We start from the raw sequence: 144179 nt of genomic DNA on the forward strand, positions 1-144179 counted from the left end.
TTTGACTTGTGGCTATCAGACTGGTGACTCTGTTGCAGTAGGAGTGACCCCAGTGTCAAATGCTCAGGTAGCATCGCTTCTCAGTTAGATTTCCTTGGTTATATATTCAGAGATTAAGTTAGTCCTTTGACCATGCTAGTTCATTTTCATGCTGATTAACTACCGTAATTCTTTCACAGTTACCGCTTCCCAGGAAGGTGTTCCCCATCCTGTGAAATGTTATTTGTTGCTACACATAGCATACATATGCATATTTGTTGGCCTTGTTGTAATGGATGCTGTTTTTTTCTGGATAATTTGAAAAATGTAGTGTAGGTACACTCTACTGTCAACTCTACTGTTCATTTTTTGCCATTCCTTTATTCTTTGTTTCTTTGCTGCTGCCAGCCCCGTCCAATTTCCTGACAAATTTGTCTTCTATGTTAAAATAATTTTCCCTGTTCTACCAATATTTGTTATTCCAAACGGGCGACTAGGCACAAAGCAGGCATATATTCCACGTGTATAATTTCTTTTAATCTCTCTAATTTTGAAGGTGTCTGAGGACACATGCAGAACTGAGTGTAGCAATGGTAGGATTTTATAAAACTGTAACTTTGGTTTGGGGAATAAAATTTTTCATTTATGCCTCAACAGCTGCTTGGCCTGTCAGAATAGTTGGTGGACAAAAAAAAAAGTTTTTTTCTATCAAGCCTCTGATGGTCTTAGGCCAATGGAAGAAAAGGAGTTTTGGATTCAGAATTCCACCAGCAATGCTACAACTTGCCAAAACCTGCCAGTATTTAAATCTGGCAACTGTTTAGTCTTCTCTCCATCAGCCTTCCATGCCAAGGAAGTGATATGGTCTGAAAGTTTCATGAAGACGTCATTATGAGCTGGGATTTTGGACTAGTGGCTTGCTTTCCCAGCACTGCTGATTGTCATATGAATGACATTGGGAAGGTTCTCTCTTCCTTGAGTCTTCATTCTCAAATAAACTGATGGTTCTGGAGGTAAGGTAACTGATAGTGTAACGTCCTTATACTTTTACTAATTTCCATCTCTTTGCCATGTTATATCCATCATAACTCACGGATGTTGATACGGACTTCAGGAGCAGCAGTATCATGACATCACTGTCTTGTCTATGTGTCATCTTCTCCAGGTAGAGATCTTCTACCCTCTCTCTCCTCAGCTTAAATCCTGTCCTCTGCTTAACTTCTCTCTCATGATTTACAAAAAAGGATTCTGGTGCATGCCCTGACGAGCAGGTGAGAAGCAGAACTGTGGGCTGGTACTAGAAATCTGAGATGGGGCGACCAGTAGAAGAGATGGGAGTGAGAAGAAGCAGGATAAGTGATTCGTGGAGTGTATTTTCTCTCAAAGCTCTTTCTGAAACCAGTCCTGGCTGGGCTCAGCTCCCAGAGAAGTAGAAAGCACTGTGCTGTGCAGTAGAAGGAGGGAAGGACCCAAACCGTTGGCCAGTCCCAAGATCACTGATCTCTGGCTACGGTTCTTATGGGAAGGATCTCTCGAGGATTATGGGGCTGTGGTGGAAGGAAATTAAAGAGAACCAAAATTAGGCTAGATTGACAGACATGTTAAGTGGCACATTTAAAAGCACAGACAACTCAAAAGAGGAGAAAATATAGACAGAAAGGGAAGCAGTGTTCTCTGAAATGGAACAAGTATAAAGAGAAGCTTGCTTGTTTAATGCTGTAGCTTTTCTTTCTATAGTTAATTGGATGGATAAAAGAATAGAACAAAAACCTCTCTACCTTTCCCTGTTATTTTAGGTGCAACTCAGTTCCTGCCCACATTTGACACAAACTTAAGTAAAACCAATTCTTTATTTTAGAAAATGATTTTCATGTTTATTTTTCAAAAAAAGTATTAGTGAAGATTTTTATAGCAGTAATTCTCCTTTCTCTCTTTTCTGGTAGTTACTGCTTATTAATTTTGAAAACTGGAGGTCTATGGAACAAAAGGAGAAATTGAAAGCTCTTCTCCTGTCTGTTTTCTCTTCTTTCTTTTCTTTGTAGGCCTGTACTCCTAGTAGGTAGTCTTAAAGTGCTCTGTAGGAAGCTCTGGAAGGAAAACTGTATTAGCTGGACATACCATTACAGGATTTAGAAGTATACTCTTTAGAGAACTGAGACCCATATTAATGCTAATGTTTACTCTGGTTTCTTCATCAGCAGAGTCAACTGAAGCCCCTCTCCACTGGGAAGTCTGCAGGGTTACCTGTTACAATGCTGAGCCCTTTCAGCAGTGTCCTGCTTTCAGCTGGGATAGAGTTAATTTTCTTCCTAGTAGCTGGTATAGTGCTGTGTTTTGGATTTAGGATGAGAATGATGTTGATAACACACTGATGCTTTAGTTGTTGCTGAGCACTGCGTACACTAAGTCAAGGACTTTTCAGCTTCTCATACTGCCCTGCTAGCAAGGAGGCTGGAGATGCACAAGAAGCTGGGAGGGGGCACAGCCAGGACAGGTGGCCCAAACCGACGAAAGGGATATTCCATATCATATGATGTAATGCTGAAGAGAAAACTGGGGGAAGTTGTCCAGGGGTGCGCGGCCGCTGCTTGGGAACTGGCTGGGCATCGGTCAGTGGGTGGTGAGCAATTGCATGGTGTATCACTTGTTTTGTATATTCTTTTATCATTATTATTATTATTATTTCACCTTCCTTTTCTGTCCTATTAAGTTGTCTTTATCTCAGCCCATGAGTTTTACCTTTTTTCTGATTCTCTGCCCCATCCCACTGCAGGGAGTGAGCGAATGGCTGTGTGGTGTTTGGCTGCCTGCCGGGTTAAACTATGATAAGCAGAAATGCCCATCTCATATTTCCTCTGCTGGCTGCTAAAATGCGATTTCCAAACTGTTGTCCCACTTACAGGCCACAGTTTGCAGATATCCATTTGACAAAGCTGTCTAGCATTACTATTACAAAACTTTTGGTGTGTTAAAAGTTGTATAGTAGAGAGATGCACAAAATGACATGAATACTAAATATAGATCTAAGAGCTCATTGTATTGCTTCTTGTCGATTAATGACTGCCTTGTACACTTTGTCTAATTCAAGTGAAGCAGTTGTAGCACTCCTGGGCAGCTTTAATGGAGTGCTTCAGACCTTGTTTACCAGATCCTGGTTAAAAAGCATATCATTTGAACATAAATGATGGCATGTTATTGTTTTCCACTGGAAGATTTAGCGAACTGCTCAGGATAGCTGACAGAAGTGGCAGGTGGCAAAGGAGACATGCTTAGTTGCCTAATGTGATGGTGGTGTTGTACTATGATATATCGGTCTAAAAATTCTGTAGTGTCCTACACATATGATAGGAAGTAACCTTTAGCATGTCAAATTAAGAAAAAAAATTAGTCTATAATAACAGTGTTGCAGAAGATTTGTAGGGAGTTTTTTTAATCATGGATATTTCATATCCTCCTTCACACCTAATTCGTCTTGCTTTCTAAGAATGCTTAATTAATATTGTACTTATGCTAATTTGAAACAACGATGATCGCAGTTCACTGAAATTATGTGTTCTACTTAATTGGACTTGACCAACATTAGTTAGAGATGACTCAATACTGCATATGGTATATTCTATCCATAAAACTTTTTATTTTAAACAGTTTGAGACATAATCTGATTATTTTATATTTCTGTTTCTGTATATCTATGGCACTGAATTTTAAAAGAATGTTGTTACTTCATCCATAGTTCAAAGTGCATAAGGTAAACTTCCTTTACAAATCTCTCCTGTTTTGGTAGATGCTGGTTTCTGATACATAACACTCCTACAAAAACACATGTGGACTGCTTGTTTCCAAAGCTTTTAATGACTTTCAGCACGTAAACTGTTTATCGCCAGTATCCACAAATATCATCTGTCTTTGTGTATTACTAGACTTAAGATGATTGTGTAAAAAACGGTTCCTACTTCGATACCGGTGGCAGCCACTCCAGCAGGTACACCCAAGTGCTGGGAAGCCTATCCCAGGGTCAGGGCAGGGCTGGGAGGACAGCCTGCAGCGAAGGTGACCTGTCCGGCCGGCGGCCACGGCACCACAGCAGGAAAAGACACTTGAGAGTTGGCGAAGTCAATGGGTTTGGGAGGAGTCGGCAGCACTGACTGCGTGGGACTGATCGCAGTGACCTCTCCTGAAGGGGTTTCCGCTTCCTTCCTGCATTTCTGTCCTCTCTGCTTGTGCAGGCAGAGGCAGAGCTCGGGGCATCTAGAGAAGAGCAAGGGAAGGGGAGTTGCACTTTCCTGGGGGGGAAGCGGTGTGTAGCCGTTCCTCAGTGACTCCTGTACCTCTTTGGCCTGAAGGAGAACTGAAACAAAGACAAAAGAGCTCTAGGCTCAAGGCAGAACCATTTTTTGTATAGGCTGCAATTTTAAACAATGTTTTAAAGGTTAGGTTTATTATTTGGGAAAAAAAATTTGTATTTAGGAGCTGTTGGAATACCATCTTGTATTTAGGAATGCAAAATAATTATTTTGGCCCTCCATTATAACCCCCCTTTGGAGCCTGTGTGTTAAAAAATGTCACATTTTCTTGCCATGTAGTTTGGATAAAACTTTGTTGAAGTAGCTCTACCAAAGTTATGAAGTTACATGATGAGGATAATTATTTTAAAGCATTTAAAAATGTTTAGAATTTCAATATGCTGTATATACATTTTGGTTATGAAATGCAAAAGAACTTGATAGTATTGAAAATGTGCTTACTAGCAAACATGGAACTTCTATGCTGACTTTTAAAACATATTGAGTTATTAACCAAAAAATGTTAATTCTGTAAGTAATTCCACTTATTTTCATTTGGAAAAATTTTGGTTTTTCAAACTTTAGTAATTTAGAGAAGCATGTTTAAGAGAAGGTTTTACAAGATGAACAAGCAGTCTTGCGGATTAAAAACATAGATGTGTTTTCCTCTTACTGTTTTGTGTGATCTGTTTCGAGGGCATGGAGAAGGGAACCCTGAATTCCTTAATTCTTCATACCAAGACAATAACATACTGCCCAAGAGAGTTCCAAAAATCATGAGGATCTTCAAATAACAATCTCTGCTATCCATGAGAGTAACCTGCAATTTAAAAGTAATACAGAAATAATGCAAAATCAGACCTCTTGTAATGAATTATTTATGTGCTCTAATTTAGCTATATCTTTACTACTATGGTTGAGTTGAGAGACTATTAAATTTAACTAGCATTATTTCCTAACATGATAGCATCAACAGTAATGAGCCAGCATTACTCTTTTTTGAATTGAATGCAGATTGACATTGCTAAGAGTATTCTGCTCTGCAGGTTTGAATTTTGATTTTTTTTAATAACGTAGTATCCTAAAACTTTGATGGTTTTATTTCTCTGAGAGGAAATTTTGCAATTTTCTTTTTCTCTGGCTTTTAATTCAGTAATTTGCTTCAAAGTTTTCTACTGGTTTCATTTTGAACAAGAAAGATTTTATGGTTTCATGTGAGAGCTTCCTCTTAGGCCTTGACATCAAACACCAGTTATGTAATTGAATTTTAAAAAGGAAAGCAATGCGAGAGAAATGTTTATGTGAAAAAAGGAAATGCGGGGACAAATAAAGTAATGTAATAAACTGTGAAGTTAAAGCCATATGCTTCTGTGATTTGATGGTCCGTTAATGTCTGAAATGAAAATTTTGAATAAAAGATTTTGCTACTGTGAAGTGACTAGATATATTCCCTGCTGTGGCATTTCATAATGTCCTTTACCTGCATCCATGTGGTAAGCATATTTACATATTATCAAATATTTGAGAAATCTGTTTCAAATTTGTATATATCTCCTTTATAAAGGCTTTTGCTTGAGTTATCACTGTTTCAGTTTGTATTGACCTGGTCGATACAGAAATCTATTCAGAAGCAGTTTGCATTATTGAGGCAAAAAGCCTGCTAATGATGCAACAGTTATCTGCATTCTTCTTGCCCCATGGTAAGAAAAGGTCTTCCTATTTGCCTTCTCAAGATCAATTTTTTTTTACCTATGAGTGTGTGTAAGATATTCACACCTTGACAGTGTTGTCTCATGGTTGATCATATCTGGATCACTTGTCTCACTCCTGCACCGAGAGGGTATGGGGGAGCATGGTGACTAGTTCTCCTTCAAGAACCCATTTAAGTGGTCACAGACTATATTAGGGTTCTCCTTAATAAAGAGGTAGAAGCATGATAAAGCCTGATGCATGAACATTTTGCATGAGAGTGCCTCTGTTGAGTGAGGTAATTTTAGAGATGGACATTCTGCTCCAGCTTGCTCTCCTGCCAGCAGGAGTGCTTGGCAAGAAACAGCAGGCTTCAGGGAGTGTGGACTTTCTCTGCCTCCCTCTTCACTCCTCGTCTCTGGAAGCAGTTGCTGTATTCAGGAAGGATGAATCTTTGCAAGTCAGTGACCAGGGTCTTTAGACCTTCACAGGAGTGAGGAAGTAAGTCTGTTCATTTGCATCATTGCAGTTTCATCTTGTAAATCAGACTGTTGGAGAAGATTTTGCCTGTTTCATATTTCCTCCCTTTACACGTTGGAAGACTGCACTCCAATGTCTGCTGAGGCACAGGTGGTTGACAGAATATTCTTGCTAGTTTCTGTAACTATGATAGAATCTTCCAGTCAATATGTGGTGTCCATTTTTCTGACAAGGACTTCATCTTGGCTCCAGACATCTGCCAGGGACCTCCTATTAGATGTTTCCTCTTTCTTTAGTTCTTGGACAAGTAAAGTTCCATACCTCCTGCAAAGCTGTGAGGGACACCAAATTCCTAGGTCCCGTCTCCATGTATCCTAAGAAAGAAGTCTGTGTTTTGTCAGGAACAAGGCTCCAAATGATCCCCATGCCCTCTTCAGGCAGTCTGTTCCAGATGGCAGTTTGAACAGCCTAAACTATGGTTGAGATCGTAGACAACTCTAGATACTAACTCTGTTAGATCATGGCATGAGGCAGGCAGCAGGACTGATGCTGTCCTAGGATCTTACGCTTTTCTTTGCCGTCTGCTGCCTTAACGTGTATTTCTACTCTTTTTTTTTTTGTTGTTGCCAGATGGACAGGGTTTCTGCCATCTTGGTATAACAAAATGTCAGATGTTTGGGGACCAGGCATAATGAATAATGACTGTGTGATCCAGCTCACCATGTATCTCCACTTCTGTCTCCTTTTTCAGACACCCTTTTCATGAAAGCGTGTCTTATCTTTGGGTGGATTTTGCTTTACATCACAGGTGTCTTACTGCAGTGGCAGCATACCCAAGTAGAGTGGATTTTACAGAGGTTGTTTCTTGCCAAGAGAAAGGGTGTTTTGACACTGTATTCCTATGTCTGAAATTCGGTATGGAATTAGGTGGCATTTGTCTGGCTGGTCAGTAGGCAGTCTGTAACTTTTTAGTATCACTGGTGCATATTTTCATATAGTTATAAACCTGACCCATTGTCAATAATTTATTATTTTCTCAGATGATAACTGTGTTCATTTCAGGGTCTTTCCATACGTCCTGTCTGTAACCCTTGAAGTTTTCATAATGGTGGTGGCAGTTATTGCTGTTAACTTCTTGTGTCTCTGTGTGCCTTTTTTCATTTACTTTTACAATTGTTTGCTTGATCAAGGGTGCCACAAAGGTGCAAAACCTGAATCTCTGCAAATGACTCAGTCTCTTTCCAATCATCTGGGTCCCAAGGTGAACACTTGAATCAAAAATTATATTACTGCAAATCCTTGGGATCACTGGAGAAACTATTAACTCTCAATTTGTGAGAGGTCTTTTGTCTGTGAACAGATCCTAGTCTGTGCTTTCCCTTTCTGACAATACACTTCCCAGCTAACCTCTGTGATGCCTTGTGCCACACATCATCGAACACTAAGTATGTCTCCTCTCTGTGTGCTCTCCTACTTTGTATCCTTTCAGCAGGCCAGCTACTGTTTCTCAGAATACCGGAAGCTTTTGCTGTGCTGACAGTATGAGGCCACAGGACAATACTCCTCCAGTTCCTTCCCCAGTCAGATAGCGATGGCTGGCACAGCCTATTTGGCCTGGGGATCCCATAGGATAAACCTCATCATCAAAGGGTTGAGGTCTGTACAGGAGCATGAGCCGCATGTTACTTATTTTGGAACTCAGAATGCCTCTGAAATGCATCTACCTGAGATTTCCAGGCTCTGGAGATCATCGAAGGATGGTGTGCCCAAGCAGAAATGTGCAACATCTTCTCTATTCCATGAAGGCCCTATACAGTTGGTCCATAGAGAAGAGGATCAGCTGTTCTCCCTGATCTTCCAGCTGTCTGTCAGATCCATCAGAGAGAGTCACATTTCTTGAGGGTGTGCAGGAGATCTGTTCTGGTTGCCTCATCTGCATCTTTCCAAGGGGCAGTCAGCCTAGCATAAATCCATTTTACTTCCCGCACTGGCAGGAGGTGCTCATGCTTCTGGGTGCAGTCTCTCTCTCAGCGTATTCTTGGTACCATGCTCAGGTGGGCTGTTGGAAGGATTTCATCCAGTCGCTGCATTGCTACGAATTCTGGCCATAAGAAGTCTGAGCCAGGCCCTGGTCATTACAGTTTTCCAATATATTTGAGACTGTTATAATGCCTGGATTTTCTTCATTTTGTGGTGAAGACCTGCAAGATCTCCGCTGTTTCCTGTAACTGTTGCCCACAGATTAGTCTCTGACTTTTGCCACTTTCCCAAAATACTCCGCTGTCTCTGTGTGGGTGCTGAAGACTTCTGAGAGCTTTTTGACTGTATATGCGAGTATTACCCTCTACTTCAGTTAGACCAGACCCTATAAATACTAGAGAGGGGTGTTTGACATTTAGTATGTTTGTTTGTTACCAGTTCCAGTGTCCTCTCCCTTAGCTCTATAAAAGCCCATCTGTCAGCCATTTCTGCTCATGCTCACTGAAAGAGTGAGCCCTTTTCTTTTCTACGTTTATCAAAGGCTTTATTAGGCTTGTTAAGATGTTTGTCCAGTGGCTGGTTTGATTTAAACCTAGTCATGCACAGCCACGCGGGACTGCTTTGTAACCTCTTAAGTGCCCACTCATGTCTTCACCTTTCCATGAAGGTGCAAGAAGAGTGGGGTAAGTGCAGATCTGAATTTTCCATACGCAGTTTTTTGAAGGCTGGGTATGTGTAGAGGCAAACTTTTACATTTCTGAATTTGTGGCTGCATTTTATCTTAATCTCCCAGTTCCTCCTCCTAAACCTCAGACCTGCAAGTTTCCTCGTTCAGACACTTCATGTCAGGGCAGCACAAGTGAGTATGATGTTTTTGTATTCACAGATTCAGCACCTGAGTGTATGTCTTAGCCGTTTTGGTTTATTAGCATGGGCAGAGCCTCTGTGCCTGTCGCTGAAAGCGTCAAAGGTTTCTGTATGGTTGCTGCCCTCTAACTGAATAGAGATTGGTGTCGAGATCTGCAGTGAATGGTGAAAGCAGGATCTTTTAACTTGATTGGAACTTTCTTGTTGAAGCCCAAATAATTGTTGAGTTACCACGTGGAAATGCGTCCATGTCTTCATCAGGCATTATGTGGTGTCTGAAGCACTGACGACTGATGGTGTTGCTGTTTGCCTGGAGGCCTCTGAGGTCCTCTGCTAGGTAATTTATGATGGAGGCTTAATGGCTTGGCGCCATTCACAGTGTGAGCGTACATGTGGACTGTCATTCAATGGAAAAATGCAAAGTTTACATACTCTATTTTTATTTTGAATAATTATTCTCATCTGCATTTGTTTTTGCCTGGCTTTCCCATCTCCTTCTGGGTTCTTTGAAGTTCTGTATTTGTCTGTGGTTGAGAGGGAACTAAAATGCCACCTGGAATGCCCTTCTTGTTATTCTTACTCACTCATCATGAAAGTAGACCCTCCACCAGTCCTGCAAAGGAGAAAATTTCTCTACTGTCAAGCAATAAGGTGTTTCTCAGACTATGAAAATACCTGTGGATTACACACCATGAAAAATTCCAGTGGCTAGTAAGTAACCTTTAGCAGTCTCAAAATTATTTTGAAAAACTCTAAAGGCTAGAAGCCACATAAGCTTTGATTGTAGAGCACAGCACTGCAGTTCAGGAAGGTGTGGGGTGCGGTACGTACCAGCGCAATTTCAGCCCAGGGTGTCCTTTGATAATTAACAGTGCTGCCATTTCTAGTGGAATCTCTCTGTGTGTCAGCATCAGCACCAAAGAGAAGAGAGAAGAAAGAAAACGTACGTAGCCCCTGATGAATACTGCTCTCCCCTGTGAAAACAAGATGGCAGGAATAAAGAGAGCGTGTGGCAGAATCTCAGTCCTCCCCTTCCCATCCCTCTCCCCTTTTCTGTATAGGGTTGTGCATTTACATGAAGCCCGAAGAAAGAAAGTGGGTACTATTCTTTACTAAAAATAGCAATGACAGGCTATTTCAGCCAGTTAACAGAATGCTAATATCAAACGTGTATGGAGAAAGTGCACTTCTTGCATCCTCCAACAGGAAATAAATATTTGGTCTCTTAAGAGACATCATTCAGTAACAGCTATCTCTGGACCTCATGACTTCATATTCTCAAATCAATTCGTCTTCTTCTACCTTCTGTTCAGCTGCTGAGTTTGATCTGCTATTGAGAGATGGTATTTGCTAGTTCTTGTGGTTTTTTTCGTTGCCAGTGTTTTTAGCTGATTTGTTTCTTATGTCAGCGTAGGGCCACTGTGAGTATTGCTCTGAATGTCCTCAAGGAACAAAACACCCTTGGTTTTCTTAGATGTCATTTATTCTTCTTGAGGGCTTGGTCCTTAAGGTTAGGTATAACCTTGGTACTGATGTTATAATGGCAAATTGGTCATCTGCCAATCATCTTCTGTTTGAAATGTAATGCTGATTTTTATTTGGATATTACACATTCTGTTGGCTCAGTTGTAAACTGTATGCCATTTCATATGAGAGACTGACTTAAGAAGATAAATAAATTGATGAATAGTTATTGTTGAGCATTGAAATATGAGAGCTTTAAATAGGCGAGCATAGATGTGATGGTTCCACTTGGTAGCCTGATCACATAGCATATAGTTAAAATATTATATGCTTACTGGACTATATAGTTGCACTCTTTTGTTAAACATTATGTATGTTCTGCTAACCAGGGGAGAAGATCTAAGCCCAGATTTTTAAAATGCCTGTTAAATTATCTTAAAGAAGCAAAACTAATTAACAAATCACAGTAACCACAGAAAGTTACAGACTGACATTTAAGCAAGCCTAAGTATATCTTGCTGTATACTGGAAAATCATTGGATGACTACAAGAATTATTTCTAGGTAATGTAAAACCTGCATTTACAAAGGCAAGGAATGGTGATCAGTTGTAGGATCAAAGAATAAACTTTTGCTGTCTGAAGTTGTCTGTCTTCCAATCAAATAACTGCTCTTTTGACTTCCTTTTGGTTCCTGTGTATGATATTTTGAGGTGTAGCTGTCTCTGCCTCAGTCATTTGTTCCCTGTAAGAGGTGGACTGGGCTGTGCCTGTCCCGTTGTCCCTGAGCATGCCTGGTGCTGCCTCCACACACTGTTTTGTTTGAGTAGTTGTGATAAGTGCGTCCGTTCCACTCTTGTTCAGCTTGCCCTCAATACTAAATATGCTTAATATTAAAATAAAAATAGACTTATTCAGAGGGACTTAACATCACACTTTAGGTAGAAACACAACGTTGTAAATAAAAGAAAACAGAATTCTAGTTTAAACTGAGCGTCTGAGTGTTTCTCCACTGGTTTCATCCCTCCTACTTAAATTTCTGAAGTTGCGTCTTAGGTGGGGATTCCGTGTTCATAGCGAGTTGTTTTGCAAGTGTCACCATCCCATGCGGGGAGCTGGGGCTTCACGAAGGTAAGCAGCTCTGGGAAATGCCATCAAAATTCTTGCTTTCTTTTATCCTGTGCCTCCCTTGGTAGTGGCATTCAAATGGACACCTATGGAGAAGGGAGGAGGTGAGACAGAACTCTTCCTCTGGCAAGAAGTCCTTACCTTTTGCACCTCTCCTGTGCTTTTATGTTAGCACCTTCCTTCTGTGCAAAGATCTTTCTTTAACATCCATTCATAAAGAATTCCTAGTTGTTATGATACTCTTGAGACTGACAAAATGATGTAACATTGTTAAAACTTAGTATAGAATACAAGTCAAACCCTGTTAAAATTCTTAACTGTGCCGCCATGGTCTTTGATTTGATGCCAGCTTTCTGTAGACATCCTACATGGTAAACTTGGATGCATTAGTTAGCACTGAGGACGACCTTTATAGCTTGGTGTGGACATGCACAATCTTCATCTTTTTTCCAGCTTTTGCTTGGATTTTTGCATCACTCCTTATGTCTTGTAACAAAATGAAGTTCTCTTTTATATAAAAAAGCACCACATTTTTTTATCTCTGTCTTGGTCCCTGTTATTCAAAGAATGCTACATGTTTCACCTTTCAGGATCAGAATGGGACAGTAAAATGAATTCAGTTGTTTCAAGCAGTGTTATCACATGCTTGTAGGAACTTGTGAAATTCAGAGGCATCAGAATGTATGACGTTTTCATTAATTTTAATATTTTTAAAAACCTTGTCCATAGGTTAAAGACTTCAGATACGGATTTTTGGACTCTACTCCATCTCTGATATGAAGTACAGTTTTTTTGTTTTTTTTTTTTTTTTGAGGCATAAAGTTCTTCTAACATTACATGGGATGTGTGAAAGCTCGTATAAAAATATTTGTAATAACATTTTGAAAACTGGCAACACCACAATGAATCTCAGTTGTACAAATGTTATTGGTCTAAACTAAAAAGTTATAAGCTAGTAAAGAAATCATTCTTACAAGAGAAATGGCATATTTTTAGATCTTTTGGGTTATGATAAAAATCCCTTGTATCTGGGTAGAGCTTCTTGACATACGTGGGAAATATTTTACATCAGAAGGTCTGTGACTGCTGGGTAGTGTGGACAGCAAAAAGGAGAAATTTTAAGGATTTGTAAGAGAGTACTCCCTTGGCATTAAATATCATGCCTTACTTTTTCCCGGGTGTGCTTGTGCTCTTGTCTCCTGCAGCTACCTATAAACTCCAGTGCCTTAATGCCATCTCAGTTTTCTATTTTTGTTGTAAATCTCTTTGTTCAGTAGGAACCTGTAGTGTTCCTTCATTCTGTTAAACGTAATGATAAAGAATATAAACGGAAGGAATGAAAGCAGGAGAACTGTAGCTTGTACTGTGTGAAAGCTGCCCTTCTTTCTGAAGGAGATAGAAAAGGCGGAGCAACATTTGAAGGGACTGGAACTAGGAAAGAAATATGAAGAATTGTCAGAGGGAGGATCTCAAAGATACTTCTGTAAATTTAAAATAATGGAATGAAAAATTAGGTAAGAGAAACCAGAGATTGAGAGAAAGTGGAGAAGTTGAGATTACTGATACAAAATAATTTGATCTGAATTTTTCAGTAAACTCTGTGATACTGTCTCATTTCAGTGTAGTCTGATTTCCATGCATCAACTCCAGTATTTATTGGACTTCACTAAATCATTTCAGCATGCTAAGTTGATAAATATGCTTTATTTTTTGTAGTTTTATTTGTGGTGTTAGTTTTCTGCTGACTCCTACTGTTCTGAAACAGTCCAGCCAGCAGTCCAGTAAACATGGAAGGGAGCAGGCTGGGAAGGAAGGAGGTTGTGAAGGACTGTGCTCAACAAGGAGGTAAACTTCAGCTGCGGTGGGACTGCACCTGGAGTCCCCCGCAGAGCTGTTGTGCTAAGATCTGCTGTTGGAGCTGTCTTGCAGGTAGTTCTTGCAGTTGCAGGATTTCAGAGGGTACACAAGTAAGACTGTGATGCAGTAGGAGAGGTCCTTTGGGTTTGTGGTAAGATGAAATAAGAAACTTGGACTCTTTCCCCAGACAAAATTTCTCAAATCTTAGATTGTCATGTAAGGCATTGCAGTTTACAGGAATCACTAATATCACCATATTGAAGTTTTAATTTGCCATAATGCCTAAATTTGCATAAAAACGTACTTGTGCTCAAAACAGTATCTTACGCTTTTCTAGGTATTGCATGTCATAGAGAATCCACATCTTCCCAGTACCACAGGTAGTACTTTTAATAGTGAACTAACTTGGCTGTCAAGGGGAGAAGATAGATGCTTCTCTGGAAGAACTGTGGATATTTGCTGTGTGTTAAAATTGGCCTGTGCTTTGCTGTGAGTAGGGAGAATCAAAATGGACTGAATAAACAGTTGGGTTTGCAACCAGGAAACTTATGCATCAGCAGTTTGGTGTGTGTCTAGATTTGGACCTGCAGCTTCCTGCAGATTCTGGCAATATACAGTAGATAGTGTCCGTTGTAGGATTTTGGGTTGCACTTGGCAGCATATGCTTCTAGCTTGATAATAAATTATTCTCGAAAGCCACATTTCCATAAAGGAGGGTTGATATATTCAAGGTTTGAGTTGGGAAGTCTGTGTAAAAAGTCCTGTGTTCTGAAAACTTTTTAAAGCTTAGTTTCAAGCTTTGAAAGTTTGAAAAACAGCTTTTCAAGTTGTTGATGATTAGTCATTGTTAATTTGGAGGTAGGTAGCAGCCTGGAAACCTGTCAATGTCACCATTGAAACCTGTCACTACTACTTTCATAATTTTGTTTTGCCCATGTGTCATCCCCTGAGATCTTTGACCATTACGACTTAGAAGATAACCTTCAGATAATATCTACCTGGGAGTTTTGCTTGCAGTTTATTAGCAGGACCAAATGGTGCTTTGTTCTCCAAATGTGTGCCCAGATACCATCTCTCTGCTCAAGTTCCTGCTCTATTACTTTCAGGAAGTGTGAGACTTTTCTTTCAAAACCTCATTAAAATGATTTAAGAGTTCTCAGTGTTGAGCTGGTGTTTGGTTTGCAGTAACCTTTGCACACGCTAGAGACAAAGTAGTCTTGTTTCTCCCCCCTTTTTTGGGATTTGCTTTAACACAGGCTGAAAGTGAGCCTAACACCAGATTACGTATAACTGTATGTGAATCTATTTGGTAAATCCAAGAGCAGTCATTATAATGGGACACACGATGGCTCAGTAACACGCTCTTTTTTTCCTTTTATTGTTCTCTGTTTCCTCCCCACCTCTCCTAAGTACATAAACAAACAAATAACTCACAAACCCAGTGTTTATTTCCATTGTGTAAACTGGAAGGAAGTGCTACACAAATTTAGATACTATTTACTGTGAGACAGATCAAGTAGCATTTCTACTGTAACCCTCAGATTGTCCCCAGATCTGCACAGCGCCTGTTAGGTAGTGTTGTGAGTTACTGGTGATTTATATGTAGGCTTTTGGTAAATAAAGACTTTTGATAGACATATGACAGCTATTTTAATTAGAGGATGCTGTGAAGGCACCTGGCTCACCAGGGACCATCATGTCTTAGCTACAGACCATCATGAGCATGGGAAGAAGTGTGAATCTCAGTTTGGCCAGGATTGCAGGAGGTGTTGGAGCTATTGGATAGCCAATGCTCTGCTGACATATACAGGACAGTAGACCCAGCATTTTCTGAGAAGCAAGTCCGAGCTAGATCTTGGGAAGAAAAAAGCTCCTGTGCTTGAGAAAGTGAAGAAGGAACCTATGAACGAACTAGAAATAGGTTCATTGCAAGTAATGAACCAGAGATGATTAATGAGGTTTGGAGTGGAGTGGAGTTCTAGTTTCACAAACAGCTGATCTCTTCTTATGATATGCTGTTGCTAGTTTGGAGAGGGGCTTTCCCCTGGACCCTTGCACTCAGCCCACCGTTCCCTTCCCTCTTCTCACATATGTGGGCTTGTGACCTCTCTTGGGCTGGGTCTGGAGTTCAGCAGACCCTTCTGTGGGTCGAATTAACTCAGCAAAACAGCAGAAAACCAACCTGGCAAAAAGCCTGAGTATGACTTCTGCTGTTCCAGTGAATTGAATTGGCTCACAGAGGGATCTGAGATCGTTGTAGACAGCATAAGGTAAGCAATGGGAGCCAGTGCCTGGCCTGGGAAGGCAGAGGAGAAGAGGCGAGAGTATTCCCTTTGTGGTAGTAGTAAGCTGTTAAATCTGCTTTCCCCATCTCAAGAAACAATCCTGTGAACATTGATTGGCCTTAAAAAAATCACCTACATCATTGTGAGTGGTCATTGTATCTCTGAGGATGGTGTTCTTGTAAAATAGTGGGCAGAGTGATGGCTGCCCGGCTGTGAAATCTTTTACTTGAAAAACCTACTAATAACTAACAGAGTTTGAGGCAGAAGAAACCAGAGGCTGTGTGTGGCAGCTTGCTCAAAGCCGACATGGCACTCGTGCAGGTGCAGGCTGGGATGCATCTGAAGAAAGGAGCTTCTGTGTAATTTTACTTGGGTAGCTGAATTTCATGTTTATTATAAGTCTTGATGCTTAAAGTATTTAGTGCACATATTTTTTTTTTCTGAGGTACAACCACTTTATTAGTTCCTTCCAAACCGTATTTTTGCTGGCATGCACATCATGATAGCAAGTCATCAGTGTTTCCGACTCAGCACTTCTCCCATTTCTTGGTGATAGTCCATAGGATACTGCAACACCTACCTTGTTACATGCTGTATAATTGCACCGTCCCTTTTCTGTAAGCTAAAATCACATGCTCATGTTTGAGTTGGTCCTTCTTTTTCAGAAGTCTTTATATGATGCACATCAGCATGGTGTCTGAGCAGCTATACTGATGAGGTTGCTAAATTGTCAAAAGATTTGCTAAGTGTTTTAAGCATTTCCGTAAATATTATTCATAAACTACCAAAAGAAAACTGTGTGCTTTCTACATTTAGGAGGGGTTTATTTCTGTCTGTTGGAAACAAGTCACACATGTGCACTTACTTTGTCTTTAAATGTCAAGGTATTTTTCTAAAAAAGAACAGCAGGAGTTTTGTTTTTAAAAAAGAATTAGGTTGATCAAAATGTTTACTTCTGGCACTTTGCTTTTTATAGTCTCTTTACTTTTTTGTTGCAAAATAGCAAATTAAGTAGATTCTGAAATCAGTACAAGACTGCAGTTTTGATACGAGGAGATCAAATGGCTTCAAAGCTCACTGTTTTTCTCTTCATAGCAGTGATAGCATTGAATTGTTAAATTGCTATTTGAGAGTGAAGTTTCACTGAATAGTGTTGTGTTACAATAAAAATAAGGTAAAATAGTAAATGGTCTGCAATTTGAGAAGATCTTGTTTATAATTGGTTTATGACTTTAAAATCAGATCCCCAAATTGTAGAACCTTGATAACACCCTCAATGTTTTTAAATAAGGCTGTTTATAGCAAAAGGAATGGATCTTTAAAGAGTTATTAACTTATTTCATTATAGATATTTAATAATGGTAACACTACAGTAATTATTGATATATGGATTGATTCTACCTTTGTCATCCCTTCTTAGAAAAGGACTCAAGGATTCTCCTCAGTGTGCAGGGCTTGCCCTGACAAGGCGGGCAAAACCACCTTCGTGATGTCTGATTCTGATTTAGGACACTTACTGGGGGGAAAAGAGCAATTGGTGGAGTTAGGTATGTATTTTCTTTAGTGTTTCCACGTTCAGCAAAGTGTTGTGCAGCACTTCTCTTTTTCTTGCATTGTGGAAACCACTCAACTGCCCTGCGGAGTTTAGTGTCACTGAACGATGCAGAGGGAGATGCCAAGGCTGGTTCTTCCCCCAAGGAGGCACTAGGATGTGATTTGTGTTTCTGAAGATGGCTTGCGGCTAAATGATGTTTGGTGCACCTCAGTGAAAAAACAGTGTTTTTCTAGATAACTGCATCATTGCTCCTGTAAAGTCAAAATTTTGTTTGGGAGTCACCTATGATGGTTAGTCCATTTATTCAGAGGGAGTAGAATAAAGGTACATGTAAGTAGACACCAGCCATTTATTTAAAATGATCTTTTGGTTTGTAGAGTTTGAATATAATTGAAAATTTCTGTATTATTTAGGCTGTTACTTCCTTGACTTTATCTTCTCTGTTTTCATCTTGCTATCCAGTCCTTAACAGTATATATGCAGGATATAATTGCGTCCCTCTGTGAGTTCAGAGGATAGCAGAGAAATACATGCAAAAATAATTTTGTTGGTGCTCATAAGAGCACTTCCATGTACTGATATGCAATGGAATATAAAGGAATATTCCTTGGGTGCTCAGAAATGTGGAGATTTTTCCTTCACAGGTGTTCACTGTCCCAGTCACAGAAGAGTGGATGTTAAGATCTGCTAGCCTGCAGATACATGCTTATCATGCAAAGGAGGGAAAATTCTTGAACTACAAAGAAAACCTGTATTGTGAGGTATTATAGAGTGTATTGGGATACTGTGTAATGTTGCAGTGAGCTAAAAATCTGCTTGGGAAACTGTTGTTTAATATCAAGGATGGGGTATTGCTTTTTAAACTTCCAATAGATAGCAGAATTTCTGGGGGGCTATTGGAAAGGAGCGTATCCTCACTTTGAAGCTTCTTCCTGGTAGGTGCCACGCTGTTGTAAATTTAACTGACCCTAGGAGTATTCGTCTTTGAGAGCATATAAGAATAGGATTTATGGTTCTGAGTTAATAAAATATGCTGATGCCACTGTAAGCCCTATTTAGATAGACAGCAGTAATCTCTGTTGAGCAGTATGAAACCGTCTGTCTCTAAGTAGTGGAAACCTAATAGTTCACAGCAAGGTTGTACCACATCCAGAGATGAGAAAAATGTGTCTGAAGTCAGAGGAGTTTTAGCTGCATTGTTTTATTTTCTTGTGTAATTGCGTTCTTTCTCCTGTGCTAATATTATACAGTATGTCAAGTAAACAAGATATTCAAAGTGCACAAAAGGAAAGGTGCTTTTTAAAGTTCATAGCATACCCTATTTTTGCTAGCTTAGCAGAAGCAATAAGATTCTTCTGAACCTACAAAGTGAATCTGAAGTATGTGGAATTGGTGTTAAAGGTGGAGTATGCCGTGTGTTCCCCATTCAGTTAAATAATGAGACATATTAAGGAGACTAAATTAATGTATTGCCACATTGTGTGTTTTGTACAGTATAAAAATGCTGTTTCCAAGTTTTTGTCTTCCATGGAAGGAGCTGACAGAATTATATGTTTGGAAAGATAACTTTGAATTTGTAATTTTTCTATTGTGTTTGAAATATTTGACATTTAAATACGTGGTTGTATTTACATATGTTGCATTTTCATTACAGCTAATCCTCTTGAAACTTGGTTGGCAGATGCCTTAAGCAGTTCTCTAAAATTGGGACAGATAGACTATTTTGCAACCTTGGAATCTAATTGCAAATAAAGAACATTTTGTAATTGTATTTTTCCACTTTTTAAGATTCCCACTTTTAAAATTTAAAAGAGATTTGCTGTATGTAAACAATAAGGAAATAGACTTTAGTAGGGAGATCAGTATCTGAAAATTCACTAATTGTCACCTTATTTTAATATAAAATATTAATAATCTAGATTTTATATGCTGCAAACATAAAGATTACCTCTGTATGCTACTGAATATATTATGTAAGCAAGTCTCTGTGAAGAAATCATTCTTTGTACATTATGAGGCACGCATCTTTTTACAAAAGGCAACAGTTTTCAATATTAAGTCTAAATGATTGCTTTATAATTTGAAAGGAGAGTCGAATAAGAAATTGTTTCTTTGACAAGCTTTTTTGTAGTCCACAAATACGTGGTGTCCATATGTGCTGGGATTTTGTTTTTTGTTTTGGGGCTTTTTAAAACAAATATCCTCAGCACTTTTTTACCACCTTTTCCTAGCTTTTGATTTATTCAAATGGTGGAAATCATAGCTAAATATAACCAAACATGTTTTGTTCTGTAAGTGAAATAGCTAACTTAACAAATACCTTTATGTTCACAGAATTCAACATTAATAGTCACTGAATTTAAACAGTCCAAAATACTAGAAAAAAATCTATGTAACTGTAATCTATGCTTTATGACATACTCATTGCAAAACTTGACCTACAATATGGAGTTAAAGATTTTTTCTATTAAAGTTGAATTTTAATTTTTTTTGAACTCAGATTGCATTACATTTAGAAGAGTATCCAACAATTCCTCCTCTCTTCCAAAAACAATTGTTCTAGCAGTCTGCTCCCACTTGTGATTCATCCTAACAGTGGCTGGATTCATCCATTCAGTACCACTGATGCTCCCTAACCGGGACAGCACTCTCCCTGGCTTTCCGTACAGGGGAGAGCCACAGGCTCTGCTGGGAGCTCCGCATTAGGTAGTGACTACATCTTATTTAGATGTTTAAAGTTAGGCAGGATGAATCTGATTTTAGTATTGCATAATAGTGAGTAAAGATGGTCCAAACCTAATTTCCAATTTACTGTTTGGTTTTGGGTCCGCTCCTTGTTAATTCCTTCTGTCTTTACTTTTGCATCTTCTTTTAATGTAGATAGTTCCCCTGAGGTACCTGTTCTCCCTGGCAAGAGTGTAAATGGTCCTCCAGGTAGCTCACATGATAGCTTTTCAATACATGTATTCTTACAAACCTTTCACACCTTTTTTGTGTTACGTTGCTAAATTTGGAGGAAGCCTCTATACTTACTTAAATGCTGAGACTGATGGTTCAGGAACAGTAGACACTAACCAGTATGATTTTTTTCGGTCTTCTCTGTACACTCCCTACTTGTGCCGCCTCCTCTTCTGGCCGTGCTGCGGGTCCTCACCTCCCAGGTGTGCCCAGGGCCACCAGCTGCTCGGCGGCAGCAGTTCAGGTTGAAGTGTCTGATGGCCATGTTGAGCTGGCTCTATTGCTTCCTTACGAGGCTCCTCTCCCTTTTGAAAAGTAGAGAATACAGTGGGAGTTTATGTGTGTAAGTTTATTTACCAGATTTTTCTGTACATGTGTTTCTCATGCGTTGGCGGTTTGTTTCAGCTGCGTTGAGGTTGTGAGGCTGCAGCTCTCAGTGGTGTCCTGTTGGAGGGAGGATTCTCCCTACACTCATGGCGGTGTTTTAAAATTGAGCTTGATGAATGTGCCTCTTACTGCTTTCGTTAGCCAAACCCTGAGACACAATATCTGATCCCCAAATACATAATTTTTTTAAATACTGCCAAGATAAAGAGCAGTAGATCACAGAGGGATAAAGAAGCCCTTAGCTCTGGCAGCGGCCGTGTTGGGGAAAGCCGTGCTGGGCTTCAGGGAGATGGTAGGAGTCCACCCTCGCCCCTAAGTGTCAACAAGGTGTGTAAGGCTTATTTCCACCTCTTTCCCATCTCTGTCACTCTCGGACATTGCGTCGGCAGTGTTGTGCAGGGAGCCGGCTTTCAGCTTTGTGCCGGGCAGGAGAGGAGTGATTTCCTACCCCAGCCCCTAGACCTTCTCCTGGGCGGCTGGGTGGGACGGGCATCCCCACCACGTCGAGGCGGCCCTGCCCGCCCGGGACGCGACACCTGCGGGAGCGGAGGGGACCAGATAACGAGCAGGCAATTAAACAGCTTAGTAAAAGAAGACACAGAGTTAATACCGTATGCTGCTCATCTTCGATTTTCATAAACTCATACATAGGATCCAGTGAATTGGGAAGTAGGATGAAGGTTATCGCAATTTTGACGCAAACACTTAAATGGCTAATCTGTTTCTAAATGGTTATGTTTTTAATCTCAAGCCTCTTTACATGGCTGAGCTGCTTTTTTTTTTCTAACTTGACTTTGTTTTATAGGGGAAATATTTCTGATCAGATTGCTTAAGCTCTGAGCTGTCATGTAAATACGTTCTGTCAAGTATATAATACACATTTTAAAATTTGTCTAAATATTTATACTCCTGAGGGGATCACTGTAGCTCTCAACAGACAGTTACAACCTAGCAAGTAAATAAATTGTATTTCTTTTTTTCAAGTCTGCATTGTTTTTGCACAAAATTGTAACTGTTTGAAGGATCATTTGAATCTCACAAATTCTGCAAAATAGTTTTATTATTCACTTGAGAAAAAAGTACCGCCTGTCTTGTAGCAGTGCCTGCAAATATATACATGCGTATATATATATTTAAAATAAAATGCTTCTCTTTCTTCTAGAAACTAAAGAACAGAACATGAAGTGAATGAATTTACATATGCCGCCACATTTAAAATTACCATTAGAAATTTTGTGAAGCACATTTTCTGTTATTTTAAGTTTGCTTCCAGTATAAGATCCATGCATTATTTTCTTCTTATTTTAGTAATTTTCCTGCCTGGATTACAGTGATAAAATCTGTGCTGTTCTGAATGTTTTTTTTTTTTTTTTTTAATTTTAAAAAGTTCAGTGAAATTCCAGACTTGCATGAGAAGGAAAATTATTAACGCTAAAGTTTAGAATGTAGTTACTTTGTAATCAATAACAGTTATAATAGCTGTGATTGATATCAGGCATAAGATTGCTGTAATGTTAAACACCTCAGAAACTGTTCACCAATAAAAAAAGATCTCCCAGTTTAAACTGGTGGAAGTATGGTTTGGGTGCTAGTCTATATAAGTCATAAAAAATTGTATTATTATCCTTTCTTTTTACTTTGTACAGTAATACAGTTTATCCAGAGAAAGTAAATCCATGATTTTAACATCTTTTGACAAGCACATTAGACTGTAGAAAGAGCATCCAAGTTGGGGCTCGGGGCATATGGTGCTACCTTCTGCTAGCATAGCTCCAGAACAAGTCACTGTGTTCACCAAGGGGTCGTGTTCAGACTCTCAGGTTCCTTCCCCTGGTCCGGGGGAAAAACCACAGTTCCTCTTCGTATGGAAAAATCAGAACATAAACCGCAAACCTCAGTTCCCTGCGATACCTTCATTGCACAGACAACACAGAGATGCTCTGAAATGTTTTGCTATCAATCAGGTTTTTTGTCAAGGCATTCAAGAAAGGCTTCAGAGAAGTTAAGCTGAACAAAAATTGTGTTGGTTAATAATCCACAAGCTAAACAATGCTGTAGCACTGTAAATCCTCACATTAGTCTACGTAAATATTTATAGCTATGTTTTTATTCTGAAAAGAGATAATAATGCTAGTTTAAAAGAACAGAGGTTTGTATCATGATGTGAAATAGTTGGGGCATTTCAAACTTAAGTACGTTCAGAATATTATTTAAATGCTTGTTTCTTGAATAAGTAGCAACTCCCACAGACTTCCTTTACACATCTTCCTAGATTGTCTTATTTTATTTAGGTTTAAAGACTGGTATTTATAATAGTTAATCCAAGTGTTGTGTATTTTGGGAATTCAGCATATGGATGGGTATATGGAAGGCATTAGTTATACGAGATTTGTTGACCAGCTTTTAATTCAGATTGTCATTTTTAACACACGGCGGTGCAGATGGTGAAGTTTTGACTGTCGGTCAGAGCCCCTATACCTTAGGGACAGCTGTTGCTGATAAATCTTTTTTACATGCTTTAGGTCAAGAGTAGTCAAACCTGTTACAGCACCTGCTTCTACATATGCAAATCTGTTGTTTTGTCATTTCATTAAACAGGGAAAGGTAATGGTCTCTCGTGGCCGTAAGTAAGCCTGGAACATAGCCCGTACGAAATGAAATCTAGCAAAAAGACAACTGTGGTTTCTGCAGTATAGCCATGGGACGCTGCTTCTGTTTGGGGGCTTTGTTTCTGGAAGACTGCCTGTAATTTGGAAGGAGGGTAGAAAGACAAGTATATGTTTGGAGGCGAGAAGAAAAGGGAAGGTGTTTGCTGTCATTGACTGTAGGGTAGTTGTGAAGTTTGACATGCCCAGAAGCTAGCGGGTGCCATGTGGGGCTCCCCTACACTGCATACCTCCGTTTTCATCATCTGGTAAGCCTGCAGCATGATTTCCAGGCGCTGGAGCATACAACATGTCTACTTCGGTTTGGAGCTGATTGATCCACGGTACGGAACATGCTTGTGGGATCTTCCCTTGCTATAGAAGAACATAAATGATTGAAATGCTTTCTTAAGAAAGAAAAGGATCATTTGTTTATGTACTTTGGTGCCTAGCGAAAAAATTCCTGTCAGACGGCAGCACGCTGCAAGAGCTGATGGTTTACTGCACAAGGTTACACAGGGGTTGTGGAAACTTCTAACCTGTTTGTATTTGTTTAATCTATCATATAGAGAGAGGGTTTAAATCATGAGGAGGAAACTTCTTCATTTATTGCACTTTGCAAGTAGGGTTGTGGCACGTAGTAGAAATGGCACTTAAGGATTGTTTTTTTGAGCAAACTGACAGAAGATTTTATACTGCACTGCCATAGATTGCTGTGGGGGAAAAAGGGAAATAGTAAAATTGATGAACAAATGTTGCATGCTGTCATTTTAGATTATGTTATTTCACCATGAAGTTATTGCTAATTTTTTTAAAGATACTGTAAAATGCCGCTGTTGCGGAAAGTACCATAGTAGTGCTGTCGACTGTGTTAATTATTTCATTCCAAGGCTAGTTTGTCAACAGTATCTTAATCAAGCCACCAACAAAAATGCTTTTTGAACATTTTGTGGAGAAAAAAGAAGACCACTCTGACCTTTCGACCTTGTCAGCTGAGTTTTCCCATTCTGACACTAGGCATTATTTTTGCAAAGGTTGGAAATTTAACTCTTCAAGGAACCAGATATCATTTTTATTGGGATATTAATTCTGGTAGGTGCTAATCTCATCAAGATTTGCAGACATTTTCCTTCATAGGCCATTCTGATTTGTAGCTTTTTCTTTTCACAGCAGTATTAAATACCAAACCTTCTCTGATATGGAAGTTCATTAGAGATATGTCTTTGATGGCAGCCCTTTCAGGGCTTCAGTTTCAAATACCTTGATGTAAAGCTTAAGAAGCCATTGTGTTGTAAGCCCTCCTTGATGTGTCTTATTTAGATCTGCATAGTAAATCAAGGAAAGTAAATAACAAGGCAGCAGATGGAAGCATGGAGATAAGGCCAGTGAACAATTGTATTTGTATTTTGTTATGATGTTGACAGGAGCTAAAATTCACTAATCTAGTTCAACTGATCTGCATTTCAAAGAAATCTCATTTAGCAGCAACTTGAAGGTTTGGAGGATAAAGTTCTTTTATTGCAGCTTTTATTGCATTCTTTGCTAATTTATCTGGTCAAGATTTAGCCTTGCTTACTTAAAGCAGCAAGCATGTTACAAGGAGTCTTAAATACTACGAAAGCATTAATGTCTAGACTATGAACTGAAGGTAATTACATATCCAGCAGTGAATAGGCTCCGTTTAGGAAATACTGTTGTCCAAATGGAATTGCAAGAGAAATGCAGATAAGGTATTTTTCCCCTGTTTTCTCTAAGTGTTTGGGTTTTTTTTTAATTAATTTTTTTATTGTGGGGAAAATGAATACATAAGCAAATCTAAAATTATTAAATATAAAAAACCAGAATTTTTTGTACTGTGAATTCAGTCATACCATATTTGCAGCTCTGTTTACAAACTGATAGCTAATATTAAGGTTTCATTTAATGATTACCCTCCTGTATCTATAAACAAAGCTATTAAAAGGTGGACAATAGTTTAGTAGAATGATGGACCACAATTATTTTTATGTGCACTCTAAATGATGTAGACAATGTATATGTAAGTTTTGTACTTTGTATTAGCTAAAGTACAGCCATGTAATCTGGAAAAAATGTGATAAATATATTTTACAAATCAAATGTGATTAAAATGAAGAGTGATATAAAGTAGAATTTAGGGTCCCCTTTTGGAATTTTAAAAAAGTTATTTAATCTTAAGGCCAAAAAGCAGCCTTTTACTTTGATTTAGTTTTCACTTTATAATGTAAATTCTAACAATGGGCTATTTAGAGAATGAATCACAGGCATGTGCCTACGTATTATGTACAGATATAACAATAATATGGCAAGGCGTGCTAGGTCAGTGTAGTTCCACTCTAATAATGGGGCCCAGTTCTCTAAGAAAGACACGTAAATCAAAACCAGCAGCTGCTGCATTTTAATGCTACAGTCCTTGCTGCCCTTCTGCAGCCCATCCGTGTCCCTGGGTTGCTGTCACAGAGCCCACACCTGTGCCCAGAGGACTGCACTTCCATCTCATTTGTAGCGTGGGTCTTCGTACTTCTTTGTAGGCTGGAGAGGACTGGAGGGGGAGGCAGCTGGGGATGACGGCACTTGCTAGGCTGCAGCTGTATCTGGTAGCTTTTGGCTTCTGGAGTCCATGGGCTAATTAGATCATGGGGTGGTAAATACTTCTTTAGTGGTAGTGCTGGCTTAAGCATCTTTTGGTTCCTTCTCCTCATTGCTATGCCTCTGAAGATGGTCATATAGTTGTTTGTGAGTCTGCAAGGTGGACTCTATAAGGTTGAAAACAGCTTTTATTTTGCCAGGTTACTTTTAATCTAGACTAGTTCCTCAGCACAGCTGACCACGTAGCTCCGTGCAGTTGCCTTGGCACAGCTCAGCGGGCAGTGCTGGGAAGGGGGAGGTGATGCTGTCGCTGCCTCCACCACTGGAAGAAATGTTCATCAGACTATGCCCCAAGATGCACAGGGTGAGCTTCCTCATTGGTGCAAGCCAAACCACATCATGACTGTGTGATCCTACCTTTATCCAGGCCACATCTCCCCACTCCGCTCTTGCCTTGGCAGGGATGTCGCCGTTTTGGTCAAAAGTTGATCACTTGTTTTGGAGGACTGTTTTCAAATAATTGAACTCTCTGATCTGTCTCACCTTGCAATTGCACAAATGTCCAAGTCAGCACAAGGAAGGAGTGGGAGTCTGTAGCTGGAGCTGAAGAGGAAGGTGAGGGAAGTTAGGCTTGCTTCAGCCCCAGCTTAGAGTGGCTTAAGTCACTGTATGGCTGCATCCTCTCTGGAAATCTTGCCCTTATGCCCCAGAACACTGTATGCACTCCAAGTGTAAAATGAAGTAGACAATACAAATAGCAATTATTCAAAAATGTGACTTGCACTGCTTTGTGACATAAATAGATACCAACCAATATAATGATGACAATAAAATAAATCAAACTCTCCTAGAAAACTCCACAGTGTATCTGAACATTTAATTACATCCTAATCTGCCAAAATTCAGAAGGGAAATTTTGGATTAGAAGATGTCCCAAGGATGTCATCCTGCTTACAGCGCCCAGGAGCAAACAGGTAGGTCCACAAGAGCAAGTCTCTTCAGGCACAGTGGTGTTCACACTTTTAGATTAGGTCTCCCCTCTTTTGTATAACAATTTAAATCATCCGTTCAAATAAACAATATGCTCCTACTGTCTCTCCTGCCCCTGTCTCCAGAGTTTATCAGTCCTAGTCTGTTGTTCAAACTCAATGCCCTTGTATCTTTGGCTTCAGCATCGCTCACCCTTGCTCCATGCAGTCTAAGCCCTTCCCGTGTCCCAGCATTGCCTAAGGTGACAAGGAGGCATCCTGGCTGTCACTGAATGCTTGCCTCTTCTGCTCCTGTCCCTGCTGGCTCCATGCAAGTATTGTGTTCCTCAGAACGCTGCGGGAGGGGAGAGCGTTTTCAGCAAAAGGGAGAGTGGGAGGCAAAAGGAAGAGGAAAAAGAAAAGGGGGGAAAAATCCAATTAAGTTTTATGGAGTTCCTCACATCTCTCCCTCTACAGAAGCCTTTTGCAACCCCCAGTCTAGGAGTGCTGCATCACTGTAACAGTAGTGTATGTTAGTGAGTGATCTTCTCTCAGGTGATCAGGACCAAAACCATTTAGAAATGAGGTGCATTAAAAAATAAAACTTGAATTCCACCTATCGTCTTGTCAGTGCTAGTGCCAATTGCAGAGCCCTGACTGACTGAAGTGTGTGTGGTGCTGCATGGCTGGAATCACACCGAACCACTCAGTGTTCGTCTCTTCAGATCCCGCTGTGTGTCCCTGTGTCGAATGGCAGCCTAATGTTGAAAAGAGAAGGGCGGATGGAACTGGAAGGAATATCACAGAAAGTAGGTGGCACTCTTCCCAATGGGGATTGCTAGAGAAAAATATTTCCAGCCATAGTTGCCACAAGAACTACTACGCAAGATCACCAGTATCTATTTAACCTCCTTAAGCTTCGGGGTTAGTTTAACAACAGTTTATAAACTATTCCATCTGATTTTCTCAAATCCAGCATTATATCTTTGTTGGCAGATTGCTTGATACAGCTAGTTAGCCCGTGTCTTCTATCATCTATCTTGTCTAATAGCGTTTACTTCGGGGTGGTGGGCAGCTAGCCATGCAAGGAATTATTTAGTCTCAGGTCTTACCTTTTTTCATGCCAGTCCACTTACAATTCAGTTTAAGGTTGTACTTCTGGTCAATATATTCTTAAATAAAACTTGAATAAATCTGCAAGAGAAACATGGGGATTATTTCTCTAGCTGTTAATATTGATCCAAATCCAGAAGATGAAAAATTCAGTATATAATTGATGAGAGGACTAGATTCTAAAATATTTCAAATTTTAGTGGGTGTTTTCAGGTCCTGCAGGAGCTTTATATAAACATCTAGGGATGATTATCGGTTGTCTTAATGGCACTGATGCATGGGCTCGAGTAGTAGAAATACCATTTTAACTGTGGATGGATCATTTGTCCCGCCTTTTTCTTTTTATTATGTGAAAGAAGGGAAGTAGTGCCAACTCTGATGTTTTCTGAAATATTGTGTTTTGATCACTGCATAATAATCTTCCGTAAATTGCAGACGAACCAAACAGGTTTATTCAGTTTAATATTTAGGGAATATTTAGGGAAGTTTCCAGTGTACCACCTTCACTTCTTTTATTATATACGTCGTGACTGATCTCATGTTTACTCATTATGTTGTTTCCAGATTAGGACCATGATACCAGAGATCAGCTGGAAGCAACCTTTGCACAGATATATTTGTGTCTTTTGTTGCTGTCTTTTAATACGTCTTTCTTAACGGAGGTTCCAGTGTTTACTAGCAAAGTAGTGATTGTTTTTGTGAGTTTATGTTTCTGTGAGATAAGATTTCTTGGTAAAGGCTTTTAGATAAACACCGTACTAAAGACACATGACTGTAATACTACATTATGCTGACTATACAGTTACATACTAGAGTAAATATTATTCAATCTTAAGCTAAAACTCCAATCCAGTCCTTGGTTGTTTATATGCTATGATTCAGCCCAAACCTTGCACTAGTCCTTTACTTAGTTTCACCCAATAGACTATAGATATTGAAAGTAAAATTAATAGAACGCTTATGAACAAAAATGGAATTTTATAGCATATTTAGTCAGGGACTTGAGCCATTGTATTTTTTGTAAATAAGGTTTATAATCCGAGAAACTTGCTTGTATAGTCCTCAGATACTTTTCCTCTAATGCATTTTTCTGTAACATAATCTAAAAATACGTGGCAGTCATGGGATAAAGTATTTTATCAATGCTTATTTGGGATCACTTTGTAATGCAGCTGTGGCTTTATGAATTGCCAAAAAAGTCCCATAACTAATGCTAATAAGATCACATTACCATGTATAGCTTTTACTTTGTGTCTTAGGTAACTTACGGAAATGGTGTGATCTTGCACACAAGCATAACTTTTAATATCCCAAATTAATATATGTCTACTCTGGAATATGGTTGTGCCTTTGATCCTACAGATTACTTGTATCTCTGTGCTGTTTCAAAAATCAAAAACATAAGCTAAGAAATTCTTCATGTAAAAATTTCTTCATATATCTTTGATATAAGTGGATTTCCACCAGGGGTATAATTGAATTAGGGAATATACGGAATACATTTTTAAAGCAAGCATAAATGCTCGCTTAACCTTCAGATGGGATTATATAACAAGTGGTTGAAAAGAAAGCGTTCTTAGTTTACACACTTTTTTAGGTAACTGTTTATTCCCAGTACTTGCAACTGAGGTGATTGCATATCAGCTTTTCCCCCTTCATGGGCACTTGTGTGAGAGAGCCAAGATCATATTCACGGGAAGATTTTGTAAACTTTTTAATTGTAACCCGAAGCCATGTACGGAAAAAGTGAGAATCACAGCTTTTATTTGGAAACCAGTAGGTAGCCGTCTTCTAATACCTGTTCTCATGGTTTTTCTTTCCCAACGTTGAAGTAGTGGCAATGATAATTCTGAATTGTTGTTATTACCACTGTCAAATTGTTTTCAAAGGGCTTATCCTGCAATAGTATTTTACCAGCTGTAGTATACCTGGAGTCCACTTCTCTGAATTTTGCAATTTTGAGAGAAGCTTGTCTTTGCTCATGTATCAATTCTAAGACATTCGGTTCTTGTTTGCTACAGCTTGCTCTTATTTATAGTTAGTATCACAGTGACGTGCAGGATATCAAACAGAACTTGGATTCCTTTTGAGTTGGATGGGTTATATTCCTACCCTTAAGATTTTACATTCTAAACAGAGAAGTTGGACAAATGGTTGAAGGGAGAGGTGGCCTAAGATGTTGCTATAGGCCAGTAGTACATGGGTCTTTGATCATTAGCATGCTGTACAGTGAATTTTCTTTCATCCTCAGTGTAGCCATTTGAGCTGCAGAAGCAAACAGAACAGCAAACATTGTAGCAGCCTCTTCTTTTGCAGAGTGTAGAAGTGAGGAGGGGGAATAGATAGAACAGTAAACATACTTTGATCCGATATATCAAATGACCAAAAAAAGTATCAGTAATTCAAATTCCTCACTGTAGGGTCTAAAAAGAATGTTAATAAATAGGTCTGTGCATAGATGTAGTGGAAACTTTCTGATTTTTGGGTGAAATGTTAGGTTATTAATTCGTGCATTTTGCAAAAGGGACTTTGGTTGCATACTGATGTCTGAACAAAGTTATTTTTGTTCTGTTATGTTTTTTTGTGCTAGTACAGGCTGCTTCCTCATATAATGTGCCAATGCATAAGTCTCCATATAGGGATACTCAGTTCACAGACACAAAAATCTGTATCTAGCAAGACAGCAGAAAGGACTGGTTATATTCCTTTGGTACACCTGATAGGTATGGATAGAATTAATTAACATAGTTTTTGCTCAAAAGTGACATGCCAGTCCATGACTGCAAAAAGTGTTTGTTCCTGATGACAGTCATTCACTTTCTGCTGGTTCAGAAAGCTTCCCTGAAGGAATTTTAATTGATCTGCACTTACCCAAAATAAATCAGAAACACTGCTGTATCCTAGAGATTAAAGCAAAAGAAGGAGATATTGAAATACAGAGTATATGATTTTAAGGTTTGCTTTGTGATGAAACTTGGGACATGGAGATGCTGACTTGCATTTATATAAGTGTTGAACTGAGTGGGAACACATGGATGAAGTTACAGACTCAAACACATGAGACCAGCGAACAACTTGAGAAGCAGAACCTTGCTTTGTAGCCTTCTACCCTGGCTGCTTTGGGACTGTGGATGGGGGAGAGGAAGGCTACTGCTGCTTTACAGTAAGACTTTGCCCTTTTTTTTTTTTTTTTGTCCGTGGTGATGCTATTTTGGAAAAGTCAATCAAATTTATTAAGCATGTAGTAAAGTACAGAGAACCATGGGAATTCACTTTGCAGTTCAAAAGGAGCTAGCCTGTACTTCAAATGCAAGTAAGACTAGACTCCCTGTGTACCTAATGCAATAATTCTGGTTCTTGTTTCGTGAATATATCAGTGTAAAATGGCTATAAGAATTTCTTGAGTTAACACTAGCATAAATGAATATATAAAGAGGTAGGACTGGTCATCCTGGTTCAGACCAGTGGTTGACCTACGCCATCCTCTGTCTGCAGTGATGGCCTCCACTCTGTCTTTTGACTCATGAAAACTCCTTGCATCAACAGCATCCTTGGGAAAGAAGTCCACAGTTCTGTTTTTGTGGAGAAGAAACTCCTGCTTTTTCTTTTGAACTTGAGTTTTTACTAGGCAGTTCCTGAGTTCAAGGGATAGGGAACAGATGATGTCTGTGCAACCTTTCCGTCTTCAGGCTTTTGTAGTCATCTATCATGCCCTCCCTTAAGTTGTCTCTTTTCCAGTCTGGATAGTTGTGGTGTACTGAATTGTTCCTCATACAGAACCCATTCTAAGCTTTTGATCATGTTTCTTCTCTGAACCTTTGCTAATTAGTTGTGTTGTGTTGTGTTGTGTTGTGTTCTGTGCTGGACACCAAAGCAGAGCATGCTTTTCAAGATGGGCGTTAATACAGTGGCAAATGATGTGTTATGCTTTGTTCTTTATTTTTAACATTCAGTTTATGGTTTTGACTCTGATGGAGTGGTGAGTTTCAAGTTTTCATGGAGCTATCCATCGTAAACCCCAGGTCTCACTTTCTGAGCAATAAGATGTGGTGCAATAGAGAGCTGTTTTATTTAACAGAAGATTCAGATTAAAAAAATTATTAATAATAGGTAGCCAAGATGGTTTCCAGTGAACCTGGTGGTGCAAAATAAATAATAGGAAGTTATCTTTTAATTTGTACACTTACTCTTTTTAAATTAATATAAACTTGTTATTATGAATCTCAGGATTGGAGTAGGTGACTACTTTCGGAATAGTGACTACTTTACATGTTTCATACAAAGAAAGAAAAATGTAAAACGTGTGGGATTTCTTCCAAGGCATGCAGTACATCTGTGTAAGAATGGCCCTGTAAATGAACTGAAGTGTGTTTTAAAGAGGTGATTGTAATACCTTGCCATAAAAACAATATGGATGCTTGCACTTACTGTGCGCCTCTCCCTTCTTACCCTTAGATAATTTCAAGTGAAAGTTAAGGACCTTTTGTCCTTGTCTGCCGTAGAAGTGACAGACACTTCTGGAAGGAGGACCAGTTTGAACAAAAAGGAAAAGACCGTCCCTTCTGACAGCACAGCAAGGTGACTAAGTGACTCCGAAGAAATGTAAGTGATTTATAATGGAACTGTGGCTGTGGCTGTTTCTACTGTGGATTTATATGCTCTGTGGGAGGAATATAGTACCATGTCACTGAAACGTATTTCTTACAGATGTAAAATATGGTTTAGGCAGAAATTTGTGGACCGTACAGAAAATACATACTCCTATGTTTGTGCCATGGTAAGCTATGCTACAATGTTTTTTTTCCAAATGGCAATTGTTAATGGAAATGAAGTGCTGTAAGAGTCACAAACCTGTTGTTCTACCATTTTCTACTCATCTAGATCTGAGTTAATTTAGATAGGTAGAAACTAAGCAGCTAAATCTCAGTTAGTCATCCCAGATTCTGCTTACCCTCAGGAGAGAAGCAGGCATCTCCAGAGGCTGATCCAGCTCATCCTAAAAGTAATGCCTAGGGAATTCAGTATTACTCCTTGAGTAGCTTGTGTCTCCGTCGATGGCTTAACTTTAGCCTAAGTGTTCAATGAACACTTTACCCTGGCACGTCTGCATAAAAAGCAGTGCCAGCTTCTTTTCCCCTCCCCATATTGTTCTCCCTCAGCATGTGTAGCTGTTCATAAATTTGGAGAATGGATCTGGCTGAAAATAACCAATTATTTGTACAGTTTTGTTTTCAGCTGGGTTTATCCCAGCCTTCTCCCATATGTCTGTCCAAGGGCTGTGACTGGTACAAAGGGTGATGGGGGTGGGAATTAGCAGCCAAAAGTGTGGGGGAGTGCATGATAGCTTCTTGTGGCAGCTGTGCTAGTTTCTGCAGCTTAAATTGCTTGGTGAGCTATAGTCTCAGACCTTGTAGATATTTTTAGTGCTCTGCCATTTATAAGAGTGGAAAAACTTGAGTGATGCACCCTTACTTACTATCTAATGGGGAACTACTGTTTTGTTGTGCATTTCACGCTGTGGTAGTTCAGGGTCTTTTATATCCTTTGTAAATTAAAATTCAGATCTCCAAAACCAGGAAATGGTCTCAAATGGCTAGCAAGTAAACTGGTGTCTTACAGTAATCTATAGTGTAGGTGTAATAACATATAATTCGTATATACATAGATAATTTCTGAATCTTAAAAATGCTACCCTGATTTTGTATAGCACTAAGCATGATATGTGGGTTGGGTGGTATTGGTCGTATTGTATGATTAGCGGTTGGACTAATTTAGGCACAGGATCCTTGCCTCTCCTGAACAGTAAAATACTGAATAACATTTCAATCTCACATTAAATACCTGATGGGAGGGTGTAAAGAAGACAGAGCCAGACTTTTCTCATTGGCGCCCAGTGACAGGATGAGAGGCAACCGGTACAAATTGAATACAGAAAATTCCATTTAAACATAATATAAAAAACTTCCTTACCCTGAGGATGGTCAAACACTGGAGCAGATTGCCCAAAGAGGCTGTAGAGCCTCCATCCATGGAGATACTCAAAACCCAGTGGGTCATGGTGACAAGCAGTCTGCTGCATCTGACCCTGCTTGAGCAGGGGTTTAGACTAGATGATCTCCTGAGGTCCCTTCCAACCTCAGCAATTAGAATAGCTATATTCTAATATCCTAATATGGGAATATTTATAGGTTAGCAAAAGCAGACAAGATTCTGCTCTTTTATTTTGTGATATTTTTTTTTTTTTTTCCTATTCTGATGTATTTAGCTATTCAGTTTAGGCTTTTACTTACGTTTTGGCTAAAGATGAGGGATGGCAGAAGTTGCGAGCTTTCTAAAATGTGTTAAATTATATTTAAAGACTTGTGAATATAACTACAAAAATCACATTGAAGTCCGTGAAAATAGTTTTTAGCTGTGAATTAGCACCATAATTCACGTGATGTGGACAGTCACGTGATGGGGATTTTGGATGTTTAAAATAAGTATCTTTTTCACTTGATCCATGGAAAGGAAGATACATTTTTAGTACCGTTTTGTGTTTTAAAAAAAAGAGATGAAAGTAAGGATAAAGCCTTGGAGGAGAGATCCATTAATCTACAATAGAAATAGCTGTCTTCCTGAAGTCTTGTCAGAGGTCAATGAGATCTATAATGCGGCCTAACAATTTCATTATAAGCTCTGTTTTCAGGTACTTGCAAATGGCCATTCTGGGACAGTCTGTAATTCAAGTAGAAGCCAATGGAAACGTGTAAAAACTAGGCAAATGTACAGTGATACTTCACAATATAGCCTTCCATCTTCTAGGAATGTGTGATTCAGGGGCTTCCTTGTGCTTTGAAATACTTAGGGGAAAGGAACTCTGTCTTTAATTGTCAGTTTTCTTGATTTTCCACTTCGATTAGTTTGGCAGAGATTTTCTGTCCACAGTTTTGCTATAAGCTGAATGTCTTTGGAAACACTTCTGTGAGATGGGTGTACCATTTCTGAAAAAGAAAAAAAAAAAGAAAAAAAATTCTAAAAAAAGGTCTAGGAACTCTCTGCTTTGCTTTTGAGCAAGGACTTGAAATTTGAGAGTGAAGTTTTAATGGGTTAAGATGTGTCTTTTGCCATGCCTCTGAATGTCTATCCTTATTGCACTGAATTATAAGCTTTTGAAAATTGCTGCTTACTCATAATCAGAAGAGGCATATTACTTTGTCAGCATATTCTCAAAATATTTTCTGTATATTCTTAAGCTCCTAGAAATGATTGAGTGTGTCCTGGCTTGGAGATCAAACACTGTATGACATTTCAAATGTACAGATCCCCTGTTATTTTCACAAAAGGGTATTGTTTTTTGAATTTTTCTGGGACAGTGTATTTTGAATTTTATGCTTGTTGAGAATCCTGTGTTTCTGCATCTTACGCTTACTTTTCCTATGCACTCTTTGAGAAGGATGTCAAGAGTGGGATTAATTTCCCCTGACGTTAGCCATCTAAAAATGTAGGTGTTGTAAATCTGAGCTGGTCACTGTAGGGTTCTTTAGTCAGTGAAGAGAGATGGAGGCTTCCAGGGGAGGATTCCTGTAGCCTCTTTTTATGTCTGTCTTAGGATGAGATGATTCATCCTTTGGAGATACCTGTTTCTTGTCACTGACAATAAAAGAAGCCTAAGGTGACCGGCACAAATTTAGACATCTAACTTTTCTATTAAATGTTAAGACAGATAAATTCCATCTCATGTGACATAATGTGAGACTTAAGAGGCAGGAATGTTACCGCTGACATTGACAAAAACATCCTGCTTTCACATGAGTAAACAAATTCTTTTTGAAATTATTTCCTTGTGGTTATGGTGATACATACGACCTTATTAAAAGGACATTTTCCATATTGCTTAGACATTGTATGCAACCGTTAAAAAAATGCTCTTCAAATGCCATTTTAATATTAACTATGAAATATCAATAGATTTTTAATTTTTTCTTCTTATTTTTTGTCTCTAGGTTGAGAAATGCAAATGTTTTAACTACATGTCGCTACTTAATTTCTAGTAAGATAGTAAAAGTGATGTATCATGTGATTGTAGTATTGTTGCTTTGGTATTGCTTGCAATAAAAGACTGAATGCAAAAATCTGGTGCTAATATAACAGATGAAAATGTGCTTTTAGCTAATTTTTAAAAGCAAGTAATTAGGTGACTTTCCAATTTGAAAAAGATCGTTCTACTATCAACTAATATTGATAATGAGGTTGTGATGAAATGCTATTTCCCGTTTGTATTGAAATATTGTAGATTTCTTCGGTAACTTAAATGGCTGTCTATATTTGAGTAGTAGCAGCTACATCGCCTAACCCAGGACGATAACGTACCACCTTCCTCAGTTCCAGTGTTCACGGATAAGGGCTGTACGTGGGGAGCACTTTCTTGCCGTGGAATAGTTGAAAGGGTCTGAAAGGCATCAGAAGGAATGTACAACGTTCCTATTTGTGTTTTAGTTAAGATACAGGCATATGACAAAGAAATTTTAGTGTAGCTTATTATTAGATGTCTTTTTGTGGCTAATTCCCATGTATTTGAATGATTACCTTGGACAGCTAGACTTACCTGAATTATTTCATATGTGTTTTTAACATCATTGTTTTGAAACTATGGACAACAGTAGAATTTGCTTCAAAGATGGTCTCAGTATTATACTTGTCCTGTTGTAGGAGAAATGCACGATTGCTTATTGTAAGCAGTATTTCTATACTTCCACTTACGGCTGATTGACTAACCTCATTGAGGTGTATCAAATTTTTCTTTCCGTTTTAATTTTGCTTTGAATACTACTTTTTGTATCTGGGATGTTTCTTTCATTTTGTTTCCATCTTTTCATTGGTATTTAAAATGTGCTACACTTAGTTAAGTATTGAATAGTAGCGGAGTGCATGTATAATAGTGTAAAACTACAGAGAATACCTGACTCCTGGTATTCACATTCAACCTGAGGAAGGGATTTTTTTTTTTTTTTAAAGACTACTTGCAAATTGGCCTAAAGAAAGTGCTTAGAGAAGGGAAGCAATCTCATGTTAATAATTTTTAGGTATTTTCTCTTTCTCTCTAAATACATATAATATTTGCACAAAATAACGTTCACCAGTGTTTGTATCTCAGTACCAGTAAGCCATATGCTGTAAACATGAACAAAATATTTCCCTTAGAAACACTATCATATCAGTACTTAGTGGCCAAGATTCTCACCGGTAAATATGGCAGAACTTCACTGAAGCCGACAAGCTGGCTCTTTTTGTAATTGATACAAGTGTTATAGGCTTGATTTTTTTCACGATTGTCTGGCTTTATTTGAGTTGGATTTGTAGTATTCCTGTCCTTCTGCTGATTTAAGAATGTTTAGTTTTGAATGGCATTTTATGCATTATCACAAAAATCCACCAAGCAGACCCTAGTTCTGAGAAAATGAAAAGGGCAGTTCAGGCAAGGTGCCACTAAACAGAGGATGTTTGAGCAGTGAAGAACTGTGCGTATTTATATTGAACTATGAATTTTATTTCATGATTAATATTTTGTCCTGACCCTGTTAGAGGGTTCAAACTGAGTAGATCCAACAGGCTGAGACTATCTGAGTCCAATGAATGAATCTGGTTGTAGAAACCTGAGGAGTATCTGTTAAAGAAACTCATTAATGAATGCAACAAAATTAACAGAGCAAATGTTATCCACAGTACAGGCATCTAAATCAGCAGGTTTTTTTTTTATAATAGAAAATTCCACGTGGGGTCAATCCCATTCCATGTAGGTAGTGAGTAAAATTCCCATCACGTTGTTGGTCTGACTCAAAATTTAAAGGCAACCTGAAGTTTCAAACAGGAAAAAAGGGAAATATGTTTTGATTGTTGCAAGCATTTTTAGAAAGTATAAATATGTATTGATAGTTTTTCTAAAACTACCTATGGGCTGTGCATCTTGTCGCTTGTCACAAAGCAGGCAAGAGAGGAAGGAAAACTTTTTACCAGCGTGTCTTCATTTCTTCAGCCTATATAAACTCTCTCGTCTCCAGTGGATTTTGGATGGTTAGATTCCCGAATTACTTGATTGAGAGCACCAGTGAATTGGACCTTCTGCCCATTCTGACTCTCAATTTTCTTCATTTTCTACTTTGTGAGAGATGGCATCATATTAGTTTAATTTGAGGTATCTTTCCTGTGGTACAAGGGAGTGAAAGATGGGTGATAGACTAAATAAGGATGCCAGCTAAGCAGGCGCCTTTCACTGAAATGACCATTTTACAGACTCTGGTGTCCTCCTGCATGCAGTTGCAGTTCCCTGGCATTGAGCCGTTCAGGAATTGGAAATGGTATGAAACATGCATTTGTAATGGAACACAATATTCTTCATATAAGGTTGGTAAATATTTTTATAGGATTACTGTCTGTTGGTAAACAGCTGCAGTGTTATGCTTCAGAGGTAGAAGCATTTGAATGGTAATGAAAAGATTCTTGTATACAGTTAACAAAGCATGGTAAGATTCTTTGGGGCATAAGTCATGACATATATAATAATAACAACAACAACAACAACAACAACAACAATATTAATATTAATAATAATAATAATAATAATAATAATAATAATAATAAACAACTGCATTTCATCTGAGGGTTTCAAAGAACTTTATGGAAAGCATTCATGAATTAAGTATAACCCTAACCCCCTGTGGATTAGTGCTAAGACTACTTATATCGTTAGGTGAGCTGAATGCAGAAATAACATATCATTTTTGATGGATGTTGGTTACCATGCCTATGCTGCACACAGATATCATTCAGGAAGCTTCAGTCCTATGTATCATGATCAATATTTTCAACACGGAGATGTTAAGGCATAGAGAAATGGATTGACTTGGTACAGGCAGACAGTAACTTCAGCATAAGCATCCCAACCCCAAAATGATCCAAAATTGTCTGGCAGCTTGCAGAGATGGTTGGCTTGGGCTGCTGGGTCTCTTTGGGGTCCATCATTGGGATACATGCATCCCCTGAGCCATGCGAGGATCATGCCGAGACCTTGACTGTGCTCCGTGATGAAGCTGATGTTTTTGACTGCTTTGCATGAAAAGAGTTAACTTCAGATACCTGGGATGAATACAGTCATCACTTGCTGTTGTTCAGTTTGAAGCGCTGTGTAATATTACGGAAAATAACACTGTGCAAACACAGTGCAGTTGGAACCTGGCCATTTAGAGTAGCAATTTCATGAGTTCTGATATGCTGATGTATGTATATGTCAGAAAACCAGCATATTTATATGTGTGAAAACCATCGGTATAAGATACATTAAACACAAACATCTTTTCAAGGGCAAGACAGTAGTTGCACAAACACTGTAGTTGCAAAGTATAAGAGCAGAAACCATCTGTTGTGTAGTGTATTTTGACAAAAACATCCATGAAGGAAAATGAAGCTAATTAAACAGTTATTCCACAATGCAATTTAGGGCTTTTTAAATAATCTTATTTAGAAAATTGGTTTGGAGAGACAACTGTAAAAGACGCTTTGGTTTTTGCCCCATCAGCACTTCTGTCTGTCTAAGGCCTTCTTTTCTACATCATTGCTAAGGACCATTCACTCGCCTCTTGTCCGTTTTGTTGGAGGAGATATCAATAGTATCTTAAAAATATTCTTTAATGTTTTTGCTATTCTAGACCTCATATTTTGCAGTAGTGAAATATAAAATTGCTTCTCCCCTTTATCTGTAGCAACAAATGAAAACATGTAGGTTCTCAGCTGACACAATTTTGGCTAAAATCATATTTTTAAATAGAAACCAACTAAGGGTTATGCTAATAGAATCTCATTTGTAATTTAAACTGCAGCTGTTAACATTCAAGAATGGAGCCATACATCAAGGAGTTTTCTGCAAAAACAGAAAAATACTAATTCTTCATCCTCAGATCTGCAAATCCAGACTGATGGGATTTCAGCCCTTCATCTTTTAGTGACAGGCAGCAGCATCAGTGGAATAAAACTAAAATGTGATCCCCTTTCTCTCCACCTCCTTCCCCTAATTTTACTCTGACAGAGAAAGAAACACAGTTTTAGCTGGTATCTTTGCTCAGGGGAAAAATGGTCTGTCATCAGGTCTTTTAGGGAGAAAGAGCTCTTGAGTGGAGCAGTTAAATGGTATTTTGATTCTCAGGGTGCATCTTATACCTGTATTTTTGCAAGATATGATAAATGATTTCTGAGACAGTTATTGAGAGCAGAATCGAGGTCATCAACCTTCCCCCAAGAGGTCATTATCTCTCAGTTCTTGTTTCTGATGAAAATGTTGAACATGGGGGAGATGGGCTCCAGATGAACTATCTGAAACTGTGCAGTCTCACATGAGCAATCCCCAGCCATATGTTAGTAAAAGATGTACTTCTGTTTTTTCAACTGCAAAAATCAGTGACTCTGATAAAATTTTTCTAGATGAGTTTTAATTGATTTTGCAATAATTTAGTGCATGCATGTTGAAGTTTATAATTCTAAATCCCCTAACATGCATATATTACTGTAAAGTCCTCTAAAATTTATGATGAAATAGAAGCCTTTGGGTATTTTGAAGTTGAGACCTCCTGTGTCTTTGGAGAAATTTGGTTTGAAGCCCTACAGCTAAATTCCAAAGCTCTTCATTGTCTTCAGATGAGTTGCTCCTGTACTGGAGTTGGCTTATGAAGCTGAGCCCCTGCCTATGGCTGGAAATACTCAGTTGTCTGAAGAGATAAAAGATATAAATCTGCCACAGCAAAACAAATCTTTACAAACTGTCGTACAAACCAAAAATAATATCATCTGCACATAGAACAGAAAGTGGTTATCATCTTAGTATTACTAGGCTTCGGTAACATCTCTGTTAGTATTCTAGTTCAAGCCAGGACTGCATTTCAGAAGTATCAGGATAAACTAGCTTCCCTTTGAACCTTCCTGATGATGAAGCTAAAGAAGGGCAAGTAGGGCAAGAAGGGCTCCACAAATGGACCAAAAGTATGCAGTAGTACAAAATAAAGTGTCCTGAAGCATATGTTGCATGGGTGTAAAGTGCTTGGCTCTAGCTGTTCTTCTGTACAAGACCATTCTTGTTGGGCTCCACTGTTTCCTAATGTTCCTAACATTTTCTTAGGTAAACAAGACCACAGGGTCCTTGTCATAAAAAAGTCTGTAAAAAAACTCCACCTTTTTTATCTGTGAGTAATGTAATATTTCCAGTTTTTGCTCAGATAGTGGATTAGAGTCTGTAACTGTAGAGGTCTCTTCCAGGATTGAAATGTTTTCAGATATTCACATATACTTATATGACCAGTGGGCTATTTTTATTTTGTGTGTTTAAAACTGTACTGAAGCACGAGTTGTTTTTATCTAGTCTATTATTTCCATTAAAACTGTCATTTAAATGGTGATATTTTGAATTTTTGATCTCACCTTATCTATTCACATTTCTAAGGGAAACTTTAAACAGATACCTTAAAGAAGAGAGCTAGATGGCCTGTGGAGGGCTGTCCTGGGGTTGTTTAGTCTGGAGAAGAGGAGGCTGAGGGGAGACCTTATTGCTCTCTACAACTACCTGAAAGGAGGTTGTAGCGAGGTGGGGGTCGGTTTCTTCTCCCCAGTAACGAGTGACAGGACGAGAGGAAATGGCCTCAAGCTGCGCCAAGGGAAGTTGAATTTGGATATTAGGAAAAACTTCTTCACCGAAAGGGCAGTCAGGCACTGGAACAGGCTGCCCAGGGAAGTGGTTGAGTCTCCATCCCTGGAGGTATTTAAAAGAAGGGTAGACGTGGTGCTCAAGGACATGGTTTAGTGGTGGACTTGGCAGTGCTAGGTTAACGGTTGGACTCGATGATCTTAAGGGTCTTTTCCAACCTTAATGGTTCTATGATTCTATGATTTCTATGGTTATATGATAAATGAAGGAAAAGCAAACTCATTGCTTGTTTATCAATAGTTAGGAAAAAAATGGAAGCTAATACCGAAAGCCAAAAATTGCGTATCTTTTCGTTGTAATCTTCTATCATCTTCTGTATTGTAGTAAATTTGGTGTATGTATGTGTGTATACACACACACACAGACACACATATGGATACTATGCTGAATTTAGTATGGCATATAGTAAAGAGTATTGCTGATAGCAGCAGTATTGGTGAGGTAGTTCACTGGACAGGGCATTGGTATGTACCACTCTCCTCCTTGTTTGTAAGATGAAGCATTTAGTCTGCTTTTCTAAATAGAGTCTCCCTGCTTTGTGCCCACGTTTCTAATCTTGTGCACATTTCTAGTGTTTTTCTATCCTAACCAGTGTTTGTAAATTAAATTGCTATATGCTGGTATCTGTAGTTCTTCATTGGACACTTAACTACGATTTATAAGCTCTTATTTATCAAAGTCTTTGCTTTTGGTCCATCAGCCGATATTTTGTTTCTATGACACTACGTATAGCACTGAGTTGGTGACTTACCGGGTCCCATGCTCTTGAAATTGAGTCAGTAGATAGTTACTTCAGTAGCATGCTGTGAAACAGTAAGATGATACTTCTGAAGTGCCAAAAGTAAAAACCCAAATACTGTGTTTAGGAAGTACTCAAAAGCCAACATTTGTATCCACTGTAGCTTGCTGTTTCATAATTTAAAATTCTACACATTTTTGCATAATTTTTTAAATAGTGATACTGACTCAAGTAGCTGAAAAGTTTGTACCTGTTTTGTGCTCATCGGTGAAACTGAGTATCATGGGATGTAACAAGCAATTTGTAAATATATATAAAAGAGGTCCAGGAAAAGGAGAAAAAGAAGAGTTGGTAGCAATTTAGGGAAAACAGAGACTAGGTGAATGATAGGAGGCATCAGTTATGAATTGCCCATTAACTCTCAGTGGTATTAGACCAGCCACTATAGGGTGAGGTAGTCAAATATTTGAACATCATCTGATTTCATTGGTCAGAGGGTAAAGGTACAAAGAAAATGGAAAAGCTGGTAAAATGGACTTTATAATGTTTTGAACAATGTCGTAATTGCTCACCAGGCTCACCAGGCTCACCATAAACACAGACTCTTCAAAACTGTTAAGCCATTGCCATATAGCTGTAGGAGCACTCCCAAACACTCAGATTTTCAACATGTTGAAACATCAACATATGATAAATTTTTTGATGTTGAGCTGTATATTTTAAGTATTTCATTCATTGATGGATACAGCACTTTTATTGGCATGGCTTATGATTAATGTAAAAATAATTTTTAAAAAATTGCAGGTTCATATATTCAGTGACTTTGCTTGTTATGCAGAAGTCTGGCAAATGCGAGTTTTTAAGTGTGCTCTGGAGATGCTTTACCTTTATTTACATCCTAAGAAGGAACAACATGACTCTGACCTACTGTTTTACTACCTGTCATGTGAATTTCAAAATTTAAAACACCCAAATGTTTGTAACTTTGCTCAAGAGCAACTATGGCACTAATGTTTCAATTAATGCTCCCCTCACTCTTGAAAGAAAAAATGAGCTATTCTTTAAAGTGAAACATGGACAATTCCCTTCCTAGGAAGCACTGAAAGCCTGAACCAGGAAATTCTGGAAGGAGAAGTACCTTTGCCTCTCAAGTTTGTGTGTGTAAGATTGCTTTACTCTGAAAGGTTTTTCTGCTCAGTCCAGACCTATCTGAAAGGCTTACGGAGGAAGGAATCAGAGTGACTTACGTTCACCACATGGTTGTTAAAAAGAGAAATCAGGCTAGAAAATGAATGGGGGGTGACACTGTCCTGATGAATTGAAGTCCTGAAGCAGTGTGGTTATGTACATGCTAACTGAATGCTTCTTAAATGTCCCTTGTATACTGGCTCTATTTTTAATAATTACTGTTGGGTTCCCACCCAGAGATCACGTTTGCTGCTGTTGTTGCAGATGTCAAATTTTGTGATTTCTTTATGCTACCATAAATTGATGGTGAAATATTATGAACTTGGCTTGATTCATCATCAAACATAGCTTAAAGGAATGAACAAGGTGCTGTGAAGGCTTTGGTGACTATCTTGTGTTACTTCTCTTTCTGTGAAGCTGGGTGCTGGCCAGGTTTAGCACCAAGGGAATCCTTTCCATTACTTGCGCTGACTTTCCTGGTGTGGCAGGGTGCTTTAGGTCTTTTCCATGTGTATGTCTTCCATCAAATGAAAGTATTGTGTCAAGGGAAGCATGTGAATAGTACTTAAATAGCTACCTTATTTGTGGACAAAACCAGGCAGAATTGTGCCTGAAGAAACAAAAATATTTCTAAAAATTAGACCCTGAATGTTGGTTTAAAGGTTGTGTCCTTTGGAAGGATTTGAAGCAGTTTAGGTGCTTATGTTGCTCTAGGGACTTTGAGTACTGCGAGGTTTTAAGGAAGGCTAAGTATTCCAGGAAGTTTAAGAGCTTATGGCATCGTAAATATTTAAGATGATTTAAAAGGTTATGTCCTCTTTAGTATTTGAGTTGGATTAAGTGCTTATATTGCCTTAAGGACTTTTTCCGTTTTTTGCCCTACAAAGAACCTAGGAAATTAAATGCAAAAAACCCTATAGATGCAATGTTTGGGTTGCATTTGAGAAATGCAAAATTCTAGGTTTCAATAGCAGCATTAACTTGACCACACTACATATGCATCAAAGATGGACAAAACAATGGAGGGTGTCTAGGAAATAGCTGGATATGAAATCCAGAAGCAGTGTTTTTTAATACCTTGACAGCCAATGCATTGGGAAATGGTTTTTTTCTTCTTCTGCATGTTCTGTATGATCTGATCAAGAAGATCAAATAGATGATCAGGTTGGAATCAGATCGTGGAAATGCAGGGAAACAATTTCATCTTAGAAGGTCAAGACATCTTTAATTCATTATGCAAGAAAATAGGAAGCTGTTTAGTTTCATATGTTACCTCAAATAATAAGGAAGAATGAATATTACATATCTAGGTCTCAATAGCTTATACTTTCTAAGTTAAATCAGTTTATGTATTTATTCTTGACTTCTGAGATGCCTTGCCTAAATTCTTCACTAAAGTATATTTACATAACATATTTTTCTGAAGTTTCTATACTTCTGTAATTGTAAGTATATTCCTAAAAAGTGTATTTTCTATTTGTTATTTTATTAAGCAAACCCATACACTTCTCAGTGCATAAAAAGCAAATTGCCACCATTCATTCAACGTATTCTATGCTGCCTCAAATAAATAGGCATCAGTCCAAACTCACATTTTCTACTACAGCATTGATGTTGCTCAGTTAATATAGCACAAATATGGTAGATGTATCTGCTGGTGGAGGCTGCTCTTCCGCACCACTCCCGACAGCCATCTGTGCAGTGTCCGGTGGTCCCATGGGGAAGACATTAAATTAGCTCTGGGGTGGTCCTGTGGCATGGAAACTGCGTTCTGGCAGGGAGAATGTCAGCAGGGTGGCCCTGCTCTTCCGTGGTGGCTTACCTGCCGAAATGTTGTCTGCACAACATGAGGTGCATGAGTTGACGTGCGCCTTGATATCAGTTCCTCACTGATCGCGCTGCCTGGACAAAAAATCAGCTTGCCAGTTGAGGTAGAAGACTGGCATCTACAGGAACAGGAGTTGAGGATGAGGGTAACCTGAAGCCTTCATGACTGGGCAGGCAAAGTACAGGCTGCATTCAGCTACGTAGGTGGGATGAGTGAGGTGTCTTCCACATGGCCGCATGCCCCCAGAACTTCACTGATAATGTCCCAGCAAGCTGAAATATGCTGTCAGTTATGCCATTAGTATTCTAATACTGGTGGTAGTGCTGGCTCACTCTGTCCCAGCAGTTATGACCAAGAATCGCCCACAGTTGGTAGTGCAATGTGTTCACAGAGTGGGATGGTCAGAATTGAGTATCTGACATCTTGTAGGCTATGTTGTGGCCCTCTGTGATGTATCACTTAATGCAGAGTTGAGAAAAATCTGATGGAGGAAGACAGTTAAGAAGAAAATGGGATATACTTGAGAACATAGGTTTTCATAAGTGCAGTGCACTGATTGAGCTATTGTTGCTATGTGTTGATGCCATACAATCAAATGATTATGTGTTTTCAACTGGGTTTGGTGTAATCCTGAGTTCAGCTGCTTCAGAACTGACTCATGGTTCTTAATAACTCTTCAAAATTATTAAAATGTATTTTATGTGTGTACATCTTTAATTAAATGTAATTTCCTATTATTTTTGGTAAACCCCATGAAGGAAGGACCCCCAATGTTTTCCTGACTTCCTTCCTCTTAAACGTAACATCATCTGAGAATTTTAAAAGTACAGTTTCTATATGAATGATCATTTCACTGTCCAAGTGATCAAAGAAAACACCCAGTGCACCAGACCAGGATGGACCCCTGTTGAGCCCCATTCATAATACCCTTCTTTTATTACTAGTCTCTACATCAAACTTTTGAAAACATTTTGTATTTGCCTTAAAAATAGGTTAATTTAGTCATTGTTTCCTTAGCTTCTTTTTATGAGTCATCCACTTCTTTTTATATGTCATCTACTGCTTCTTTTGCATTCACAAACTATTTTTCTATTAAAGGAGAAATTTAATTGGCTTGCCAGATTTTGCTCATGACAAAACTATATTGGCAGGTATTTATTTTCTTGTTGTAAAAAAGAAAAAAAATCTTGTTGGTCTTGTTTTTCTCAAGAATATTCCAGGAACTGAAACTAATTGGACAAGTCTGTCATTCCTTACCTCCTCTTTTTTCATCTTTTTAAGACAGGCACTGGATTTTTCCCTTCTCATTGTTCTGGAACCTCATCCATTCTCTAAAAGTTCTGAAAAATCGTTAATGGCTGCGAGAGAATTTCAATTAATTCTCTTAGAGTCCCTTGCACTGCAGTTAACTGTCCTGCCTATTGAAGCAATGCAGCTGTTTGTGGGAATAAAGGGTAGAAACCTTAGTCACTGCATTGATTTGAGTTAAAAATAAATTTCAAAAATAAAGAATTTTTTAAAACTCTTATAATTTCACTGATTTGGTTTTAGGTAGCTATAAATGACAGGTTAGCAAAATTTCAGTGCAGTCAGGCATTGGAGGCATTGGAGTCTGGCATTCTTCAACTGGCTTCACGGCGCAAGCCAACATCATGTTCTTACCTGTCCTAAGTATGAGCCTGATTAGGCTCAGCTGATCTGACAGCATCTAACTTATTGAAGTGTCTCTTCATCTGTTTTCCCTGTTCTACGCTTATTTTTTTCATCCCTTTTTTCACTGGTTTTAGCTATCCGATTGTACTTGTCTTTTATATCAAAGACTAATCAAAATATATTTGTCTTTATATCTTCTGCAAATAGCTTGATCAACTCTTTCTTGAATTTTCCTGTTACTATTAAGGAATGTAAAAAATGCTTTCTTGCTACTAATTCAATTTTTTGGAAGTTAGATTTTGCTTTCTGTTTTTGCCCTTCTGACTTTGTCCCTGTATTGTCATGTTTTTCTCTCATGCATACTTGTGTTCATGGATCCGTACTCTCCTTAAGTTGCAGGTCCTTGAGTTTGTGGTTTAGCCTTTTTCAACACCGACTTAGCTTGCTCTTATGCCTAAAGTGTTATTCCTTTATGGCACTGCGAGCTCTCTTGAACTCTTGCTTCTTCCCTTCGAGTTACCTTTCACAGGATCTGGGCCACCAATTTGTTTATCCAAGTCCTCTTCTGTCATCTCCATTGACTTTATTCTCCTATTCTCCCTTTCCTCTCCCTTCCTTAGAAATGGGAATTCTCGCATGTTATGGTTACTTTCAACCAAGCTGCCCTCAATTTTCATGTTTCCAGTGAGTTCTCGAAGGTTGAAGTAAAATCTAAAACGTTTTTTGCTTTGTGTGTTTTCCTCAGTTTCTGTACTGAAAAATGGTTGCCAGCATATTTCTGGATAGCCTATGTCCTGCTTTCTCCTTTCCTAAAAGACGACCGAGTAGTCAAAGTTCCTTGTTATTGCCAAGTTGTGCTGACATTTGCTTGTACACTGCTTGGTCACAAAAGAAATCTCATTCGTATCATCTTTTTTTCCTGAGGAGAGGAAACACAGTATGCTATGTGGCAAAGCAAGAAGTGTGCTGGATGTACAGGCAGCCAAATGTCAGCGAAGATGTGAATTTGTCTTTTTATACTGCATTGGTAAACAGACTGAATTTCAGCTTATGGTTCTTGTGGCCACATCTGAAAAAACCCAGCCTTTTGGAAAATTAGCAATGGTGCCAGAAACAATTATGAATGTGATTTAAGAGCTTGAAAATTGCCTTGCAGTGAAATATTTAAGGAGATCAGTCTGTTTACCTTATCAGAAAGATGTTTGAGAAGTGACTTAATTACAGCATACCTTCACAGAGAGAAAATACCTGGTGCTCTAAAGAGCACTTTAATCTAGTACAGAAAAAGCATGACATGAAACAATTGTGTTAGCTAAACCAGAATTTATTCTTTAATCAACTCTAAGTTTTTGGGCTCAATAATAAGGTAACTGCCTGAAATTTTATATTCTGTGATAGTATAGGAAGTCAGACCTGATGATCTAATTGTCCTTTCTGACCCTAAATTCTCTTTAATCCATGAATCTTCTCAACTTGGGCTGTTCTTCTGCAAAACACATGGTCCTCTTCTTGACAACCTTGACAGCCTGCAGAAGAGAAATACACTTGGACTGGGAGGGACTTGTAGGATAAGACAAAAAACGAGGAGTGGAAGGGAGATTTCCTTTTGAACTAACTATGGCTCATTATGGGGGATCTGATTTCTAAAGGCATTTTCTAAATTTGTGACTGGTTTCCATTTTCTTACTCTAGGTGGAGGGCCCCTTCCAGAAACCGTTAGTCTTGGTTGTTCATTTATTCTTTGATTTTGTAGTTAACTGCCCTCTGGTTGAGATATGTTGCTCATTTGGCCAGCTTCTAGTGGGCTCTGTTGACTTTTTTCTTTAAGAAAAATTCAGCAAGATGATACAAGACAATGTCTGGAATGCAGAGACCATTAGTGAATTCCTTTATCGTAGCTCATAGTAAAAGTTGGGAGTCTCTTTCTGGTTATTGTCTTTTACAGTATTAAAATGTTAACTCAACTTCGGTCAGAACTATGTCCACTAGCCTTTACCCAGTGCAATACCAAAGCTATGGGCTAGCCATTGGGTTATTTTTATTTACTTACAGGAATCCCGGCATTAGAGGAAAGAGAATATTCTTGTTAGCAGATTACAGACACTTGCAGCACAAATGTTCTAAGCGAGAAACCATCAGAAACCCCCTTTACCCCTTCAAGGATTAACATTTGGGCTTTGAAATGTGCCTTAGGCTAAAGTTTGGCATTAAAACCCTCTACCCGAGAGCAGATTTTTTTGTCAGATTTCTTTTAATCAGTCATGTTTTAGGAAGTGCAAAAGATAGACAGCATTACACTAATGCTTCCATGTGGATTCACAGGTTTGAAATTTTTGTGTCAAGAGAGGAATGACTGGTATTAGGCAAATTTCTAGTAAGTTTGGGGAAACCTTTGTGACGAACAGATTATTCCATGTTTGCTTTCCACATGCCTTTCTTACACTTCCCACATAAACAATATATGGAAGCATATTTAGGTGCACTTTCTGCCTTTGTGGCATCTGGGTATGTAGAGTGGCCTCAGCAATTATATGTTTAAGAAATCTAGAAACAAGCTTGTTACATCTTGAAAATGAGGCCTCACTACTCTTATGCAAATCACTAGTAAAGTGCTTTTCTTCACAACAATTGAATTTATCATGCCTATTTTAATATTATTTTCAACAAACCTTTCTACTGATTCTGCTCTTGTGAATCCTGACATTTACTCACCTTATTGGTAAAAGAGTAGTAAGACTAAGAGATGTTGCACTTCATTTACTTGAAAAAAAGCTTAACAATATCAAAGGTAAATTAATGACTTTGTAATTATTTTTTACAGATGTTAGAAACAGATCGAAAAATAGAGTATGCTTTTGTTTATTTTGTAGTGTTTGTAAGTGTCTGCTTTGATGCCAGATTTGTCAGTTTTTCAGCTTATGTTGTAACTTTTTAAAATGGACAACCGTGTCTCTTTTGCAACAGCAACTGCCTAGCTCTTGTGCCTCCCAGAGTGCAATCTTCTCTCTCATGATGTTATGAGCATACATTACATTTTGTTGCTTTTTACATGGAATGCTTTTAAAAACCCATGAACATACTTATTATTTTGCCTTTTGCTGTCCTGCTGAAAAGATCAACAAAGAGAAACAGTGCCACTGCACACTTTAATTCAAAATTCATTGCAGTTTCTCCATTACAAGTTTTGCTTGCATTGGCTTGATTTACCATGAACTTGGAGACCACATCCTTCTTAATGTCATTATGTTCATCACTGGCAGTTCTGTGGTCTGCTCTTTGTGTTTGTATAAGCCATGTTAACACTGAAGCTTGACCAAGATTCACTTACCACAAAGACAGTTAAAAAAAAAAAATGTCTATTTTTAAAATAGCAGACATGTCCATGTTTGATGCAAACAAGGAAACAGCATCCAGGGGATGGCAAGGTGTTCAGTGGGGTGATGCATGTCCTGAAGCAGTACTCTTTGTCTCTCTTAGAGTTCAAAAATGAAAGTAAAGTGTCACAGTTTAGGGCACCCCTTTTACAGCATCTATAGAAACTCAGAGATAGCATGTGACACAGCGCACCACTGACCAACTTCCTCGGTGAATCAGTGGCTTACAGCATGTTCATCTCGCACTGCTGCAAGTTGGTGCTGAGGAGCTGTATCTTGCTGCAGCTGAAAAGTGGATGTGCCCTGTCACCTGCAGGAGCTCAGTGAGAGGGGGACTGCTGCCTGGCAGTGACCCGTGCCTGTGTGCAAGACAGTCCTGTTGTCATTCTGAGTGCAGATGTTTGCCTAAAATATGACAATATGGTTCTATTAAAAAAAAGTAGCAGTACAACATGATGCTGTGTGCTGCTTCACTTTGAGCAGTGGCACAAAACATATTTGAATAGGATAAGAATTTGATCTTCCCTGGTGCCATTGCCGCGTATCCTTTTTATGTTTTTCTTAATGCATGAATTAAATGGCTTTGTTCCCCAGCTCTCTTGTGGGAACGTCTCTTTGGGGCACTGACTTTTAATTTCCTTTGCTTCACATAGCCCTTTAGCAGCTTGGAGGTGCTGTGTCTAACTTAACTCTGGTCCAGATTCTGTTGTCTTTGTGGCAGAGGACATGATTTAGAATGCCTTTTTGCCAGTGCGGCTTAAGTATGGCTAAAGTGAAGACATGGTACAAGCAAGATGATTCGGGTATCTAGCCTCCTTATGTACTTGAAAACTATTTCTTTTCTTCTACTGACTGAGGATTCCCTATAGGTGTAGCAATCGACTGGAAATGCTAGACAGGGTTTTATGCTAATTCTTGGCCCCCACTGAATCTGAAGGAGCTGTAAGCATTTTAATGCCTTCATCTGGTCCATCCTGTCCACATGATCAAGCTGAAGAGTCAGGCTCCTTTTCCTTTGATCTCCTTCTGAATCCTGTATTTCATTTTTTGTGTGTGTTTTTTTTTTTTTTTCCCCCATGCAGTGGCTCACCTTCATTTGGTATCAGTTAAGGACTGCATTTGGAGGGTACATGCATCTGGACTATTTCACAGCTCGGATCTTCAGAGGCTTTCAGGAGCTATGACTGAATCTGCTCAGGCTGAGGAGGAGAGTCCAGAAGGCAGAGCTTGGTCTCTTTGGATAGGGCTGTTTGCAGGTCCCTTCTCCTCCTGCTTTGGAACATGGTATTGTGGCTAACTTAACGTGTGGGTGTGGGCGAGGGATCCTGGACAAGACCTAGGAGGTTAGGTCTGCTTTGGGAATTAGTTGGCGTGTAGACAGTGCTCCACCTCATGTCTGAATTGCAATGAAGTTTACACTGGAACTAAACAGCTTGCTCTCTAAAGCAAGGCACTTCTGCAATCCAAACAAAAATTACTGTTTTGAATATGGGCGTCTTCATGGTTGGGTAACATTTATTTCAGATGTGGAAACTTTTATTTAAGGGCAGTTGGTTTCACCTCAATGTCGTCTTTAGCTTAAAAATCTCAGATATAGCTGAAGTCAGTAATAAAAGTCATATTACTGAGTATGTATTCAATGAGTAAAGTTCAAATGCTTTCAGTTCAGCATGTTGAATACATCTGTGTTCAAAAACAAGGCAGTTCTTATTAGAACTACAGATGCATACAAGATCATCTAGACTGCTGTGCTTGTATTTTGTAATATATCTACCAAGTTACCTCTTAGCATGTGGATGTTTGTAGGAACGCTAGATAGAGCAGCGCAGGTTAAGAAAAAAAGTGGGAAGTGAACTATGCATTTTCAGGCTTCTGTTGTTCTCTCAGCGCTGTTTGGTGCTTCTGATATAAGTTGTGGGTTTTTTTTTTCTTTTGAAAAGGCTAAAGGATGAAAAACCATTCTTGGGAAGACTCTTTCCACTTACTCCTTTGATTTTTTCCATAGAAATATAATTGTAAGAGCACCAAAGAAAGAATGGCACTCTTTGAGGTTTGACTGGTGTTCATTTGTATCAGTTGTTTACAAAAGGTGATAAATGCAGTGTATAACTTCTGTGGGGAAGTACTCCCGTAAATTTTATTTTTCTACAGCTGTTCTCAGAGCTGTGAAAAAAAATGATGCAACACTTCCATAACATTAAATTTGAGAAATAATTACACTTGGCAGTTTTTGTTTGCAGCAATGCACGAAAGGCTGAAGGCTTTTGTACAGTTCAAAGAGCACATTCCACAGATCTAGCAGTTGTCGGTTGCCTGCAGGGATCATTTGAATTTTCAAGGAAAAAAAGCATCAGAGTAATGACCAGACCATTTGGTTGTATACTCTCAGCTCTCTCTTTTTAAATTTCACCTGTATGAAAAGTTATTCGGAAATAAGCCATATACAAATGTAGCACACTTTAATGTCAGTTAAAAGATTTTATGTCAAATTTCATTGCTTCTGGCTCTTTCTTATTGACGCTTAATAGTGGAGAGATTCACGTGAAAAGTAAGATAACAAAAAATGAGGAATGACATTGTTCAAACACGTGGGAATGGTAAAAGTAGATAACAGCAAAGGGAAATCCCTTTACACGTTGGGATCCTGTAGTTATTTGTCAGCTTATTGCATTAGCCAAATTGTACAAGATACTCTGTGTTGCTTCGCTGTAGGAGAGCCCTGGTCAAAAAGGTAAACCCTCTCATCCGGTGTGCCAAGCCTGGAAGACTTGCCAGCTCCTATATCACACTTGCAGCTCCGTCACTCTTCATAAATGTGTTGACTGTTACTGTGTGTCTGTCTAAAGCTTCTGCTTATCTAACAGGAGATGATGTGAATATTTTTACGCTATGTACCCTAATAGGATTTTTGGTGAAATATTCCATGGTATTTCTCGGAGAGAAAATCTTTTTTTCTATTGCTAGGTGATTATCTTTATTTGTTCTGGCTGTGGGTTGTTGCACAGCTCCTGAACTCCAGAGTCTCTCTGTTTTCAGTCGTGTACAGACACAAAAAGTTTGCAGCTAAGAAGCCTTGCTCTGGTGCATAGATAGTTTTTCTCCCATCGTTTGTGCTAGCTGCTTGGTTTGTATTGCTGCAGTCTCTCCCACCTCCCTCCCTACAAGGTGCAGTGCCTTGAGCTGAACCCATGCCATGACCTGATGGGAGTGGTGGTGGGGTGGACCTCCTCAGGCTCGGTGCCTTCCCACCAGTGTGCCTCACCTGAAACTGCATAACTCTTCAAGGTCACATAATCAGTGTCACTTTAATCAGTTTTTTAAAGGTTAAAAAATCTTAAAATACTCATTTTAGCTTTGAGAAAAGGCTAAATTCTTTAGGCATAATTATTTTAATTTTAAGGCATATCTTGTATTTACTGCTGTCACTTGCACAGTATCGTGTCATGATAGCCATCATAGGCAATTCTTGCAAGAATGGTTTCATGTCATCTGTTATTAAGAAGTGGTATAAAATACATGTAGAAAAGAAAGAAGAAAATTAAGAAATAAAAACAGTTGAGACTATAAATCAGTTAAATAACTGTAAATTAGATCATTGAGTAAAATTAAAATACTTGTTATGACATTTCTGTATATAGTGTCCCCTGTCTTTGGATGGAAGTATTACAGCTGTTGATTTAGTTATTTTCTTATACGATTAATTACATAATGTTTTCTTACGTAATAATAGATCTTACTGAAAATCAGTGAGGCAAGTTTGGGGTAAAATTACTATGCTGAAACGTTTTGATTCTTTCTTACAATATGACAGTAAAATTTTTTTTGATTATGTGAGATGCGTGTATTTTCTTGATAAAGGTGATTTTGTTTTAATGCCAGGCATAGCTCTTACTCAGTTTAAAGAATGAAGAATAATCTTGTAATGAATTTGAAAGAACCGAAAGGCAGAAGGAACTTGATCATCTTAACATCACTGTAATCTGTAGATTGTTGGATTGATAAACAGAGGTGACTACTGCAATTTTGAGGTAGATGCTCGAACTGCTACACCGTGGGACGTAGCCTCCATCTGCCTCGTGAAGTGTGGTTGGATGCAAAAGATCCAGCTCCTAGAATAACAACTGCCCGGAGTAGAAACCCTGACTCTAGCCAGCTGAGATCTTAAGAGCACTGTAGGGCACTGTCACCACATGGAAATAACTATATGAATCCCAGTAGTCTGTCGTCAGCTCTGCAGAAGCAAAAATACCTGGTTTTGTGAAATCAAGAAGTGGGCTGAAATCACTAGACTAAGAATGACTTTATAATGTTCTTCTAAATGAGAGGTACTTTACACAGTCAAAAGTAGTTGTATTCACAGAAGAAAAGTGAAGCAGTTGGTCATCTCTAAATAGGGAAGTGGGTTGTATTTCATTACTAAGAAACCCCTTAGTCTTTGCTAATACAGCTGTTTTAATTAATACTTTCTTCAAAAGTATGCTTCTATGAGTATCTCTCAGTATCAAGTAATCAAAACCAATAAAATAAGAATTATTTCAAAAAGAAAGGAGTTTATCAATATTCCATATTCCGAACTCAACTCATCAGTTTCTTTTTGGGACAAGACAAGTGGGAGATCTCTAATGAGGTGCATTTTCAAGTGAGGAAGCGTAGCTGCCACAGGCGTATACGACCAAATTCTGCTCAGTCAGGTAGGATGTTTCATGAAACCGGCATCTGAGTGGGGCTTCTTGCGTGAATGTTACAAGTAGGATTTTGCCTTGCGTAGCTGTTTGAGGTCATGTAATGTAAATATTACAGGAACTTGGGATAAGAAGGTAGAACAATAAGGGAGCCCTTGTGCAAGCACTAATTGCTTTTTCTTATACAAATATCAGTTCCTTTTACTGGCCTGTCTAATGCTTTGCTTTTCTCCTGGGGCAAACAAATAGATAAATAATAATAATGTGTATTATATGTCATCTCTTCAAATAATTTTGTTAACTGCCCTTTGTTTTCTGTAGCCATTTCTACATTGTTGTCTTCAGCTCCTCACTGCTTGCTTTTTCTTCTTGCCTCCTCCTCACTTCTTGTTTGCTATACCTGAGAAACATGCTGTTCTAAGTTCTTTTCTCTTTCATCCTTCTACTTGTATCTGGCTCCCAACTGGAAACATGAGCATTACTCTGCTCTCTCTTTCCCTGAGCTGGAGCTTCTCATTTGCCCAACTTGCTTCTGGCAATTTGCATTAGCTTCTGTAGGATGCAAGCTTTCCATTTAGAAAATAAATTTGTTGTGCTTTCTGTACCTTAGGTACAGAAAACCTTAGAAATATGGAATGTGAAAAAAAAGTATTGCTTTCTGCCTGGGCTTGCTAAAGATAGTCCCATTGCCACTGACAGGGATTTTGTGCGGTACCTCTGAACCCTGCAGCTGTCCCACTATGCATATTTGCTTGCTTTCTAGTCTCATGTTTCTACTTTCTCACATCTTCCCTCAATGTCTCATTCCTCCCCAGTCCTTTTTGTGCACAGCCTACATTCACAGAAACTGTCCCGGGCTGTACCTGCTGCTGTGGTTCCTTTCTCATTTCTCTTCCTCCCTTTACCTCTGAACTTGTCATTACTTAGGGTACAACTATTCTGAGTTTTCTTCCTACAAAAGCTATCACAGATTTTTTGCTGCATTCCTTTCTCTCAGCTGCAGTTAGGGTGCTTTAAAAATAAGACTCTGGACCACATGTTTCTATTCATACTCCTCTTAGGCACCTTCTCTAAATTTTGCCCTGTTTTGTTTTGTGAAATTTTACACTGTTCCAGAGCATTTTCCAGCATTTTAGTGTGTTTTGCATCTCTGTGATGTGTCTTCCATGACTTTTAATTAATGCAAAAAGTTTTAATTTAAGGGTTTCTGTTAACATCCTTCAGTAAATTATGTCTATTTAAATTGTTCATTGTTAGGAGAAGAACTGCAAAAATGTGAGAAACAAACTTCTCTGTGACCTATTTGTTCCTGAAAGTGACAGTCTGGTGGCATTTGTGTTGTTGCAACATTTTGCACACTAGTAAAAGATAATTTTGGATTCATATACATAGAAAATATATACATCGAGAAAACTTCAGAAATTTTAAACCAGAATGATACATAGCCATAATTGGAAAGATACTTGGTAAGATACAACATGCTAATACCAGTACCGTAGCCAAATGTATACGAAAAATCAATTTCCAGTCCTGTATCTAAGTGTGCACAGTCCTAGTATGTGTAATCCAGTGAATGTTTTAGTATGTGTATCAAGGCTTTATTTCATTTATTTGCTGTATTAGTTGACAAAAGCATGCTGAAATAAGTTCCTAGAAAACTTTTTGCTTATTGCACTGACCCTGAGTGCTGGCTTCTGGATCCAAGGCAATCCACCCTAAGTATATTCTATAAAGTTACACTGATCTTAAAATTAGAGTCACTTCTTCAGAAAGAATCCTATCGGGAATACACATTACATATTGTTTTACTGTAAGTACATCTCTTCCTGGGCTTTGTATTATTTTGGGAACCAAGTAAAGGAACGTGTGAGATTAGCCATATAAAGAATGAAGAATTAATTTCTGTATAGCTGATGAAGTAATTCATGTGCCATAGTTGAATTAATCTCCCCAATCACCTGAAATGAAAAACACTTGTTCATTAGGCTTGCAAAAAGATCTCCCAGCACATTGCAACACAGAGTTACTGTATCATCATCTGTATGTATACAGTGTTCTACGCGGGACTATTGATGGCACTACATGGGACATCTCTGTTTTCTGCTGGGTTCATGTGATTAAATTTCACATTTTAAAGCACTTTCTTCTATCAGGGATAAAGTTTTAAGCTCAAAGTTATTCTTTATGGAAAAGTTATCAATCAAATGGAAAGATGTGCTGTCATCTGTCTAGAATGTCCTGCTTTGCAAGTCTTCTGTCTAAGAGGAAGGTAGATGGGGATGTAAGTTCTAGGACAAAAAACATGCAGAGGAATCTCTGGTGGCACAGATGTTAATAGGTGTAGTTTTCAGCTTAAAGTTTTTTTGTTGTGGTTGGTGGTGGTTTTGGTTTGGTTTGGTTTGGTTTGATTTGGTTTTGTTTTGGTTTGGTTTGGTTTGGTTTGGTTTTAATCGATAATGTAGATTAGTTTCTTCATCTTCATTTTCATAACAGTGGACAAAACTGACCAGGGCAATGTGTACAACTTCAAAATAAATATTTAAGTAATATGATAGAGAAATGAGCAAAACAGTAGAAATTACTGCATTGAGTAAACAAATCCAAGTAAATTTGTTGAAAGCGTGGTTAATTGTTACGAATTAAAAAGCTTGAAAAAACATGATTGAGGAAATCTGGTGTGTTTTCTGTAAATGATTACTGTGCTCCTTCAGTCTTTCAGACTACATGACATTTCAGTAAAACAAGGACAACTGGCTGATCTTACATCCTTCAGATTTGAAAAGGAAATTTATAATTAGGGGAAGAGGTTATGTTACCTGCCTGGTTTACGGAGTGCTATGGAATGCATAAACAAAAAGTTGCATTAATGATCAGTTTTCAGCACAGTAGGCAATTAACAATGGGTGGTACAAAATGGCAACGCATGCTGAGAGGGAACTCGGACTACTTCTTATTACACATTCGAAATTTGTCTACCAAGTAATGACACATAGGTGTTATTTTGTTCTGTTCACATAAAATGTTCGTTCAATATATATTGTCATGTCCAAAAAGAAACAAAAAAGTGGTATTGTGAGAGGTCTGGAGAATGTTCCCACAAGCATTAGAAAGCATTTAAATAAAGCGATGTTATGCCTTCAGTCTGAGTAGTCTGTATAGTTTGGTTACTTCATCTCGGAAAAATATTGCAGGAACAGAAAAGGTCCAAAAAAGGCCACTGAAAATGATTGGAGGCATGAAAATTATTTCATGTGAATAAAGATTAAAAAGATTAGTATTGAGAGCAGGTTAAAAAGAGGTGACATGGTAAATGGTATGTAAAATAATGAATAGTATAAAGAGGTAAAATTTGAAAATCTGTTTACTTTTTCTAGTAGAAGCAGGGAGATAGTCAATGGAATGAAGAAAAAAGAGAGATGGAAAAAAATCAGTACCTTTAAATGCAGGCTGTGTATGTGACAAAATTTACTGGCTTTGGGATGTTACTGGCTTGGAGAGAAAGTGGGGGTACGTGAAGTAAATATTGAAATGAATAGCTAACAATCCCCTAAGTTACATAACAGAAATAAAAAAATCACAATATATATAATGTATAATGTTCAAAAGAGAATGCCACCCTTGAACTGTCTTTGTGCTTCCGATCTTCTGAGTTACATTTCTTTCAGCTTTTCTCTGTCCTCTCTGTCTTTGCCGAGGTAGAAAGTATTTCCACTATAGCAAGAGCACATTTATTAGAAGTTTTTAAAGGGATGATAACATTAGTAGAAAATTAATTGTAAGTTTTACAAAGTCCAGCTGATCTGTTGGTTGCTATAGTTTTGTCTTTAACTGCTTGCCATACAGTACTTCTGACTGTAAAATAAGCAGCTGTAAGCTTTATTAACCCTTTAGAAACTCTTCATGGTAATGATCTTTATAACGAAGTTGAAACCCTATATAAAGTAGACAGACAAATTCCTTGAATTTTTATACTATTATTAATAAAAGTAAAGGGATTTGATATTTTAGATAGGGATGCATTTTATTGTCTGCTTTGTACATACTGCATATAAATAGCTGCACAGGAAATAATTGGCATTGCATTGCTTTGTATTTTATTTTCATATCATTAAAATGACTAAAACAGGAAGATTATTGAATGACGTTGTATATCATAGAAACAGGCTTCTAAAATTTCCCTGGTTCTTGTGTATATTTCCTGTATTTCATGGAGAAAAAGAAAGTTTTCTAACTTTCTGTCTGATTTTTAATTAATTTCTAACATTTTCGTTCCATTTTTTGATTCATTATATTCAAGTATTTTTCCTCTTGTAGTTGCTATTCCTTTCTCATAACTGAATGTCTTTTCTTTATACTGGCTTCTTAAATCCTTTTGCATTGCCTTTTGCCATTCTTTCTTTAATCTTTTTCCTTCTGTTTAATTTTTAAATCCTTTGCCCTTTATCTTTTTTTCAGTCTTTTTAGCTGCTCTCGTCTCCTTTGATTCTCTCTTAAACATTACTGCTTCTTAACACTGTGTTCTTTCATTGATTTTTTTTCTTTTTGTTTTTGTCCTTTTAAATTTTTTTAAAGTTTTTCTTTAGTATGCCATCACACAAGGAAAAATTGATACAAATGTTACCAGTGGAATTAGAAACAAATAAACACAGAAAGGATTCAGGTATGTTCAAGGGAAAGATGAAACATTTCTCTGTTTACTGAAAAGAAAAACCTTATTTACTTTTTAGTGGGCATTGAAGCATTTTACCTGAGTCTTTTTTCCCAAATACCACGTCCTGTGTTTCAAACTGAAAGCAATTATCGTTCCAGTATTTCATGGTACTATGCTGCTAGATTTGTTTTTTAATTTCTCCATCCTGACAGATGCCTTTCATGCGTAGAAGTCTCCACAAGCTCCGTCTCGTGCTTTATAATTCTTCTTTGAATCTGAAATTTTTTTGAATGCATTATTTAGAAAACAGCAGACCTGTAGTCTTTTATGGATGCTTTTTTTATTGATTACTTTGGAGAAAAAAGAATAAATAACTGAATACAAGCATTCACTTAAATTCATTTAAAAGACTAATGTAGACATAGTTCAGAGTAGCCAGTAAATATGTAATTAAGTTATTTACTCTGTAGTTAGTTAGTAGTTACTAATAATTTCTGCATTTTTAAAAAGGACACTTTTCATTTGATGTAAATAATATTGGTCTTCCCCAGGTATGATATAAACTTTTTTTTTTTTTTTTAATTAAATGTTTAATTTTTAATTTAGTCTGAATTACCTGTAATATCAATGGAGAATGAGGCCCGTAGGTAGGAACTTTATGAGAATCTGGGAAAATTAGGTACTGCAGAATATATTATTTTGCGATTTATATATTTTTGCAACATGCTTCTACGCAGGTTTTTGTGTAGATTAGTACATCGAGGTGATAGTAGTCTCAGGATTATGTAAGTTTCTAAATAAAATTTTTGGGTTGCCATAAGGCTTGAACAGGAGAATTCTGCCAAAGAGAAGGTTTAACTACTGTCTCCATATTTCCCCAGTCTACTAAGTTTGTACACCCAAGAGCAGGACTCACTAAGCCACTCTGCTAATCTGTGAGGAGTTGGGCAATGGGAAAGAATTTAAATATTGGTGTAAAAGAAATTCGGATTTCACCAGAAGCTTGTAAAAGCCACCGAGAACAAGAAACCAGATCTGCAACACAGAAACTTCTATGCAAGTGCATTTGGAGGTTTTCTCTCTCTTTAATAAAATATTGCCAATCGGAAAAGAAAGTATTCAAAAAAGAAAATTGGGAGTTTCAAATAAAGTGAGTATGGTGCTCTGCTTCCAGCCTTTACAGGAGAGAAACACGCTGAGTGTCCCTCTGGCAGTGGTGCACGTGTCCTCGGACACGGGGTTTTCGTCCAGCCTAAACAACATTTGACTCAAATCCACTGGCAGGAGCAGTGATCCAAGGATGACTGGTTTTGATGTGAAAATATTTCTTTACCTGATACTGTGTCATCCTAGCTGATTTTAAAACATTACATGAAATAATGAAGAAGGAAGCAGAGCTGCTAAAGGTCTGCCTGTGAAAGTTCCTGAAACTCTTCAGCTACTTCTGGATATCTTTCCTGTCCAGGTTGTGACGGCTACAATCATTTTTCCAGTTGGTGAGAACGCTACAGAATCTACAAAGGTGTTGTGGCAGACGCTGCAGTTGTTGCTGCTTCTTCAATGGAAAATAATGAAAATTTATTTTACTTGGTGTAGAGGAATGTGCTGTTTGTTGCCGACTTGTTAGCCAGAATTTTTTCTCTGGAGAATGGTCAACCAATCTAAAATAACTTGAGAGGGAGTTTAAAGCTTTACATAACAGGTTACTAAGCTACAAAGCATGCTTTTGTTTTGCTTTAAACCTGTTTTTGCTAGTATTTTTAAGAAAACAGAGAGCAATCATGGTGGCTGTAAGCAAAGGCTTTTTATGAGCAAAATTTCAAATGCAAATGACTTAAAAAGCAGTCAGTACTGCCTGGTGATACGTGCTAACTGGCAGATTGAGACATTCTGTGTTGCCAGCATTCAGACACTTGAAAAAGAGTATGTATAGGCAGGAGAGAAGAATTTACCGTTCCACAGCAGTAGGTGTTTCAGCAAGCAGAGGTGTGCCGTCTCCCCTGTGCTACGTTATTGTGGGCTGTGCCTCGTTTGTTTGGAGTGTTGGTTCCACCAGTCCAACCGAGTCAATAGTCAGTGCTGCTTATTTTATGTTCTTAGTCTGATTAACAGAAACAAATCACCATAAAAACCTCATGGCACAAAAGAGAAAACCATTGAAGCAACCAGCATTTACTATTTTAATGCTGTCTGAGCTGTGCATCGGATATTTTCCCGGAGATGGTTTTCCTTTGCAGTATTCCTATCCCATATGAAGAAAACCTATCCTAGGTATTAAGAGAATGGGTTTCAATACCAGATGAGAATGGGGACTGAATTGTCACATATAAACCAACACTGGCCTTTTTGTGCCAACAGAGAGAAGAAGAAATGTTCCCTTTTCTGCCCTGGGGTTGGATATGGAGGGAGAGGAGCAGGGAGGATGGAAAGAGCATCCGTGCTAAGCAAAGATAAAGGAGTCTGCTCTGCTCTGTGTTGGGAAAAGTCCCTGCGTGTATACGTTCCTTTAATATTATCTTCATTTGAGTACGAAGTAGACTGCTTGCTGAGTCAAAATATGTTAGAAAGCCTGTAGTCGACGTATGAAACTGGACACTACATTTGATATTGTAAAATGTTTAGGAAGGGTGGTCTTTTATATAAATTTGCACTTTAAATATGTCAGGCATTTATGATGGAAGATCTTAGGTTTTGGGAATTTTTTTGTTCTAGCTTGTATGTATGTGTTCCATAGAGACATGGAACTTTGTTTCACATCCCGCATATAAATGATGCTGCATAAAGCACTGGTTGGTTTGCTACTGCAAATCCTTTTGTGCATTTTAATGTTCTTACTTTATTCAAATGTATTTGTTATTGCTGATTATTTGGTGAGAAAAAGAAAATATTCCCTGTCTCTAACCAGTCGAACAGATTTTTCTGAAGTGAGTTGTTTCTCAGCTGAGCAGGAGTCTATTTGGGTTTAATGAGTTTATTCTTATTTCCAGACCTGGAGGTTGATGGGAAATCTTTTCGCAGGTTTCAAGTACAACAGGTTTTTTTTTTTCTTCCAAGCAGCACTGTAGCACTGACTCTTAGAGAATTTAATTTCCCGTTCTGAAACTATTATAAACTGAAAGAAAACCAAGGGATGACTGAAAACTTTTAGGTGTATTGACGATTTGAGTTCTTCCAATGGAGTCTCATATATGTAAATGCAGGCATACATGTTTGTGTGTGTGTAGCATGCAGTTGTTGATCCCTGAACTGTTTTCAGGCTGTGCTTATGGGATTCTGAGAACAGTGAAGAACCAAGAATGATATTATGTGAGAAAGAAGAAAAAAAATTCAGATAATTTTGGTACGTGTTTGTCTTTGGGGCCAAGGCCTGACTTTTCTTGGGTCCCTTGCAGTTTTATTTTGTTATATAGAAAAAAGATCACTCCATAGAATTCTGCATGGAAACTAGTTTTTAAAATGTGTTTCTCTGATCAGATGTTAAAATCTAAATTGGTTCAAATGATCATACACTACTTTTAAAGATGGAAATAGAGATCTGTTTTCGCTGGATATTGATGGCATAAGTTCAGGACTCGCAGACCACCATGACAGAACCAAGTGACAGGGTGGATATTTTACTTTGGTAATACTCTCTAGTGATAATTTATTAATATCCTTCTACTCCATCTGATTTTTTCTTGCCCTGTTTAATATGGTAAACATATGTAATTCACTTCTCCACATGAATAGAATTTTATCTTGTAGCATAAAATCCTGTCATTGCTTTTTCAAAAGCACTTAGAAAATATTAAGTAATCATGAGGGTTATTGCTAATTGCATTGGCTTTAATTTGTCACTTTAAATGTTCTAATTATTTCTTCATGAGGTTATCAGCAAACTCTCAAATAGGACCTCACTGCAAATTAGGCCCTTGGGCCAGGTTATTTATTTTGACCCAAACTTCAATTGAAGATTATGATTAAAAATAACTGAAGAATAAATACATTTTAATAATGATCTTTAAAACTGGAAAAGTTAAAATCTAAGCAAAATTTAAGAGCAACAATTGCATCTTGTTATATTAATGAAAGTCCCATCACGTTTTCTTGAAGCTGTGGATGCTACAGCTACACACATACAGTAATTTGAATATTGAAAATAGCCCTTCCCAAGCACTTTTTGAAAAGTTTATGCTAAGTACGTCGTATGAAACTAAGTGACCTTACTTGAAGTTAGTACCGAAAGACTGAGCAGAGTTTGTTTGAAGTTCAGTTTGTTCAGTAAAAATATTGTGGAGGGGGAGGAGAATTGGAAACGGTTACAAAATATTTCTGTTCTTGGTGTGGCTTGGCAGGTCTTTCTCTCTTCAGCATACCAGGGAAAGCTTGGGTTACCCAGCATCCCACTTGTTATTTATAGCAAAAATGATCTTTTAAAATACATCAGTCTGCATCAGATACTGCTCAGATTAGAAAAACTTCCAATTTTTAATACTTCCAGCATGCTGTAAATATGACAAAAACATGTTTTAGAACCAATAGAAAATGGATTTAGTCATGACCAGTGGCTTCTCTGAACATACCAACAAGACAGAAATAAGATAGCATTCAACCAGTGCTACATCACTGCAGCCTTCAAGTGAAGGAGTAAAACAGAGATGCATACATAAAAATGGGAAAAAAATGGAATATTCCTGACTGAATGTACTGGGTCTGAGTCGTAGTCCAGGAAAATTTTCCAAATTCTACTTTCATAAGTCGTTGTGGTCACAGAAGTGCTCACTCAGAAATGAGGAGCCCTTATAAATTATAAAATTGTTTTACAGACTGGATGAGCATTTTGTGTGGCTTTTGACAGGAATAGCTTCTACTTGTCCATTTATTTCACATTCCAACTTCGTACTGGGAAAGAATAACCCTTTCACAGTAATGCTTTGTGTGTACATCGACAACAAACATTTTTTGTTCGAGATTGATCTATCCTATCTTCCGCTGACCACAAGCAGTGGTGGATGGTCTGTTTCCCATTTATATGAACAAGGGACAGCATCCCTTATTTCCTTTATGCTCTTAGGGGAGGGAGGGGCATAATAAGTTAGTTTGCTGAAGACTGAAAAAAGGGACCTTAACCGAGACCTCATTTACATATTGTCAAATTTCTGAGGTGAAAGGATAGTTTCTTGATGTCTGTGATTTGATTTTGCCAAGTGGACCCATATTCAGGTTCAAAGTAAGCTCTCTGTTAAAAATTTTGACATCCAGAAAGTTGTGGTTGGTGCCTTCTGAATTCCTTTCAGAAGTGGCACCACTTCAACAGGCTTTTTTCCTCCCATAGCAGTTACAGTGCCAGGCTGCTGATGTGCACTTCCCACAGTCCTGCCTCTCCTTGGTCTGCCAGCACAAGGGCCGTATTGATGGAGGTGGCTTGTAGACCTCATACACCATTACAAATACTGTGCTCTGCTCAGATTCCCACATGAGGCATGAATCCTGCTCGTGGAAGTGGAGTCCTTGACTCTGGGGCATTTACCCACCTTTCCTGAAATGTGGAAGTTCTTGTAAAGGGGAGACAGTTTGACATGGAGGTGTTGCTAAGAAATACTTTCTCAACTGTTTCAATGTGCCATTTATAAGCTGTATAAATGTACATGGACATGTTTCTCTAATTTGTAGACACAGATAAAAGCCTGTGGTTCTTATGACTTTTTTTTTCTTAATTTGGGTTCTAAATTGAGCAAGTACCTTCTGTGTAATTTCTCAAGCATGCTGGCTAAGAAGGCGTACTATAAATCCCATCTGATGCTGGAGTGTTAAGGAAAAAAACATCCCCCTGTCCCACAGGCCAGGTTTGAAGGATTGCTGTGGAAGGATTGACTTCAAGTAAGAATTACGCTATGTCTGTTGCCACAGCTTTGCCTTATTTGATTGCTTGCTTCCTTGAGTAAATGGACTGTTAACCTGGAATCCTCTCTTTTTGTCACACCCACTTGTGTTGTAGCATATGCACGTTCTTCATTTGTAGAAATCTGACCTTTAAAATAGCTTCTGGCTCCCTTAAGATTAGTTTTATTAGAACAAATCGAGTTTACTAAGTAATTGGCTCAGTGACTCCTATCTGATTTCACATCTCAGCACAACCATCTGAAAATTTTTTATGCCAGTGTTGGGTTTCTGAGGGACAGACGGCTCACACTTGCTCTTCGCACCATCTCTCTGGCAATGCATGTGGCAGGGACTGAGAAGTGTTGCCCTGTCTGACTGTCTTGCCAACATCTGTATTTGTCATTCTGCGTTGCTTGTCTGTCCCACACATTTTTCATCTGTAGCTTCGTACTTGCTTTCAAGTCATTAATAAAAATACTTGTTTGAAGATGGATTCAGTTATGAGAGATTTACCTGAGTATCGCATCTACCATGTACAGCACCAAGTAATGCTAGCGGCTAGATGCGAATCTCCTTTATCTTCTCTCTTCCAGGTATCCATCTTACCCAAATTGTTCCCTGTGCAGTTACATGGCTGCAAGATAAAGATTTAGAGGTTCATGATTTTTGTATGATTTCTGTATTCTTTAGATTTTGTTTTAGTAAAGAATGAGAGACACAACCTAAAGATCATGAGAAGTAGAAGAAGGTATTTACATGTAGTAAGAACCTCTTCAGTGAATTCCTTTACTCAGTTGTGCATTGATAGTTGTCTGGGAGGGTTATTTCTTGCTATTGGTTATGGAACCACAAAAATATTTCTGGTATTTTGGATTTGCTTTTTATGAAGTCAAGTAGTAGTGGATGGCAGACTGGCTTCTCCCTTACTTCTTCTTTCTATATGTGCGTATGCAGATGTGTGTATATGTAAATGATAGCAAGCTTGGTAGGGGACAGTAACAATAGAGGACAGCATTATAACTCAAAATTATGATAGAAATTGGAAATAAATTCTGAAAAGAAAGAATGCTATGCTTAGCATTAGTCAAGAGTAACGCACTGAAGAAATAGAGAGTGGGGATTAATTATCTAGATAGCAATTCTTTAGAAAAAGATTTTAGGATTGCAAGTGATCCCAACCAAAGATGAGACACTGATGTAATACTGTTGTAAAAAGTGCAAACACTGGATGATGAAGTATGTTATAGAAGATTTATGAAACTATCTTTCAGCAGTGTCCAGGTTTCATGTGGATTAGTATATTCAGTTCTGGGCACTTCAGAAAAGATGTGGATGAACTAAAGAGTCTGTAGAAGAGCAATGGCAGTTATAGAAAGTTTAGAAAATTTGATAGCTTAAAGAAGAGAAGAATGAGAGAGGCTAGATAAATATTCAAATGCATTAGAAAGCTGCTGCAAGGTTGTTCACCTTACTCCAGGTGGCTAGAACAAGAAATAATGGATTTAAATTACAGCAAAATGGGTTAAGGCTAGACATTAGGATTACTTTGGAGTGGGAGGATAGCAAAACATTGAAACATGTTCTGGTTAGACTGTGGGCTCTTCATAAGCCTAAGCCTTTGTGAGCTTCCTGGCATGGGTGGCTGATCCTCTTCTGGAATAGCACAAATGAACTAGGTGACTTCCTGCGGTCCCTTTCAGCCCTACGGTTCTCTGCCAGTAATCATGCACTGTTCTTACCCACCTGAGTGGAGGTCCACTGGTCAGCCTCTTCTGTGCATGGTATGTCTTAAGCCTTTTAATCCTGTCAGCCTTGTGATGGGCCAATTCCTCCATAAAAAGTAACAAAATGGTACGAAAATCAGTGACACAGTTGAAAAATCTACTGTGAATCCTTATGTACTGAGCACTTTAATAAACCAAGTGCTATCTAAGGTAATAACTGCAGGAGTAAGTTCCATATTTCAGTATATGATCAATCAGTCGCTTTGTGCGAGGACTTGATTCATGAGATCAGGCTAAAACTAATTTCCCTGAATTGGTCTAGAGAGGTCTTAAACATTGAGGAGCCCAGCTCCACTCTGTGAATAGCAGAAAATCTGGCTTTTCCCATCACTTGTTCCAGAAGGCAGATGAGGTAAGAAAGCAGGTTGGGAAAATGTCATGTCTTAAGGAGTCATCGCCAGCAATTTTACCTGTGCTATCCTCTGGTTATTCTGTTGAATAGCAAATGGGACAACTCCAAACTACAACATGCAGAATTATGCTTTATGCAAATTTAATTGTAAACCAGCAGAAATAGTCTTTGATTCCTACAGTTTGATACTGGTGCTCAGTGCAGCATTTCAGCCTAGAGGAGAATCACTACCACCATCAGTGTTAAGGCTACTGATCTGCTGGTCATGGCTCAGCTCCTTGTGCACAATGGAATTGTATTTGGATGATGTATAAGATTTCTTTATCTACATTTGCGTGTACTGCTTTACTGTGTCATGGGAAAACTGCTAGTATAGAATAGAATAGAATAGAATAGAATAGAATAGAATAGAATAGGGTAGGGTAGGGTAGGGTAGGGTAGGGTAGGGTAGGGTAGGGTAGGGTAGGATAGGATAGGATAGGATAGGATAGGATAGGATAGAATCGTTTATGTTGGAAAAGACCTTCAAGATCATCGAGTCCAACTGTTAACCTAGCGCTGCCAAGCCCACCACTAAACCATGTCCCTAAGCACCACATCTGCCCGTCTTTTAAATACCTCCAGGGATGGAGACTCAACCACTTCCCTGGGCAGCCTGTTCCAGTGCCTGACTACCCTTTCGGTGAAGAAGTTTTTCTAATATCCAACCTAAACTTCCCCTAGCGCAGCTTGAGGCCGTTTCCTCTCGTCCTATCGCTTGTCACTAGGGAGAAGAGACCGACCCCCACCTCTCTACAACCTCGATGTCCTTCTTGTAGTGAGGGGCCCAAAACTGAACACAGGATTCGAGGTGCGGCCTCACCAGTGCCGAGTACAGGGGGACGATCACCTCCCTGGTCCTGCTGGCCACACTATTCCTGATGCAAGTAGTGTCAATAGCTTTACTCGAGTTCAGTTCTTAGTGCAGTTTTAGCTTCTGACATGTCATGTTACTAGTTTTGTGTGATTTAATTGTATTTTAATATCTTCATGGTCACTTTGAAATAATCGTGTTCGTTCTTCTCTTACCTATGACTTCTTCAATGCCTTTTTCAGTGTATTTACTTTCTCTCTTTCATACTTCATCCTGGAATTTGCCAAGACTGCATCCCTGGACTTTTTTTTTTTTTTTTTTGGTCTGTTTTCAGGTGAGTTAGCCACTTGCATTGCTTATACTGTTATGGCTATACAGATGACTTGTAGATCTGTCTTTCCACCAATGTTATTGCTCCTTCTATCTAATCCTGTGTCTCAGGCTGGATCTCTAACATGATGTCTTTTAATTATCTTATAATTTCAAAACAGAACTCTATCCGCTTCTCTCCTTTTCTGTCACAAATGACAAGAACATTATCCTTCTTGTCACTCAGATTCAGTGACTCAGGGTTATTTTTTTACTCTTACTTTCTCATGCTTCATACATCCTGACCAGAACCAGCTTTTGCATCTTCTTTTTTCAATATCGTTCAGATCCTTTTTTTTCCTTCGATCTTCCTGTTAAATTTCTTATTCAGACCTTCTTGCCTCTGTCCTAACTTTTGCAATTTCATTCTTTCTTTCTTTTTTTTTTTGGTTTGCAAATCAGATGTTGCCTTCCTTAAAGCAAAATGTAGTCAGTGAATTCCTTCTTTTAGTCTGCTTACATTTTCATATCCCTTCCTATTTTATGTTCTTCTCAAGGCCTCTTGCCTCAAATTTAAGCTGCTCACAAAGCTTTACATGGGTGCTTTCCAAATGTGGTGAGCAGTCCAGTAATAGATTGTGAGGGGGTGGAAAATGTCTGTGGAACTGAATGAAGTATCAGTGCTACATTGATTTTCTTTGAGAAAGTTTGTTTGTTAGGTCCAAAAACTCAGGAAATTGATCTTTGAACTTTTGTCATTTGTGGGTTTTTTTCTGTCATGAAGTTTTATGTTATGCTTGTTCATTCTGCTTTGCCAGTACTTCCAGACTTGTCCACATATTTGGAGACAATTTCTCTCACAGTTATATTTTGTTTTCCACAGCTTTGTACCCATGAGGGAACCTCATGAGCTCACCAGAAAAGCTTCTGCTACATTTGCATCCTGCAATAGTGAGACTGAAGTACATAAAACTGAAATAAATTCATTTTGCAAGGTAGCAGTCATCTTTTCTGCATTCTGAGTCTTCGTTCTTCCATTCTAGCTTCCATTAAGGCATGACTTTTTCTGTTGAAAGGCAAAATATACAGCCTGCCTGTGAGGCCACTATTAATTCCACACTATCTCTCTTTTATAGTGCAGCTGGCACCCTACCCTCAGGAGAAGCAGCTCATCACTTCTACCACATGCTTATTCTCTACCAGTTCAGGCAGCAGGAATCCTAAGTTAGCTATCAAATATTGGTCTTGCCCATGGCAGCGCAGAGCATTCGACAATGCCTCTGGGCCAGCTGAAAATAATTTCTGGCACAGTTGGAGTGAAACTACAGAGGGGTAACATTCAAAGACATGCGAGTCCCGAGGAGGGTGGGATTCAGTGTTCTCTCCAGCAATAAACAAAATTTGCAAAATCAGTAAAATAAAATAAAAATAGTACAGGTTTAATTAAGCTTTTTTAAATATAGTATCCTGTCCTGAGTGTGAGAAGTAATGAAACTATCTGTGGTTGTAGATTAAATTATATTTCTGGCTTCTCAGACATGTCATATACTTCCAATACCAAATTGTCTCAACTTAACTTGTTTTTGTTTTAATAATATTTTCACACCTGTGTTTGTATTCCTACCATAGTGCTTTCATATACTTCATCTGCTTACTGCAAATACTCACAAAGATTTCCAGTCAGGTGGTTATTACAAAGACAGAACAATTACACATGAGCAGGTAGACTGAGGCATATCATTTGAGGGAGAAACTTCCTAGAAGTATAGATTATTTTCTTATTTTTATGATGTTACTTCATATTTGCTTTAACCATCTGAGAGATGTTGCTTGCAGAAAAGGAATACTTTTCAAGAGATTTCTTTGTCCTTAAAACAGTTAATGCTGTCCGAGAGCAGTGTGTCTACCTATGCTTATACCCATCCTTGCTGCACTTTCCCATCCTTAAGCTTAGATAGAAGTACTGAAATGGTTCCTTTGCCTTCTCAGTATAACTCTGAATGTTTTCAAAGCATGGGGTTTTTAACTTTGTAGAGTTTTGTTCAACTGAGTGTGTGTCATAGGCAATTCTTCTTGTTCTTTAAATTTCTTTAACTGACTAAAACTTGCTCTCTGCTTTTGAGGAATTTTGAAGAGTAGGAAAGCTGCCTTCTCTTAGTGGTAGTCTGCTGCCACGCAAGACTTTCAACTTACCTGTCATCCTATTACCATAGTAGTTGGTGCTGTTTTCTACATGTTATCTAGAGCATTATTCCACAAAAAGAGCGAATCCGGCTCTCATTAGGTCCCCAATTGATGGGTAACTGTAATGTGGTGATTGTATTGAATCTTTGTTCTGTAAGCATCCAGCAGTGATAGACAATGACACTAGACTTTTTCTAGCTTTATACTATCAGTTGCTGTAATACAGAAGAGTGGCAGTTTTGGGACTGTGGTTGGATGTGAAGGTCTCTTTCTCCTTTCTTAAAACTCGTTCGTCTCCCCAGCTGAGCTGATCTTACTGGAGGACCAGAATCTGTCCAGACAGGACCTGTCTCTCTCTCTCTTTCTCAGCACACAACACTGTGCTGTGCGCTGAGTGAGGACCCGCTGGCCTTTGCAATTCATGGCTGCCCCACGCTGCTCCATCACTTTTCTGGGGAGAAGGAAACACCTGCGAGGCTTGGTGGAGATTGGGACCCTAGCTCTTTCCCTTTGAGCCGGCTGGAGCCAGGGGGATGATGCAGGCATAGGCTGAAGTGGAGGGGAAAGGACAAAGGGCTGGAGGCAGAGGGACAGAAGAACCAAGCATCACAGTGCTGGCTTGGGCAAGGCCACTAAAGGCAATGCAGGGCAGTGCATGGGGCTGTTATTGGCCAGTATCATGCTGGTTTTGCTATTCAGTGTTGTTTGATGTGTAAGGACATAATCTAAATTAATTCATTTGGATACATTTAGGGTCAAGATACTTCTGTGTAACTAGTATATCTCCTATTACTAACATCTGTCTGGTACAAATGGAAACACAATCTGCTCGTTTCATGGAGGTTGTCACATATTCATGAACTAAGAAGAGCTCTTGGACATTTGCTGATTCTAAATTTGACTGTTGTCAGAGGTTAAATGTAGAGAGTTCTATCATGTGTTGGTCCATCTGGTTCTCAGTTATTTTTATGACAAGGCAATATGTGGTAATTACACATTATTACTGTTTGATAATAGTTTTAAAGTATTTTGTCAAAATGGTTATTAAATCTCTGTATCTGGAAAGCGTGTTTCCCTGACATGAAGAACTGTCTGTCTTTAAATGTTACAGATTAGGTACATTTTGTGAAGTAAACTCCTTTTGACTATATCCACATTTTGTTTCAGTGGCAGGCAGTATGCATTGTATAGAATCACGGAATTGTTTAGGTTGGAAAAGACCTTTAAGATCATCAAGTCCCACCATTAACCTAGCACTGCCAAGTCCACCGCTAAACCATGTCCCTAAGCACCACATCTACCCATCTTTTAAATACCTCCAGGGATGGGGACTCAACCCCTTCCCTGGGCAGCCTGTTCCAGTGCCTGACTACCCTTTCGGTGAAGAAGTTTTTCCTAATATCCAACCTAAACTGCCCTGGTGCAACTTGAGGCCGTTTCCTCTTGTCCTATCACTTGTGAAGCTCAGTAAATGTTCTTCCTTATCCGTGTAGCTTAAAATCTACCAACGAGGGGGTCTCATATTTCATTGCTGGCAGTTTTTCCTTTTTTTGCCTTAGTCATTTAGTGGCTGTACTTCTGCACTTTTGCGACATTCTTCAACAGGAACAAACTTACTCTAAAGAATCTTTGTTCTAGGAGTTTAAGAAGCTGATTGTCTCAGGCCTCCATTATATGTTTTTTTTTTTGGAAAGATCTTTTGTTTAGCTACTTAAGTTTTAAACTCTAAGTGTCTGCAATTTCATTGCCTTTCACTCTCATTAATCTTTTAAATTAAGATGTCATAGTTTGTCTTATCTCAAAAATTTTCTTTGTTTCTGGAAATTCTCAGTCTTATTTTTGTAAAGTATCACTTGGGTCTGCCTTGTTCTTTTTTGAATATTATTTTCAATGAGTTTTGATTTCTTTATTAATCTTTACCTGCACAGTAGCAAAGTCATCCCTGCGGTCATTACTTAATTTGTTACTCTGTTATGCTGACTTTGTCCAGAAACATGAAATGTTTCTGCAGTCATTATTTGTTGTAATAAACATATTGATTAAATAAAAATTCCAGCTAAGAGTCTGTGAAATAGTAAAAAGATTTGGATGTTTATGTAAAGGAGAAATTTGAAGTTCCCTGCTCAGAACTTACTGAATCTACTAAAAATATCAAATGGCATATTTAGAGGATCTTGTCTTAGAATATGTTGTTATAGGCATGCTCAGAATGAGAAAACTTTTTGAGCTGTTTTTGTAACAAAGAAGAATATATAGGGAGCTAAGTAAAACAGCTGTGATACAGGCAGTAAGACTGCAGGATTAATAACTGTAGACTGAAGTTCAGTCCCTTCTGAAATTGTGTGTGTGAGAGAGTGAATGTGTGTGTGCGAATGCTTGTGTGTGTGTGCTTAAAACTGGAAGGCTTTATTTATTTATTTCACTTTCTTTTCTTTTCTGCTTTTCATATAGAAAATAAAAAAAGACCCTTTGGACTTGAAGCAAGGACCCCAAGCAGCATTCTGATTTGCCTCACTCAGAGTCCCTACTGTATTTATTTTCCTGAAGCTTTTTTCCTTCCTTTCTTTTTTTAATAAACACTTATAGAACTATATTGCTTGAAGTTGCTATCTAGCCGAAATACCTGTGAAAAGCTTACCTGCCTTGAGTACCTATGTTCCCTTGCTCCTCTGTTCATTTCTTCCCTGCTTTTTTTTGTAGTGTTATATTTTCCCCTTCCTATAATCTTGTCTGTATTTCTAGAAAAAACATTGTCTTGAAGGCTCTGATCAGCTTCATTTATTAAGCAGTTATAAGTAATGATGTGGAGACTCAGTACGAGGTAGTGGCTGAATTGTGGGCCAAGTTCAGTGTGGAACACTAATACTCTTGCCAGGAACAAGAAGATGTCATCAGAAGTCATACTCTGGAAGAGTCATGAAATAGCTCATCTAGGACTCTTATCAGTTTTGATACTGTGTGAGTTGGCTACTGATTGATAGCCAAAAAAAAGAAGATTGAACCTCCGTGTGGTGAAAAAGGAGATCGGATCAAAGGCAGTCATATGTGGAGTGTGAGATAGTAAGTCTACTGTCTGCCATATAGGTCCAGTTGAAAGGTGAGTGTATGGGAGGATGAAATAGCACCTTGCAGGGCTGAAGGTTTATAGAGGCATAGCTTTAAAGTGTAGGTTACATGGGAATTGTTACACGGGCAGACAAAAAGGGCCGTCAGCTAGGAAGTAACTTCTGCATAGGAAAGATTGCTCTTTCGCAAATATTGTCTGAATAGCTACAAGCAACTATGACCAAACGTTGTACCAATGTTTTGAATTGGGAGTATAAATAGACGTGGATACATGCCCACAATTTTGATGTTTTTATCAGATGTTTTTGCACATAGTTTTTACTGGTGATCAGTTTGGTTGTGGGTATTTGCTGATGTTACTGAAGTTGGTAGCCTCAACCAGCTGAGCTTTACCTAACTGAAGTCTCACACAGCTGTGGGGATGTCTTTCAGTTCCCTGCCCAGGTATGGCACGGAGAGCAGGAGGAAGTGTTAGAAGCTGTAACTCTGTCATCTATAATGCTTAGGGAGTAATTACCACTGTCCGTTTTATTCCGTTTTCCAAGTCTGAAAATATGACCTCCTTATAATACCTCAGAATACTAAAAATCACAAAATTATTAGAAAAAAATGCAGCAAATGTCCATTTAGTGCTTATTTTTCATTTTTTTGTTTTTTAAAATGCTTTTAGTTGTTAGTCTGTTCTCCATACATCGATACACTTGAAAATGCTTTTATACCATTAGTCTTTCTCTCTAGCTCTATTTTCCCCAGCAAGCCATACTACTACTGCCTTTTGCATCTTCACCTCTCTCTTTATTCTCTTTGAAGAGAAACTGATTGTCATTTGGATGACAAATGATCTGTGCCATCAGTCAGTTTTTAGTTGTGTTTTCCTGTCTTTATTAAGCTCTGCTCCTTTTTGTTAATCTCTTTAAATTCCTGCAGTCTATTTTTTGCCGTATCTCTAAAGGTCTCTGATTTGATCAGTCTTCAAAATCTTTTAAGATATTGATACATAATTTTGCCATAGAACCTGTGTTCCTTTATCCCTAAAAAGAGTTTATAGCAGCACTGTTGACAATAGGACCATGCCCTACTTCCCCTCGTGTATTTTGTGGGTGACCTTTTTGAATGGCTTGTTCTTCTGTAAAACTTCAAAAGTAAACTTAAATATTTTTAATTTCATTTTGAAGTTTTTACAGGTTATTTTAATATCTTTTCTGTAGTTATTTGTAGCTCTATATGTTTTCTATATAATAGTATTTTTAAATTAAATAGCTTGGATTTAAACGAAATCCCAAAAGAATCTGAGATACCTCTGCACACCTGTATGTTGGCTATTTAAAACTGATTAAAAAAATCTCCATACCTTTAGAAGACTGTCAAACACATTTCCATTCTAACTTAAAGTTATATGTCAGTGCAGTGTGCCACAATGAAGTTGCACTGACAGAGTGATTGGAAGTGACTGATGTGTAGGGGAGAGTAGATGTTTTTGAAGAGCTGTGTAAAGCTGTAAATATTTCATATTGTTCTTTACCAGATATTATATGAAAAGCTGACATCTGCATTTTCAATGTGTTTGGTTAGAGCCTAATGGTACGTCAAGTCCTGATTAATTGAACTGACTTTGTGTTGCAGGTACATAAAGATTAAGACTACAGAGATTCAACCGAAAATTTTACAGGAGGCATTTTTAGTCAGATACTGTTTTAAGCTAGGCTGATGAAAGCCTTGCCGGTTACCCAAGCACATTTGTTTATGTACCAGATGTGAGGTTTGTAATGCAGATGCAAAACATGTTTTATCTGGTTTGATGCTGAATACCAGAACATCTGTTTAAGTAGCTGAGTTCTCAGATGTGCATAAAAGACCTGTATTTTTAATATTTCTGATTTTATGGAGGCATTTGACAGGGAGGACATATCCTAATGGAGAGCCTTGAATATTGCAACAGTGTTTCAAGGCAGGCTACTAAATAAAATCAGTGATCAAACTAGGACGCAGGGTATTTGCAACTGCTGGGCAAACTGTGCAAAAATGGGGGCAGTGTAGATTCTAATCTTTCAGCCTTCCTTCTGCCCTGCCATCACCACTTGTTGGAAAGCCTTCTAAAGGTGGCATTAATATAGTCTTTACTAGTGTAAAATTCATTCTGCCTTATCACGTGCTGTTCTGGGTAAACCTATGAGCAGCATTGCTGACACTACGTTGTGATGGCCTAGCAGAGAATAAAGCAAAAGCTCATACTATCAGAGATAATAAGCAGATAGTTTTCTGTGCTGGAAGCAGTAAACACATTGCTTGTTATGTGAAGATCATTTTCTGTGGGTTTTTTTGGTGTGTTTTTGGTTTTTTTTTTGTTTTGTTTTTTTTTAAAATAAAGATGCCACAGGACAGAAGCATAAAGATCAAAAGTCTCATATTAACAGAGATGTGAAGGAAGTATTTTATTGCCTTCTCAACTTTCTAAAAGAAAACACAGCTTCAGTAGTTTCTATTACAGAGTGTCTATTTACAAGGAAAAATAGTGTATTCTCACAGCCTAATTCTAGGTGCCTATGCCAGCAGGCTAGCATACATAAAATCTGTCAATAGTCCCTGGAGAGACAGGCTCCTTCAGAAAGCACTTCAGAAAAGTGTAGGGTTCTGTGGTAAATCTCTTCAGACTCTTTAGAAACATCTTTTTCTTTCCTTCCATTGACTGTTTAGAGGCTTCTGTTGCTTAATGTAATTTGGGGACCTGAATTGTTCTGAACTGTTTCCAGATATGTCGCAGCTTGCTTTAAGTTTAGGATGACAGAGATTCAACACAAGATTCCTAGAGCCACTTTTAGTCAGATGTCATTTTAAACTGGACTGATGATCATAGTTCATGCTGATCCATATTTGTGAATATACTTGGTGCTTTGAATATCTTGAAAAGAATTGGAAAACAGCTTTGCATATCGTGATTTCAACATGATTTTAGCTGTGCTGGGATTATTGCTTGGGAACGAACACTTGGCATTTTTGCGAACTTGGCCAATAAAACGTTTGCATCAATTCTTATTGTCTCCTTACGGTTATGAAGCAGGAATTTTCCATAGAAATTTATAGAAATTCTCCCTGGCTGTACTTGGAAAACAGCAGGAAACGATGTGTAGAACTAAACCATGGTCCCCCATGCCCCAGGACATGGAGACCTCACTGTAGTATTTTTATCAGATGCTGGGTCTTGTTTAAATATTAGTATCTCAGAAGTGTGAACCTATACTTTCTATTTAAATTTTGTATTAGTTCCAAAAAGATGCTGCACATGTCCATAAATATTCTGCCGAGTCGTACCTGGACAGTGTTGAACAGCGAGATTGATTGTTACTGAAAAAAGAACTGCTATACTGAGAGTCTGAGCAATCTCTGCTAGGTTTCGATTGCAGGTTAGCCTTTCTTTTTTCCACCCAAATTAATGTTCTCGGTGTGTAAATGGGCACCAAGTCTAATACCCGGCTGAGACTGAACCCTTGTGTCTTATGTGCTTAGACCTCTGATCCTACTTGTGCTGCGCACTGCTTTCACAATATAAGGACCTAAGAAATTATAAGGCAATTACCACTCTTCGAATAGCACTAGGAAGTGACTGGGTGTGATTCTGGCATCTGACTTTTCAGCATAATTTACAAAAGTTTTGAATTGCTGTAAAAATTTTCAAATATTGGTAAATACCATTAGTGTTTATGAACTGTTGATCTATAATTACCGTAAAAGGAAGACTTTAACTGTCTTTATATAAATATGTTAAATGTTAAATAAAATAAAGTGAGCACCAGAATTCTAAAAAAAGCTTTAAAAAGTTAACAGATTTTTTTGCCATTTTATGCCAATACAGGATCCTGGTCTGAGGTCCAACATAATCCTCCAAACACAACTGCTTTCTAGGCCACCATGCCCTGAGGTGCCTCGCTCTCACACCTCTTTGTGTTTTTTTCTTTACTACAGTGCTCAGATATGGTTTATTATACCCTTTACCTAACTGCTCTCTATATTGTGCAGACTGCATCTTAGTACTTGTACTATTTCCCTTCTATTTTCACATCCTGCATGCTCATACTGTAGCATAAGGAGATAATTGAACTCATGTTGCACCACGTTTTGTGTGCAGCTTTTTCTAAATGCTTTGTGTGCCTCTTCTGTTGAGATAAGTCTCAATTTTCTTCCTCCCTAATGACTACATTGAGGATTTGCTAAGTGTGCAGTGACAATGCACGTGAAAGAGCTCTCAGTATCTGATTGATGACACTTCAGCAGCTAATTGCTCATAGAATTTTACTTCATGAAATGGTTCATACACCTGTTTCACTCAGTGCATTACTTTGGAAATCTACATGGTGAGTGAAGCTTTGCCAAAATGTATGAGATATATTCCAAAAACCACAAACGTAATTGGAATTTATAAGGATCTGCTCTGAATGGTTTCTTTTTCTCCCACTGTAAACTCTACCAGTGGTAGATATTACTGACAGAATGTGTTTATGAAATTTCTTAAGTTTTTACATTATTTTGCTTCATTTGTCATTCTGAAAGATAGTTTTTGCTTTCACTGAAGGTGACAGACAAAATTACTTACTAAAAAAATCATCTGATTATTGTGAAATCCTGCGGAATTATGAAATACGTTGAGTTCAGTTTTTGAAAGGATCCTGAGAATCACTGTGTTGAGTTATTTCATGAGAGAAGAAAGGAAAGGATAAGGCAAAAAGCAGTCCAACAAAAGTTTAGAAAATACCATGCATCTGAGAGACACTTTTTCTGATAATTTGAAATTGATCTCATATAATTTTAGCATTCTTTGGATATGAAAAGATGTTGCAGTAAGCATGCTTGTTCACGTATGGCTTTATGTAGCTCAGCGGATACTCTAGTTCATGTAATCAATGTGCAACACAGTATGCTGACCTCAGGGATAGAGAAATTTGTGGGGCAGCAGCATTTGGCATAGCGGTATTTTTTACTTCACCAGAGGTATTTATGAGAGGTCTTTATATTCTGGTCCTATTGCTGCCACTCTTCCCACTCTCCTTAGTCTGTCATATTGTTGCTGGTTTCCACTAGAGACACCAGTTGCAGAAGTGAGAACACACTGAATTTTTGGGTGTAGTGGGAGAAATATAATAGACTTATTCTCCTACTGTAAGGAAGGAAGAAAATGGAAGGAAATATTCAGGCAAGAGTATGTGATTGGAGTACCCAGACTGTTCCCATCAGAGTCCTAGATTAAACTTTTGAGCTTTACTGACTTTTACAGCATGTGCAGAGTGATAGTCCCAGGAATAAAACAGATCACAGAAAAAAATAAAAAGGGAGCCTAAAAGCTGGTGTAATTACAGTTCACCTGCGTGAGGGTTTAGTGATTTGGAAAACCACAGTTTTGATGCCTGTACTAATGATGCATCAAATACTTAAACAAATGTTGCATGAAACACGTAGTGAAACAGAATGGTTTTCTAGCACAGCAACTCTTAAATCTACCAATTTCTATACAAATGCATCATGTAACCTCCAGAAATTCATCTGGCTTCTCCCTGAATGTCCTGTTAGCTCCTTCTATGTAAGTCCTCTCCTTCCTCCACCACAATAGCTTACAGATGTTGAAGTTTCTGTTCTTACTCCCCAGGTGCAGGAAGAACAGTAGACACTTCAAAAGGCGATGTGGACAAACAGAGATAACGTTAGTGGTAGTAACGTGAAACCTAGAATTCTTTCCAAACCAGTGAAAATGTGAACTATTTCAAAAATTGAAAGGGGTTTGTTCTGGCACAAAAACTGTGAAGGGAGAAAACTGAAGTTTAGGAAATGTCCAACCAGTTAGTGCCATTTTGAGTGCCAAATCCCTAAGGAGTTATCCTGTTGCCAGAGATGAGGCTATTTTGTAATGGACTGAAGGAAATGTCTTCTTACCACTGTATTTAGTGAAGGTTGTATGAGACTTAGAGTGTAGCAAAGATTTAAGTGAGCTAAAATAGATGAGGTATATTTGTGTCTCTCCCCCCCTGCCCCTTGCCTCCCTTCCCTTCTTCCTCTCTTATCTTCCTCCCCTTCTCTTTCTTTCCCTCTCTTTTTTTCACCAGCATAGAAAGACTGTATTGGGATAAGAATATCAGAAATCCTTTTGACATGCCTAGCTAGTCTAGTCTAATAGACTTTTTGGAGTGTCCCAAGAGAAGTTGCTGAAGACCATCAAGTTCTTAAGTATCTCAATACTTTCTGTAGTAGAAAACAAAGACTACTGTCTTGCAGTGAATACAGTACATGAATTAGTGGGTCTTTTCCATGTTTATGTGCTGCAATTTTATTTACTGCTAGGCAAATAGATAATGCTTTCCTTCTCGTGGAATCATATTTCCTTTAAAAGGAACATGCCTATATGTAGCATATTTCTTTTTTCACAGATGTAATTTATTCTTTTGTGTTGTCCTCTTTATTGAGTTTGTATTGTCCTCTTTATTGAGGACTCAGAGCAATTAAGAGATGAAATAGGTTTAGTAGAACATTAAATATACTTTAATAATGAATATTTTTCCTTCTCTATGTGGAACAAAGCCCAAGTAATGACAAATAAAGGATCTTCATATATGAAACTTGCTATTAGACAATGTTATATTATTTGTCCTTATTGTAATTGTATTACATTATCTATCATTTCTCTATACATGCTGAATTTGTGTGAATTTGTGTATTGGCCTCAGAATTCGGGACTGGAAGGGTTCTCCTGAATCACTAAGGTTGATTTTTACTATCACAGCTGTAATACCATATTTTTCTTTGCAATTCCTTTTAAAAAATTTATTTAAAATCACAACTGGATTAAACTTGCATAACCCTTTCTTTACGGCCAGAAGTCCTGTGGCAGTTTGCGTGAGCATGTAAGGGAGAAGTACATCCTGAACCTTCACACTGGTTTCTCTAAATTCAAGAACAGTCATAGTTGGAAGTACACTGTAATTTTTAGATTTCAGGCTTTTATAATGTTATTGTCCTTCAAAGTAAGTTAAATTGAATACTAGATTCCTTTCAAATATGGCTTTGGGAAATTCTGATGTGATTGCCAGTTTTTCATATAAGGGCATTGGTTGTCCAGTAGCTTGTCCTCTGGTATTCTTATCAGGCACGCATATTTTTTGTGGGTATGGCTTAATTTTACTCTTTAATGTCTTTGAGATTGTATGGGTAAAACTAAGCAGAATTTATCCAACAGGTATGTTCAGCATAGTCTGAGCTTATTGCAAGTATGCGTGCTTTTTGAGAAATCTCTTTTTTTCTAGAGTTAAAAATGAATATAACACATTACTTTTTAAATGTTCTTACTGATCCCATTATTCTTTCTGCGCATTTTACAAATAGGATGTGATGTTTTGAGTATGCTTCAGGCTTCAGTAGTTTGTATAATGTTCTATTTTCTGCAGCAAAAGCATGTCAAGGTGATCTCTGTGGGTGGTTAATATTTTCTGGAGTTTATTCTTCAACCATGAAAATACGCAAAACTGGAGATCTTGGTGGTATGTCATATAATTAGGTATAAAATATTTTTTTCAATTTTATCCTCATTAAAAATAACAGAAAAAAATCACAAGTGTAGTAGTATATACTGTTTGTTCATGGGTGAATGCAGCATTTGTCACTCCTGACTTGTGTTTGTGGTTATGCTGGTGAGCAATTCTTGCGATAGCTTAGACTGTAATTTTGTGACAGTATAGTGTAAAAGTGTCATTTAAATGGAATATTTTAAAACAATGCTCAAAAACATAGACAATCATAGAATGTGGAGGAAAACCTCTCTCAAAATTATTGAATGTTTGCATTATAGCAGAAATACTCTTGATTTGTTTGACAGGCTTTAGGTGTTATTTTGCTTGTTTTCAAATATACGTATTTTTTAAAACAGTTATGGAAAGCAACAATAACATCTCTGTAAAATAAATGTATAAACATTGTAACAGTATTTGAATAGGGAAGAATTATTAGAAATCTGATTGTTAATGAACTGAAAGAGGCAAAAGCTGAACATAAGTAATGAATGCTTTCACTACTGTCACAGTGGTAACAAAAAAAAAATGGAAGTGAAAATGCCAAATATATCCATATACTTAAAATGCATTTGATTTATAAAAAAGGCATATTGAAAAGGCTACTGAGCATTTCAATTAAGTGCATACTTTTTTTTCTTTCAAGACTAAAGCAAACATATAAGGAAATTGTTACTAAGAAATAATAATGTGCCTGCATGCTGATTGCCTGCTGATAGCATGTTTAATCATTGCTTCTGTCTTTCTTCTGTTTTTGTTTCGTTTAGCCTCTGTCTCTGGGAAATTGTATTTCTGCTGTTTGTATAACATATAGGAGAAGTGAGTCTTTAGTTGTAAATGGGAACTCTCAGTGTTTTTCAGGTATGTCTTACTAAGGTTATCCTCTCTGGTACAGTGAAAAGATCCAAAAGGTATCTGCAGCAGAGATCTTTTCATATGTCCCTTGCTATTCCTGGCAGTTTGATTTACCTCATTAAAAGGCTGGAAAAGCCACTCGGAGTACCTCCAAGCTCAGGGTCTTTATTCTCTATGAGAAATTTGTTCTTTTGGAGCTCAGGCAATTTGCAGAATCTGTGAATCACTTTGGTGCACACCTCTGGGCGTCATAAGGAATATCACACTAATGTTCTCCAGCAAGAGGCAAAGCAAAGCAAGACCTTTATCTTGTAGAAAGAGTTAATCGGGCTGTAGAAGAGCTGCAAATACATCAAAACCAGAGAATACATCTATGCGCAGCTTTCTGGTGCTTATCTCTGAGAACATGGCCCTCTCAAGGACACAGTTTTCAGAATCAGAAAGAGGAAGCTAAGGACTAGGTCCAGTGTGATAACTTTTTTTTTTTTTTTTGGTGATCACTCTCCACACAACCCTTTCACTTCTCAAGATAGCAGGACTACTACATCTTGCATCTTAGAAGAGGTTTACATACAGCATTCTTGTCTCATCCCTTTCTCACACCGTAGGTAGAATGGGAAATTTGCTAAGCATACCTACCCAGCAGCATTACTGATATCTGCGCTAGACAGAGTTGGGTGAGGTGTTTGTAGTCTTATGTTGCTAGTCCCAGAATGACAGTAGTAGTTCTGGTTCCTTACACACATTTACCTGTCACAAATCCCTCATCTCTTACTGCTACTCTTCGATCTGCAGTGGGGGAAACTCGCTGTAATGACATAGTTAATGCTACAGGAATCCACAAAACGGATACCCTGTGTGAAACGGCTTCAGCTTTTGGTGTTACAGAGAAGGAGCTTTCTGAATACCTTGTTCTTGCAGTCAGGTACTGCGTTCCTGAGGTGAAGCAGGGCAATTGTGTCTGATGGGAGGCGGTAGCCATTTTGGCTCACGATGTTCCATTCAAAGAGTTAGTTGATCTTTCTCCATTCTTTGTGTCTGCAGTTTATAAAGATATTTAAAAAGAAAAGCAAGATTTTGCTTTGTTTAGGAATTTGATCTTACCATCAAATCTTGACTTATTCCATGTAGCTGGTGTGCTAGTTCTGTTCGCATTCTGTTCGCCACAATGACAGCTTTTACTGGTAGCTGTCTCATTTTTGTGAGAAGATTGGAGGTGTCTATTACTGACAGGAATATCCCTTCTCCCCTCTCCAGTAGTGGTGGATTCCTCCTGCTCCCCCCCATCCCATCTCTGTGTCCTGGAGGCAAAGATTTCATTGAGGACTCATCCCAAGTTCCTGTTTATAGTTATGCACTGCCCAGAAGGCACTTGTTGATTCACTGTAGAATACTCTGGCAGAAAACGTGACTGCAAAAATTCTAATCATACTAGATTAGTTGCTTCTCTTTGTGCTACAGCAACTTTATTATTTCTTCTAATATACAGTAAGTTGTCTTGTTGCATCTTCTCCATATATCTCTAAAATGCCTTTTGTTCAGAGAGACTATACACAGTCCCAGAATACATCTGATGATGGATATTTCAATGTATAGCAAAATATTTTTATCATGGAGGGCATAAGGCAGCTGCAGATTTTTGTCAGTATATTATTTGATTGCTTTTCTAATTGCAGAATTCTAATGACAGTCAAAAATGGAAAAATATTATGAGTCAATATAACAGCGCAACTTAGTTCAGAAATTTCTGTGTGCAAACATTTCTGATTTGTGTTGGGGGTTGTAAAATTTGGGTGCATGATCAAGTTAAAAAAAACACCCTTTAGAATTCAATAAATTTGATATATGTTAAAGTTACTAATCTGTAAATGGCGATGAGTAGTCCACAGTTTGTGCTGGCCATCTGCAGTTTTCACACTACCTGCAGTTGGAGGGTATTTCCATTCCATCTAAGTGGTGCTGATAAAGTAGGGTGTCACAAATGGAGAGGAGAAATATGGAAACAGTAGAAAATACATCTTCCACTTTGCTGAATTTTTTTTTAAGAAAAAGTATCTTTCAAAAAATTTCATAGACCTCACTTTTAAGGAAATTTTGAAATTAATAACTTTAGCTACTAAATGAAACTGCAGTACTGTACTGTCACTTCACGCAATAACCCAAATCAGTCAAACAATTCAAGTCACCTGTTGCTTTATGATTTTCATCACATATGACAACACAGAGGTGTACTAGGAACACTAAATTTCTACTTGTGTTGGAATTAACACTTAATATCAACCAAAATCACTCTATTTTACACTTCAGTGATTGAAAGAGAAAAAATGGAATTAGTCATAGTAATTTTAGTCAGAGCTTACTGACTTCAGCAATGAAAGAGATTAAAAATATATTGCAAATATATCTTTTTCGCTGCGTGTCAGTGAACACTGTTTCAATACCTATCTGGCACAGGACAAAATAAACTGGATTTATCAGCAAAATTCATGTGTTTGCCTTGCCATTAGTGTTGATATATTAGCATGGATTTTGTATGAATTAATTGGGCTAAAGTTTTAATAGATCATATAGAGATTTTGGCATCAGGAAAGTGATTTATAAATTCATGATAGAAATAAGTGGATAAGATGCAAAAAGAGCAAGGGTAAGCATGGAAATCTTTGGTTAAGCCTCAGATAAGCTTCCAAATATAAGAATTTACCTGAGCAGATTTAAATGTTGCTATAATTGCTTACTACTGAAGCCTTGTAAAAATAATGTAAAATCTGCTGAATGTAGCCCAGTCATTTTATACTTGACACGGTGGACTTGATTCTGTGTCCTGCAAATCTGAGGTATCTTGAGAGGGCTGGCAAATATGACACAGGAGACCTGCACCCTTCTGAAGTGACAGCTGGAGGCCAGATGGGATTACCTTGGACGCTCTGTGGGCAACTGAGTAGAGCCTGCCATGTTTGCAGTATTACTGAGAGGAAGGATATTTTCTATTCTTTGCAATGTTACGGATTATTCTGGTTTTAATGGGTGTCTTGAATCCTTAGGCCCCTACAGAGTGTTTCAAATATTATGAACTCAAGGGCCAGATCTTGTTTGCTTGTCTCAGGCAAAGAGTTTCATTACAATCAGTAGAGTCAACAGAGTGCTGACTCAGAGAAGCTGAAATGATCTCAGTTGTATATTTATTTCTCCTTATAACATATCTACTGAAAGGTTTGCAGTGGAGATGAAATCATAAGTATAACAGCATTGCATGAATCCCAGTTGTGGAATGCACAAATAAAGGAAATTCAGAAGTCCTCGGTTCTAGCTTTAAATCTGTTCTGCTGAAATCAGTGGGAATTTCACTATTTTAGGGTAGCCTAGTTATATCAGTCCTGAGCTATCCTGGAAATCTCTTCCATCTAGTAACATTTCAGAAAGCACCTCTTATAGTATAGTGTTCAATGGTAACATCACATGAAATAAATTTTATTTTTGTATTTCATTGAAAAGTTTCAATTGCTTTAAATCAAGGACAGTTTAAATTTCCTACAGGCAGTATGCAACACAAGGCCTTTCTGAGACTGCTGGCAGGCAGTTTTCAAAAGGGTCCTTTTTATATTACAGTTCAGGGCAGCAGGATCATATTTAAATAAATGCTTCATGACATCAGTAACCCATGACTTTAATCTCTTTTACTTTACCTTTCACACCAGCATATTGGTGCTTGCCTTTACCCGCATTTTAACATTTTCATTTCATTGTTTATTCTTTCATTATTCGCATTAATTTCTTCTTCTTCTACTCCATCATCTATCTTTCCTTCTTTTTTCTCTCTCCTGCTTTCATTACTTAACTCTTCAGCTGCTTGCATTTTTCCTGTTAGCACTGCACAAGACTCCGGATAAGGGCAGGTGGAAAAGCTACTGCTGAGTAACATCTGAAGTGCATCTGCTGTGGTGTGAGAGACCATCTGCATGCTTTAAATACCAGCTTACTTGATCTTTTTCATTTACTCTGCTGGAATTATATGTTTGTCCTTGTGCTTCCATGGCCACATGTGACTCAAAGCAGTTAGAGCCTATAAACCAGGACACCCAGCAGTAACACACTTGTCTGCCAGTACTCTTACTCATGCTTTCCGTCTTTTCCCCTTCCACCACATACATACACTGGCTTCCACAGCTTATTCTTATTGTCCTCTTTTGCTTTTTGCATTTCCCTTCTATTACCATTCAACATTGTCTCATCTTTTAGTTTTGAACAGAGATATTTCCCATTTCTTTTGTGAAATTTGCTTGTGGAACAAGCAAAAGTCTGCTTGCTTTACTGAGGTTTACTGCATGTGCGGTGCAGTGGGATAGAGATAATTCTGTGTAACAAATTTCAGCCATTTTGACAATATTTATGTTCCTTACAGAAACAAGACATGAGTATGACAGCTTAGATTTTGTCATTTATGACTTATTTTAGATGAGCTAGAAGTTTTAAAACACTTTATAGTTGGGATGCTGTAATGTACGTTGCAGTAATATAGGAAAGACTTCTGAAGCATGTTATATTGGGGACCATATATATAGCAGTAGGAGATCTTTACATTAAATTGCCGCTTTCTTAATTCAACACTTTTAGGGCTACCAGTCTTCAGAATATATGCAGTAAATGTTATAGTATATAAACATCCTTCAAAGTATTAGCAAAATATCTAGTATTGTGATTCTGTAAATACAGTAGGTAAGTGTGGTGGGTTAGCTTTGGCCAGCCGCTTGCTCACTCCCCCTCCTCTACAGGACAGGGGGGAGAAAATAGGATGAAAAAAAGCTCGTGGGTTAAGATGAAGACAGGGAGATTGCTTACCAGTTACTGTTATGGGCAAAACAGGCCTGACCTTGGGAAAATTAGTTTAATTTCTTGCCAATTAAAATAGATTTGGGTAGTGAGAAATAAAGAAAATTAAAGCATTGCTTTCTTCAGGAAGCACCACCTCACCTTCTTCTTCACTAACCTTTGTGTTCACAGGGCTGTTTCTCACACTTTTTTTCCCCTCCTCCTCTGCCTGTGGGGTGGTTTTGCCCTTTCCTAAATCTCTTTTCCCTGAGGCGCCGCCATCTTGGCTGCGGGGCTCAGCCCTGCCCTGCCCCGGGTCGGTTGGAGCCGGCTGGAACCGGCCGTGCCCGGCACGGGGCAGCCCCGGCCTCTCCTCACAGAGGCCGCCCAGCAGCCCCCCTGCCAGCACCTCGCCATGGACACCCAGGACAGTGAATAATCTATAGTACTGTTGTGGGGGAGGTAATTATTCATGACTGAAAGTGAACAATATGTGACATGTTTTCCTAGGTTTTGGGGTGAAGTGAGAAACAAAAACTTAAATCAAGACAGCTCCTTTTAGCTCTACCTGCGTTTATGAGTGCTGTTCGGGCAAGAGAGGTGCACAACAGAGGGGTTGAGGGTAGGTGAGGATTGGCCTCCTTGGTCTAAAAAACTAAAACCTAAATAGTTAAAGCATATTGTTACCATAGCTAAATTACTGTTTTGATAGAACGGTAAAAAACATGAACTACTTTCTTGCAAGGAGAGGCCTTTGTTCATTGCACAGTAAGATCTGGAAACTAAAAGCTGAAGTTTAGGTATTAAGTAGTAATTCTCTGTGGAATGTAAATGTAAGTTTTTCTGTTTCATATTCCTGCTTTTATAGGGGAGGGTGCTTATTTTTTCAGGGTTAGAGACTATATGTTTGTGCCACTGATTATATATAAAAATGAAAGCAGTTTAGGAACAGAGCCTGTACGTTACCTGTAGCTTTTAATGAGTCCTAGTGGGTCAGTGGAAAGATTTTCCTTCTGGGGTGTTGGATCAGACTCATATCCCTGACAGGAATTTCCACAGGATCGTATTCAGTCAATTGTCATAAATTAAAATTTGTTGGCTCTGCAACAGCCAAAACAAATGATGTTTGGCAAAAGTAATCACATTGTACCTTTCGGAAGTTAAGTTCTCACCTGCCAGGATTCTCTTACCATGTGCATTTCAATCATCCCTCTTTAAAGGAAAATATATGTTAATATTTTGGAAAACAAAAATACGTAGTTTAGCTTATTAATATTTTACTGTATTTATATTATATTGAGTTTTTACAGTGCCCAGAATGAGGGCCATTTTATTCATGTAAAATTGATTGATTGATTGATTGAAGAAAGTCACAAGATGAGCATAAAAACAGAAAAATGTCTGTCCAAGAAAATTTATTGCTTTTAAAATATAAAAACTATCCACATTCCCATTATCTTTTGATTTGTATCTTTCAGATAGAAGATGTTTTGTGTTTCATGAGCAACATGTGCATCATACAGTGCAGGAGGTTGCTATGGGAATTGTTTTATTCATTTATTATGTAAGTTGATGCGGAAATGAGAATTTGTATAAATGCCTAAATTAACTTGTGCCCTTCATTTAGTTTGAAAATTATTGGTTTCTAAAATCCATTAAATAGGTTAAATTCATTCCAGCACACTTGCTTCTCTATGAACAAATACATTTTCTTATGAAAATCAAAGATTTGGTCACTCTTTCTTTGGCATTTACCAATGGTTTAAATCACTAGGGTAAGGGGCTTTGCTGCTGTGACAATATTGCCCAAAAGGTAATTAAAAATAGTTATAGAAGATACTACCGCTGTATTTACTGTGGGATCACATACAGAAACCTACTGAGTGTGAAGAGTTGTACTGCAGTTTTGCAGGTATGTGAGACAGTTCCCAAAGTTGCAGGCAACATCCGTACAGTGTATTTTCAAAAGCTGAATTCAAATTTCTTCATACAAATTAAAGCTCCTGTCCAGAAAGTCACACTGGATCTGAGAAAAGTGTGGCCAGAGCACAACCAGGGTATTGCAGAGCAACTACTTACAGTGGGCCAAGTGAAAATATTTTTAAAAGTGTGTAATTACTTTTTCTACCTAAAGTCCAACTTCGAAACTAATCTCTCATGCAAATTTTTCTTCATAAAAGATCAAATTATTACCTGCAAGTTATTATGTACCTCATTTGGTAATGAGTGATATGGAGACCAGCAGGACTAGATTTATACTCGGGTGTCTTCACTGATGTTCTTATCTTACTCCATGGTGATTAGCTGTTAAAATAATACCAGTGACTTCAGTTATCATTACAATTAACATGACCATTTATGCTGGTTTTGAACAGAAGGGTGGATGAAAACTTATTTGTGAAATGTTCTTTTTTCTTAACTGAAGATCCTGTTTTGTTGATGAGAGTTTCTGCTAATAAAAATGGATCAACTTCTTGAGGTACATCTGTGTACCCATGTCATGTAGGCTGGACATGTATCTTTCAGGAGAAAAAAGGGCAATTTATGAAACACCCACAAGAAAACTATTGTAAAGGGATAACAGTTTACAGCATTTTTTTTCTTTATAATTATTAAGGAACCAGATCTTTGTATCACAGCTCAGATCCTTTACAGATTAGATTTGAAAATGTACCTTTTGGTTCACTTGCACAATTGTGTACAAAGCTCATGCGCAATCCCTTTTATGTATGCTTGAACTCTTGCGTGCATGTAGGGAGAGAAGATGAAGATTTGTTCTATCTCATGTTTGAAATACCTTGTATATCATTTATTGACAGCTTATCCCTTCTTCTCAAGCCAGGCACCAGTGTCCAGCATTCTGACACAGGCCTTGTCCTCCTACTCAAAGCACTCAGTTCCTGTCGTTTTCATCATTCTTCCATAACAACTATATGAGGATAAAAGATTGGAAAGTAGAAAAGATCAAGTTTCCATCATTACCCTGTCCTGTCATGGGATCATTTTGTACAGATATCAGTGGGTACTATTTTAATTCTTTTTTTGCTACTGATAATTAAATTCAAGTGCAACAAAATAACGATACCAAATGCCTATAGCCAGAAGTCATGTGAATGGAGATGAATAAAAGTCAAATTGGATGACCTGGACTCTCTCAGAATCAAAGGGCACATTCAGAGAGGATAGTGGCACAGTATCTGTTATGTCTAGTAAGCCACAGGTCTCTGCTCACCAGCAGTAACCAGCCATACCACTGTTCTGTCTGCAGTCAGTGTTTAGTAGCAGCATATGGCTCTTCTCCACCAGCACAGTGATGCAGAAGTCACTATCTAGAACTTAGGGGACGCTCCATTTAGGTCTCCTGCTTCCTAGGAACAAGGCCTCTTCAGTGTGTCATTCATCAGTTAAGAGATGAGCAACATGACATTAGTGAGTGTGCTTTTGGGGTCATCTGATTCACAGGAGAAAAATAGATTCCATTGTATAAGTGACTGCACAGTGGGAGATGGGGACCCATGGGTGGAACATGTGTGCTTCTTGAGAACGGGACATAGCTACAGCTGGGGGCCTGGAAGTCTCTGAAAATGAGCCCTACCAGTGCCTCTTCTCCTCGTCTCAGCTTGCTCTAACCATTTGTAGTTATTAGTGCCTTTTGGCCTCCAGGAAGCCACTTTTTTCTCTCTAGCTTTTTAATTTTTCTTTTTAGAAAAAAAAGTTTTTAATATTTTGTATGCTTGCAACTTTTTATGCATTATACTGCAGTGATACGAGAAACTTTTTAGCATGTGGGTGGGTGGCCCAGAGTTGGGTTTGAGGTCCAAGCCAGTCTAGATCCACCAAGGACTTTAGCATCTCTAATGTCCTGTAGCTCAGTTACACATTTTGTAAGAAATCACCCTTTTTTATTTGTTTTGAACATGTGTCCGGTAGCTTGGTTTGTTAATTCTTATGCTGGAGCGTTGGCCTCCTCCATGCCCTTCCCATGTTGCGGACTTCTTTCATATCTCTTTCAATCATCTCTTTTCCAACCTGTAGCATCATAGGCTACACAACTATTGTCTGTACGGAAGCCATCTGTACTTTTGACTAGTCTGTTTTTCTCTGAATCTTCTACAGGCCTATGGTAACCTTTTTGGCTAGGGAGGGAAAGGGAGAAAGAGCTATATACTAGGTTCTAGACACTGTTGCATTGCCACTGAATTTATACAGTTGCATGATGATCATCTTGCTTCATTTTTCCCCCACACCTTTCTTAGCACTTCCTGTTGTTCAGTTTGACTGCTGAAATTGAGCTGAGATTTTCACAGGACCATAATTTATAGTTTAAACGCTCATTTTTAAGTTGTTCAACGCCCATCATTGCATAGTTAGCATTGTTTCTTCTCCGTAGACAGCATCGTACATTTCTTCTCATTAAATATTACTTGCTATTTATCACTTCATGTTCAGTATTATATTTTCTTTCTGCAGTTCTTCAGTCTGCCCTCATGTCTACTACCTGTGGTTTAGTGTTAGAGGCAATGTTGTCACATCATGGCTCATGCCTTTTCCAGATAATTTTTGAGTATGCTGAATGGCACTGGCCTTCTTACAGATAGGTACTTTGGGTCTCCATTACTGATCTCTTTCTGGGAAATACTGCAAACTGTCACTTATTCTTAATATCCTCTCTTTTAATTAGTTTAAGCAGTGCAAGGACCTCCTTTTTTTTTTCTCCCATGCAGTTTAGTTTCTTTTAGAGACTTTGGGTAAGAGAGCTTATAAAATGATTTTTGGAAATACATGGCTTAAAAGTGGATCTCTTTTATTCATCTTCTCAGTGGCTTCTCCAAAAAGCTGTGATCATCCAAGATTTCCTTTTCATACTGGAATGTTGACTGCTTCCCAACATGTCATGTATATTGACATACGTGTATTCTTCATTGTAGTCTATACCAAGTTGCCTAGTGTGAACTCGATGTGTACTGATATGTAGCTTTCCGGATCTCTAGATTTTTTTTGATTGATTTCATATTTACCACCTTCCTTTGATACTAAGACAATTTGAAGCAGGCATTTGTCCATTATTATAAGTTCAGCTGTTTCACACTCATGTTCCTTTAGAGCTGTTGGTGGGATACACTCCAGTGAAAGAATCTGTTAGAGTTTGGTTTGTCTTTTTGTTCTCATTTTCTCTAATGGCACTTCAATTTAAGACAGATCCTCTCATGTATCTCTCTAAGGAGGGTATCTGGCCTAGTAACTTCTCCTATCTCCTCTATCGTGGATGCAAACCCATTTTTTTGTGGCCCCTTTTCTCTGCCAACCGTGGGCAGAAGCTCCTAGGTGGCTGTATGTGGGAAGCTCTCCACTAGGCCTGATCCTGACCCCCAGCCTTGACCTGTTCCCACTGAGGTGTCTGATGCTGTGGACTGGGGCCGCCCCTGGTGCCCCCTGGCCTGCCACGCTCCCTGGCTGAGGGTGGCTAGGTCCTGCCCTGCCCATGGACAGCCCCCACCACTCCTGGCCCCCAGCCCACAGGGAGCTGCCAGTCCCTGCAGCTCTCTGACACCTTACTGTGTATTTATATTTAAGCCTTCCAGAGATTGCAGTCCTTTCTGTTTTCCCCACTTGGATACAACTTGAAGCTTTTAGAAGGATGCCTTTTTCTTTCTAATAACCTCCTTCATCCTGTTTGTTCATGACAGCTCCCTTCTCTGGATTTTCCTAGTCTTTTTTGATAGGCTGTATGCATTTCTTCTGAGCTTGCAAAAGGTGTCTTTAATCAGTCTCGATGCCACTTGTAAAGATGTGACTCTTGTAGCTGTCCCTTTTTTCTTCCTTGTAACAAGCTTACTCATTTTTATTCAGTGACCCTCTTTGAAATAGTGGTAGGGGTTTTTTTGGCTTTTGTTGCATCTTCAAGGACATAGATTCCAGTCTACATCAAAGCAGTTATTGACTGTGGCTAGAAATTTACTTTGGGTCATACCCTGATGTGACGTGTACTTGTAGAAGACAGGCAGAAATATCTAACAGCCCTAATATTTATCTGCCATATAAGGACATTTTTCAGTGTTATGAAGGTGCTCTGTTTCTTAGGTGTCTTTAGGGATTGGTTCAGAACATGGTTTATGTTTATATCCTCTTTCTTTCTCTATGTCGTCTTCCTTGGCCATCGCTGAAGGGGAGTCTCTGGGTTGTTTAACGTGAATGGACTGTTAACTTCCAGATGGATCTGATAATCAAGAGCAGTCATTCTTTAAGTCTTGTGGAAAAAAAAAACGGAAACTTTGAGCTTGCCCAGTAACCCGAAGTGGTCCATATGAAACTATAGCATAACTGAAGACTTGATTGTGCATTTGTGTCTGTAGGGAGGACTGGCCTGTATGTAAGAGTTTTCTCTCCACAGTTTGATATAGCTCCGAGAGGGGAACCAAGGAGCAGATGACAGAGATGTGTGAACAGCATCCTCTAGAGTGGCCTCTTACTCAGATCACTGGGCATGGTCTCTGAGGAGAAATATGCCACCAAGGACATAAAACTCTCTTTTTTGCAAAAGAATGAAGTCATGCCAAATGTTGGTTTTAGGGTAGGGACCTCTGCGAGGATCTGATTGTCTTACAGACATTTAGTTTGCGACAATTATCTGTAGCTAACCATGGTGGTCATATCAGTATTGAACCAACCTCATCACAGTGTAAGCAGTCCTTGAGGTACCCGAACAGAGGATGTGGAAAGGCCATGGAAGCCCCATGCTGATGAGGGAGTAACCCCCTGTTTAGCCAAAATGGAAGACACCTACTTAGCAGATGAGGTGAACAGTCAGCTAATGGAGATGACAGCAATTGCTGGGACAATTGCCTGTCTTTATTTTCATGGTGGCTCTTTTGGCAGGAGATTGTGGTTGCCCAAGTAGGTTATCTTAGAACCTTCCCTCCCCCCCCCCCCCCCATTTTTTTCCACAGTTTGTTTGCCTTATTTATATTCTTTTTTCCCCCTGTTTTCCTTTTGGTCTTTAGAAGCTTAAGGGGGGTGTGTGTCATGTTTTCTGCCTGTTTCTGGATTTTTTGTGTATTTCGATTGATTAGGTGGGTTCTGCATTGTTTGGAGGGGTGGAGTTTAACTGTTCTGTATTTCTTTTCTCCTGGAAGTTGTTTGTGTGGCTGTTTAATTTTTTATATTTTGTTGTTGGATTTGTTGTTTTTTTAATTTATTTGTTTAGATGGGATTTTTGTGGGTGGGGAAGAAACAGGAGGAGCTAGACCTCTGCATGCAGATGCAGAACTATGGCGTCATTGGAATAAATTTCCAAGTGGCAGAATAACTTGAATGGTGGGAGTTCGGTGATGGATGGATGCAAGCTCTACAGAAGAGTCAGGCAGAGAAGGGGTGGGAGGGTTGCCCTTTAGGTGAAGGAGCAATTTGAATGTGTGGAGCTCTTATGTGTGAAGGTTTTGATTCAATATAAGGGAAAAGGTTTTCAAAGAAAGGACAATTATGCAGCAGAACAGGTTGCTTAGAGAAGCCAGGTTGTGGAATCGCCTTTTTTGAAAGTTTTGAAGATGCATCTGGCTGATGTCCTAAGTGACCCAGTCAAAATTCAGGTGTTGCTTTACGCAGGAGCTTGGACTAGACAATTCTCCTAGTGTGAATGAATGAGTCTGAGATATGGTGCATGCATGATGGCTGAAGGATCAGGTGCTCTTTGACGTTATGTGTTACTGATTTATAAATCTGTACATATGTCTCCTTCCAAGAACAAACTAGATATGTGAGAAAGATAACCTAGGATGATCACCATATATGTCCTCTTATGAGATAATACTTTTTAAAGTTGTTACTTTTATGTTCTCATCTGATAGTATTCCTGAATCCCTTCTAATCATGTCACATGAGAAAATGGGAGAAACAAATTGTAATTCTGGAAATAATTCACAAAAATTCAGTGTCGTTGTGCTTGTGGTATTGTAGATCAAACTATTTAGGGATAGTTCATTGCTTTCATTTTTGTTTATATTCTTCTCCCCCAATTACTGTAGGCTGCTGCAGTTTATTATGATAAGAAAATTCAACAAGTGGAAAGTGGTTTGTCTCAGCTGTCTTACAATAAATTATATGTTTTCAGAAGACAGACAGACATACCTGAAGATAAAGTAAGGCATCGTATCTGTGCATGTTGGGTAAATTGTTCAGAAATCTCCATGAATATAATATTGGTATCATGCATACCTATAAGATTAGTGTCAACATGGTTTATCTATTATGTAAGTGCAAGTCAAGCAAGTTAGACCTGCCTCAAGGGTGGTTTAGTCTGTGTACCCAACTGTTCAGACAACACCGCTGTGGAGGTTTTGGAAGAGAAGACTGAGGAGGGGTGATTTTTCCTTTGCTTCAGGCTTTCTGTTTATTTGTACTGTCTCCAGTTTCTCCACTGTGCCTTGATAAGTACAGGTAATCAGTGTCCTATTAATCTTTAGGACAAGTAAGACCTAAGTGGAACATCCTCCCTCCCCAGCCACCCCTCCTCCACCAAGAGGAGTTATATGTAACCTGTACATCAGTTAGTTACACAGTGAATGGGACATACTGGAAGTAGATGAAATACTTAGTCCATGTCATCATTTTTTTTCCTGTCACTGGGCAATTTCCAAGGCATTAAATACTAAATTTTTCATGCTTTTCTGTAACTTTTATTATTTTCCTTGACCTATTTCTTTGCATAGTTGCATGTTGTCATGATTAATTGAGTATAGATATTTTGATTAGCAAATTCCAGGTTGTGGAAATTCAAGATCAATTTTAGTGGTATAAAATATAATGTGAAATTTTATAAGTACATAGCATTTGTTAAAAATTTTGGAAAAGGTGTAGTTGGAGAAGGTTGACAGCTCAAGAAGCATTCAGGAATTCATTGTTTTCTCTGTGCCAGGTAAAGAAATGGTTACCACTTCTCCCACCACGACAGTACTTCTGTTTGGACCCACTCATAACGTAACAAAATCCAGCCTTCATTCGTCTAAGTAGTAATGTAGAGTAGCATGTAAAAATTAGCTAATGAGATCACAGTAGTATGAAGGTCTTTTCATAGGCTCATTTAACTTCGGAATGATTATAAAACATAACTACTAATTTATTTTGCATGTTCTTGTTAATTATAATGGCATTCAGTAGTGCTCATCTGGTTATGAGCTTCTGAGTATTTCTCTGTCACAGAAATTGTTTAACTCAGTACTTGGATTCAGGAAGGAGTATTTTTTTTTTCTATTTGCAGTTCTGTAATTTACATAATATTCTTTATAAAATGCATATTTTTTGTAGTGTAAATTAATGCCCTGAAGTAGTTTAAATATAACTAAAAATACACAGTCTGACTATTAAGTAACTTTAAACATTTTTATGTCATACTTTTAGAAGATATACATTATAGATTGTGTGTAAATGATGTATTTTCAAATAAAATTCAGGATGTCCCATTGACATAGTGCAATTTAAGACTTGCTCAGAAGTCCTGTTATGAATTAAGGCTTCTTTTGTTTTTAATTGCATGGGAGGGCTATACGATGGAAAGGTGGAAGCTATGGATACCAGTGAATATATACACCTTTCAAATAATAGCCAGTCTCTCTAGCAAGTAGTTCTTGCTTTACTGAAACCAGTTGAGTCTTTGGCCCAATCTGATTCAAAACAAGTATATCTAAAGATATCTTATATAGGTGGCCTTCAACCATGTTCTAAAATATTCTTGAATTCTTCGGTGAGTAGTGCTTCATTGGAATATTTTACACAAATACCCACTTAAAACAGTAATGCACAGTTTGAACCATTTTTACTATAGAAATGTGTGAACAAGTAGGTCTGAAATAGAGACATCTGAATGGCTGTTGATTTATCAAATAGTAGAACTGGTTAAGAGCTGTAGTGCACTTCGGTGGCGTTATTTACATTTTAAAAAATACCAAAGGCCACCAACAAGGCAGGATAATGAATAAGAGCATGTAGTCTCAAATCAGAATATTGTCACAGAGGCAGTGTTCAAACATATGACAGGTAAATTTATCCTAATGATTTGTGATCTAAACATAAAATGAGCTGAGAGATGAATGCAACAAATAATGAGTTAAAGGGAATTGCTTGCAGCACGTGGGCATTGGAGTTGTTTATTTAAGTCAAGTTTCAAAGGAATGTCTTCATCTAGGAATGAATTTGACTTTCATTTTGAATTAAACTATTTTTATATTCTAGTGATTTCTGAAACAAGTGTGACACTTCACATAAATAAGAGACAAATCCTGTTAGTTGTGCTCGTGATAAATAATGCTTTATTACATAAAAAGTCTAGCACAGCGTATCGAGTGACAAAATGCTACTTAAACTCCGTAACATTGTCAGTGTTGAAAAATGGATCTACCACCTATTTAGCTTCTCTGCTAGGTGGGTGATCATAATTGCTACACATTTTATCATTTGGAGAAAAATTTTATTAGAATTCCTCTAAATCTACATTTCTAATGAACGTCTACATATCGAATTAATTCAATCATTGACCAATGCCCTTTTCCTTTTTCGGATATTACAGAAGTTTGTAGTATTTGCTTGTTTGAATCAAATTTTAGGGACCTCAATGGGAAGTCAAAGAGGAGTGGCACACAAGTGACTTTCAGTTCAATTTTATTCTATTGTTCACATGATGAGAGTGTTCCTGCCTGAGCAAACAATACTACATCAAGCTGCCAGAATTGCTTGAACTTTCATCCATTGAAACTGTATTTAAAAAAAAAAAAATCTGTCAGGATGCTTTTAAGGCTTTGGTTGGAAAGTTCTGTGAATTTGATTGATTGTAAACTTTTAAGGTTCAGATGGAATTTAGATGGAATTCTTAGATATTGAAGAATAGAAAAAATATCTCTGTAAGCACTGTCAGTATGGGATAGCTAAAGAATGACATTAAAGATCTACCTGCTCTGGTCCAAGGGGTGGAAAGCGCTGGCTCGCTTGGAGGGAGGGTAGAGAAATGCTATTGTTAAACTAGAATAATGGAAATGATTCAGGTCCAGGTTTTAGGATGCAAACAAAAATCAAAACAAATCAATGTTCATAACAAAAGTAATATTATTTTTGAGAGGCAGCTGCCTTTGTCAGGTAAGCCACACTGGAATGTAGTGTAAATGAAATATAGGTCAAAAGATAAGTTTCTGAAGATGAAGATTTATACCAGTAAAAAGAAAGTTGATAGGTGAGGCCTGCCACCTGTCTGTGACATATGGGTCACATCTATGTGCGATCCTGCCTACTTTAAATATTCCTTACTGACTTCTGAAAAATTCTGGAAATCCTGATAATTCAAGAAGACCGAAGATAAAATTTTAATAATCAAGACTAACAAGTGTTGTTGTTTTCATATTAAGAATAATTAACATAAAATATCATCATCAAAAATTTCTTCTAAGAAGGCTGTATCTCACCAAAATAGGTTATGTTTTCATGTAAGATTTCGTATATCATAACTATCTTGGCTTTCTTTCTGAGCTGAAGCAAAATGTAATGTTTAATAGGATCCAAGCTAAGAAAACTGATTATTTGATTTTTTTTTTTTGGCATAACGGAATACAGGAAAAAAGAGAAATACAGAATATTGATGTTTGAGGCTTACATATTAACATCTGTCAACAAACAACACGTATTGTTGAAGAAATAACCATAAGGTGTATTTCTGTCTAGACTTCAGGTGCACAAGAAACTTCAAAGATTTAGAGGCATAGCTACACCTGCAGTCTTTCAATGGGAAATAGGAGAGCAAGGTGAATGCTTCTCTCAGTTGGTTGGACATTTCCGTTCTGGATCCAGGGTGACCACATGACCATCAAGCAAAGTTTCATTGACACATATTTTACTTTCCAACAACTTTTAAGAATTGCCACCCATCTTCACCTCCTCATATTTGCCTTAGGAACCTTACCTGTTTTTAACATTTTCTTCTTTTTTCTCCTTCTATTAAGAGCTCATAAGATTTCCTTCTCATTTCCCAGTGCTGTCCTACTGTGCAGGGGTTTCACGTAGTGTTTATTCCTCCAACCTGTCATTCTTTGCTCTTCCTTCTTCACTTGCTCTACTACAGAGGCTGCCAGGTAGCTTTCAGTTTTCTAGGAACTTCGACCTTCCCAGCAGGTTTTGTTACATTCTACAAACAAAGGAAGAAGTTAGAACTGTAGCTCTTTTAAATGTCCAAACATCTTGTAACAAAGTGTGTATTAATAATGCCAGTTGGAACACAGATTTTTTTTTTGAACTGTGGGAAAGCAGTCTTTTCTTTATAAAATTCTACATTCATTTTACTCTTCAGTCTGCTTCTGTCTGACCTTGTCAGCAAGGGAGAATTGCCAAGAGGCACCATCGAGAGGCTGGTAGGATCGACTTCAGAAGTAGCAGAGTTTCAGGCATTAAGGCTATGCCTATATTAGTAAATTAAACAATGCTTGGAAATATTTCCAGGTCTGCCACAATTTTGGTCTTTGCAAACTAACGTTGTTCCAGAAAATTCCCAGACATTTATCCGACCATCTCTGTTAGATAGTTTGCATGCAGCCCCTCTGTTTTGGAGCATGTGAGTATACTAGCATATATGTAGGGTTATCTGTGCCAGTTGGTTTCAGCAAAGAGAAATGTGCTCAGGCGTAGATGTAATCTAAATATACTTTCTAAGGACCTGCATTGTCTTTATTTCTTCTGCCTTGTCCATCCTTCTCCCTTCAATGCAGTCTTTCAGTCTCAGCTTCAAAGCTGTTTTTCTCTTTTTACTTGTCCTTTTGTCCTTCCTAAAATGCATATAGATTTAAATTTCATTGGCATGCTCTCTCCCAGCTTCTGTTCCTTCCTTCAGACGACCCTATGAACTTACTGGTAGTGATGCTGTGTGCAGTCTCTGTCTGGAAGATACTACTTCAAGGAAGCCTCTCTCTTGTTTGCCTTTAGCTACTTTAATAATAAAAATAGAATAAAAAAAATAAGACTAGACTTTGAGTGATGCCTTATCTGTCCCTCTACTGCAAGGCAGAAACTTGATGAACAATTATATTTCTTTGTGGACTACAGTAAATTTACTCTTTAAGCTGACTACTTGTTATGAGCCTCTTTCTCTCTCAGCTTGCTCAGTCTTTCAACCAAAATGTTTATGTCAAAATAGAAAAATTAAAAATTATAACTCCTTCCTTTTTCTTTCAGAATACTTATGAATCAGCTTATGCACATCTGGAACTAATTAGGGTGTGTGATAAAGCCAAATTCTATTTTGTTTTCATTAAATGATGTCTAAATAGCTGCAAACATTTCTCTTTGTCTTGTCAGGATGGTGATACTGGAATTGATTTTGGACATCACTTCAGTTCAAGGTTGAAGTTAAAAGGTCTTTTTGAGTCTTAGAAGAAGCAGGTGAGTATAGGTCAAGCATCACAAATCTTTGAGTGTTGTTTTTCGCAACTTTCTTTTGTTCTGGAATTGCTGTTCTTGCTTACCAGTCCATATTCAAATGGCTGATCTCTGCTTCCTCTGATTCACTGAGATGTATGACTGCTTGTGTTATGACTAGACAGCAGGGTATATTGAAGTCATGTAGGCTTTCCCTATATGCTTTTTCAGTGCCTGGCACAAAAATAGGTGAAAACATGGTGCTCTCACCAAGGTCTCTGGAACCCTGGAGTTAAGTTTCACTGTATAGTTTCATTACGTCAGCTGCATTAGGAGTATGATAATTAAGCTAATTTGGTTAGAAAATTCTTTTAGACTATATTTGTATAAATATTTTTGGTAATCAATTGAAATTTTAAAAGGCAAGATTAAATAGTAATGAATCCCTGAGTTTGGATATTCCTAGTTTCCTGAAACTGGGATGATCTCTATTCCATTGGTAAGCAGGAATATTCCATGATGTCAAGGACCATGAGTTCAAATCTTGTTGGAACTGCTTTGTGTGCTAACCATCTGAACCTGCCTCTGAAGAAAGACTGTTAGTGAGTGTAGTACCACCCTGGGACTTGGCATGCCTTCCCTGAATACCTTGCTTTGCTCCAGACCTTCACAGCTATCTTGAGTGAATCATGTACAACTGGATATCAGGTTTTTTACCTTAGTGACATCTGGAAAAGGACATTCTGAAAGAAACTGTAAAATGAGAGGTTAGCACACCACTTGCATCTATTTCAGATTTTTCATACTTGCTATTGCAACAAAGAATTAATCTACATGTTCAATGTTGCAATTGTTCACATTTTGCTTCTCCTACAGGGGTAGAAAATTTCTTGAAAATATTTCCAGAATTTTTCAAATTCAAAATCTTAGGCAATATTTTAATGTATAAATTGCAAAATATGCTCAACTGGTGCCCGATACTAAATCTTATAGTGCAGATTTCAACAGGGTACAACAAACTAACTCACCATAATAGGAACCAGGCCCAATTGCTTCTATGTACACCACTGTTTCCAAAGTAAATACGTATCGTTTCCCTGTATGCCATGTGCAGTAACTGCTAAGGTATTATGAAATATTCAAATATACCTATATACTTCATAATATTGATATATCCATCTTCATGGATTGATGGCTCAGAAGGGCAAGAAAAAGAAGCAGTTCCAGAAGCAGTTAATGCTGATGAGACTAATTAGTGCTGAAACTATGTTTATAACAAGTTTTCTAAAGTTTCACCCTCTGGGAGGAAGCACAAACCTTTTTAACCTAATTCAGAGCAGTGCAAAACAAGACTATCCTGGTATGTGTTTCACTGTCATTGTCTTTACCCACTGGGTAATAAGAAAGGAAAATTCCTTTCTTCTGATTTAACTTCACCTTTTTCCAAGGGCTTGAGGCACTGGCCTGAAGGGTACAGTATGAATATGATGAAACCATAAAAAGAAGAAAAGATACAATATTAACTTTAGCAATGTAGTAAATCAAAGGATATACAGCACTGTACAGGGAAACTCTAGACATTACTGGCATCACATATAAATTTGTGTATGGCTGTATGTTAATATGTAGTAATATATTTGGAAAATGGTGTTTTTTCTTACTTTACCCAATGGAGAAAACTGTAAAAAAGGTCAAATTCTTTGCTTTCTAGGTAGCAATGGAAATATGACTTGATTTCTATCACATATTTATACACATATGTCTGAACGGTGTAACTTGTCCATACTAATACTAGATAGTTTCTTCACAGACAGTGTCAGTATTTTTGAGAACTGTGTGGTTTGATAGAAACTGTGTAGTAATTGTGTAGTAATTAAAATCTGGTGAGCCAACAAGAGATTTTTATTTTTTAAAGGATATTTTTTTTCTGGAAATTTACTATGTTCTGTACGAAATAATGTCAGAAATGCAGTAATACTGACTTGTGCATCTATAATAGTTTGGCAGTAACATTTTATTGAATTCCAGTATGTCTGGAACTTAAGGCATATGGAGGAAAGTAACTGTTATTCTGTTTCCTCCATTATTTTGTTCCATAATTTTAAGTTAAATACAATCTATAAAAATGCTTTCTGTAAAGAAAGCCAAAATCTTTTTGGCCTTTTTAGCACTGGTCTCTATTTCTTGCAGTATGTGAAAGTGGAGAGGGAATGTTTTTGTAGTCCATGAGGAAATAGTAGTAAATTCTGAATGCTAGTTCTTCGGTATGTCATTTAGAGTTGATAGTTTTTTATGGCAGGACACGGTGTCTTTGCACTGACTGAAAACTGGGATTCAGTCATAAAAGTAGTGATAGAAATACATGAAAATAAAAATGCATTCATGAGTATATTTTTAATTAGTGGAGAGAAAAATTGTGTTTGCTTTCTATCCTGTCTTTCAGTAGAAGATTTAAGTGTTTAGGAGTAAGTTTTAGAAAACGGAGTTAGAGTTGGAAAAACTGAAACCAAGACAAAAATCCATATTGGAAAAATGCAAAAGCGAGAAAAAGTGTTCCATTTTTGGACCGATGGCTTAAATGCACACTTTTAGGGACTATTAGTGGTACAGATACATTTGGATTTTCTGAGTTAATTAGGCTTTGGGAAAAAAGCTCAGGAAGTTTTCTAAATATGAATATTTTCTGTGTCAGTGATCTGAATTGTAGTTGTGGTATTAAGTATTGTTAAATTGATCTAGCTCTTCTGTCCTGTATTGGCAATTTGTGGAAGAGTAGACACTGTGCTCATTACTGTTTCTTCCTGGTACTAAAGAACTTTAAACAGCATGACTCATGTACATGTATTGTATATGCATGCATTTTGTATACCTACCAAATATTCAGTCTCTCTATATATGTGTTTATTTTGCATAGGGCAAGCATAATCATATTGTTAGATTAGTACAAAAGTACATCTCATATAGTTATCTTGCAGCTGAACTGGAACTCTCTCAAGAGTTATGTAAGGACTCATTGCTGGTGATCATGTTGATGACCAATATATGAAACATTTGATGTACAAGTCATTCTGTCAGCTGGATAATGGATTGGCATTAACTTTGTCCATGAAGAAGGCTATCTCTTCCACAAGTCCGGTCGGAAGGCAAATAAGTTTTGATACTGCTGTAGATGAAGGGGAGGAAGATATACAGCATGATGCTGAAAGGAAAAGATAGTATCTGCTTTCCAAGAAGTAATTGGATGGGGATTGATGGGCTTTGTCTTCAATCTGGTTTCCACCAGGAAGAATCTGAAACATAAACAGTACTTTACATTTTAATGGTATTGTATTAGAACAGAGACACTGTTTATTGTAGAATTTTGAATTATCTTTCCAGGGTTGTTGCGAATAGCTGTAAATTACTGATTTGGGGGAATCTGAACTACTTTGACAAAAAGTAGTTTACGTTGATAGAATCAGATTTGTGGCCTGGAACTATGAGGTAGTATACTTTTGCTGTGATTATACAAAGTATCAAACTATGGATTTAAACTGGCCAGCTTTTCAATTCAGCTGAACATTAGGTACAGTCTTAATGGTCTGATTTGCTGGGAAGAGCATTATTACAATAATCTGCTTTTTACAGCCCATATCAAATATGAACTTGCATAACTTATTACAAAGTTTGTGCTTTGGGAGATATTTTCGCGGCATCTCGGAGTGATCCCCCACATTTCTTGGAATTAGTCCTTAATGATACTGTCTTCAGAAATGAGTTATTGCTCAAATACACTGATTGTCTTGTGGTTTCTAGCGCAGTAATTTTTAAGGAAAAGCTAGCTGAAATCTAGCTAGTTGAAAAGCTAGTTGATGTTTTTTCAAGTAATTGTATGAAATGAGGAGAGATGGTGTGCATCTTAATAATTTTATGATTCTTTTTTCTATGTGACATGAATGAGAGAGGTGAGAACTCTTAATTTTTAACTGAACTGAATACAGGTTTCTAAATGTGGCTTGCTTGAGAACAGAGGACCATTACTGTAGTTGTCATGTAAAATAAAGTTGGAGTCTGAAGCTCCTTTTTAGCTGTCAGCTTTATTAAGGAGCTACTGGTGTGTTGAACTAGGCACACGCATTATATAAGCAGTGTATGGTAGTGTCTAGGGAGAATTTTCTCTCTCTTCACTGCTGCTTTATTAGGTCTCGCTCACTCATTCACTGTTGCCCTGTCTTACTCCAGCTTTCTGGCTGCAGCTCACAGCACAGTAGGTCTAATGTAGATTGACGCATTTGCGAGAGGACTGATTGAAACTTGTGTCTCATAGTTGCTAATGCTCACTCAACCATTTTATTGAAGATAAAGTAAATAAAATAGATTGCCATATGAGAATTCTCTGAAATCAAATGGAATAATTTGACAGGTTTAAGCCCATGAAAAAGCCAAAGCATTGAAACAGATGGGAATACTTTTTATGCACAATATACCAGGAAAAGGTGTCTGCTGGCTTGACGTTAAACTGTTAATGGCTTTTACCAAAACTATAATTGTTGAAAATATTATCATCATTTCCAGTGGAATTTCCACTGGTATTTAAGTTGTTACTTCTCTCAAACAGAGGGATTTTTTTTTAATTTAAGACTAATGGATATACTGATTTTATTTTCTTATTGCTTCTGATTCTTTAAGAGACTGGTGATGGATAACCAGTCTCTTAAAATTTAATTAAAAAAATAGCATGGTACTATTTCTAGAGTACATTGCAAGATCTTTGAGATTAACTGAGGGTGAGTTTATTATTTGAGAAAATAATTCTGTGAAATAATGTGAAATAGATTGTTACTTTTATAGGTTTTTAATAATCACTAAGTGATGTAATTTTTAATATTACAAGTAAAGTTGCTAAAATAAGCCCTGACATTTCTAAAAGTATGTGTGATACAGTACACAAAAAATGAACTGCTAAAGCTATTGTGACAAACTGTTCAGAAATATGGTCAACAAACCCCAAATATTCTTCACAACACTTTTGTTTTATAAAGAATTGCTGTAGATGAGCAGTGTAGTATGTCCGTGTTGTTTTTAGAAATAAGATAATAAGTGAGTTAAGATGCAACAGATAACATATACCTCTTATTCTTTTATCTGGATAACAATAAGTATTGGTCTTTTTAGTCACACTAGTGGGTTTCTTCTTACTAGTTGGACCACTTCTTCAAGAAAGACAGACAGCTGTGTTTTAGTTTAGTACAATAAATTATGTCAAACTCACTTAGAGTTAATAAAGGAGATAAGTATAAAATAAGTTAAAAAGATATGAACAAAGTTTGCAGATGCAGCCTCGGTTTTCCACGTTGAAAACACAGTCATTTAAATAAGAAATACATTCATTTTGCTCTTTTCTTCATGCTTAAATGAAATCTGCTTCTTTTTTTTTTTTGTTAGATATCAATTCTATTTTATTTTTTAAAGTTAAGTTTATTATAACAGATTGTGCCGTTGGTACTTAATGATGGGATGTTTGTGAGATTTCACGAATATTGGGTTTGAAATAAATTATGAATGAGCTGTTTTAAAATGACTTGCAGGACTGAGTTGACAGACTGGAAAAACATAGTAAGGATGGATTTCAAGATTAACTGTTAGCCAGAATACACAGCCAGTTGTGCTGATGTGTGCAGTGGCAGGGACAGTGCTGGTTGAAGTCATATTTCCGATATGATTGTGAATAAATCTAAGAAATGTGAATGATATTCTCACTTTTTTTCCATCCTGGTCATATTTTTAAGAGGGAAAATTATTCTATTGTACTTATAATACTGTCACCAGCTGTGCTCTGGAGAGGTCTTTTCTCTTTTCTGTTGCTGCCATGCTGATGACTGTGTGTGTCTGGCCAAACTCTTAATGCTCTCCCAGCAGTTCCAGACTTAAAATTTCAACAGTTGAAATGCAAAATTTAGTGACTGATGCCAGCAAGATAGGGCCTCCCATTCTCCTGAAGGAAGTCACTTCTCATTCATTCTATGGTGCTGCACAGTAGGGTAAAAGCATCATCAACAGCTTTGTCTTTCTGTGGGAGGGACTAGAGGAAGACACAACTCTGCCACAAATCCCTGGTTTAACCCTTTCATTTTCCTTTTCTGCTTTCTATGAAATGAAGTTCTTAGAAAGTGTTGTCTTTTGGAGGAGGCAAAAAAGAACATTAGTTTAATTAGATTTTAATTATATACATAGAATTGCCTTGTTTTGTTCCATGGTAGGAGATCCAAGGCAAAGAATCACTGCTCATTTCTGTGTTGTGAAGTCTTTTCTCTCTCATAGGTTTTTCTAGTTAAATTGGAAAACCATTAAGCATTACCACAGTTTTTGGAAGGAAATGCTGAGACCTGTGAGTGCTCCAACATAGATTGATTTAGACAGAATAAAAGCTAATTTTATCAAGAGAAATAGAAACCTCAACAGTAGTTTACTTTGGATTTCTATAAAACTTAAGGAAACCAAATGTGGTTTCCTGTATTTCTCAGAACAACTTACTTGTGCTGTTTTTTTCAGCATGGTCTCTTATTTGACCATATCTGAAATAATTCTGAAAGGCTGATTTTTATGTTATTGTTTCCTGTGTTTTCCAGTAACACAGTAAAAGAAATTATCTATATTTTTGGGATGCTTTCGAAGTTGCCTTATCCAGAAATCAGTCTGTGATAAATGTGATGAACTAGCTATTTAAAATCCTTATTTAAAAAAAAAAAATGTAGGCAATAAAGAAAGCCATTCAGTACAAGTAACTGCATGTAGAAGAAATAACAGCAGATCTAATTCCTGAAAATAAATGGGATCTTGAAAATGGAATAGATGTTTATTTGATTGCTTTGAGAGTTAACCTCCCTAAAAAGCTGATTTTAAATGAGTTTTGTATTTGTAAGTGGTGCTTGTTAACTGTCTTGGGGAGTGATTTCTTCTCTCCTCTGGAAAATGCATTATGGGATCTAGCAAAGAAAGAGGTAATGATTTTTTTTTTTTTTGATGTGGGCACTGTCATCTAGGAACTGGACAAAGATCACTGTCCCTTAGGAACTAGGCCTCAGAATTTTTAATGTAGTCTGTAAAACAGCTATTTAGTGGTAACTGTTGTCACTTGCAGCCTACAGGAGATAGGTTTTTACTGGTGATATGACGGGGAAAACTGTGCTTAACCACATCACATTTTTTTTACAAAATTCAGATGTTCACAGTTTAATTTTTGAAGGAACTTTTACTGTTTTTTTCTGAGCTTGAGTCTTCTAGAGAAGCAAAATAGGTCATGTTTTGGTTCATATGGTGGTTCTGGTCCTACATCCAAACATATGCGTATAAATTCGAGTACCTATATGAAGATTCAGTAAATTGTGACAGATCCAGTGAAGGTTTTGCAAAAGAAAATGCCAGGCATATAATCTTAGGCTGCAAAGTTACAACTGCTTGCTGTAGTTTAAACAATATATAGTGGCTTCTCAGGAATTAGGTGTAGGACATGGTACATTAGCATGTACAAAATAGAAATTTAATTCTAGAATCTATATGCTTCAGTTAAATATAGTTTTATAGGTTAACTGCACTAATGGGAAGTGGACTGTAATTTTAATTCAGTGTAGTTACACTTGAAAGAGAAACTGAATTAAATTTTGGTTTAAGTCTGTTGAAATACATGTAGATGATCCTGCACTTCTGTAATTGAATTTGCAGCCTAATATCGTTCTGTATTATTTTGGTGAAGTTAACTACTAAACATTTCAAATTAGAGCAGATGGATAGTGTGATATGACAAAGACATGTGACCTCATGTCTTAAATGTTTTGCAACTAATTTGAAACTAGTATTTATTATCTGAATAGTACATGTACAATCAAGTTGGTGAATATTTAGCTTTCTTCCTTTCGAGATTAAAACTTTCTTATGTGGCCACTTGCCATTAGTTTTTACTTTGTTTTCTGTTCACTGTAAGATATATTTTCATGACATAATACAAATCCAGTTCTCTCTTTCTTTCACTTAGTAAGGAATTAAAATGATAACACATACAAAATTTCTACTCAATCCAGTCAAAGGCTTTTACTTTATTTTTGGGTAGGTGTACTTTTTCTCAAATTTGATCATTACCACTCACTTAAAAAAAAAAAAAGTTAAAGATTTTGTTATCTTTGCATCATCATCTTATCCAAACTCCTAAACTGGATTTTTGCCTTAGACCAGTTTCTCTCTACTGGTTAAGTGGACTAAATGAATGACAGCATTATTATTTATTTTATTTTTACAAATAAGGGTGATATGCTGGACTGAATTACTGAAATGAATGGAAAAACATTTAAAAGTTTCTCTTATGACAGAATCATTTTGCATTTGCCTTTTTGAGCAATAGTGTTATAAGGAATGTGAAAGGTAAGCATGCCCATTTGTAAATCTTTCTTCTTCACTGCAGAAGTATTTGACTTATCATTATCAATAATCCTTTTATTAGCTAAAGCACATAATTATTTAATGAACAGGTGCTGCAGTTCTAGGTATCTTTGCCCTCTCTCAGAAATTCATTATTGCCCCTACACCAGAACTTGTGTTTGCTTCCTTTCGTCTTTCTCTTCTTCAACCCATCACTTTCAAAAAGGAAAATGGAAATGAATGTGGAAAGGATCCCCAGCTGATGCACTGGAAAATCCGTAACACTTTAAATGGTGCTACTTGGCTTTGTAGAAAAGTTACTTAGGAATGCTGGTATGGTTGTTTTGCCAGCCCTTGAGTAGCAGCAGGGAGCTCTGGCATTGGGAAGGTAACAAACAGCGGGGGAAGGAGGGAGAGAGCAGGAGCATCCTTAACTGCTGCAGCTGTTTGCTAAGTGAGCATATGTTGAAGCCCTTGAGCCTCCACAGAACATCTTTTTACAGGTCAGTGCTTAAATCACACGCATAATACTCTCCTAAAATAAGTTCGATCTGAGCACCTGTTTATTTGCTTTTCTAAGGGAAGTTGTTCTGTTGTGGAAGTCCCACAGTTATTTACTTTCCATTATAAAAGCTAATGGAATACTCCAGTTAGTTACAGTAAAGTAACATTTTTTCCCTAAAATTTTGCATGTTGAACTTTTAGAAAAATGAGTATTTGCTCTTTCTCTGTCTTTTGAAGATTTGCTGAATGCTCTACTTTTGGACTATATAAGAAATGGAGATCTGAGGAAGTATTAATGTTACTACAATCTTATCATTTATATTCTTTTAATTTTGCAATTCAGAAATATTTTTAGTTCAAGGTATTTAAAATTTATTTGATTTATTAGGCCTGAAAAAGCTATATAGTGGATTGATTGAATATATTTGATAGGACAGTGTTTTGAAGTTATTACATTACGAACTTGAATACCCTGTCCAATACTTAAAAGATCCCAGAAGATAGAGCATGTGATTTAATTACCTCTTTTTCATTTTGCGAACTTGACCTCTGTTCCCAGCCTCGAGACAAAGAAAGACAAAGTACTGTGAACAACTGGCTGTTGATATCAAGAAGGTATCTCCCACATCTCTCTCACGTCCCATAGTAACAGCCAGTCCTCAGCATGGATGCGGGACTTCCCCAGAAAAATTCTGTCCTTCGGCTGGCAGATTAATCTGCTGCCTTACTTCTTTCGATGCTTTGTAAAAATCCTCTCTCTTTCAGCTTCTGCCCCAGAAACCTCTTTTCTGCGTTAGGTCTAGCTGTGCAGAAGCACCTAGGGCAACACAGGGATACTGGCCTCAATAGAGTACGGATGGTTTTTCAGAGTGGCCAGTTTGCTCTTCTACAAGACAGAACTGTAATATACGTGTAGGCTGTTACTGGTTGTGTTGTTTAGTTATTTCAGATTTTGATTGTGTGTTTGTGCGATTGTATGTTTGTGAAAGTTGACTGAATCTGTCCTAATTTGTTTTTGAGAAGGATGTTGGATGTTTTCTTCACAAGCTAATAAAGATTTCTTCATGTTCTAGGAAAATAACTAGAGGAAAACCCTAAGACATTCTTTAATATTTGGGATCTATTTGGGCAGTGAAGGCTGATGATAGTTTGCATGAAGATGGAGGGATTTATTCTTTCTGACAATGAAAGACTTGATTCATGACAACCCATAAGGTTATGCCGAAGTCATATGGGAATAGATACTGTCTTTTCTAGGAACCCCATGTTTGACAGAGGTGTTGGGGAGAAACTTTTAGCCATTGAGGCAAGTGATTTTCACAGTATTGGCAGTCTGTAGTACAAACCATCTTTGCTGCATCTTTTGATTGCCTTTGCAGCTGCCAAATTTACAGGCAAAATACAAAACCTTTCATGAAATTACAGTTGTAGGTGACTTCTTTATTAAATATTTTGGATTTGTTTCTAGTGTCAAAGATTTAAGTTACTACTATATGTTAATAGAGAAAATGTCCAAATTAATGTCTAAGATGATGAAGTGTCTCCAAACTGTTGAAATGGCCTGTACTCATCCTCGAATAAAAAATCAGATTCCTACAACTATACAGGAAGTTATCAAGGAGGTTTATTTTAATTGCTTGGTGCTTTGGTACATTTTAGATTTGCTCTATGTGCTGTTCATTTCCCTTAATCCAATAACGTTGCTAGTTATTTGCACTGTACTGGTGAGTGGCTACTTCTCTGAAAGCTTAACAATTAAGATTATAATAGGACTGTAGGATGAAAGAACAATTTATCTGTGTATTCAAACTGTGTAATAATATAGGAATGAAAAGTATGTTGTTTAATTATTTGGTTTTGCCATGTAGTAGTATAGTTACTGTTAAATATGACTTTTGTATTGCTAATATAAGAAAAGAATTAAAAACAACAAAAAAATAGGTTTGATCTCATATGACCTCTCTGACGTGCAGTCAGTTAAAAGGTTTGTAAGACGTTTAATTACCAAATGGTATGATCATTATTCATCTCATCATTTGATATATAACGTCAAGTGAATTGCCTCCCTGGAGTGCACTGTGTTTCACAGATCAATAGGTTTAGTAAGAGCTTGAAGGAGAGCTTTATACATTCATAGAAAAGAAGGAAAAGTATATCCTTCTTGTAAAATGGCTTATGTAGTTATTCTGTGAGCTTTGCACAGTTATTGTTTTATTTACGTCTCAGGAATACAAAATCCTGTAACATAAAGGCATTCATTAAAATATTTTAAACTCTTTATTGAAATTAAAAAAATATTGCTTCTATCTTACTGTATGTAATAAAGTAGCTTTAAAAGTCTGTCCTGAACAGCTTCATTCAAATCTATTAAAATAATTATACTTATTACAACAGATTTTTTGCTTTGACATAGCACAACAAACATAGTATGACAAAAGGTTGTCTAAATACAGTACACATGATTGCTTAACTATTCATATTTTGGTTTTCTGCATTTTTAAATAGGTATTGTTAGTTTTAACTGATTTGGGTTATTTTTTTATTTTTGTTTGGTTTTTTTTTCCTTCATTCATTGTGTCAAGGTTATTTATGCACACTTCGAGAGAAAACGAAAAAGCTGGTCCCTAATTGACTAATTTAATACCTATGCATTTATAAAAATTTTTTATGAAATTTTAAAGTTAATTGCATAAAGGATAATTACGTATAGGATACTTCATGTTTACTTAGGCTTTTCTGGGTGTATTATATTACTCTTATCCAATATAGATGAGCCATCATATAACACCAGCTATTTGAGCATGCCTATCTGATCTCTTACTCTTAATGGAAGTGTTTTCCAAATTACTGAAAGAGACTTCTAGGAGAGTTCAGGCGCTACTATTTGTTGCTCTTTTTTTCTGTAAGTTTTAGCTGCCCAATTTGCTATCTTGACTCACCAGCTTTCTGCTTAAAAAGTAGGAAAATAAGAATGTGTTTCTTCTTTAACTCTTGTATTAATGAGGGTAAGCTTTTTAGCTTGAATTTATGCCTTGTTGTTGGTCCTTGCATCAGTCAGGCACTGAGGAGAGTGTAGTTCAGCTAAGCAAATCCTCCTGGCTGTGGGACAGAAGCAACATTTACTTGAAAATTCTACTTCCTTATTCATCTGTCACTTATAACCCATCATCTACTCAAAGATTAATTTGAATTGTGAACAATATCTAAGCTTCCTTAATCCCTTGCTCTTGTCCTTTTTCTTGAGCTGCTGTACTGTGACGGAAAGGCCGTAATTCTGAAGCTTCTTATTCCTCAGGCCTACCTAAAGTAACTCCCATCGGGAGCCGATTGATGTTTTAGCAAGGAAATTTTTACCTGTTTTTGAGATCAACCTGGAAAAATTGTCAGGAGGCTTTCACACTCTTAGATGTTCACTGTGTGGAATTCTTGTAAATGTAAAATCTAATTTGTCTGGGCTTTTTGCACCAGCATTGTTCAAGGTCAGATGAAGTTGTGTGAAGTACAGGAAGTGTTCCTGAGATTTCATTCTTTTCTTTGTACTCACAGCATTTTTCACCAAATTAGCAAATCAAATAATACCAATTTCATTAATAATTAAGATAGCTGGGAAATATACCACGTTCTTCTTTTTACATATTTTGTGAATGACCCCTGCTGCCACTCTTGCTTTACCACTTCCTTCAGTCTTTTTCAGGAAAAATACTAATTTAGTAGTTTCCCCTCTCCTAATGATGCAAATACTGTTTATTCAGACCTTCTCAGTAAGGGGCTAGAATTTAAAAAGAAATGCAGGAAGTCTGCAGGTTTTTCTGCTGAAGTTGAACATCCACAGACCTTATTGTCAATGGGAACACTTAAGCATGATTAGAATAATTAGTGTTGGAGTACTGTAGAAGCATCAACTGTTTTGGTGATACATTCATCTATGGCTTGACTTCACAAAGTTTGAGCCATCAGGACTCAATCTGGAAATATGTACATTTAATTTTAATACTGTGAATAGATCTTTGGCTGAATTGTGATATATACTTAGCATCTTTTAGGACTGTATATATCAATAGTCATCTCTTCCAAGACATTCTTAAAGTTAGAGCAGTATTCATTTGTTGGCATTTTACATTTATTCGCCTATACATTTTTTGCTTAGCAGTAAATAGCTTAATGCAATGTGTATTTGAATTGCGAAGTCCATTTTGGATGAAAAATAATAGAACTGTTTAATTTTGGCATCATCTCTGTCATCATTTGGTAGGTGCTGTAGATGCTAGGGTAAAGGGTTGATCAGTGACAAAGTACAGCAACGCTCTTGAATACTGTGTTCTGGGCCCCACAATGTAAGAAGGATGTGAAGGTCCTTGAATGCATCCAGAGGAGGGCAACAAAGCTGGTGAAAGGGCTGGAAGGCATCTCCTGTGAGGAGCAGCTGAGGACGTGTGCTTGTCTAGTTTGGAGAAAAGGAGGCTGAGGGGCGACCTCATGGCTCTCTGCAGCCTCCTTAGGAGGGGAAGTGGGGAGGGACATACGGATCTCTTCTCTCTGGTATCCAGTGATAGGACGTGTGGGAATGGTTCAAACTGTGCCAGGGGAGGTTTAGACTGGACATTAGGAAGCATTTCATTACCAAGAAGGTGGTCAAACACTGGAACAGGCTTCCTAGAGAGGTGGTCGATGCCCCAAGCCTGTCAGTGTTTGAGGCATTTGGACAATGCCCTTAATAACATGCTTTAGCTTTTGGTCAGCCCTGAGTTGGTCAGGCAGTTCGACTAGATGATCATTCTAGGTGCCTTCCAACTGAAAATATTCTATTCTATTCTATTCTATTCTATTCTATTCTATTCTATTCTATTCTATTCTATTCTATTCTATTCTATTCTATTCTATTTTATTCTATTCTATTCAAGAAGAGTGTGGCTGCAGTCACAAATAACATGTTTTCATAGTACTTCTGTGAAGAGATTGTATGGGTATGAGTAGGGGAAGTGAGCTCCTTCTTTTTAGACAATATTCCTGAAAGGTTCTGCGGTGAGACACAGAAACTTACAAGGTTCCTAAAGCACCGCTATCTTTGTCCTGCCATCCCTTAGCAACAGGGAAGCAAAGGCAGGAGCAAAAGGCAGGGGCCTTTATGTCCTGTCCCCTTCTAGGTACTGGAACTGAAAAGGTCCCCTAGACTTTCCCTAGGGGCAAGAATGGTGTGATTTGTAATATATCCTTTGGGCCTGTTATGAACTAAAAGAATCAATAAGGAATATATTAAAAAGGTCAACTTTTGGAGGACATAGTGTCCAGAAACCTCTGCCAAATACGATTGCAAGTTTATTCTGTATGATGCCATTCTGTGCTGAGAAGCAGAGTTCAGGAAACCACATGTATTTATTAAGACAAATTGCAGTATCACCATCATTAATCTGGAGTATTACACATTGATACCTACTTTTTGTAGCTGTTTGAAGCACCAAGTAATGGAGTTTGCAATATGTGATTTGCATAATTGGAGTAAAGGGCAATGAAGGTCCCTGCATAATAAACATTTAGAACCCTATTCCTTCACATTTCAATGAGAAAAGAATCTTGAGAGACCTAAAATTCTTGAACAAGTTCCTTCAGAAATAAAGGTCAGGACAGATACAGTAAAATCATTATATTTTGTATCTAGAAACATAAAAGCTCCCATAAAAGGGGAGTTAACGGAGCCAACGTTCTACAAAAAGGGTAGCTGTACACTTTCAAAACTCATGAAGTAAGAATTCTTGATTGTTTCCCCTTCAGAACATTCATGTGCATTCACTGACAGCCATAGATAATATGTACCACAATAAGAGATGTAGATGAAGCTTGCACAGTAAGTAAACATTGCAATTAAGTCTGCTCAGTTTTTGCTTTGGTGGAAGAAAGGATAACAGACTCTAGAACCATTGATCTTCTCCAGATTGTATCCACATTGAATAGCTTGTTCATCCTTTGTTTTGCTCTTTGGTTAAAAACTGCTTTTGGAAATTCCATAGCTATAGATCTGTGACTTTCCCTGTAATTTTTACTGTGTCACACCTGGAAACTGTCGTCTTAAGTACACGTTGTACAGGTACAGTGAAGATGTTATGTTTTGAGTCTGTCCCTCCTTCTTCTGCAAATATTTGTGTGCTGGTATCTAAGAGAAAATTTACTACACAAAGCATTTATAAGAAAAATAATTTACTTTTAATAATCTGTTCAACTTCAAAGCATTTTTTTGTTGAAAAAGCTCTGGGAGTGTCTCAGATTAGCTGGAAGTGCAATGTATGATCACTCCTAGCATGATGGGACTAAGCTATAAGTAAGATTTTAGGCAGATTCTCCTAATATTCTTATTTCAAAAACCAAGCCAAGAAACAAAAAACAACACCCCCCCTGCAAAAAAAACCACCCCCCAAAAAAAACCCCAAACCAAACCAAAAAAAACCACAAACCAAAAAACCCAAACAACAAAACCCAAACAAACCCCAAAAAACCAAAAGCCCTGCTCTGGACATTAGGATCACAGAGATATGCCTATGCAAAGTTGTCTGTCGTAAATCGTTTTGCACTTGGGAGAACAGTCATAGTATGTGTACACCTGCCCGAGGTAGCTTTAATCTCACTGTTTTGGAAAGCACTAAGTGCATAGTAGCTATAGTACAACCCTTACTAGGGTTCTGTAAATCCATCTGTGACAGTGAGTGCGCTTACCTGCTGAAACACGTTACTGTGTTTTATGGGTATCTATACAACTGGATTAACTCACGATTTGATATACTTGTATGTTCTGAAGATGTATCCTGATTTTGCAGAAAGCCTTAAGCAATATCTCTGAAATTTGGCATCCTTCATTCATATCATACCAGAGATATTATTGGAGACCTAGTTTGTTATCTCCTTTTATATTTATTGTGATTACCTGAATAGCCCAGGAGCACTTCTTAAGAAAAATGTTCACTGTCTTGTATTATCAGTGACAGTCTCTACAGGTACTGGTATACTGTATATCTTAACCCTTAAAAGGGGACTGCAGTGCTATGAGTCAGCTTTGAACTATTTTTCTGTGTACAGAAACCCCCTAAAGATCAACAGCTTTTATTATTACACTGCTTGTCCAACTGTGAGAGAAAGCAGAAGGGATTGTTCTATTATGAAAACCTTCTTGCCATGGCTGCTCATTTTGGATTCTCATCTATGGGATGTGGAACCCATCCATTTGGAAACACAGGTTTATTGAAGTAATTAGTGGAATTATATTTTCTCATTTGTTGAACAATTAGATAAAAATCTGCGAGATAATAATTTTCTTTCTTTCTTTTTTGTTTTTTTTTTCTTTTTTCCCCCATAATGTTTTTCTTCAGCCAAATGAAACAAACAAACAAACAAAGCAGAAAAATTCTAGCAATTAAAATAAACTGTACGTGATGGAAAAGTTATAGAAATGAGATTACAGATTTTCTGATCCATTTAAACAAGAATTGCCATCTGGAATTTCCAGTTATTTGAATTTGATACACTAATCTTCTGAGGTTCCCAACCTGGGGCTACACACCAATTCTCAGTTCCCATCCCATCACTTTGAAAGTGTGTGTGTGTGAGTTTGCAGAATATTTTTATTTTAAAATGTAGTGCTTAATCAGTGCTTGTAATTAGTATTTTAGAGCCTGATTTATTAAAATACCATTGTGAGGTACAGTGTTCCTCTCAGGTAAAAGTTATGTGTGTCAATCTGTTGTAACCATTTGGTGTAAAAAGTTCATTTTTTCTGTCCTGGAGCAAGTATTTCTGTCACAAAATGTCAATAATTTTTAATTGGAAACACATAAAATGGAGAAGATATTGTAAATAGTCAGATCTTGGAGATACCTTCTTGTAAATGAAATAATTTTTTTAATAAGCATTGTGTAAGTGTATGAATATATATATATAAAAGTAACTAAAATAATAATGCTAGATGCTAAAAATGCTTTTCCAAAAGTATTACCTTTTTATTGGATTTTAGTATGTGATACAGTCATATTAGGGTCTGGTTTCTCTGTTCATCTTTAAATTAGCTGGTTTCACTATAAAGGCAAAGTTGTTTCCTGCTTTTCTTCTGACTCTGTGCTTAACACTCAATATTGGAGGTATTCCAAGGGTACTCAGGGCTGTCATTCAACAGCAGTCACTCTCCCCTTTATAGTGATCTGGGATTCCTGCAGAGTATGTCTACGTCTGTGGGACTGGAGGTACAGAGACAATTAAGTGATTGCATATTTATTCCACTTCTCAAGCATGTTTTTCTGCCTGCCCTGAGTTCATCAGAGCTATGGCTACATGGGTCACAGCGCTTGGGCTGACTAGTTTCAGGCTAGCTCCAATAAGTATGTGGAAAATATAGTCACAACAGTGGCTGCAGTGTACCTAAACCTAGGGTCTTTTAAGGAACATGAAAAACTAGCTCTAACTCAATGTACCTCTCCTCCTGTTTAGGATTTATCATGCTGCTTTGAGGAGGTCTGTCTTGTATCTCACCTTCTGCCTTAATAGAAGTGGAGCAGAAGTGCATGCAGAATAGATGCAGCTAGTCTACTGTTTGACATCTCATAACTTTTATTTTAACTGAATTTGATTTTGTTAAATTGATATGAGAATGTTTCCATTTTATTGCCATTCAAATTTTTCACTAATTTTTCTACTGTTAATCAGCCAGATTAATCACAGCTTTTCTAAGGTGGACTGAGTTTATATTAAATATGATGACACATTATGTTGTTTTTGATTAAGAAGTAGGTAAAATGGTGTTGTAATGAAACTGGACTAAAGTTTTTGGACTTTGTAAGAAGTAACATACGGAATGATGATCCCAGTGGCGGTAATTGGGATAAGTCATAACTATTGACCATTAAAAGTTAAAAATTTTATTTTATGGTGCTAGGCAGCCATGCTGAGCCATCAGATGTGCTCTCCCAACTGTCTTGATCTTTCTGTGTTGGTTCTGATCCCAAAGAATTGGGAAAAAATAGCAGTGAGAGGAAAATGTAGATGGGAATGAATAATTCTGAAGTAAGTATAAAAAGAATCATACATGTGTGTAACAGAGAAAGGGGAATAACTATTAGCCCTCTAATAGAAAAGATGTTCAGGACAGGGACACAGTACAAGAGAGGTTCAGGATCCAGAAAAAGAAGGATAGAACTTGTTAATGGTGTCAGAATGGAAGGAGGAAAGACACAAGGCTACAAGAGCTCTGGCGAATAAGTGTATAATACTTGTCTTCTGACATTTGTGAATTAAATCAGGAAGCCATCTTGTAAAGTTCTATGAAGACCATGAGTAAAATCTATGCTGAACTCTGTTGTCCTGTGACATTGCTAGTGACGCTGATGGTTCGACTACCTTCATTCCTTTCCATTTTGTTGGTTTAAGATGATTCCCTGTTGGAACAAAGCCAGCTATGGCCAGGAAGACAAGATATGTAAAGATGTTACAGCTTTATATATATAAAAATATATAGTAATTAAAGTGTAAGAGTTTTAGAGCAGTATGTAGTGATGTCATAGAGGATTAATATTCTTCTGTGATTCTATTACATATTATTCATATTAATAACATCCATAATAATATAATACAGTTAGAACAAATGCAAGGCAACTGTGCATTAGTGGGCTGTAATACCATTGAGGAGCTTCTTAGCAGATCATAAAGCATGAAAGCAAAGCTTGCCTACTTTGCTTCTTACTTCACTAGGACATCAGGGTGGAAATGTAGTCCCACAATTCAGCATTTGTGTTTTATTTGTTTTATTTTTGAACACATATACCCATGTCTTGAATTCATGTCTGCCTCAGGGAAATGTTTCATATTTATCTATATGTTTCTGCTTCAGCAACTTCCTTTTTTCTTCCTTGTTATTTTATTTTGATTTTGTCTCTGAAGACCTCCATTTTAAGTTCTCAAGATGGTACCAGGAAAAATGGAAGGAAGGTTTTCCCAGTTGCAGTGCTGTCATATTGTGATACGTGAAACGCATGCATAGGTGCAGGTCACTTTACAGTGCTAGCTACGATTAGTGTACGTTTAATGAAATTTTACAGTTTCTAATTGATGGCTGATTTTTCAGTGAATTGCAATATTGTTACTTTAAGTGGACTGTTTGAGGAACGTGGTGTCATTCCAAATTTTTATCTATAACTGAGCATTTTTTTAAAAACAAAAAAAAACTTGAATAGTAAACTGTTTAAATTGAATGTTAAAGATATCTTTAGCTGTTTTTTTTTCCCTTCTACCTCCTTTCTTTCCTGATTTCCAGTTGAAAAATCTTTTGTGAAAACAGTGTTTACTTACTTGAGCATGTGTAGCCACTGTGAAATTTAATTCATGGTTTCACTATTTCTTGTGTTATTTTTGTATTTTCTAGCTTTTATAATGATGTTGTGGCACTTCTTATACAGTTTAATTCTACTACAATATTTTGGATATGAAACCATTCTTATTACTTAAGTGTAAACCATGATTTGTGTTCAGTTGCTTTAGACTTAAATTGGCAAAGCTATACATCTCCTTTGTGATGCCATTGAAGATTGTGAAAATTCCTATATCTGTAACTCTATATTCAGAGAAACTCATTCATTAACCAAATAAGGTGGATATGAATTTCATATCTGTTACATAAAAGAAAGTTAGGATACATAACTAGCTTATATATAACATTAGTCCCGTGTGAATGAATTAGCTCCTCCGCAGTTTTCCTATCAAAAAAGTAAGTAAAAGTGCACCAAATGTAGGTGTAGCTTCTGCTACTTGTGTACCAGAGATACTGACTGGAGGGGGAAAAAAAGCAGTCCATGCTTGTGAATGTGTTGAATGTGCTATATTATGTCATGGGTCTACCTGTATGCGGAACAAGATTCAGTGAATGAATGAGTATTGGTCTCCCTTGTAAGCCTGCTGCTTAGGATACTTTTGGCGGTAATGCTATATAAGATATTTGCTCTCTTCTGTGACCTAATCTTGATTTCATACTAAACAACACAATGAATGAAATGAAATGAAAATATTATATTATATCAGTTGTCCTGTAACAAAACCACACCATTCTTTAGAATCATAGAATCATAGAATCATTAAGGTTGGAAAAGACCCTGAAAATCATCGAGTCCAACCGTTAACCTGTCACTGCCAAGTCCACCACTAAACCATGTCCTTGAGCACCACGTCTACCCTTCTTTTAAATACCTCCAGGGATGGAGACTCAACTTTACAAGCAGCTTTTCTTCTTGTGAATAAGTAAAAGGTGAGATAGGTGCACTGGAGTATTCGAAGTGTGACTGAGTTACTAAAAGGGGAGTTAAATTAATTTGGTCTATCGTGTTCTGCTGCTGAACCAATACCAGGCTATAGTTTGAAATCAACAAAGCATACTCTTCTTTATGTTAAGACCTATTTGAGATAGCAACGAAAAGTTGCTAACAACAGGTAATTATGATGTATTAAAAGATGTTATTCCTTTTCCTTTCAGCATGCTATTTAAAATATTGTAATTGTTTAATGTTATTTTTAATACTTCATGTAGTACTGGGCATATTTTTATTTGCTCTCTTTCCTTCTTTTACCATGTTATGGCAGTTTATCAGCTTGAGAATTCTTACTGCTAGACATGAGCACTGAATTCCTATGTTCTTCTGCCTTGGCCTTCCCTGCAGAAAGTGCCCTGCTGTGGAATTGTCTATCTCCTAGGCTACCATAGCCTAGATTTGCTATTTTTATCATACTTTTGTAAGGAAACAGAAGTTTTGTAAGTTGATACAATCATACTGTCTGTCTGTCCACCACAATAATTCTTGAACCTGTTGGTCAACTTCAAACAAATCTGATGGAGAAGCAGAGGCCTCAAAGATACTAATATCCATGAAAACAGATAGACTATGTAACAGAAACATGCAAAATAGTGCATCTGCTGAGGAGAAAGGCTGCAGCACTAAGTATGTCCATGCTGTTATTCGTAAGTTCTGTTGCTTTCAGAACTACCTGGTTTTGTTTTTATTTTACTTTCACCCATAATCATTTATTTGTTTATTCATTCCATGTCCAACTGCAGTTATGGGTGTAGAACTACTCGTGACATGTTATTTAAGAGTTTTATTTGAAAATTGCTTCACGGGATTAATCCTGTGTAATTTGGTAGGAATCCTCACTCCTTCAAATACAGTTTAGTTAGTGTTTTACAAAGAATGACTGCTGTCTTTTTTGACTCTGACATTAAATCATTAAAAGGTGATTTTTTTCACGTAAAGAAAAATTAGTAGGAAGATAATTATGGACTATTTGTTTTTTGAATTTTGGCTTATATTGGCCAGAGGAGTAAAATGTTTGTGAAAGCATATTACTTTATGAGACTTCATAGGAGAACACACATGAAACAGAGAATATGCATGAACTTTTGAGGAAGTTCTGCATTTATTTTCATCTAACTACCATAATGGTAGATGCATATGACAACCTAGGAAGGGAAGAATTTGTACTGAATAGCAAATTATTCATCTTTTTTAATTTTATGAAGCTTGATGAATAATTATTTATAGCAGAAATCCATCTCCTTGGAATGGCATTCTGCGTCCCTAAAAAGTTCCTTCGCTTCCGAAGGCCACATCCCTTCCAATTTCAGCAACAAAGGGAGCACAGGACAGAGACAACAGTCTCTGCACTAAGTAACACTAAATAAAAGTATTTAAAAAACCCAGTTCATCTTCAAAACAGTCTATCCAATGTAGTAATGAAACGTAGGTCCTGAGGAAACAAATAATGTGGCACATAGTAACAAAGAAAGGAGGAAAGGTCATGCAGAGGAGTTTGAAATAATGCCATATGAACAGCTTTACTTCAGGCGTGTTCTGTTTTTTAAATGCTTTGCTTTTGCAATCTCAGCATTCTTTTAATGTAGAAGATTAAACAAAAATTTCCTTTTAAAAAGTAATCATAATAGCAATTTCATTACACAGATTTACTGACCTCATATTTATCACATTTTTGTGAAATTTAGGTCTACTTCTCAGACTTCACTGTTCCATCCAACTAGTTGCAGCATTATGCTGTTGTTCATTGTGGCACATGAGGGACCACCAAAAATTGAGACAAACATTGCAGATAGACTTAATAATTATCTGTTATGAATTATTTAATATATTTTACATATACAAGATGTATGTGTTACATGTCATTCAAAAAGACCCCCAAGCACTTTAAGCTATGTGTAAAAGAAAATTGCTTTTTTCCACTTGCTTAAATGCACCCTCTGCTGGGGTAAAACACAACAGCTGTGAAGTGCAATGTGATCTGTAAGCACAAGTGTTCAGGAATTCTGTTTTATGGCTCATCTGAAATACTGAGAACAGCCAAAATCCAAGTATGTTCCTCTTAAGACAAGACTGGAAATTGATTTAGTGTTGATTCACAGTGAAAAATGTCACCTGTATAATCTTGAGCCAGTGCTGGTTTTCCTGTCTTAAAACCTGATTCTACTTGTATATTCACAGGCTGAAGAGATACAATTTGTGGTAGTTTCATTTGTCTTTCAGTACTTCCATGTTTGTCAGCTTGACTTGTTTCTGTTAAATGAAGTTGAAAATAACATCAAGAAACTGCTTGATGTTGTTTGCATTGTTCCTGTGTTGTGGCTGAAAACACTTAGTTTCTTTTCAGAGAAACTGCATTAGTTGTGGTTGTTCTTACTTTAAAGAAATGACAACAGAAGACAACTTAAACTTATCTTGAGCTTCTTGTTGCTTCTGGGAGTTGTATTAATTTCCTAGGAGTCTTGCCTCAGGTGGCAATGAGTGCCTAAGTATGGGGACCAGCATCAGAAGCTTCTTTAGAGATAGAACGTACTATTGTGTGTTCTTTCCAATGAATTATTATTAGAAGCCCTTCAGAAACCCTGCAGGTAGCATAAAGGAATTGAAAAAGAAAGTGTTCTCCCTCTTCTTGTAAAACAGGAGTCCAAATAGAAGAAAGGTTGGCAGTAGGTATCCATTCAACAGAGAGGCAGGTTTTGCAGAACATAGATAAGTTCGGTGGGAAAAAAGTCTTAAGGTAAGAGTGGATGTTCCACCCCAAAATGAGTGACTTAGGGATTAAACCTTTTTTCTTTTCTTTTTGTTTCAGATATTTTGCTTTATTTCAATCTTTTTTCTTCTAGCAGGTTTCCAGTAGTAGGTACAATTCCAGAAACTAGTGTGTCCTACTAAAGGCCACGTGTCACTTAATCATAATACTTTATCTGAAAGACCAGTGAAATAAAGAGACTTTACAAGCAAATAGAATTTTTACTATATATTCTCTAACCATAAGGGGATTACTTGACCTCCTGTGTCTTTTGCACACATCAAACTCTATACTAAAGCTGTCTTAAAGCTTGCAGGAGTTCATCCTCTAGGGATTTTCCTTTTGTCTGTCAGTCCACAGATAGAAAAATATGTCCAGTCACATTTAGCTGTATGTTGACAATCTCTGCCTTTTGATTGTGAATATTCTTATCAAATACAAAAATAATTTCAGTTACACTGACTCTGATAATGACACTCGTTTGGTATTTTCTGATTAACAGTTTCTGCAACTTCCTACTTGGCTTCTTAATAAGAATTTGTTTGGGTATTCTTTGACCTCAGTAGAGTCTTTACTAAAGTAACATTTATTTTCCTCGACAAAACTTCAGAGTTCCCTATAAAAGACTGTTTCAAGAAGACTGATAGTTTTCATGGTTTTGAGGTTCATTGTTAAGTGAAACAATCCCATGTCTCATACATCCTGATATATTTTGCTTTGTAACTTGTAACTAGAGATCTGCATGGGCATAGGCATGCTGCTCCCGCTCAGGGCCTTGTTTCAGCTGTCCCTACACAAAAGAACATTTAGCTGTTCCTTCCATTTAACTTGAGTGACAAGTGCTGAGTAAACTCCTACTTTCTAACCACGTCAGTGAATGATGGCAGCCATTATCGCCTTACAATGTAACTCTCTTTATAAGGCAACCTGTGGCTCTGAGGTGATGGAATATGGTGCTGCAGCTATCAGTGAACCTGTTTTTAAACCACCACCTATGGCTTATTTTTATTTTCTGACAGTATATCTTATTTCATCTGACATTTTGTTTGGGTTGGAAAGTTAACATGAGTAACAATATTTCTGTTTGAAAAAGCCATACACACTAGCTAAAGTTGTTTGTTGTTCAAGTGTGCCTTGATAAGTATGGGGAAGTCTTTCTGTTGTCAGTCTCTTCTCAAATTAAGGAGACCATGTAACTGTATGCACAGAACGTGGTCAAAACTGTGCTTTCTAAAATTTTCAAAATTATAGAGAATGTCTAATAATTTTCTTGCGAAGTTTTACATTTTATGTTTTGTCCCAATTAATCTTGCTCTAGCTGAGTCCAACGATTCTGTGTTCAGGCAATTAAATTAGTAATTTGGGAATGTACTTTCAGATTTTGTGGCCTATTCAAATAGGTGGGTGCTATATGGCTAGATAAATATTAGCCTTCTGGGTTAGCCATCTACAACTCTGCCATCTGACTCCCAGCCAACACATTTATCTAACGGTCTCAGCACTAAAAAATTTTAAAAAATTGCTTTTCTCTTTTTTACAATTTCAAAATAAAATACCCTTTGTCTTGGTCTCAGTATATTACAAAGTTGAAATCCGTATCATTAGAAATATTATCTAATTGCAGATTGGATGAGGGATGTTCTGTAATATGGTCAGTATAAGTTCAGTTTAACTTGGAGCTTTCCTCCAACTTCCTTCAAATCAAATAATCTGAGAAGAAATTAATTTTTTAGTGGGATTCGATGCCTTATGGGCATTTGTAGGTTGATACATACAAATGTTTGTGTTCTTTCATTTCAGTTAGCAATACTGTCTCTAATTTTGTATCTTCTCAATTAGAAATATGAGATATTAGACCTTCCCCATCAAATATTTTATGTTTGTTCTGCTGGTTTGACTTCTATCTAGAACACTGGATTTCTGAGACAGAGAAATAAGAATACAGATAAGAAATGTAATTTTGTCTTTTCACCCAGAGGGTAATGCAGCCTCTCACTTGGTTCAAAATTGTTGAAGTACTTCTGCAAATGTTTATGTAGAATGCTCTTCTCCATTTATGATAAAAGTATTAATCTGCAGCATAGTTTATCTCAGTCTTAAATGAGCACCTGTTTTGGGCACCACGGGAAGTAACAGAACACAAAGAACGTCCACATTCATTTTCTGCTAGCTGCTGAAGGGGTGAGTGGGAAGGGATCTGAAAATGAGCAGAGTTTTGGCTCCCTTTTCCAGGTTTCTCAAATATCTTGGTTAATCAACCAGAAAGTGCCCAACCAGGTTATGATTCCCTTTGCTTAGTGCTTAATGTTGTTAGAGTGTTACGGCTTTATCTGATTTATAATCTTGTTTCTGGCCAGCTTTGTGAGTATCCCGACAGTATTTTGTAGTGTCATATTGTTAATACTCATCATCTAGTTCATAATCAACATAATAAAACTATGTAGGAAGGGCTGATGTGGGTTCTATGTGTCTCATGATGACAGGAAACTGTTACTGATTGTTCCACCCTTAGGGCGGACCAGGTCCAAACCCGAACCATAGAAAGAGAGAAATATTTATCACCCTCAGGGATAATAATTACCAACATGAACAAAAAAGCTTTAAAAAGCCCTATATTAGGTATTAAATAACGTGCTACAGATTGTCTTTACCATGCAAAGAGTTCCATGTATTACTTGGGCTGGTAAAATTCCAGTCAAATTAGTTTTCTAACCAGCTTGTTAAGGTAGAAGTGTCAGGTGGGGAGCCAGGGTGATTATTGCTGGCACCGATGAAAACATCTAGCTTTTAGACAGTAAAGCAATAGCTCTCTCCCTTTTTCTTTTTAGTCTGTTCCTGAAGAACTTGCTTGCTGGGTTGCAAACATAAAACTTAAACTTCCCTGTACTAGGTGTACAAATCAGTATTTATGCAGTGTGCAATTGGCCTGCCTTCCAACCTGCTAAATGCAATTTACTTTAGTTTGGGCAATTTATAAAATGTTATCTGTAAGTAGAACACATTAAATTTAAGTAAGAACATAACATTATTTCTCCCAGTTCTTTTCTTACTGCAGTATTTTTCTTATACTTAATGTTTCCGGTCTTGAATCCTGCTCTCTGGAGGTTCTCAAGGGTGGAGGGGTTTGTTTTCTTACCTTTCAGCAAAACCAGATACGTTCTTGAGCTTTAATGCTGACCCATAAATGGAGTTCTGGCTATATGAATTATACTGACTTTTATAAAATGCCCTTGTGTTTGTTTCAGACTCAAAACACACTTGAGCGTAACTCATATGTGGCTTGCATGCGTATACTATGAGTTTTTGAGTCCTACATAAAGAAATCTAAACATTTTTAAATGGCTGTATATGCCCATATGCTTACAAATAAGCACATAATAGTAACAGTTTTCCTGTGGAACAGTAGGCAGTTAAATTGTGACGTTTTTTAATCTTGGAGAATTCAGTCATTGTTCATATTCTATAAATCCTGAAACTCCGTAAGCAATATCTAGCATCTGTGCTCGCCTTTAAAAGTTACAATTCCTGTGTTTTTTTCATCAACTTTCACCCATGCATCAATGAATTCACTATAAGGGTTTAATTTTGTATAAAGACATATCTTTAAAAAAAACTACTACTGTAAAGTAGTTTGAGATTTGGCAGCTGTGAGTTGTGCAGTAAAGTGGGATTTCAGATTTAATAGATTACTTGCATTTCTAGATTCCAAGCAGTTGTCAAATGGTTGTCTTGATCTCTGGAAAAGGGAAGGGATAAGTGGAAATACATGTCTTTAGCATCAAGTCCAGATTTTCTAGTTTATTGTCACCACTGGGGAGAAAAATGCCTTTATTTCAATATGAAATGAATACAAAAGAAAAAATGACTGTGAGTCTTGTTTCATTAAAAATATCTTGTATAGTAAATATAATATGAGTTGGATTTGGCTTTGATATTGTACGTCTGTGATGATTTCATGTATTGTTTTTTTTTCCAAGTAGTCTGCCCAGTACTAAATAAAACTAGTGAATTTAACTTCTATGCTCTTTTGTAAAAATCAAGCTGTTCGGATTAATATCTTGACTGTAAACTGAAAGGAATTTCACAAGACTGTGTTGGATAATTTGTGAACTCTTAATAAAAGGGGCTAGGTAACATTTGTACTGATCATATGCTTGTTTACCTTTGCAGATTTAGAAGGTGTTTTCAATACTTGATGCATAAAAATACCTAAAATGACCTTGTTACAACATGGCATATAATAAATTATACTGCCATTGCGTGCTTTTCTAGGACCTCTTATTTGTATAGTAGCGACAGACTCACTCCTTGGAAATAAAAGAAGTGAAGTAGCCTGAAAAGTATCACATGATGGCACTGTTTCCATTTCCACCTCCAATATTATGAAATAAAGCTATAATAAACTGGTATTAAAATGGTATGTAATGCCAATGCACTTTGTATAATTTATGTAAAAGAAAAATCTAACCACTGTGGTTATTAATATAGGTATTAAAATGGATGTATAGATTTCTCAGAAAAGTGTTTTGTAAAACTTTGCATATTTATAATATTCCTTATTTTGATTGTAGAGCAAGAATTCTGCACAATATATAATGTTTATGTATGCTGAACTGTACCGATTCATTTAGCATTGTGTTAGGAAAAAAATCCTGTTAATTGTTGTGTAAATGAGATGTTTTATTTTTTGTTTTGATTTTATTGTGGAAAGAAAGCTAATGGCTGTCCTTTTTGTATTTAATATAAAGCCTTTTTGTGGTAAATTAGATCATTAATACAGACACATTTTTAAAAAATGCAAATTAGCTTTCCATGAGCAGAAAGGAGCTTAAAGTGTAGTAAGGTCAGAGGCAGGATCAGACATATTTGTAAAATGAATTATATTCAAGTAGGAATATGAGGGAAAATATGAATGTAAAAAAAATCAGTGATTTATAGTATATAGATGTTAGATGTCGTATTATTTCATTTTTAGATATTTGGACTGAATACCTGTAAACGTTCATGTTCTTTTTAGTAATATAAATTAATAATCACCTCTAAATTAATATTTTCTATTTGTAGAATCATCAATATTCGTTTTTAGCAAGAGAAAACACATTGCTGGTTTAAAAAAAAAGAAAAAAAAAAGGTGGTGGGTGTGATTCTACCATGCTACAGTTTATTTTAGAGTAAGGTAAATATCCAGTCCCACCATTCTTTCATATAAAAATTAGACTATTTTATACATTTAGTGTTATGGGGATCATTGCAAAAACAAAACAAAACAAAAACCCTGCAAGAGGAAGTAAGAAAAATACCCACTGGTGATGCAGAGCTAATAGCTGGGGCTTGGATGTATGCCAGATTGGGTGCTTGCACTCCAGGAATGTCCTCTGCCGGTATAAACTTCTGTTCTGAGCAGTGCGGGGCTCTTCTGTGTCTTTTTTGGTGTGAAAGCAGGGGCAACAGAAAATGCATGTTAAAAAAATCTGTCATGTAAAATTTCACTTCTGTCTAGTGAATTATCAAATGTAACTAAATAGAAGATGGTATAATAAATTCTTCTGAACTTCATCAGTAGACTGGTTTTAAATAATAGCAAAAAATGGTTTTGGAAGACCTTAAAAGGAATATATTATATACGGTATGTCATAACATTTAATCACTAAAGAAAATTGCTCCTGTTGCTAAAATCAGTGGTAGAAGCTCACTGTACTGATCTATTAAAATGTTTTAAAAATAATTTAGCATCTTTAATTTGCTTGCTTTAGTCAGTAAACAATATTTCCATAATTTCAGTTGGACATATTCAAATCTTTTCTAGATATCCTGGAAGCACTGTTTTACACAAGTGTTTCAGTGTTACACTACGTCTCTCTCAGTATCTGATAGTCCACTCTATTGTATTATTTTAGAGCAAGAGATAAAAATTATTACTATTATTTTGAATGTTTTTGCAAAGTTTTTGAAAGATCCAGTGACATAGCTGGGCTCACATAATAAATTACAATAGATAAGAAAAAGCATTCATACTCACAGCTGTCTATTAATTTATGTGTCCCATTTGTTCACGTATGAGATGAAGAATTTCAGACTACAGTAAAAGTGAAGACTTCTCTGCTCAGTGTATTTCACCATTCAAATTACTTGCAATTTCAAAATGCCAGTGTTACTTTTCAGGACAAATTTCACACAATAGTAATTCTGTGATTATTCATCCAGTTTAATTAATTCAATTAAGTAAGTCTGCTGTCAGGTGTTCTTTTAATAATTGAATCAACATGCAGATACATAATAAGCGTAAAAGCATTTCTATGGCTGCAGTAAATTTAGATCCAAAAGAATCTGCTATTCCACTACATTTGATATAGATTATTCTATAATATTTCAGTAATGGGTTGCACAAAGGCTGCCTTTTAATTCTTTGCTTTCTCAAATGTCTTTATATATAATGGTTTAAAACAGAAGGTGTTCAAAAGAGGGTGACCTTTTTCCATTACCATAGTTCCTGTCATTAATGCATTATAATTTTCTTTAGAAGTCTGGAAAAAATGTGTATATGTGCACTCTGTAGCAGGTATGAATCAAAGTGTGTTAGTGAAAGTTAAGAATTGTCTGTTATTACTAAAAAAAAAAAGGAAAAAAAGAAAAATGGGAGGAAGTAATTTTATTGTTATTTTTACTGTGAAAGTTTAAACAAACCTTACACTTTATACAAAGCAGTTACAGACTTAAAAGTTTTGGCATCTGTAATCTGAACGAACAGCAGTTGACTTACTCAGATACTAAAAATAATATGCCCCTTAACTAAATTTAAAGCCAATAGAATGTTGTATTAGGCTGGATTGTGTATAAAGGCCAATAATATATCTCCATCCTCTGCAATATATTACCATGGATGCTATTTTAATAACATATATATTAAAAAACATGGCAAATGATTCACTTGGCGTACTCTCAATGGTGCTTGATGTCATAATTATTGTAAATATTAATTGCTGTGCTAAAAATGTAAGCAGGATGACTTTGTATTAGATGAAAAATGAAAATAGTCTGTGTACGGGTAAATAGATAATCATACAAAAGTAATTGGGGTTTTAAAACCCCAATCTATTCTGCCAGCATGAGCTCGTTTGCATGTTAATCACAAGAGTGATTTCCTACTTCACAAGGAAGTCCACACTCTTTCATAACCACTTTTAATTGCATTTAAAATGTTGCAGGGTTGGGATATTAGAAATGGAGGCGTATCAGTGTCAAATTAATAAAAAAATGTTTCTGAAAATCTTTATAGGCTACAGATTATAATATTATGGGCTTTTTGGTTAGAAAATACAAAATGTGTATTAGGATGTATTTTAAGTGAGGCATGTTAAATGATAAAAACAGATTAATTTGTATATGTGTTGTTTCTTCAGAAATTTGATAAATGGAAACCTAATTGTAGCTGGGAAGTACAGAATGCATTTTTATTAGTAACCTGTTTTATAGATTAACTGGTACTTGATTTATTCTTTCATTAATTTCCCATTTATTGATAAAATATTAAATTAGCAACAGTTAAAAATGTGGTTTTTTAATAAACCATAAGGCAGTGTGACAATAGAAAGGTGTATGCTAAATTCCTTTCAGTTATATAGCATTTTAATTGTATCTATATTCAGAGGAATCCAGTTAATGATTTTAATGGAAAATAATTTCTCTGCTTTCATGTATAGATTTTTACTAGTTATTCTAAAACTGTATACTAAATATAACAGATACCAAGAAAGCAATTACAGACCAGAATTCATATAATTTATGTATGCTGCATGCTGTCGCTTGAAATTGGTACTAGAGCAAATTGTGACAAAATTTCCGTATTTATTATTATTTATAGCTAACTCTACCTTTAGAATTAGAGATAGGAATAAGAATAGTAGAAATCTATTTAACAGTTCTTTTTTCCTTTAATGTTTCAAGCTGTGCAGTAGTAAACGGACAACATTTTAAGTGATTTTGTGATATTCATATAAGATTCAACAGAGCTTCCTCTGTAATCTGTAAAAGGCCAATGTCAAAGTAAAGACAAAATGACTTGTTCTCTGAAGACAGGAATGAAGAAATGTAGCTCTCTAATAAAATAGTGTAAGTTCACAATGGTTACAATGTGATCAGTCTCAAAGATACAAAAACTAATTTTTAGTCAAGCTGTTAAAAATTATATATTTAAGAAGATGAAAAGTTTGAGGATTAAAGAAAAATCACTCACAATTTTAAAGAGGGTATATTTGCTTTCATCACCAGGTGTTCTTTCTAATATAAATTACCAAGATGATGTTTCCATAACATAGCTTGGGGTGCTCTGGAGATTAAAACTACCAAAACAGACCTATTAAATTTTTCATAGGGAGGGTCCACCAGGGATAATAAGCCAATATTCCTTGTCCCATATTCCAGATGTTTTATGTAATTCTGCATCTTTCTAAACCTAAATCGTAGCTTTTCCAGAAAAAATGTACTATGGAGACTGAGATGAAAGGCAAGAACTGTTGAAATGTTAATTTTACTATCTGCTGTTGAGGTCTGTTACCTTTTTTGTATTTTTTTTCTTACTCCCAGTAGCTCAGTTCTGTTTTATGAATGTTGTGGTATTTCAGTTGTTTGAAGTTTTGAAACTTGGAGCATGACTTTGACTTAGCAAAACACAATGCCACATGGTGTGTGACACACTGATGGATAGTCTTTGATCCATATGATTCACACTCTTTCTACTTTCAACTTGTTTCTGGACAAGAAAAATAAAGTTTAACAGTAAAATGATCATAACAATAATCCTTGTAAAATAAACCCAGAATAATTATAAATAAAATAATGCTCTTCAGTAATTTTCAAGTAATTATTAGCAATAATATATTTAGTTGATTTTTTTCACATAGACCATGGACATTTAAAACCAATATTGTGGTTATTGCACAGTTATAGAATATTTCTGCATTGCTCTGAAACAGTTAATGCTTTAAAATAAAATACTGCTATGCTTCACAGATCAGTTGGCAAACATGATGAAATAAATACACCAGGCCACTCTTCAGATTCCCCCTCCTTGGTCTCCTGTTGTACTCCAGTGATAACTGACCAGCAGAAAAGCCCATGGACTGTTATTCCTGCTGTAGTTCGGAACAGACATAGATCTGGTCCAAGTGAACTGATGTCCAATTGTTTCTTGATCCAACACAAGATATAGGTGGTAGATTGGGATTATACAAGGGGAAAGAATGAAGGCATTGTAAAGGGAAATTCTTTTGCCTCCCATTCAGGGCCTGTTCTAGGAACAGCTAGATACACTTGGCTGCTGACTGGTCCGTGAGTTTTTTCCACTGGTCGATTGTTTTCACCATAGTTGTTCAGATGCATTGTTCTGAGATAGTTGTCTCTCACCACATGACTTCTTTCATTAATTGAGTTTCCTAAAACTGTTACTTTTATTCTTTATAATTTATTACACTGCAGTTTCTGAAAGTAAGACGTGTATGCAGACTTGTGCTATTAAAGGCTAATGTCCTCATATAAATACTTAATGAATGCTTATCATTTTCTTACATTTCATGTTCCTGATCCTTTAGCAATTCAGTTCTTACCAGTTTTCTCTCTTTCTTTTTTTCTTCTTTTTTTTTTTTTTTTTTCTGTGGGGAGAATTTCACTTCAATTTTTTCTAGAAGTTTGTAAGATGAGTAAGATGATGGTATCGTGTACTAGGGAAACGCAGAAAGTTACAGGAGAGAGACTACTTGCGAGAGAGACTACTTGCTAAAATTTTAGAATTCATTTAAATTAACCTAACTTGATTTAACTTGCTTTCCTTTGGAAAACAAAGTCAGGTTTTATAAAAAAAAAAGGCCAATATTTTCATCCCTCCAACTAGAAAGTTCTCATTCCATTTCATTTGACCTCCAGCTCTTTCAGAAAAAAATACAGAGAGAGGTGTGATTATCCTCCTGAGTCTCAACTAAGAAACCAGGTAACCTCTGGCTTTGTTCCATATGTTTTTGGGAGAGAAATCTGGGGAAATTTCTTTCTGGCCCTTTTCTACACCATAAAGAAGGAAAGAAGAAGTGAAAAACTTAAACTCTTTTGTGTAAGTGTTTTTCACCTTTGGGAAGAAACAAGTAAGAAAACATACAATTAATTCCTAAAGAGATTTCCTCCTTTGCCATATGATGGCTACGCTGCCTGAAGGTATGCTATACATAAGGCACATGAAACAGTTTGGAGAACTGCATCAGTTCTCAAATATACACTGAACCTTTCTAAACCTGTCATGTTTGGCCATGACTTTAAACCAAGTCTGTTTAACAAGTCTTTGTAAAAACAAATGTTTAAGAGGACTTAAGTAATCTGATTGTTTTGCTCGTTCTGTAACTTTAGAGAAAAAGATCTTCCTGGGAAAAATAGGGGCACTTCACATTTTTTTTTCTTGTCACTACTTGGCAGATTATTAAATCTCTGAAAACGAAATGTATTTGATTTTATTCTTGCTCTTATAGGCAATATTAATAAGATTGCTGTTCTTTTACACACTTAAGATTTTTTTTCTTTGTATTTTATTTTCTTCTTTTGCCATAGTTTAAGTATTAGGGCTGAAAAGTGGGGCAAAATGATTCTTTTATCTTTTAAACATGTACAGTCAGTGATTGTAACCATTTTCCCTAATCTGTTTCCATAGTTTGTTTCTACTTATTTCCTAGAGGCAGTATGGCGTGATTGTTCTGCCACAGTTCATATTAGTTATTATGAATTTTGTACAGTTTTCAGCTCGAGTCCTTTAATGTCTATTGTTAATAAAAGCAGCAGAGTTCCCCAGTTTGGGTAGAACTTTTATAAGTGTGTGGCAATGTAATGGAGAGTATTTGAGTTGGATGCCTGATAACTCATGATTTTCAGTTAGGACTAGTATCTTCCAGTTTGCGCATGAAAAAAATTCCTCCAGAAGTGCTATGTCTACCCTTGATTTTTTTTTTTTTTTTTTTTTTACTTTGTTTTAAAGTAAGTCTGGACTATTCACTGTGGCGAAGACTTTGGAGTCTAAATTTGCAGGGTGTAATTCGTTTTCTCAGGGAGCAGCACACAGAGATACTCTTCTTGTTACAGTAACAAATAGGAGTCAGTGTGGGACAATGGGAGATTTGCCCATTCGGGGTGTCATTGTGCAGAATAAAAGGCCAATAAACTGCCTTACCTGAAGGACAAGTAGGATTGCCGGCTGATACTGCTATTCCATATGATGGGTATTAACAGCAGTAGGAAACCTGCCTATGTGAAGCCACTGAATTTAGGAAGCAAAATCTTTCTTATCAGAGTTCTTGCATTTCGTGCAAAAAGCCCAAACCCTTGAACTTTTGGTAAAGATGTATATGGGAGGAGTAGTATAGTGTTAGGAATAAATGTGTAAATGTGCTTTTGTTGTTTTGTACGTACCACTTCCAAACATTGGTATGTTTTCCCCTCTTCTGCCTGTGTTTCACAGTTACAGCTACAATTCCAAACTTCTTAACAAGGAAATGTGTATTAAGTGTATTAAAATGTACTTCTTGTACGTAGTCCTACAGAACATTGTGAATATCAGCTCACATTTCTTGTGGTAATGTTAGTGTCTAAAATCAGAAGGTATCAGAGAAACCCGGCCATGAGTTACGTAGGATGTGGAGGAAGAAAGAGAAGGTAGTACACACAGGCAGATGGAGAATGATGGGGCTGCATTTACAGTGCTAAAGGCCATGCCAGTGAGCAGTCTTTGGGCCTAGCACGGTTGTGTGGAGTGACTTGTGCCCATTTAGAAGAAGGCCAGCCTGTGGCTGAGCAGCCTGACAGTGTGTGTCCTGCATGGAGCATGTGGCATGGGTCTCTTTGAGCCAGGGCCTGTTCTCCACCCCTAAAGGAAAGCGGCACAGTCTCTTCTGTCCTTATCTCTACACTGCCTTTCCCTTCACTGCCCATCCCCACTGCCTAACAGGGAGGCCTCCACCATAACGTGTGTTGAGAGCAGTCCCTGCTTTGTGTAGACTCACAGCCTGTGGCTGAGCATTGCCTGGGACAGTGCTAGTTGACACTGGCCAGGAATAAATGGTAATGGGCAATTGCAGTATGATGCTTGAACCCGTGCTGTTTTATAATACAAGTCTAGCTTTCAAATTGGGTATGCTACCACCGTGGCTTAAGGCAGAATTTGTATTTTTGGAGGAATTGTTGGTTCAGAGTACCTGAAACAATGTGGCCATTGTCTTGCAACACATGGAATTCTTGCAGAAGGATGCTGCAGGCTCCAGGTTTAGGGCACCAAGGATGACATGGTTCAGCTCCGTGCTGTTGACCTGGAGCAGGCCCAGGAACTGGTTATCCTTTTAATTGTGTCTGGGTTTCTGCTTGAAAACAACTAGTTACTTTGCTTACCTTCTTCCAGAAGCAAGCCTAGAAATTAATTAATATACCTGAAATGTGATGGTCAAAGAAAGGACATGGAAGGGTACCAGCTGTTTTGTCATGTGAATGTCTTATGATTTTCATTATGTTAGTATGTTAGTTCTGTTTGGTTTTTTTTTTGTTTTTGTTTTGCTTTGTTTGCTGAAATTTAAGGGAGAAGAAACTAAGAGGTATGAGACTAAGTTTTATGGGAAGAAATTGTGAGGGATATAAGAGAGAGTTGGACCAATTGTCCAACCAAAATAGAACAGAATTGCTCCTGTAAAACCTGCTGAAATTTCTCTCCGGGAGCTGATGTTGCAGCTGCCGCTGCTTTTACAAATTCTTCTAACCATCTAGCCCATGTCTGGGCTCTCCCTGCGTGTTTCATTTTTTTTCATACTAAAGATCTTCTAAGGGATCTCTCCTCTTTAATTCTGAGTTGGGAAAAGGAGAGACCTGGAGGTTGGATTGCCCTGATCTGACTTCCTTTGCCTCATCCTGCAAGAGCACTGGCTCACCTGGTGCCACCTCTCCAGCAGCCCCTGTTGCCTTGCAGCTCAGGAACGTGCCCTCTGTGGTGGGCTGAAAGTAGAATCATAGAATCATAGAATCGTTAAGGTTGGAAAATACCCTTAAGATCATCGAGTCCAACAGTTAACCTATCACTGCCAAGTCCATCTATACCATGTCCTCGAGCACCGTATCTATCCGTTCTTTAAATACCTCTAGGGATGGAGACTCAACCACTTCCCTGGGCAGCCTGTTCCAGTGCTTGACCACCCTTTCGGTGAAGAATTTTTTCCTAATGATGTCTAACCTAAACCTCCCCTGGCGCAGCTTGAGGCCGTTTCCTCTCGTCCTATCGCTTGTTACTAGGGAGAAGAGACCAGCCCCACTTCGCTACAACCTCCTTTCAGGTAGTTGTACAGAGCAATAAGGTCTCCCCTCAGCCTCCTCTTCTCCAGACTAAACAACCCCAGCTCCCTCAGCTGCTCCTCATAAGACTTGTGCTCTAGACCCTTCACCAACTTCGTTGCCCTTCTCTGGACACGCTCCAGCACCTCGATGTCCTTCTTGGAGTGAGGGGCCCAAACCTGAACACAGTACTCGAGGTGCGGCCTTACCAGTGCTGAGTACAGGGGCACTATCACCTCCCTGGTCCTTCTGGTCACACTATTCCTGATACAAGCCAGGATGCCATTGGCCCTCTTGGCCACCTGAGCACACTGCTGGCTCCTGTTCAGGCGGCTGTCAACGAACACCCCCAGGTCCTTTTCTGCCAGGCAGCTCTCCAGCCACTCCTCCCCCAGCCTGTAGCGTTGCATGGGGTTGTTGTGACCCAAGTGCAGGACCCGGCACTTAGCCTTGTTGAATCTCATACAGTTGGCCCTGGCCCATTGATCCAGCCTGTCCAGGTCCCTCTGTAGGACCTTCCTACCCTCCAGCAGATCGACACTTCCACCCAACTTGGTGTCATCTGCAAACTTCCTGAGGGTGCACTCCATCCCCTCATCCAGATCATCAGTGAAGATGTTGAACAGGACCAGCCCCGGTACTGAGCCCTGGGGAACACCACTTGTGACCGGCCACCAACTGGATTTGACTCTATTCACCACCACTCTCTGGGCTCAGCCGTCCAGCCAGTTTTTAACCCAGCGTAGAGTGCACCCATCCAAGCCGTGTGCAGCCAGCTTCTCCAGGAGAAACACGTGGGGAAGCTACAAATATTGTGGTATTGACTGAGGCCAGTTCTTGTCATGCTGTTTCAGTTATTTTAACTAATGTGACTCTTAATTTTAGGAATTATTTTTGTCTACGTTTGTAATTTGATATGATCCCCTATCAGTGAAATGAAGATCATACATATTCATTTCCTCTATGGAAACAGTCTGGCTTTCAGGCATATTTGCCATGTGATTTAGTTTGCCCAGCTCAGACAATGTGTGTTGGGGTGTTTGTTTTATTTTGTTTTCAAGAAATGAGGACCATGTCCTCATCTGTGCTTATGAAGGGATTGAACCTGGTTGAAGTACAATGAGTTAATTAAAATTTCTTTTTAATTCAGCAACATTCTCATTGGATTGAGTATTTATTTTTCTTCTGGTCATTGGTCTACTGTTTGCTTGGCCTGCTGTGGCTATTCACTGGGATAGGAACCCAAGTGGTAGCTTTGATTAGCATGGGTTCTCCTATGCTGTGTGCTGTAGAAAAGCAAAGAGATTCATCTCTTCCCTTAAGAAGATTTACAGTGCTTTGGGACTCTAGCTACTCTGGGGCTTTACAATACACCGGGACTCCAGGTACGCATAAGTGATGTCTTACCCAATGTGTACAAAGGTACAGGAGACCTCCTTTTCCAGATGATGGTACTTCTGTATGGTTTTGTGTTTCTGTGTTGTGATTCTGTCCTCTGCCATGTCGTAATATTTAGTTCCTTTTCATAGCCAATTTGCTATCCAGGAGTACACTTACGGATGTTTGAATATTATTATGAAGGTCATTCCGTCCCATTGAATCCGAGATTTTCATAGTTTTTCTTCTAGTTGAAAAAATTCACGTTGTACTGCTGAACTGATGTTTTTAATCTTCCTTAAGGTCTTTATTTAAAACAATAATTTCTGTGTTTACATTGGTGGTTTTCACCATTTTCCAATTTATTACAAACTGCCAATTTTGGTGCTGGTATTCACGTTCATTTCCAAATCATTAAGGATCTCGGATAATACTACTACTAACTGGATGCTGATATATATCAGTGAACTTCTTTTCCATCCTCTGCTTTCTATCCTGTATCATTAGTCTGTTTTTTCATATCCAGTCATATTCTGATCAATGTGACTGTCATGATATGCATAAAGTTTTGCATTTAGTTTAAGATCCTACAAAAGTAATATTTCAGTATATGAGGACTTTTGCATAGTCATAGATTTATCATATACTTAATTTTTCTACTTTATTTTAAGTTATTATTTTGTTACCCAGCAGATATTTGGGTAAATGAAGGTATCCTGAGAATACAATGCCTTCAGTTTCAATGAAGCATTAATATTGTCAGAAGATTTTTAGTTCTCCTACCTGGTCTTCTGATCTTCAGTAGATGCTCATTTTCATTTTCAAATCGTTCTATTTCCTTACTCAGAGGAGATCACTGCTACAAAATTTTACTGTGCCTACTTCTTCTTTTATTATGTATGCTTAAATTTTCAAATTACATTCTTTTGCAATGTAAATATGATACTTTTAGTGGGTAATGTTACAGACTGCACCTCCTCTTGTGCTTTATGAAACACAAGGGTACAATTCGGTCAGTAACTCTATTGTCTGATCTGGTATTGAATTCCTTGTGACCAGTTACCTACAATGGCTTTAACATCAATATGAACAGTAGCTGGGTCATCATGTGTTCCCATAGCCACCATAAAATAGCTGCATCTTTGTCTTAAAAGGTAATGGTGACTGTACCCTGGAGCTGCTTTTGGAATGGGATTGCAGGAGAGTGTAATAGGCAATCACATTTCGTATGGAAAGGCAGTTATTTCATTCAAGCTAAAGCCATTGCTTACAGGTTTTCTTCATCTGGCTGGCAGATCAGTTAAGATAGTCCACTGGAGATTAAGGTGACTACTGAAGTTTTAAAATGCTGCTCTATTCATAGACATTTTGTAATTAATTTCAGTGCTAAAGAAGGGAGTATTTTTTTTCTCATCTGAGTGTCTCTAGGTTCAAACTGCAGCCATTGGATCTTCATGTGGTGAAGCTGAGAGCTTTCTGTTTATCACATGCTTTTAACCTTCCTTTTGAGAACGTGAATAGATGAATACTCCTGGAGTTCAATATATAAGAAATGTTTTCATGTTACCTGGACTGTCTTTTAAACTCTTCCAGTTTACAGTGAACATTAGAATTCGTCACAATGTTCTGCAATGGTTATGTTACCTTGAGATTTAAAAAAGCATAACCTTCCTTTTCCCATTCTTTATGCTGTCAAGGGCCTTTCCCCATTGGGCCAGTGGGCCATGGGACTTAGCTATGCATCGTAACTCCAAGTCTGTAATTTTTGTATGATACCATGTTTCATCCTCTGAATATGGACTTCTTTCTTTGTAGCTAGAAGTACAGCTTTACACGTGGTGGTAGGAAAAGTACTCCTTTTAAGTAGAGCAGTTTCAGAGATTCAGATCGTTTTATTCTAGTAGCTGGCTCTCCTCATTACCATTTGCTGTGTTGTCAGCAAACGTCATCAGTAACGAATCTTCATTTTCTTGAAGGTCGTTGATAAAAGTGTGAAACAATACGGGACCAGTAACCTATCACAGCAGATCTCTTACAAATGGCCTTAATATAACTCCCTGTTTGCAATTACATTCTGAGACTTACTGATTTGCCTGTTTCTAATCCATTCAAATCCATAACATATTTTTGATGTTAATTTTGTATCATTCTTGCTTTGAAGTCCTCGAGTGGTGCTCTGCAAGCTAACACACAGAAAGTATTTTTCACTGAAGTCAAGTGGGATAGTTTGCTTAAAACCAGGTGTAAGTAAAAGGTGGCCGTAGATTATATGCCTGAATATTTTGTTTGAACACACAGTGATGAGTTTTTATTGCTATAAGCAAAGTTACTCTAAAAATTCCTAACTTTGATATTTAAGAAGCATGATACTGTATTGATATATGATATTAAAAAAATGGAGACAGTCTGTATTTAGACAAAATTGTTTCTGATTTTACTTTATATAATTTTCTAAATTAAAAGGAAAAATTTTTCTAGATTTAAGTTAGTTGTAGAAGAACTTGATTTGAGAAGACCTGTTATTGGAGGTTTGAAGTAAACTTGGCATACTTACTATGCAACTTTAAAAATAAGCAATGCATAAAAGTGTTGTGATCACAGTGTGTGATACAATTTCTTATGAGGTACTTTCTTATGAATAAGAAGTATTGGAGAACTTTACATACACTGTTAATATTCTGTCGTTGAATTGAAGTTCACAATAAAGTTCAGCTCCCGTTTCTTGTTATTTTGACAGTAATTAATAATAATTACTAATTCATAGTAATAGTAATATTAATACTCTAGGAGTTGGATTCGGTGATCCTTATGGGTCCCTTCTAACCTGATATATTCTATGATTCTATTGCTTTTTAATATAGTTATGTTTTGGGGGGTGGTTGGTTGTTTTTAGTTGTTGGGTTTTTTTAAACAGATGATTTGTAATTGTGGAAACTTGTGGCAAAATACATGGCTGGAAAATGTGCAGAATTTTGTTTCCTGGTGTATGTGGTATTTATGACTCCTCGCAGGCTTTTGCATTGGTACTTATACAGGATTAATACGAAAGCAGCTCTATTCTTAGCTCATATTTAATTCTCTGTATTGAGCTGTGGTACTATGGATTATTTCAGCTCCGTGTAGTGTTTCAAGTGTAAGCTAGAGTTTATTGCCAGGTGGCAGGAATGAGGCATATAAACATTTTATGGACAACAGATGCAGATAAATGGAGGAATTTATCTCATGTACTGTATACTTGTTTGGCTAAGAGATACAGCCTTTCGTAATTTCTCTATGCTGACTGATATTGGACAATTAAAAGCATATAGATTACTACAAGAGTAATTACTGCAAAGGAGAATAATCATAACTTCCTATGCATAAAATACACAGTTGCTTCTCAAAAGCATTTCAGTGAAAATTTCTCTTCTACATTGTAGAAGAAAAGCATAGAAGAGTGAGGAGTAGCAGGACAAAAACTGTCATGTCTCCTGGTCTATTCAATTACTAAATTACAGGTAATCCATTTTAGTTCTATTTATATTAAAGAGTTATCCCAATTGCATGAGATTTTCAGAACACTGTTATTTTAGAAGTTAAATATGTAGTAGAGATACAAACATAGTTGGCTGTTTTTTACCATTATATCCTTATTGGCTTTTAAGGGAATGATGGAAGCTATAACCTGTTTTGCTTGGATATACTTTCTTCCTCGATATTCTCCCCCCCAGATAAAACAAACCTGCTATAGTCCTTAGATCTCTAAAGTAGTTGCACAAAGCCTGATACCTAGCTCAGTTACAGCTATCACATTCAGGCCACTAAAGTCCACAGAGTTGTATCAGAGTCAGTGAGAAGATAATCAAGTCCATAAAGTACCTTGGCTGTATTGTCTGTTGTTTATTTCTGCTGCTGAGGCTTTTCTTAGTTAAAGGAAGTTTTCAGATTGAGGAAAACAGATGGGTATCTATTGGGAAAGACAGAAATGAAATAATATATTCTGATACATTTTATTGAAATAAAATGTCATGACATACAGTGCAAAGTTGTGGTCATTCTTTTAATGAATAGCACTAGTAATAGAGTTTAAAAAGTCTGCCTAAGAATGCATTTTCTGTGTAAGTGGGCTTAATATAATATTTTTGCAACTAGATTGCCTTACTTTTTTCCTTTTTTTTAGATTTCTGTAAAAACAAACTAAAGTGAAATTCGATAAACCTCAGCCCTGAAATTATTTTTAAACAAAGTTTTGCTGGTGACAGCTTATTTTCTTAAGTAAGCAGATTCCATATGTGGTATTAAGTAAATCATTTTGTGATTTGATAGTGGTGTATTGGGGTGAGACATCCTGTAATGTAACTATGTCTGAAGTTATTTACTGTTTTTCCTCTGCCAAATTGTGATTGTTTAGTCTGCTAACACTTGTACTAAAGGTTTTTCTGGGTAGTGGTTAGCAGTTGTTTTCAAAGCAAATGTTAAATCTAAGAAGACATTCTTTTTAAAAAAATCCTGTTCTGGCAGAGGAACTTGATTTGTGTTCTTGTTCAGTGTTCCTTTACTGTTTTTAGTATGGCTGTTGAAATCTATACCTTATATGATCTCATTGTACTGCCTGCATTTCATTAATGAGTGACTCTGTTTAGGGCTTGGGGAGTGAAATATTTTTCATATGACACTACCCAATATGAGTGCAGTGCACCAGCTGCAAAAACCACAGACCATCTGATTTTGCGGCTTTTGAGGGTGTGAAAAGTTCAATTGCTTATACTAGGGCTTATATCTGTATATTATACCATATGGAAACGGAACTACTGTAGACTTGGAAGAAAAAAGAGAAAACCAAGTTCTTTAGCCATAGTACAAATAAAGATGAAAAATTTATATCTTGCAATGTAGATGAATTAATATTACTATATTGCATTAAAATATTTTTGAAAGAATATAATAATGTATACTACAAATTTTGCCACATAATATTATTTTTAAAGAAAGATGACAAACGTGGAAATTGCAAAATAAGTTTGTGTTTTTAATGATTCAAGCTTAATGTGCTCCTGAAAGTAGTGGCTTTGTAACTGCTTCATCAAGATGACATGTTATTGATACTTAAATATGTTTACCTTTCTGTATTGAGATTCCTCCTGTCCTTGTCTAGAAAGAGAGAAAGCAGTTCTTTAGAGTTTGGGTGGGCACTGTCCAGATTATCCAGAATGCAAGCTAAAAATACTTGAAAAAATTATATTTCAGTTATAACTTGGGAAGTTTTAAAGTAGTTTTGAATCTACTAAGTCAAAACATGAACAGTCATACTAGTTGTCACTGTCCTGTGGTTCTTCCTTCTGTAGAATTGACGGATAACCGACCATCTGAGGATCTGTGGAATAATATGTTAGACACTTTTGCAAATAGTTTAAGGTTGCTTTTTTAAATGA

The sequence above is a fragment of the Platalea leucorodia genome (assembly GCF_965183815.1).
Source record: "Platalea leucorodia genome assembly, chromosome: 4".
Classification (NCBI taxonomy): Eukaryota; Metazoa; Chordata; class Aves; order Pelecaniformes; family Threskiornithidae; genus Platalea; species Platalea leucorodia.